The sequence below is a fragment of the Macrosteles quadrilineatus genome, unplaced genomic scaffold (genome assembly GCF_028750875.1).
Source record: "Macrosteles quadrilineatus isolate MER2022 unplaced genomic scaffold, UCM_ALF_1.0 Scaffold_1__1_contigs__length_201487025, whole genome shotgun sequence".
NCBI lineage: Eukaryota > Metazoa > Arthropoda > Insecta > Hemiptera > Cicadellidae > Macrosteles > Macrosteles quadrilineatus.
This window is the reverse complement of record NW_026542594.1, coordinates 29,819,724-29,941,619: the sequence shown is the minus strand read 5'-3', so window position 1 is coordinate 29,941,619 and position 121,896 is coordinate 29,819,724. Positions and strand designations below refer to the sequence as shown.

General features: G+C 36.6%; 1 protein-coding gene across 1 annotated transcript; it reads right to left on the bottom strand.

The window, feature by feature from the left end:
- Nucleotides 1-2,390: 2,390 nt before the first annotated feature.
- On the bottom strand, nt 2,391-69,862 carry LOC129005944 (uncharacterized). The gene is made up of 10 exons (XM_054434984.1): nt 69,795-69,862; nt 32,225-32,316; nt 23,749-23,817; nt 23,068-23,271; nt 21,184-21,296; nt 19,378-19,525; nt 17,739-18,008; nt 11,154-14,099; nt 5,049-9,603; nt 2,391-3,178 (listed from the first exon to the last, which is right to left on the bottom strand). The coding sequence occupies exons 2-10, from the start codon at nt 32,292-32,294 to the stop codon at nt 3,076-3,078; spliced, it is 8,478 nt and encodes a 2,825-aa protein (XP_054290959.1). The 5' UTR covers nt 32,295-32,316; nt 69,795-69,862; the 3' UTR covers nt 2,391-3,075.
- Nucleotides 69,863-121,896: the final 52,034 nt, after the last annotated feature.

Here is a 121,896-nt window from a genome sequence, read left to right as displayed (position 1 = left end):
TGTTTCATATGATCAGATTATGGATGTTGGTGTCTCAGCGAACCCATTACTGTCATAAATCTTTAAATAAATAAAACTTTCATGGTTATTTTGCAAATTTACATGAATGAAGCTTTCCATTGACCTATTAATTAATAAAATTGGTCCAGTAGAACTGTAGCCTAGATTTAGATAGTTGTAGACTACAATAAAGTTTAACAAAAATATCTCTAATTCAGTACAGTATTTTATAACAACTTAAAATTTGGAGGTAACTTATTTTTTTGCAAATAACTTTTAAATGGTAAAGAAATCGACCAAAGTGGAAAGTGATATTCTGAAGGAGAATACAATTTCTTACAAATTGCTAATATTTATTTCTTGAAAATACTCAATAAAGGAAGACTAAAGTTGGCTACAAATAGAAACTTGAAAATTGAAACTTGAAAAAGCCGTTTTTATTGTATTCTTATTCTTTTTTCCTTTTTCACTACAAATATCTGTAGCTATATACTATAATATGAGTGACGTTTGTGCACAATTATTTCAAAAACGGCTCCTCCAAATCGATAGATATATCTTAGTTTGTACCTTTATGGGAAACATGTTGTATACCTTGTACCTTAAGTCGTCCAGGTGTCTGACGGTTTCCCCGTATAAGGCTGCTAAGAATGACTCTCCTGCCTCTAACATGGAGTCCTGGTTAAAGGTGAAATCATGGGAAGGTGTTCTAAAAAGGGCTTGCTGGAAAGACAACTGGGGGTGTTTGTCCAGCACCTTCAAACCCTTAGCCTTCTCCACTAGATTATATCATGCTGAGCCCACTAGTAGCAACAGAAGGTTGATACCTTTCCCAACAACAGTGACTGAACTGCTTTGGGCAGACAGATCGATGGCTGTAGACATGTACATGTACATGTGGTGTGATAAGTAGATATATGAAACAATTCTTATTCTGATCATACGCCAAGAATGCCCTTAAGAAACATCTGGTTTCATTCCAGTTTCAAACAGCACTTCCACAGAGTGTTTTGGTGGCCCTTCTCTAACGTTCATCTTGTTTGGTCATATGATAATCAGGGTACCCGTCAAAAAATACCACGGGGCTGGAGTAGTGCCGTTTATGTATCTCATGAAAGAGTCACCAATCTCATCAAAGGTTCAGTTATTTTCCCAAACCACCTTGTGCAGTAGAAACCCTCCAAATATAAGATTTTGGGTGTCTTTTGGGATTTCAGAATCAGGCAAATGATGGAAAGATTTGTAGAGCCTCGATTTCTTTCCTTTCCTTGTGGACCCTTCTTGACGTAATGACGAAGGATACAGTCTTAGCCTGAATTTCAAGGATTCCTTTAGCTTGTTTTCGGACTGCTTTATAATAGTCATTCTTTGGTGTAGTGTCGTTGGGACTATAATTGTATGGTCACCATTTAAATGAAAAGTAAAGTATTGATAACAACTGCCTTGGTCATGTTAATCATAACCATGGAAACCTACCTCTCTAATATTTATTTTTCACATTCCGCCCAAGAAAAGTAGAAATAACTCTGTGGAATAGGGGGGGGGGAATTGGTATAGTATATTGGGTGGGGGGGGGGTTTGATGGAGAAATGTGGGTTGAGATAGTTATAGGGTGGATGGGTGTGGGTGTTTGCTGAGTAATATTAAAATCAGACCAAAGGCTTGAATTTTTGTAAATTCAGAAAAATAACCAATTTTCAATGCACTCTAGCGGAGGTTATTTCTAATCGATTTTCAAGTGTGAATAGTGCATTTTAAAGGAAATTTTGTCACCTTTCAGTTTGTAGTGGGTAAAATTCGCTAGAATCCATAGTTTTCGACTTATAATATAAAAAGTGAAAAAAGTGCTAAAATTTTGCTATTTTTTGCGAATATCTTGGAAGGCTCAAGAAATATTTGTTGGACAACTTCAGATTCGGATTCAGCGACCCCAAAAAACAAATATCAGACAAAATTCCTTGGACACCATTTTTGTCCATGTTGGATACGGATTGACTGTTTCAAAATTGCTTACCATTGTCTAAAAATAACGGGGTCACCTATCAACAGTTAGTTAGGACTTCTGTAATAAGTAGAATGGGAATGCTCTTTCCATGTGTTCCTGCCCCACTACTCCAGTGATATTCATTTAAGTCATTTTTTAATCATGCAGGTCCAGGAGGGAAAAACGGGTTTGAATTATTAGGATTTAAATGTAGGTACTGTAATTAAATTTAACAAAAATTCAGTTTTATTTGAAGAATCATTATAGATGTAGATGTAAACACTAATTTTTGTAGATGAAAGTAGTGACAGTTGCTAATTACTTTAGCAGTCAATTACACTTACATATCTTTCTTGTCTGTTGAAAACGTGAATTTCAATCAGGGTAATGAATAAAAAACCATAGATTACATTTATAAAACTTATAAAAATTTTAATTTAGACAACTTGTTACTTTTACAAAAGTAAAAAGTGACTCAGACACAGACAATATTACATTTACATTCATACGCTCACAAACACTCTCTAAATCACAATTATTACTGTATACTAGGTTCACTATTCGCTTAATTGTATATATATAATCGTAACTTATGTCTAGGAGAACTTATTTGTAAGGAAGTCATGTACATGCAGTCTGAACGTTCGAGAGGTAGAAATCCGACCTAAATCTAAATTAAATAAAATCTCAATAATATTAAATATTACAACATGGAATTCTACCAATCAAACCGTTCAGGCTAACAAAAATCGCTACCGAGCGGAAATTAAGATCCTACCTAAAACTACGAGAATTAAATTACGAGTGAGCTTAAACGACTGATATCGAAGTCTGCAAAGAGTTTAGATAAATTATGACTATTTTACAAACATTAACAAAAAATACCATCTTAAAACAATGGATTCACTGAAGCTTAGCACCATTCATTCCGACCGTTCATTCGCACAGTCCTCACGGGTTGAGCAGGGTCCATGGCAGCAATACCTTACACTAGGGGAGCGACTACACCGCATATGAATCACATTTGTCGTCAGGTGGTTTTTGGCACCCATGGAATTGTCTTGGCATTAACTCTAGGCGGAGGGAAGGTTTCATCTTCTACGATGACTGACTGCAGCTTCCATTAGCTTCCTCACCATTGGCTCTGGGTTGCAGACCTTTGGATCACACTGCATCTGACCGTCGCTACCACATCTGCAGACAAACACATACCAACCATCACTAAACAAAAAACATAGCCAGTTAAAATAATGACTTATGGTTCTGACTAAATACTTTTCAAATACGACAGTACAAGCATGATAGTCCACATCCGAGGCTTGCCCATCACAGGATTTCATCCGAATACTGTTAATAATTTGGGTTGAGTCACGTACAAACAATGCTTTGTACCACACAACCAGCATCAAGTATACAGGGTAAACACAACTAGCACATACAATACCAACACTGATTAATATAATACTATTTTAACACAACATTTTACCAGAATTTTAAACTTTGTGTAACAATAGTAAAGTTTTTTAAACCTTTCCAATATTTTGTGAAAGTGCAATGTGCCTGTCTAAATACGATATTATTATGTAGTATGTAGCTTTGTCCTTCTGAAGAAACTTCTGAGTGCTTGACTTTCTTGTTTAAAAGGTTACCTACATAGAGACCAGAAACTAGCCGCTAACTGTCTAGCGTGCCATAAACACCGTCTAATGGACATTTTCTATTATACTATTGGCTAGACACATGAATTATTATACATTTACTGTATTTCTAAGCTATACATGAAAAAAAAACTGGAGGCTCAAAATAATTTATTGGAAGGAAGGGCAAACTTTAGGGCAAGCTACCCTTTATATTATAGATACAAACATGTTCTGCTACCTAATCAACAGAGTATATTAACATATTCTTTTAAAATAGCCTGACTAGCTAATGAATTGTTTTATAGAAAAATAAGTGTTACTAGTGGCATGTAGGAACATAAGTCCCTAAGAAGCCCAAATGTAAAACAAATTAGTCTATTGTTATATCTAAACAAACTAAGAATCAAATGATCTTTCACGCAGCAGCTCTAAAAGTTGAAAGTTAATAATTTAAGATCAATTTAGTGGGGACGGGTGGCGTCGTCCTGTAATCCAGCTACTAGGAGGTCACGAATTGTGGATTTTTATAGGCATGCACTGTGGATGCGATACTCCCTGGTGTGGATTAATATCCGCACAAGTGAGTACTACGACTATCCACAGTACTATAATGATAATTAGACCAATTCGTAAAGGCAAAAATGTGGTTCGGATTCCACTATAAACTATAGGTGCCTTAGTTGCCATTAGCTGTATGGGTTATTAATTAACAGCTGTGTCTAAGGAATGTCGGCCTTAGTCACTAAACAAGGCTACAAGATCGCACCACTCATCCTACACTCATCTCCATTCATACTTGGCTTAAAATACCTACTTTGTATGGTCGCCATTTCATAAGAAAGTATAAAGTAAAGTATAAAGCAGAATTTATTTGTTGATTAGTAAACAGCTTCACGCACTCTATCAACAGAATTAAAAGTAGAAAAAAAATTTTAATACATTTGTAATCATATATGTTTAATGTAATCAAATCAGATGTTTTTAAATCCCAATGCATTTTAAATTGAAGATATTTTACGTTATTTCTCATTTTCTGATAGATTTAGACATAATCTGCTATTTCTCCCGATCCCCTGGCCCTGGGATCAAGACCTTTAATTAGAGCTCTCTCCCAACTCCCATCACCCTGCGAGCTGCCAAACTCTCACAATTTTGATTTTAAAAAGTTGCTTACAGAATTCATAATATAGATAGAATGTCAATTTTTGCATAATTTTGATTGCAATGATCTGAAATATTTTGTCTTTTTTTTTGTAAATCCAAAATTGTATTATGTAGCTTCAATTCATGATTTTTAATTGAAGGAGAAGCAAGTGGCTTTAGTCTTGTAGAATGTGATGGGCAATTGGTCCTAGTTATCTTTAATATAGTAAGTAGGTACCTAAATTGCTATAATAGTTATTAGGCTAATGGTAACTACTTACATGCATTGTAAACAGGGGCCTGAAGCTGATGTTATCTCTTCACCAACTTCATATGCCCGACCTCTGTGGAAACAACCAGATTGCCTTGCTGCCCCACGATATGCATGCGCAAAGAAGTGTGGAGGTAATGTGGTTGTTGTGGTCGATGTTGTTGTTGTTATGTTGAGACTAGTCGCCATTGAAACAGGACATTGATATCGAGGACAACAGTAGCCCTGAATAGGCTCCTGGTGGCATCTATGAATTGGAGGAGGACAGCTTTGCTGCAAGCAAATAATATCACTTCGGAAACAGAAACAGAAATCACAAGGATCATCACGAGGAATTTGTTGTGCTGAGACATAAACCTTTCCTCCATAACGACATGTACCTGGACCAAAAGCACCATCTTCAGAAACATCATAATCCATTTCAACATCAGGTGTAAACTGGTCTTCAGGAGGTAATTCAGGATCATCTGGCTTGTTGTGTTGAGGCTTTGAGTCATCTGTTCCAGTCATTGAAGGCATGGATCCGGGAACTTGTGGGTGAGGAATATCTGTTTCATGGATTGTCTGCTCATGTTCCTGTTCATGTTCGTCTACTGTTTGTCCTGTTGGTAGTGAAGGGTCTTCCCCATCTCCAATAATGTTGTTATCAGGAGTTTGTTCAGCCTCGTGAGCATGCTCTGAGTCAGTATTAGGTTTTATTGGCTCTATAGTTTGCTCAGTTTCAAGAACAGGATGTTCTTGAGAATGATGTTCATCTTCGTTTTCTGGTTCTTGGGGGATATTTTCATTTTCACTTGTCAAATCTGTTTTTGTAGTCGATTGTTCGCTATCGTGAATAGAGGTATCACTCTCTTGGTCATGTTCTACTTCATTTACTGGAACTTCATTTCCATGTTCAGTCTCCTCATGAGTGGTTTCAGTCTTTTCGGTTGTTAGCTCAGGTTCTTCTTGTGTTGGTTTGGATTCCTCATCTGTAGACTCAGTCTCTTCCTGTGCTGGCATAATCTCCGTATGGGCTGGCTCAGTCTCTTCATGTGCTGGCTCAGTCTCTTCATGTGTTGGCCCAGTCTCTTCATGTGCTGGCTCAGTCTCTTCATGTGCTGGCTCCGTCTCTTCATGTGCTGGCTCAATTTCTTCATGTGCTGGCTCAGTATCTTCATGTGCTGGGTTAGTCTCTGTATGGGCTGGCTCGGTCTCCTCATTATCTGGCTTAGCCTCCTCATGAACTGGCTCACTATCTTCATGAACTAGCTCAGTTTGCTCATGGACTGGTTCAGCCTCCGTATGGGCAGGCTCGGTCTCCTCTTGAATCGGCTTAGTCTCTTCTTGAGCTGGCTCAGTGTCCTCATGAACTGGTTCAGTCCCTTCTTGGGCTGGTTCAGTCCCTTCTTGGGCTGGCTCAGTCCCTTCTTGGACTGGCTCAGTCCCTTCTTGGGCTGACTCAGTCTCTTCTTGAGCTGGCTCAGTCTCTTCTTGGGCTGGCTCAGTCCCTTCATGTGAAGGCTCAGTCTCACCCTGGACTGTCTCTAACTCAACAGGAACCTGAGCTTCTCCATCAACTGGCTTAGCCTTCTCATGATCTGTCTCACTATCTTCATGAATCGGTACAATTTCCTCTTGGGCTGGCTCAGTTTCTCCGTGTAATGGCTCAGTATCTTCATGAACTGGTTCAGTGTTCCCGTGGGCTGGCTCAGTCTCACCCTGCAGTTGTGATTCCCCATGAACTGGCTTAGTCACCTCATGATCTGGCTCGGTATCTTCATGAACTAGGCCAATCTCATCATGTTCTGGCTCAGTTTCCCCTTGAACTGGAACAATCTGCTCGTGGATTATTCCACTGTCTTCATGAATTGGTTCAGTATCCTCTTGAGCTATCTCAGGTTCCTCGTTTGCTTGATGAGTCTCATCAGTTGACTGAGTGTTCTCATGAGCCTGTTCAGTCTCATCATTTGCTGGTTCAGGCTCTTCATTACCTGCTTCATGCCCTAGTTGAGTTTCCTCTTGGGCTGGTTTGGACGTCATGTGGGGTGGCTCAGACTCCTCTTGGGACAGTTTAGACTCGTCAATATCTGGTTTAACCTCTTCATTAGAAGGTTCTTGATTTTCAGGGGAAGTATCTTCTTCCACACTACCCGTTTCTTCATTTGCAGGTTTTGACTCTTCGTGTGTTGCCTCCTGAGCTGGTGTGGTTTCTTCTTGAGTAGTTTCTGTAATGTAGGGTTTAGTTAGTTCTTCCTCGTTATTAATGGATTCGGTTCCCTGATTGACTTGTGCGGTCTCTCCATGAGCTGGATTTCCCTCCTCATTATTATCTTCTCCCATCGTTATTTCTGTACCGTGAGAGGGTTCTTCATCAAAATTATTCGGTATTTTCTCATCTTCGTGTACTGTACCATCATCTCCATCATGACTTATTCCCTCTGCTGGACTATCTTCAGTCTTTGAGGATTCTGGGGATTCTGAGATTTCTTGTTCAGGTAATCCAATTTCTTGAGCTGGTTGAGATGTTTCATGCTCTGGATGGTGTTCTTCTTGGTTAGGTGATCCAGAAACATGCTCTTCTATTTCGTTAGTAATTTCAGTTGTTTCTAAATCACTATTTTGCAAGCTTTCTGTCGTTTCAGGTTCAATCTGATGATTATTACTATCAGAATTTGTATCTTTGTTTGCTGAAATAGTTTCTAAACTTTGGTCATGTGTAGTTTTCTGATTTTCAGTTTCTTTTATTGCTGAAATAGTTTCTAAACTTTGGTCGTGTGTAGTTTCCTGATTTTCAGTTTCAGAAGGGGTTTCATGAGTTGTTAAATTACTCGTGTTGTCACCATCTAGAGTGCTATCACCATTAGGCACATGATCCCCTATACTTTCTGGACTAGTTGCTGTCTCTGAATTTAAGTCTTCATTATGTTCAATGGAAGGCGATGGACTCTGTGTAGACGGGTCATTTAAAGTTGGAGCTTGAGTAGATTGTCCAAGATGCAAATCCAAGGATCCTTCAGTTACTTCTCCCTGTAGATCTTCAGTATTTCCTGTTTCATCGTGACTAGCTTTTGGCGCAGTATTTGTATTTGTTTCAGCTTCATTTTCTTTGTTTGACAGTGTAGCTTTATTTTCAGAATTCAGATTTCCTTCAAATTCAGAACCACTATCTGTTGAGCTTGTAACATTCTCGTAATTAGAATCATCTTCATTTTGTTTTTCGTCCGTTTGCCCATTAATATTTTGCTCGTGTAAAGGATGTTGTTCTGTTGTATTTTGTTCTTTATCAGTTTCTGAATTTACTTTATTATTTACTTCTGCTGGTCCCTCTGGAGCATTGGGAACTACTTCAGTTGCTGTATCTTCAACTGAAGTAGTTTCAGACCCATTACTACCGTTTTGTACTGCTGAATCCACTGCTGATCCTGGTTGGTGCTCTGATTCAGAATCTTGATAAGTACCATCTTTATGGGTTACATCATGCTGATTATTACCTTCTAAATTTGGCTTGCCAGTAACTAATGTTTCTGATACAATGGGTTCTTCTGTTACAGGTAAGTCCTGTTTGATAACTTCCTGTGAAACGGTTATAGGTGTCTCTGTAACAATATCTTGCTTATTATTCTCCATGCCCTCATTTAGCAAAGGAAGATCACCTGAAACTTGATTTGTCTCAAATGTGTTTTTGCCGTCTTCTATCTGCTGAACAGGTGTTTCTGATTGTTCAGCAGACGATGGAGAGACTGATTCATTCTCAGTTTGAGTTTCTTCTGAGGGAACATGGCTGTCAGATTCTGAAACCAGTTCAGGATTATTTTCTGTTGCTGTTGGTAAGTCATCATCTACACTGTCTGTTAAAGTGTGTGTATTGGTTTCGGGTCCGTTTTCTGTTTCAATTTCAGGTTCTGGGTGTTCTTCAGTCTCTTGAGTTTCACCTGTAAGTGTATGTGATGTTTCTGTTACTGGAATTGCAGAACTGTGTGGTGCAGAGCCATCATCTTCCTCTAAAACTGTAGGGGTTTCATCTGGTTTGGAAGGAGACTCTTCGACACCAGGAGACTCTGTGTGGGTTTGATCATGTACTTCTGTGTCTTGAGACTCGTTTTGATCTGTGAGGACTGTTGGTTGTGAATCTTTTTCCTTTACAGCAGAGATGCTGTCTGAAACATCTGCATTAGGCTTTTCTTCATTGTCTTCAGGAGTGACCACAATGGCAGTTCCATTATCAGCAGGAGTTTTATCATCACTATTGTGTTCCTGAACAACTGTGTCCGGGCCAGGTGTTTCTCCATTGCTATTATCACTTGCAATTTCAGATATTTCATCTCCAACAGTATTAGGAATATTTTGAACAGGCGCTGTAGTTTCTTCTCCCTGTGAGTCTTCTTTATGTTCTGTTGGTTTATTGTCTAGCATAGTAGTTTCACTCTCACTAATTGTATGTTCGGAGTCTGGAATTTCTTCCCCTGTAATAGTAGCATGTTCAGTTCCTTCAGAATGTTTTTTTGTCTCAGTAGGCGAGTCGGTTTTGTCCTCAGTTTCTCCCATTTGATTGTGTGACTGAGGACCCTCTGGCGTGTTTCCATCTGAAAGAAAAAACACAGGCTAGATCCATCGTAATACAAGTAAACTAGGCCCTATACCATTAATGATAAACTTTATATCAATGAATTAAAATTTAGTAAATGTTACTGTACACAGGTGTCATTTTGTAATGACGGCATTAATATAATATTACATTTATATATATATATATATATGTGAGTGTGTGTGTGTGTCCGTGAACGTTATAACTTGAATAATTTTTGTCCGATTTTGACCAAATTTGGTTTGAAGGTGTAAGGCGGGATAAACTTGAACAAGTTCGCGAACCAGCATGATCGGACCATAGGAATGGGGTTTTACAGGGGATTTTATGGGGTAAAAATTTCCTTTTTCTCATTTTTGACCCTCAAAAGACAAAATTTCCCAATTTCTCTCATAGACCTTTATAAAGAGCTTAAAAAAAACAAATAATTTAGTATATCAAAGTGTTTTTGTACGGTTATTATTAGTAAAATTCCCATGTTATTCTGATGGAGAATATTGTAAAATGTATATATTTTAATCAATCATAATGTGTGTTTTTTTTTTAACATTAGTGGTTTAGTATGAAATAAATAATGTTTCCAAATTTGATTAAAATAATAAACAAGCAAACTACAAAAGTTTATGAATTTGAACTGAGTGTGTTTTTGGCCTCTAGGGGCCCTCAAAACAACAAAAGTAAATTGTCCCCTGGTCGAGGTCTTACTATGATATCTATGGTACATAGTTGTAATAGTTTATTCCCTATATGGGAAATTCACAAAAACACTGCTTTTGTGTATTCATGTGAACTATTTGCAAACTATTTGGGAAAATCGGTAATCATTATTACAGTCCGCAATTTATGCTTGTATATTCTCCCTATAATAACCTCAAAAAAGTCTTTAGAGAGAATATGATCATAGACAAAAAGAATGAAATATAGACTGTCATCCGTGCTGCGGTTACCATGGTTACCATAAGTTCCGGCGCACACCGCTGTAGTTTACGTAGCGCGTACGCTGTAACTACCGTGGCGATCCCAGCGGTGTGCGCCAGAACTTATGGTAACCGCAGCACAGCTGACGGTCTATATTTAATTCTTTTTGTCTATGATATGATCAATGAGAAATACTGCTTAAACTGTTGTTTAGTATTTCTTTTTCCTCCTTATGACTGCAATACAGTAGAGTCCCGCAAACTCGACACTCGATAACCCGGCAGTCTGGATAACTCGTCCATCACCTGGCTCAGAAAATTTGTGATTTTTTGAGTCCGAGTAAAACATGGACTCAAGCCAGCTCAAGTCAAATCATTCGTAACTCGTACCAGGAAGGATTTGTTGAACTATATCTGAGGACTTAATACTGACTTGTAGTATAAATATAAATAAAAAAAGGCGGTTAAAAAGCTTAAAAACAGTAACCTTAGTTCCTGATAACCCGGCATTTCACAAACTCGGCACCCTTCCAGTCCACATTACACCGAGTTTGGGGGACTCAACTGTATATTGTAAAGTATGATCTAGTACTCAGGTTTATATTACAATGCTATGTTTCAAACTACTCACCACATGTGTACACTGGGCAGCACAAGTCTCCTTGGTGAACAGGCATGCAATTAGCTAGCTCGGGTGGAGGAGGTGGGCAGTCAATTCCTTGGCAATGAACTATGCTGCTGATGCAGGTACATTCTTTGTGGCATGGGCTTTTTGATGGAATGTTTGAGTTGTTGGTATACGTTTGTCCATCCACTAAACAATCTCCTTCTCCTGGAATAACTCCAACAGGCCCTGGAATATTAGATGATGATTCATGAGGTATTGATCCTCCTTGACCTGATAAGTGGTCTTCAACTATTTCATTCTCAGATGTTGGATCATGGTCACCAGAATCTTCAAACTCATTATCATCAAACTCTGTTGGTTCAGATTCAACTGGGTCATGATGCACCTCTCCATCTGGTAATGTGATTTCTGGTGTTGGGTTTTTAGAAGATTCAGCAGATTCTACATTAGGGGATTCTCCTTTCTTTTCACTTTCTTTATCTTCAGGGTGACTTTCACTTCCAGTTTTTATTACAGAACCAGTACTCTCTTCAACTCCTTCTGTCTGTTCTGGCTGTTTATCTGAATTGTGTTTTTCACCCTCATTCTGTGTTATTTCATTTGGCAAGCCTGCACTTTCAGCTGTATCACTGTGGCTTTGGTCTGAATCTTCTTTTTCTGTACTGATTTCTTCTACTGGGGATACTGTTCCATCTCCAGATAAAGCTGTTTCTTCTAGTTTATCAGTATTCTCACTGGTAATTTCACCATCAGTCACACCATGCATATCTTTATTTAAGTCGTCTAATGAACCATTGTCATCAGATACATCGTTTGAATGCGTTTGTCCATCTGTAACAGCATCGATATCTGATGGACTTTGAGTAGATTCAAATGATACATTCAAATTATCCTCACTGTTTTTATCTCCTATAAGCTGCTCTTCAACTTCTGGCTTTGCTGGTGTTACCTCTTTCTCTGTTTCTGCTGTTTGTTCGTCATGTGACTGATGATCATCTTCCAAATCATTGCTAAGGTCGTGCAATGAATCTTCGGGTAATGTAGTTTGTGGCTTAACTTCACCGTGACTGCTTTCTTGTGGTAAAGAGTCTGTTGAAGTTTCACTTTCTTGTTCCATAACGATTACTGTGGGGACAGATTCATTTTCAGATACTACAGAGCCTTCTTTCAGAGGAGCATCTGTTGGTTTTATGTCCATATTTGTAGTTTCAGTCTTTTCAGGTACGATATCATTTGAATAGGGACCGGTAGTTGATTCAGTTGCTATACCAGACACATAATTTGTTTCTATTTTCTCTGAATTCGGCTCCAAGGAAGGAGTGACATTTGGTTGTTGAGTTTGGCTATCAGAGCCATCACCATGTTGGCCTTCTTGTGGTACATTAACTTCACTTTCATTTGAATAATCATGTGTGACACTATTCTCTGTAGATTCTGGTGGTATACTAATTTCACCTGGACCTTGATGTTCATTTTGTTTCCCTGGAATATTTGCTGATTCTGGTAATTCTGTTATACCATCTTCTGATTGTGACTGACCATCAGGAATGGAGTCTTCTGCCTTTGTCATACTACCCTCTGGATGTTGTGGTACTTGTTCATGTTCCTCAAGAGAAGAATCTTCTTTTCTTGGAGGTGCTTGTTCTTTGTGAAAATTCTCTATGTGTTCCTCGGGCAAGACAGAAGGCGCAACCCCTTCTGCATTAGTTTGTTCAGGGACTACATCCACTACCTTTTCTTGATCATTAGTTACCATTTGATTGTCATCCTGAGCAGGAACTGAAGCTGGTTCACTGGTTTGTGATTCTGGGTATTGGTTTGTGTTTGTATCAACTGTTTCTTGAGAAATGTCTGATTCCTTTACTTGGTCAAGAGATTCAGGAGTTTTAGATGGTATTTCCTCAAATTTTATTTCATTTTCATTTGTTATTGAACTACCGTCCAATTTTTCTGGCTGTTGGTCTCTTTCAACAGATGATTCTGTTTCCAAATATGTATTTTTGCTAGGTTCAGTCTGTTCATCTCCCCCAACTCCTGCAGCATGTAAAGTTTCTGGTAGACTGTTTCCTGCAACAGCATTATTTGATGGTCCATTTTCTTCTCCAGTCAATGCCGTGACAGGACTTTCTTCTCCTAATTTTGTATTTACCACACCATTCTCATCTTTAGATTCTGTTGATTCCTTCTCTATAGTTGGTTCTCTAGGCAGTTCTGCATCTGATGTTGCTACTTCTGTGTTTGTTGATTCTGAAACTTCATTATTGACAGGATCATTTAATTTAGATTCCGATGTTTCTTCAGGTTTCAATGATATTTCAGTAACAATTTCATGTTGTTCAGGAACAAGCTCATTTGTACCAGTGGTATTTTCAATATCACTTTCTGAATGTTCATTACCATCTGGCTTTATTTCGTCCTTTACTGAACCATTTTTATCTTCTTTGTTTTGGTCAACTTGGTCATTTTCTGAGATAGCAATAGGAGACTCAGATGTGTTTACTTCAGATACCCCATGTGACTGTGTTTCAGTTTCAACTTTCTCTGCTGTATCAGGAGCAGAGGTTGAGGTCTGTTCACTAATTTTAGGGCCTTCTGTTTCAGGTTCATGTATGTTTGGATCAGAGTGGATATCTAAATCTTCATCATCTAACTCATCCTCATCAGTGGGCTCAGAGAGTATCTGTCCTTCAGGATGCTCATCGACCTTCTCCTCTTCATGCTTATGTCCATGATTTTCTTCCTCATTTGGTGAATCACTTGGCAATACTTCTGTTGTTGGAGTTGCTAAGTCATCTTTATTTTTTACGTCTTCAGCTTCATCATCTGAAGTTACCTCAGACGATGGTTGAGGCTCTGGTTCCTTGGTTGAAACGTCCGTATCCGTCGGAGAAGATTGCATTATAATGCTGCTCTCTGTCGCCATATTTTCAATAGATATTGTTCCATTTGCTGTGAAAAAAACAAAACAGCATTAGTTTCAGATAATATGAACTATTAGTTCTATATATTATGATAGCTAAGGGTCGGCCTAATAATAACTCCAAATCATCCATTAGTTTCAGTAGATCTTTCACACTAATTATCATTATACTATACCAATAATATAAAAAAGGACACATTTAAGGGAAAGTTCTAACATAGCATAGGTAAATTAATTTTATAACGTTAAAAGTATTTTTTATGTCTACCTTTTTTGTACTACAGATATTTGTATTATATATTTCAGTTACAATTCTTGTACACAAATACAGCCTTTATTACAAGTAAGTATTATTTTCTTTAGTTGAAATTTGAATTACTTGTTGGTTAAAATGAAAATTTTTAAAAATCTGCATACTAACAAATGTTTCCATTATACTTGGCATACACCTACTATATGTATTATAAAGTAATCATAGTTGTTTTATTATGAAGCTAATTATGTTGCTGTTATGACATAACAGAATCAATCTTGCTCCTTGTGCATAAATAGCTACAACAAACAAAGCTGTACTGCTAATAATACACCATGATATCCTGGCAAAGTAAAAAAAACCTCTGGGGATGAGAATAAGAGCAAAATGCTTTGACAATATTAAATATATATATTTACACAATATATACACAATGAAAACAATCCTAATATTCACTCTAAGTTAACTACCATTACTGTAGAAAAATTTAATTAAGAAATTGCATTGCAATGGGAACTGTAATTTTGAAATGATACCCCGCGAATTGTGTTATTGTTATAATTAATTAAACTGTACTTTATTATACTCCGTTCAAAAAATTTAGGCGATTTTAGGGGAAGAAATCTATCTCCTCCACTGATACTACCTTTAAAACAATAGTTGAGTTTTGTCAAAACGTCAATCAGCTGCAACACATTAAGCAAAAAAAGTAGTGGGGCCCAACAAATCACGCAACGAGGGTGTAACCATAAAATATCATACGACAAAAAAATAAACAGCGTATTACGTTTTACTATTGATAAAACAACAGTTAATGGTATTTTACAGTGTAAAACCAAAACAGGTGACATAACTGTATGCTTGGCAGTTTTTAATTTTTTTTAATTTTTATAACTTTATGTTGCAGACTATGCCTTTTATTTCGGTTACGGTTATACTAACAGTTATCCGTAGTCCAGAAGTTCCCCTAAAACTCCTTTCTTACTTCTGTTCTGTGTTGTCAGTATCTACAGCTCTTTATATTTTTAAAATTTAAACAAACAAAATAGTAGTCTGCACTCTGTTGTTAAATTATTTAATGATTTTGAACATCATGAAACCAGAATCAAACTTATTTGTTTCGTTGAAACAGCTGTCAAGATTCTTTAATTGATTCTTTTTATATGAATGAATACCCATAAGGTAAACATAGGAAGTTCCAGAGCCTCTGGGGCAGAGTCAGAAAAGGTTATTGTGATAAGAATAGCCTATATTAATGTTGAATATGAGCTATCATCATGTCAAATTTCAGCTCAATCCGACCAGTATTAAACCTGTGATTGAGTCCCAAAACATCAACCAAATAAACCAACATCATCTTTCAGTTTTAGCGAATTTCCCTATAGGGAAGTAGTTATTACCGTAGGTGGCACGGTAAGACCTAGGCCCGGGACCAATTTACTTTTTCATTTTGATGTCCCCAGAGGCCAAAAACAGACTCTAGACCTTCTTAAAGAGCTTAAAAAACAAATAACGCAGTATATCAAAGTGTTTTTGTACTGTTATTGGTTACGGAGAAAATTAAATTGAAAATTCCCATGTTATTGTTATGAAGAATTTTGTAAAATGTTTTAGTTTGCTTGTTTATGGATATACTAGCTGAGTACCTGTCCTTCGTACAGGGTTGGTATACAATGCTTATTGTAGTTAAATACTCGTGCTTTGCATTTGCAATGAGAGGACACGTTTTGAGAAATTTAAATTTGATAATTAACTTAGTATTTTTGCAACTTCAAAATTGAAATTTAAAATGTCAATAATAAATTAAAAGATACGTGATCAAGGGAGATGAATGTAAATCATGTATGATTGTCAAAGTTGTATTTAAAAATTTGGTCAGTTTTTCTCATATCAGCCTACACAAGATTTAAAATAAATCAAAACAAAAATGGTGGTATCCCCTACTAACCAGATTTAAAAGTCATAACTTAAACGTTTCTATTAAGTCCATAAAAGTTGAATTTTGTTTCTAAAAGCGTTGGCGGATGTGTAAAAATTATATGCAACAGATGTAAAGATTAAAATGTTTCTATTTTGTGTCCTCTTCCCGTTGCAAAGCACGGGTACAACAGCTAGTAGTTTATAGAACATCTACCATAGCCATAATGTTCAACCACTACACCTAAACAATAGAAAGAAGTAAAATTCTCACACTCAGGTTTTTATTGCTGCTTGGTTCAAATTAGCTGTTGTCATAAATCTATAAAGAACTAATGGTGCTGCACCCTGTTGGTAAACCGTATAACCTTTTAATGCTATTCAATATCATAGAAACAAATTGTTACTTGAAACAGCTGGCAAAATTATTTAATTCCTTTTAAATATGAATATTCATAAGTTTAACATGGGAAACTCTAGAGCCGCTGGGGCGGAGCCCGAAAGGATTGTTGAGGTAAGAATATGTCTATATGTTAATCGGGAATGTGAGCTATCATCATACCAAATTTCAACACAATCCGACCAGTAGTTAATGCGTGATTGAACTTCAAACAAACAAACAAACAAATAAACAAAAAAACACACAAACTTTCACATTTATAATATTAGAATGATTTTGATCAAACTTGGTCAATTTATTGATTTTATATTAAGCTATAATTATTTTATTTAAAACACACTTTAGTTTCCTTGTAGCAGCAAACCTAGGTACTCGTTGAACCTTATGTTATTTAATAAATTAATTGAAAATCATTCAAGGTAAATAGAAATTCGCTTAGACGGCAGGTTTGCTACGGTGGGGGTATAATAATATGTATATATTGGACGCATTTAAGTTATTTTTTTAAGGAGATCGGCGGCCTCTTTTAGCATTTGAACGTCCACATGGACCACAGATGCCTGTGCGTGGAACGTATCCAGCATAACTAGGGATGAGCTGGTACAGTACAAGGGTTTAACTGTAATGATAAAAATTAGTGGCAGGTACCAAAATCCGAACCTACGACATCGCTGCCTTTGGCCCAAAGCCTGTTGCGCTACCTACTGTGCCACCGATTCACCATTTTGGAACTTGTAATATGTGTATCTTCTACTTCCATTATTGTATTAGGATGGGTTTTAAATTAATGTAATTATTTTCCTCTTGGCCCCTTCTTTTTCACAGGTTTTACAGCTATATTGTAGTTTTATGTATCTTGAGGATTAATGAATTGGTTATTTGAGTAACAAGATCCAAACATTGTAGTTTATCCTTAAAATCAATGATGCTGGCTCTGTGCTGAATGATGTATTTACATGGAGAGAACTCAAAACCACTGTTGTTGCAAATTTACCAAACATTAACTAGTGCTGTTTCTTAAATAATGAATAGAAAGTCAATTAATTATAGACCTACTACCAAGAAAAATACCAAGCAATACCGTATCTTATGACTTACCACATTGGAAGGTGGTGGGGCAGCATTGTCCCTCTGGTGGAGGCAGGGCATGGCAGTCTTTACCCTCCATAGGCTCACCACAGCTGCGTACAGCGCAGACAATGTCTCCTCGCATGCAGTAGCACGACTCACACGGCTTGTCAGTCTCTATCAGCTCTCCGTCGTTGTACATTACGTCTCCGTAGCGACATTTCTGTGTCGTACTGGCAGTCGTACCCAGCAACAGACCACCCGAGCTCGGCCTCTCTGTCGTACTTATCTCATTGTAATCTGACAACACAATAGTTTCTTACTTGGATTCTTTTTATTGAAACAGTGTTAGAGTTTATCAACAACTGGACCAGTTATTTAAGGAATTATTGTAGACATTTTCCTTCATGATTAGTAAAATCAAAGTTTACTCGATCTCTGGGATATCGGTATGGAATCTGATTTTCCCTTTGGCTAAGAACGTAACTAAAACATAGCAAGATTAGTACGCTGGACCAGCTAAGTGTAGAAAATCACTTTAAAAAACAACGGCAAACAGATGTTATAAGTGTGCTTAAAGTGATTTATGTGCTATCTCAACTGATGGGGTCAGAATCCAAAACAACGAAGTCTAGAAAACTTGTTGTCAATAATAAATAATCCCTCAAATGACATAAACTTTCCATCACCAAAGTGGGTGTAGAGTGCGTGAGCAGGTAACTAAACGATTCCTTCAGAGACTTGTTCAGGGGCCTTAGTGTGTTAACTTACGAAAAGTCCTGACTCCTAGGTGGTGAGCCAGGGGGTGGAGGGGGAAAAGGAGGGGGGGTAAAGGTACGCATTTCGGTTTTTTTAATTATATCTTGAAAACTATCAACTTTTTGTATACTATACTAAACTATAAAATTGAAGAAGATGAAATTTTCTACAAGAAAAGTATATAGGCTAATGTGTTTATTTTGGTTAAACAGATTACGAGATATTACTTATTTAATTAACATCTTATTATTAAAATACTCCTTTCATAAGAGATACATGTAAATTAGTATACGAAATAGGGCGAATCCTATCCGCCCAAAGGAAATATAACCGATATTCTGGAAATCTTGACAAAATTTCCAGTAATTTGAAAAAATTGATCCAAAATTAAGGCGAGGGCGAGGTAATAAAAATGTTGTGTTTTTTTTATTATTAAGAATTATAAAAAAACCTCATATCATCCAGTTTTCAAACACTCACCCTCGCTATAATTTTTGACAAAATTTTATGATCAAAGCGTCAAATTGATGGAATTTTTACCAAGATTTCCAGAATATTGGTAATATTTCCTTTGGGCGGATAGGATTTGCCCCATTTTGCATACTAATTTACATGTATTTCTTATGGAAGGAGTATTTTAATAAGATATTAATTAAATTAGTATTAACTCGTAAATTGTTTAACCAAAATAAACACATTATGTACTTTTCTTGTAGAAAATGTCATCTTCTTCAATTTTATAATTTAGTATAGTAGGTATACAAAAAGTTGATAGTTTATAGTGAGATGAATGAGGGCAGTATTAATAGTTACGTTATTATAAATAATTTACTTATTTTTCAGATCATTTACTTTATTTAAAGACAACAACAACTAGGGTAAATAATATTCTACTTTGCTTTTTACTCACCACAGTCATATCTGACAGGACAACATACTCCGTCCTGGTATACTGGTCTGCAGCCTTCTACGTTGAGAGTGCATTCCTGTCGGACGCAAGCTGTGTGGTTGCGAATGCAGTAGCACAACTCACAAGGCTTCTTTGGGTCTGACGGCATCTGTAAACAGTAAGTTTTGTTAATAACTACGCTCTCTCAACATGCATACAGTAGGTCTATTGTAAAATACATATTATTGAGCAGAGCTCTTAGAGATCGGGCCTTATAAAAACGTAATAATCACATCTCACAATAACGGCTGAATATATTTTAGCCAAATTTACCAAAACTATTTCGACAATCAGTGGATATGTTTATTCAATATGATAATTAAGGTTATTTATAATAGACTCCTGTAAAAGACGATTAAAACAACTTTTAAGGAATCTAGTGGAGAGACATCTTTGTTAGACAATTAATTATAAGTACCAGAGGGGACCACAGAGCATGCTTACTTTATTGCACCGAGCATTGCGAGTGTTTAATTTGTTCAAGAGAAATAAAAATACTTCATAGGCTTATAAATATAGGATTCCCATGATAGTATAATATACAGTCTAAGATATTTAGTTAAATAAATGTTATACGTAATAACATTTATCATGCTCAAGGTAGGTATTGGTGCTGTATTGGTTATACAGCATTTGTAAACAACCTTTGTCGTCTAAGTGTTTGAATTTGAAAACCATTGTAAATAAACATAATTTTGTGCTAGGTATACTGAAAATGTTATTGATACCAATGAATTCCACTTATAAATCTACTCATAGAAATGTATTAAATTGTAGTGTAATCGTAAATGAGAAAAAATATTGAAAACTGCGCATAAACACTCTGAATATGTTATATAAGATATGGTTTTAGGCTAGATAGTTTCAAAGGCTAAAATTTAAGAGTTTGCAAGACAAAAATATCATAGCCTTTTACTTGATGCTCTAAGAGTAGACTCTTAGAACGCATACGTTCTACAGTAGACCTACTGTAGAACGTATGCGTTATACGATTTACATGAGTGTTAAGAGATTCGTTTATTAAACTAAACTAATTTGCTACTAGTTTGCTACTGTACTGTAGATTATTTGTTACAAGCATATTTTACATTTCATTTATTTACATTTTCGTAAAACTGACAGTCCATAAGACTAATGTTATAAATATTGAAATATAAATTTAAGTTTTTAACGAAAAACAAATTTTCCTAGAACAGAGCCTAGCATGGATATTGTCTTTAGCCTAAAACTAAGATAATTCTAACAATTTGGAGAAAATCGTAGGAGCCGTTTTTGAAATTATTGTGCGCAAACGTTGTAACTCATATATAGAAATACATAGATGTATTATAGTTCTAACTAGAAATTCTTGTTGAGCCAAATCAAGATTCATTATCAATACTCTTGTGGCGAAAAAATAAACCAAAAACACTGTGGTATAATTTAAATGATAAGATGTACTGAAATGTACATCTTAGCGAGAGAGCAAATTGAAGAAGCAGTAAATCTTTGTATTGTTCCACAGTACCTATCATACCTCTTTTAAGTTTTAAAATATATGTGACATGTTTTAAGCACAAGTCACTAATCAAACTTCACACAAAATAAATATAAATTTAACCAGCACATACAGGAATAAAATTGCTGACTTAATTCTTAAAGATACAAATCACTTTTTAATTGTATCTATCACGATAAGTGGACAAAACTGAATAAATCAAAATTTAAAATATCGACCATAAGCAAAGAAACGGTTTTTGAAATTCAAACCTAGTTCTGTCTACCAACCTGAACTCCATCAGGGTAGAATGTGTTGTCCTCCAGTGTACAGCCATACTTGCCAATGTGACCAACTGCTGAAGATGTTTCTGTCGTAGAACTGGTCACAATGTCTACATGAACTGTAAAATAAATCAAATAGCTTGTTTAAACAATTTTTTAATGGTATGATATTTTTAATATTTTTGTTAGAGCCAGGTATAAAAAAAAACACCTTTCTTAGTTAAAAAATGAGAAATTTAATAAACACAATGTTTTTGCATAAATAGTCTATAGCTATGTAACTATTTATAACCCTATTGGAACCTATACATTGGGAATGATGACTGGCCCCAGGTAAACCTGGGTCCATCATGTATTTTAGTAATGAAGAATGCTGCAGTATTTTTATTGTTTTAAGTTCCTCTCTAGGAGAAAGTTTTTGTTGTTTTTTTTTTTTGGGGGGGGGGGGGGGGGGAAGCACATGGCTTTTCACTAAGGAAGAAGACTGGGACGGTGGTGTCCTGTAATCCAGCTACTAGGAGGTCACGAATTGTGGATATTTATAGGCATGCACTGTGGATGTGATACTCCCTGGTGTGGATTAATGTCTGCACTAGTAAGTACTACGACTATCCGCAGTACTATCCTGATAATTAGACCAATTCTATAATACCAAGGCAAAAATGTGTTTCGGATTCCACTATAAACTGTAGGTCCCTTAGTTGCCATTAGCTGTATGGGCTATTAATTAACAGCTGTGTCTAAGGAATATGTCGGCCTTAGTCACTAACAAGACTACAAGATTGCGCCACTCATCCTTCACTCATATTTGGGTAAAAAAACGCACATAGTGGCGTCCCCATCTTAAATAATTGATTGATTGATTGATACAATAAAAACTAACTTACCCAAGAAAAGAGTCCCAGGTAGTTAATAGTACACGACAAGTTCACAAAAAATATAATTCAAAGTTTCACCCTAGGGGGACAAAGTAGTAGGTAGGAACATTCTACCACTTACTCCTGTAGACGCCTTCTTGTAGGGACGAAATATATATATATTAATTGTGGTGTGAACATTTTGTGTGCTGTCTACAGTCTCTGGAACTCTTTTCTTGGGTAAGTTAGCCGTGTCGTAACACTTCGGCCCAAGTAACACTTCGGCCCAGTAACATTTCGGCCCGAAAACCTCAGATGTGGCCTACGGTCCAACTCTCTACCTGCCCACTAGTAACACTTCGTCCCAACAAAATATTTGACAGGTTAGGTTAGGTTATGTTAGGTTAGGTTAGGTTAGGTTAGGTAAGGTTAGGTTAGGTTAGGTAAGATTCCACCAATTCTCCGTCATGTGAGGTCAGAGGATACAAGGGGTGACGGTTGGGCGACATTCCACCAGAGGGTGGTTGCAAAGTATACAGGTCATGTATCTCTTACTACCTGAACTGCGTTCCTCAACCCTTGTAAATTTTTCGTCGGGCCGAAATGTTACTCCATTAGCTTATTTAATCATCTGTAAAAGCGAGTGGGACGAAGTGATACTGTTTTTCTAAGAAATTTGAGTTTGGCCGAAATGTTACTGGGCCGAAGTGTTACTACATCAAGTTAGCTATGTGTCCAATCCTTTTTTCTTAATCTATATCTTGAGAGTAAGCTATCACTACCTTCAGATTTGTGGTTGGATAATCAAAGTATCACTCTAAGTCAGATGATAAGACTTTGTTACAAGTCATGGATAGTTTATGCTGCATCTGGGTTTTTTAAAGAGACACATTATTTAGGTGTGACTGCTGTTTTAAGCTTCCAACAACATCAAATATTATAGTAGGTTTGTAAGTAAAATTTAGTGGAATGATCCAACAATGTCAAAGCTCCTAGAGATTTCAAATTTACCAAACAATCAACATATGTTTACCTTCTGGACAAGTGATGACAGGACAACACTGGTCTGGTTTCTTCTCCACAGTACAGTCCTGGCCTACAGGCTTAGTGAACGGACACACTCTCAGGTAGCACATCAACATCCGCTTGTGGCAAGTGCAGTTTAGGCAAGGCTCATTGGTAATGATTCGGTCTCCTTCTTCGTAGTGCTGGAAGTTGTAGTAACACCTCGACGATCCTGCGGGAAAGTTATACTTGTTTGACTGGAATAGGAGTTTTAGATTTCAACTTAGGCCAAGTAGGCCTAAATTAAATAATTTTGTGAAACTGAAAATCTGCATACATATTTTATCACTTAATTATAATGTTATTAACCCATTTGTATTTATAGCTAAAACTAAAAACGTATTTAATTTTGTAATTTAAGTACACATGAAAACAATGCATTACAAAACGCTTAATTAATTAAGTGCTAATCTAAAGCATTAGAAAATGTTACAACTCGAATTGTACTTAATTCTTTTTATCCAATTAACTACCATGGTGAAACCATAGGTTAAAAATACTCCATTATAGTTAAACTTAAAGTATTGTTCCACTGTACTGATTAAACTTTCTAAACTTTGAAACTACCAATGTCTCAAAAGTTAAATCAGATGTCAAATTATATTAAAAACATACCGTATATAAAATATAAAGAAGAGGAAGTGTTTACCTGCTTCAGTATTGTGGAGATCAAGTGCTTGACTGTGTGCTAAATCACCTTCAGCTGCTGGGGCTGGAGCTGAAACACAATGTCAACTAATCAAATTGTTATCTGTACAGAATGTAAATCAGCCAATGTTTCTTCAATTTTCCAAATTCAGTAAGAGACTTAAACAACACCATTATGAAATGTCATTAAATATGGTTTGATGGAAGTAATTGCAGTTAGAACATATAATATACCACCACACACAATATTTAAACTAAACTAAATAAATAAAGACCTTAATGATGGCAATTTCTTCAACCAAAGAAGCTGCAGTAAGGAGGGGAAACATTGCAACATGGTTCTTTGATATCCTGGAAATATATGACTCACTAAGGACAGGAGAGGGAGAAGTAACTCAATAGAACACTTGGATATGACTATCTGATTATGAGGGGTGAGAGGGGCCTGTGGAAATGTCAAACCCCCTTCAGAGATGTGGGGGTACAGCACTTCCCACTGACGCCCGACCAAGTCAAGTTGGTAAAATTATTTATTTATATCCCCAATCCATAGCTGATTGTAGGTCCAGACACCAACATGACAAGTATTTTTTATTACTTTAGGTTTTGGGTTATGTCAATCATAAGATTTGTTACACATTTCTTTGAATCAATATCAAATAAGTTTTAAAATCGGACTGGTTACATTATCATAGTACAGTAATTACTATTTACATATTTATATGACACGTCCTCCTATGTCCACAATCCATTGAGTAATGAGGAATGGAGAAGGTCGAGTATTGTCTGTAGGGATTGCTCTATGGGTGGGCAAGGTTGCCAAACAAAGACTTGGAAATTGCAACTCCAAAACCAATATTTGGACGCCCCTGCCTCCGCTCATTTACTTCTCCTTGTCACCTCTCTTTGAAGGGACAGAAGCTGCATAAACAAGCAGCCTTGCATTCAGCTGCTTTTGAACAACAATTCAACTACACCAGTATGTTGATTGATTTTGATTACAGAGAACAAATATACTAAATACTTGAACATTTAATGCAGTGTTGTACTAAATATTTTAATATATTTTAACACTCAAAAATTTCAAAATCATAAAATGAAACTCCCTACTAAGATTGCAAGACCACCAAAAAAATATCTCTGTATATTTACTAAGAAAGATATTAGAGGGGGGGGGGATCTTGACTTTTTGTTCACCCATAGACTAAGCATAGTGGGTTGCAAGAAATGTCAAAAGGGTTAATGGCTTTAACTAAGAACAAAAGAGAAAAAGCTTCATTTTGGAAATATTCTGTAAATTTATATCATTATTATAAATATATTTTTAGGTTAATAAAAATAATATTTATGTTTAGAACGTATTAAACTGTTTAATTATATATTAACCTCATACATGAGTTCAAAAAGCTTAATTTGAGACATAAATAACGCCTTTCTGACAATTACTTCAAAAGATACGAAAAAAATCCAAATTTCCAAGATGGCGGCAGTTTTTTCAAGATGGCAGCCGTTCCCCAACTGGGATTTCTTGGGACTTTGTGTGGGCCACTCGGGACATTGTTCTGAACGTTTCCACCAATTTTCAGCCTGTTATCAATTTTGTCCGGGACAAGGTCATTTTTTGTCTAATTGCACTGGACTATTTAAACAATTAACAAACTTACCATGCAGTGGAAAATCAATTTTGAAACCACAAAATAATGTCAACATTTAATTTTTACAGATCCAGTAATTGCTTACAACACGTGACCTTTAAAATACAATTTAAATATTAACAACTGTTTCATAAAAAAGTGTAAGATTATCCATCTGGTAGTAATGTAAAAAAATCTGGGGATGGAATTTAAAGGCATCTAGGGCATAGTCCCAAGGGAATTTACCTCGTTTCCCATTTGATGGCTCATCTATAGACTAAGGCCTTTCTTTAGATACCTCTACCGAGTTTCTACGCCCAGCCGTTCTTTCAAATTAGTGGAGACAAAGAAAAACAGTTTCAAATTAATACATAGATAAGTAAGGCAATAGATGTTTTAGTAAGGTAGTCGGTAGGCCTACGACATTTTCCTGCTTAAAATGTATGTTTGATCGGTTTTCAACTGAATTGGGAACTGTGAGATCTTTTCCTAAGTTCGGTGTCGGCGATTTCTTGATTGTGTTGAATATGTCTTCAGCAGACACGGACATTACAGTTTGTAAACAAAATTAAGGGATTTAACGGTACCAATAGTAGTCAAACGTACATCAATAGCACCAATGCATAATGAGTATGAGTGTTTTCCCACACCATATCATGTTCAGGAAGGCGACGGCTGTGCGGGAGTTGAGAACTTTGACAGGGAACAAGTTATGCAAATCGGGGCTAAAAATAGTGGTCATTATAACGGTAGTCGCGGGCCCGGGGCCTAGCTACAGGCTACAGGCTGATGGTCAGACGAATGGTCCATTGTCATGTGTGATAGATATGGGTACTTAACTGATAAACCGTGACCTGCACTGAATATTAGGCATCACTATACACGCGAGGGTAGTTGTATTAGTAAGATCCCTGAATATTTCACACTTGACGAAATACTGAATGCATATCGAATGGTAGAATACAATTCTCTATAGAACTTGAGGTAAACTTTATTTTTTCTAATAATTTATGTTATGTTCCAAAATATGTTTTTGCCACTTAAGCATTTTGAAATCCACAAATCTGAAATGTACTAGATTAGGCTTGCACCACATAACCAGCTTATGAACAATATAAAACGCATTGAAGCCACAATGGCAGTTTGTATAAACACAAACTCGACGTCCTGGTGTTTGGCCTACAGTAAGCCTAGTACAGTAGTACGGTATCGACTGTGGAAAGGCAGGCGCTGAGAGGCAATACAGAGACAGCGCGGCACGGCAGGTATTGCATACAACAAGGCGCTCTCCACTATCCGTGGTCGCGCTCACATATCAGGCCATACCGGTGATTGTAAGTGTTTAAGTAAGTAAAATAAAACCATAAAACAAAAATAATAAATTCACGAGTTTCATGCTGCATAGGAGTTCACACATTTAATTTACGAAGGTGTTTATAATAATATTTTGTGCATTGCCTTTACCCTACGTTCGCGTAATTCGGTCGTCTGGTCTCTCCCTGTATCGCTCTAGGCTGACATTGGGTATATCTGGCACTGCGGCTGTTGAACCACCGAACACGTAGATCTCCGTGTGGTCAGGTGGGGCTACAGCGTAAACTAGCCCCGCCCACGCCGAGCTATCCGGCGAAATCTAGATCCATATAATGCGATGTTTACTACGACGCGACGCCCACCGGGTGAACGCACTACACTCCGATATCATTATTTGATAAGAGGATTGGCAAGTGAATCCACCTCAGCAACACTATATACACTCCGTAGAGTAGGTAATTAGTAACGGTTTGCGTTGTTTTACTCTGTGTAGGTACTCGGCCGTTGCCCTTCCTACATTGTGCGATGGTTTGGACTTCCTGTATAACTTCCCAGGCGTCCCCCGTGAGAAAGCGGGTTGTTTGCTAAATGCGAAGCCACATTCGGTAACACGATGGCCAGTGAAACAATTAGCGTGAGTGGTTACGTATACTTGAGGGCTGAAGGTACTTCCCTATGTCAAATATTGGCTACGGTGTATTGTCGGTCAAGGGTTTAGACAATGTGATCAAATTAAATGCTTAATTTATAAGTGCCATCAAGATGGTTTTGATCTTGGAACATGTCTTTGATTTTACTTTTTGACACAAGTACTTGATTTATGTGTAAATTTAAAAATAATAAAATGCGAAATAAATATGCGGTACCAGTTCATATGTTCGTATTACCGTCAATACTATAAGCCCAAAGTTTCACCGTATCTCTAGACATGTCACTAAAATAGAGGCAAGTACGAAAATTATAAGATTTTTAAAATCCCTAATGAGTTTGTGTTGAAATATTTATCTTCATAAATACGTGAAACACAAAGTACCCTTGTATCCCCCTGGTCGAATCTGCTGGTTTTAGAACCAACCGGAAGTCTATAAATCACTAGTAGCCAATCCTATTTTTCAACATTTCGGTTGAATTGGGTTCTGCACACGTGAGCAGTCCTACTCCTCAAACCCGTGACCCACGACCCCCCCCCCTCCCCGGGAGGTCGCAATTATTCCTAATTGGAGGGAGGGGGGTCTCTGAGGTCACACCCCTAGCCGACGAGTATCTTTAATTACCTCTTCGTGGCCTTTATAGCGGAACAAAAACCAGCTCTTAATGTTCTATCCGCAATTTATCCGGATTTATATCTGTTTTTTGTTTTTTATTTTGCCCGTTCAACGACCTTGACCGCGCATCGGAAGTGCGCCTCTGGGCGCGTAACTGTTTTAAGCCCTGTTTTGACAATCATAGGCTTCTCGGCCACTTAGATCCCGGTTGTTGCGTGGACCTGGCCTAGGAACGTCCACTAATGCAGTGGTATGCGAGATTGGTGTAGATGATAGGTGTATTGGCCTCAGTCTATCTCGCAACAGATGGATACCAGGTCATTCTAAACTTAGATCTCCGAGGAAACTGGTTCTGTAAATATATCAATTATAACCGCCAGACTGCAATTTACTGCCGGTATTCAAATAGGAATCCAAAGTACCTACTACGCAAGGATACAAACTTATATTATTATATATGGACTCATTTACAAATTTAATTTATTTAGGAACGTGTATCTTTAACTATGTAATTTATGATTTCGGAATATAACTAATATTATTTGTTTATTATATTATGTAAAATGTAAGCCCTGTCGGTGCAGTAGTTTTTACGCCTATTAGTAATATACATTCAGACATACACCTTCAGATATAATAGTATAGTTAGATGTAATAGCATATAACAGTATATATGGACATTAACATATCTTCATAGGTAGGGTACTTCAAAACAAAAAGATTATTTTACTTTAAGGTTTTTGCGCATTAGTGTGCTGTGGCTGTACCCTAACAGTTGACAATAAATTACCTATAACGTCTATAACGTTCACATATAATGTCTATAGATGAATAAATATAATTTAATTTCATTTCATTACCTATACAAAATAAGTAACTCAAAAGTGCATCCAAGTTTTAAGCTTGTACTGCTTCAAGGGGTTTTGTTTTTTGGAGCATCTGAACTCCGAGACTGCTCCGATCTGCTCCAATAATCCTTGTCTACAGTTCCATTCGGAATGTAAAGAAGTGGTTATTACCCTATTTTCCGCCGCGAGGAAGATGCCGAGGAGTTACTCGACTATGACTGTCCTTGGCGAGTCCTTGGTTGGAGCGCTCACGTCGTGCCATCGCTAAATGTCTTTTTGTGTCCCGAGACTCCGACAATTTGCGCGAGGACTTATTAAAACTCCACATTCTTCGGGTACCGTCATTACGTTTAATGAAGAGAGTACGTTGTACTGTGTGGTCGTGGCGTCCACGAGGAATGTACTTGTACTATGAGATTCGGCCATACCTTGGGTTGGTCAAAAATGTACAGTTAATAAAAAAAATTTGTTTGTCGCTATTTGAATGGCTATGCCTGTAATCTCATGAACACGGTGACACGACAGTCTAGGGAAGCCTACCTTAAGACAATTGCAAGTAAAAGACGAGAGTGTTTTAGATGAATAACAGAATATAAAAAAATGTTTTAAATACTGATTTTCTATTATTTACAAATACAACCTAATTTCCAATAACACAACGAGCCAATCAACTTCGGCTAGAAACATCTCAACAACAATCACTACAAGAGGATATTGATCATCGGCAGATTATCCGCGAGATGGTTGACCGCGCATAGCAGTGATCCAGAGAGCCATAAATTGTCCAAGAGACATGGGAAGACTTATGGATGTGACTGCGATGGTGAATTCCGCACAATTACGTGACGTACATTCCCGACTCTCCGGCGTTGGCGTGTTTTGCTTCACTTTCTGTCAACGAGGGTCAACACACCGATAATTATTGGCATTCTTTGTGTCGAAATGGCAAGGACGAGCGTGTAGTGTAAGGTACCGGCGATCAGAATATGAGAGATAAGTAAGTTGCATTGTGTGAAGACACAATATATACCCAGTCCAGTCAACGAATGAGGTGTAGAGTGTGTGAGCAGGTAACTAGCGATTCCTTCAGAAACTTGTTCAGGGGGCTTAGGGTGTTAACATACCAAAAGTCCTGACTCCTAGGTGTTGTGTAAGGAGGGTGAAGGGGGGGAAGGGGGGAAGGTACGCATTTTGGTTTTTTCGATTATATCTCTAAGACTATCAACTTTTTGTAATCAATACTAAATTATAAAATTTAAGAAGATTAAATTTCCTACAAGAAAAGTATATAATGTGTTTACTTTGGTTTAACCATTTACAAGTTATTACTAATTTAATTAATATCTTATTAAAATACTCCTTCCATAAGAAATACATGTAAATAAGTATGAAAAATGGGGCAAATCCTATCCGCCCAAAAGAAATATAATCAATATTCTGAAAAACTTGACAAAATGTCCAGTAATTTGACACTTTAATAATAAAAATTGATCCAAAATTAGAGCGTGAGCAAGGCAACAAAAATGTCGTGTTTTGGTGTGTGTGTGTGTGTTTTTTTTTAAACCTCAAATTATCCCGTTTTTAAGCACTCACCCTCGCTTTAATTTTTTACCAAATTTTATGATTTAAGTGTCAAATTGCTGGAAATTTTACCAAGATTTACAGAATATCGGTTATATTTCTTTTTACAAAAAGTTTAAAGTTTTCGAGATATAATCGAAAAACCCAAAATGCGTTCACCCTCGCTTTAAATTTTTACCAAATTTTATGATTTAAGTGTCAAATTGCTGGAAATTTTACCAAGATTTACAGAATATCGGTTATATTTCTTTTTACAAAAAGTTGAAAGTTTTCGAGATATAATCGAAAAACCCAAAATGCGTACCTTTACCCCCCTTTCCCCCCTCCACCCCCGGCTCAACTCCTAGGAGTCAGGACATTTGGTATGTTAACACCCTAAGCCCCCTGTTTCTGAATGAATTGCTTAGTTACCTGCTCACGCACTCTACACCCACTTTTGGATCATTCATTGACTGGACTAATAGCACAGTAGTGGGTATAGTGGTGTTTGGTGTCAAGTACAGTAGTGCAATCGTTCTGTGTCAACGATCAGATGCAGTAACACGCTTTTCAGGTTTTTTCAACATTGAAACAGTTTAAACTATTTACAAAATGTTTGCAAATATTGTTGTTTTTACAAGTATTCGTTCTTCCTTCTGTGTCAATGGTTAAAGTCACGAATACTTGAAAAATCATAAACATGGAATGTGTATGGATCATAAACATACACAAATGACGTTTTTGGCCCGATTTAGCATTAATTAACATATGGTTTTGTTTACTTTAGGGCCAAAACGACATTTGTTTATGATTATGATCCATACCGGGCATTTTCTAGTATTTGTGGTTAAAGTAAAGTTATACGATAAAACGTGGTTTCGTCTTCGATGATTATTTTCCTAAAAGATATCACCCCTGAACTCAAGTAGAATCAACGTAAATTACGTAAATTAAACCTGTAAAAATAATGGACAATGATTCGGAGACGGAGACAAAACGAGCTTGCTCGCGGTCCAGGATATGAAGTTTATCTACATCCTTTTCACACACCCTTAATTGGGATGAATTTATTGACCTGCTCAAGAAGTGGCTTCAGCGGGTGAGGTCTTGGTGGACGAGCTGTCCGCCGCGGTCAAGGACGAACAGGTCGATACCCGTTACCGGCTACGGGTTACGGGTTATGGGATTAGATCCCGAACCTGCACTTCCCGTATGCTAATGACGACTCCCGATAGACTCATTACGCCATTAAAATTTGCTCGTCCCCATTAGACATGGGAATTGCACTAAAACTGAAAATCGTGGGAAACAAAATTGCCCGCCCTATTGGATCGGAGATGATGTAATTAGTAAAGATAAAAAGAGATAATCTTTCGATGAACGGGGCGACGACCCCGGAAATCGAAAGTACCTTCTTGTACCCCGGTTGTCGACCGCTTGTTCGGTATAATTAGGAATAATTGGTGGTTAATGCGAACTAATACATAAACAGAATGGAAACTATTACTGAACATATGCATCGAGGTGGAACAGGTTTGGTGCAGAGGTCGGTGTAATTATGGGATGGCTGTGATGGGAGATGAAGCCAAGTGCCATTGGCGATACAATACGGGTACGGTACCAGGTACCATCCACTCACAGTGCACACAACATACCACTAGTGGGATTTAGTTGCTTTTAGTTCTTGTCGATTCTGAATCCATTGTATCTGTTTATAGTTTACTCATTGCAACTTTTCAAATCACTAACTACACGACCGTCTTTGGTCTGAAACATCAACTGAAGATTATATTGAGTTTAAGATGATATATGTAATAAAGTTGCTTAAATTAGTAGTTAAAATATGCATTGCTTACCAGCATTGGTGAAGGATAGTAGGAAAACAGCCCAGATGAAGAAACAGGCCGAGTGCTGGAACGCCATCATGGCGCTCGGACTGTCTGAACTTCTGCAACAAAACATATTTTCATGAGCACAGAAGTACAAAGTACAGAGATTTCAACAAACAAGTACGGAATACGGCGGGGAGTGTGGGGGTAACTCTTTAAGTGTCTTGTGGGAGGCGAGAGCAAGAACAGGTCAACAGTGTAAGAGTAAAGGTCTTTGAAAATCTTTGGACAATCTAATGACGCATTAATAAACGCAATTGGCCGTGATGGGTAAAGTGCAAGTCACAGTGAATATTTTCACGGTTGGTGAAGTGTGTTTTTCTGACAATATATTACGAAGGACATTAATCCATCCTTCAAAATAAACATTTGAAATCACATCCTTTACACGTTGTTTCGTGGGGAATGTGCACTGACCGACCGATTGTGTGATCAAACTATAGCACATAAGGTAATGTTGTGATATCACCCGTGTAATATATCCGAGAGTTATTTACCGTATAATTAGTATTGTGTTGACCAAGCCAGTCCTACAGTAGACAGTCGCCTCTGATACTTCGCTATGTAGCCATACCACGTATACTGCGGTGTTGTCAACAACTGTAGCAGCCCGATACCGTCCGTATGATAAGTAATGCTTTGGATTCAATGGTATGAGATATGTTATTGTTTTGCCGTTACCGGTTTCCGAGTACCATTTAAATAAATCTGCCTTCAATGTGGGTTCTTTGTGTACTGCAGGTGGTCGCCCCCACGACTGTATGAATCATGGTGTTGGCAACTGGCGACTATGTAGCGAATCCAATCTGATGCTTCTGCTCCTCCTTTCTGTGTAGCCTACCTAGTTTAATCGTGTATGTTTCTAAATCATGTTTGTACATCTAAGTACAGTTTGTGCCTAAGAATGTTTAACCTTTTTAATGGTATAATTTTAGTATGACTTCCTCAATGTCCACCTCGATCTTATTTAGAGCTTGTGCACAGGTGATCCATACCATATAGGTTTTTCGTATAAAAGGTTATTGATTTTTACAAGATATATGTTTATGTTTAAACTTTACTAGGTAATCGATCTTTTTATTTAAGATAAATTATCGATTTATTCTGTAATCACAGGACGTACTGATTTATTAAGCAAGGGCTCTTCGGTGTTCATCCGACGTTTTAACAGATTGTAATGCTTAAGTTCCTCTAAACAAGTTTTAAATTGAAATAGTAATACTTAAAAATACTCTAGGTGTAATATTTGCCTATTGAGACGATAGTATCATAGTCAATGATAGAAGTAATAAAATATGGCATTATTTTACATGCTGTATTAAACCGGAGTTTATATACACGCTCTTAACTTCAATCAATTATATATGTAGAGAGACGCTGATCCCAAGTAAAAGTTGCAATACACTTATATATTCAACACGAGAAACAACCAATAAGAGAAACAACAGATGGATAGAGGCAAGGCAGAGGTACACGATCACACGCCGCGGGGGACATGGTACACTGGAAACACAGATTCTGAAAATAATAAACGGTACCTTGGCCGAGCGAGGTCAGAGGTTGCGCGCTTGCGCTATCCCCCCATTAAAGTCGCGGAGAGGCGCAAGCAACGTTGCGCTCAGTGTGGCGCTTAGCAGCTGACTTGACCGGCTGACTGTGATAACAAACCAACTCTCGTCCTAGCTCCCATCCATCAATAGTTGGACGTTTGATAAATGGAAGCAAGTAACACCACTTGCTAATTTTGCACTAAACTCTACTTTACATAGCGAAACATGAAAAATCTGAACCTCTTGGCCTTTAGGAAAACAGTCCTTGTAAATGTTCTTAGAAGATGTTGTGTTACTTAGGATATGGCTCTTTAACCGACGTGTTTTTCCGTGAGCTTTAGAAACTCTCATGTCACACTGGTTGTTGAAGCAGAAAAATGATTACTGTTATTTCTCTTTTGTTTAGTAATGAGCTTGTATGTGACTACAGCGTCTGGTGTAACATGAGTGAATGTTAGATACAGTTAGACGTATAGACAAGTGAGAAGCGGCTGCTGTGGCTGTTTGATCCACTCCGAGTGAGAGGTTCTCAGACATATGATCACCACGTCAATGACCTCTACACTACACTTGGCACAATGGCACGGATCTTGCCATGCCAAGCCACTCATCGGCGCCTGAATAATAGACAAAGCGCCGATTTCACGTCGATTCGCGATCGCTGCACAGCCTAACGGAAGTTTATTTATTACTATGTTCTACGTCGTATGCAGATGAGGTGCTGGAGTATATGCATGGTCACGTTCTCTGCAGTCTGCACTCTCGGACGCGTACGTACAATGCCAATGTCGAACAGTATAGAGCAGACGTGTAGTCTCGTTAAGCCGTGCACGGCCACGCATTCACATCGTTTGACGTGGAAATTCAGGGCGCGGGGTAATTGATTGTGATTATTGATGTAGTAAACAAAATAAATACAGTCCATATTACGTTACAAGTTAAGTAAATTGTCGTGACTTTCTGTTTAAGTAAATGTGTTAACAACGTTTTGTTTTATTTACATTAGGTAACTATTAACGAGATTCTTTAAAGTTTGTACACCGAGATATCAAAAATATGACTATTCAAAATAAATGGAAATTGTTACCGAGCAGTTGCTGCGGTGATGTCCAGAGGTTGGGCGATTCATCCATCACCCTCCTCTCTTGGTGAAGGTCAGACGCGCGGCTCGCGACGTGCTTTGACCACGCAAATCTCGGAAGTGGGCCAAGACGAGACGAGTATCGAACTAACTGAGTTTATAATAGCGTAAGGAAGAACTTGGATGGAATGCCGCGCAAGAATTAGGAAGTAACGGTTGCAGCCTAATACGGGAGCAAGCCAGAACCTGTTTTCGGCAATACTTTGAAACATGTGGACTGTTGTTTTTTACAACGCGTCCTTGACTTGTAATCGAGTGGTGCTGTGTCTGTGTCGTTCAACTCCCCGCCCCCCTACACAGTCAACTATCATACCTCCATTTCAAGACTGTTGGTTCCAATGGAATCTCAAATTCAGCTTTTGCTAAACATGTGTAATCTGATCGATGATTAAAGAGACGAAAGATAAATCTATGTTTCGACCCTTCCCTCGAGCACTTGAAATTCAATTTACAAATCCCTCCTCTTTCCCGGTCTGCGGAAATCCATCAACAGCGCTGCCCTTGGCGGATTAGCGCCGGATCATATGTGTGCCAGACGGGTAAAAAATGGCGGGACGGCGGCGACTTTTGCCGGGGGCTCTGCAGACCGTTGAGCTAACACCTGCACCTCAGCGTGGGCGACCAGAGCCAACGGGACAGCGGCAAACCCGGAGTCACCAGAAACATCTAGTGTAGTATACGAAGCTCGGGCACAGTTTTGAATACCTATAAAAAATGTTGGCTCCACCAAAAGGCAAAAAGAAAAACTGATAATAACTAGTTTAAGTTTGGTAGGTATAAACTATGACATTCAGTCAAGGAATCGCGATTGATTAAGGTTTGCAAAGTGGTCGTAACAGCATTGTTCTTCCCATTAATGGCTTCATAAAGCTACTGTTACATCTAAACCGGCTGAACAGGAAGAAAGGTGTATAGAGGTCAAAGTCCTTCGTGATACAAAACTCTATAAAATAACCAATAAACATTTGCAGACTAAACGATTTATGCGCTATTAACCGCCACCAGGATAAACGGTTCTTTGCAAAAGGAATTCTAATGCGAGAGTAAACATAAAAAGTGATCCAGTTAAGTAGTTTAATCGCCGATATTTGTCAATTTGAGATGCCGAGCCACCCAGAAGTAAAGCGATGACCCGCGAGGTACCGTTCACACAGGTGATAAAGTTTTAATGCGATGCGAGGTGTTAAGTCATAAATCGGCTATAGTGTTACAGCCATTGATCGTGTAGAGGGTGTGGACCATCCGATACAAACAATATACAGTAGTAAATAGATATCCTGTTATTCACTTCTTAGTTTAGTTTCGTTGTGTAAAATCACTGTACAGTGTTTTACGCCTTAGGCATGCATTGGACGAACAACTAATACACAATACAAACTGAAAGCCCCCGCGTTCTTATGATGGCAATGTTAAATCACCTGAGTTTCCTCGCAGTCTGTCACACTCAAACACGCAGAGCGCAGAGGACGTTGGCAGTTTAGGTGGCACTTCAAACCGGCCGCAGATGATACAGGGCCTCAGCCGCTCTCCGTCCACCGTCCACCGTCCCCGGTACTTGCACTCGGTTATTTTTACTCGCGACAAAAAGTCGTCAGTACCGTATACGGACATGACTCGCCCCATACGGGCTGACAAATGCTTTCCTATTTAAATTCTAGTGTAGGTCTATCAGGAGTCGTCGCCCGCAGTCGCTCTGATCCGATACTCGTGGTTTACGGCGACTTATCATCGTGAGAGCAGAAGTCTTATCATTCTCGCATGGGCGGACCAAGGGCTTTGCTATAATTGCAGTGCGCAATTCGATAATACACATGTTGAAGGTCAAGGTCATCAGTAGAGAGCGCATCGGTTATAATAGACGGTGGACTGTGGTAATGACTAAAACAGCTCAAGATTAAATGTTTTACCACTGTTGTTGTATTGATTAAATCACGACCTACAACACATTATCACTGAATTTCAGTTTCTGCTTGAGAATGGGATGTGTGGTGTCCTACTATCTGCCACCAGTGTCGTTTGCCACCAGTGTCATTTGCCACCAGTAGGGTCAGTTCCTGGAATTCCCGCCCCGGAATTCCCACCGTGACCGTTCCTATGTGTCACAACTATGTAGTTGTACTTAAATATTTTTGTATATTGAATAAATGTTTATAACTACAGTTACAACTGTGAATTGTTAAAATTAATTTTACCATCATGTCCGGCAAAAGAAAACACATTTTGAGTCTAAACTCATATAATCGCAACTTAAACAGTATAGGAATATCCATGTTAAAGTATTTTAAACTATTTGAACTATTTAAAACTATTTCAGTTTATTTATTTCTATGTTTATAACTCTAGTTACAACTGTGAATTGTGAAAATTAATTTTACCATCTTGTTCGGCAAAAGAAAACATACATTGTGAGTCTAAACCATAGACTATGTTTATCTATGTCTAAACTAAACAATTTAAACAGTATAGGAATATCTATGTTAAGGTATTTTAAACTATTTGAACTATTTAAAGCGTTTTTCAGTTTATTTATTTCTATAAAGCTACGTAAAGGAGTTACAGCGTGTTAAATTTAGGGGAAAGTAGCTTTTTGTTAAATTCAGCATGATATAGCTCATAAACGAGTAAGTTTGGAGAAAAAATGCAAATAATAAATTATAAATGTCTTGAAATTGCATCTAAATTCTAAAAATATAATAAAATATAAATATACATCCATACATCTAAACTTTCTCATTTATAATATTAGTAGGATATATAAATATATATAGGATATATTAGGCCTATTTAAATTATTCCAAATTTCTCTATAGACCTTCGAGCTAAACAAATAATTTAGTATGTCAAAGTGTTTTTGTACGATTATTGGTTACGGAGAAAACTCAAAAAAATTTTAATTATAAATTCCCATGTGTATGGAGAGTATTGTAAAATGTTGTAGTTTCCTAGTTTATGGATATATTTTGATCAAACTTGGCTAATTAATTGTTTTTATACTAAGCTATAATTATTTTACTTAAAACACACTTTTTTAGTTTCCTTGTAGCAGCAAACTTAGGTACTCGTTAAACCTAAATGTTATAAATAGATTAATTGAAAATCAATTCAGGCAAATGAAAGTTCGCTTAGACGGTAGGTTTGGTGCGGCGGAGGTATTTTTACATGTTGTTGTTCACCGTTTGAATTTGTGGTTAAAGTGTGTTCCATATTATATGTGTGATTCTAAAGTTTTGTGCCTAATCTGTACCATTAATATTGGTGAGTAAAGGGGTGTATGGATTTTATAACCATTATTTTATTAGCGGCCGTTGTATCTAACCACAACGGGCTCTGTTACTATCTATTAAATAAATGAATTAGACTAACACTTTGACTAACCTATTTTTGGAGCAAAGCCGAACTATTGTTCCATCTGCTTTATTCCTCTTGAAGTTGAACGCGAATCCTTGATAAAAAGCTCGTGGCTTTCCGCGAACTGTTGTTGCTATTTCCATTCCACAAATGGAGTGAAAAAACAACTATAACTATTAAGCAAATAAAACAAAATGTATATACTTAAATTATGCTACTGTAGCCTACAATGTAAAACTTGGTTAGAACACCACTGACTATGTCGTAACACTACAACACCACAGATAAGAATGAGCGTTTCCGTAATGTATTTCTTTACTCCTATAGAGAGTGTTGGAATTTTTACCCATAAAAATGTGGCAGGAGAGGGTGATAGAGTGAATTATAGGTATTTCCTGGTCCATCGGCCGGTACCTCGAGGGGTGATGACCGACGGACTAGGGTTGGGGCTGATGACTCACCCAGCCAGGTATAAAGTGGTGGCAAATGACACAAATCCTAGAGTGGTGGCAAATGACACATATTCGGGATGTGTTGCTACCCTAGTGGTTAGTGTCTCGGACTTTGGGAGAGGGAGGGACGGGTTCGATTCCAGGCAAATCCACAACATATGAATAACTTGGACCGCATTCCAAGTACTTCATACTGCAGTTCCTCATGTACAATTCCACCGGCGTAGAAATCCAGAAAAAAAGAAAAATCTAATTTGGTATTTGAACACTGTTATATCCAAATGTACCTAAAATCTCAACGATTCTATTTTGACAACTTTTATACCCTAGTAAACGTGACCAAGGCATTTTATCTTATTTGTAAAATGATTTTGAAGTAAACTAAAACACTGAAATTTTAGTATGATTTGACGAGTACAACTCCCAAAACCATAAAACCAATCGAAATCGAGTACAAAACCACTGCATTGGTTGATTCTTACCGAACTCAATTGTATCCGAAACAAGATTGTTAACTGACAGAAATAGGCTTATAAATGATAAGTTACCAGCATATATCTGTAGGACTTATCAACCATTAAAATATAATTTCTGCTGTATATAAAAATTATACAACTAAGAGAAATAAAGAAATATAAATAGCATAGGTGTCTTTTCAAAGTTCAAATCAAGTACAACAAAAGTGTTGTTTCCAGGTCGTACTCGAGTACCAGCGTCAGTTCCCACAGGAGCGTTAAATCGGCAGAAAAGTCTCCGAGATCGGAGCGGATTGAATAGCTTCTCCGTGAGGATTATTCCTAAGCCCGGCGGGCCGCAAAAACCTCTAACGACGGGATCGTGCGGGTAAATTTTAATGAAGAGTCTCACACGAGTAGGCCTACACGCAATTATACTAATATATTACTTATATACCGAGTTCCTCGACACCTAGTTGGGCAAAAAGACAGACGGCATTGCCGAGTGTGCGAGTTAAGTGTTGTTTCTGTCTAGTAAAAAGATCTCGCATCTCGAGTATTATTATACGGTTCCGAGAAGGAATCGATGATACTAAAATATCGGTTGGGTTTTGCTCGACGCTTCACCGTAGAACGGATAATGACTCTATAATTGGCAGTCGGGTCAATATGGGATGTGTGGCTTGGACTTGTGCGTGTTAAATGTCCAGGAACAATGGTTATGGTAATGTAGAACAAGTGTTGGCAGTTTTTTGCTCGGCAGTAGCAGTAAATGGTTCATGAAGTGGCTCGCCATGTGAACATTTTATGGACGAGGTAAGTAAGCGAAATTATATGAGTGTAGGGTGCTGAGAGTGTTACAACATTGCCAGAATGAAATACTGTAGCTTCTTAATGCTAGAGCTATGGAAACGACCTCTTAAATGCATGTTTGCCTATTGCAAATAAGATAGCAGCCCTTGATTGTTATATACATGTAGTTGTATACATTTTCTGACTTAGCATTATGTTTGTTAACATAGTCTGTCACTTGTAAAAGTAGTTTGAAAACATTCAAGACAAATATTAGATTGAAAATAAATTCAGATAGACACTATAATGTATCTTCATCTAGTCTAGTGATAGCATAAGATGTTGTGTGTTGGGAGGGTCACTGTCCAGACAGTGTGGGAGACTCTTCGAGGAAATGTAGACGTGGAGGCTGAGGCGAGGCGAGCACGAAATGTCAAGTTTCCAACACTTGCTATAGGTCCTACACTCACGTCTGCAAACAGCCTATTCGTTTGGCTTAAACCTTCCTTATTCTTTACTGACAGTTTTAAACTCGAGGTTATAACGAGCATAGGGCAATCGTTATGCCAAACAATTCTTTTAAAATTAGAGCTTTTATCAATCTATACTAATAATTCTATAAACAAATACGTCGAAACACGTTTAGTTTCTATTCAACTTTAAAAGGCCGAAGGTGAACCCGATATAAAATTTGGGATGTGAGTGAAAACGCAAACAAGCCAAATTTAGGAGCTGACCCACCAGTCAAACCACTTGATCTCTCAGAGGTATAGATTTGATCGATGATATCAGCCAATTTAGGGAGTCTCCTATCAGTGATGATGGAGTAACTGTCTGCACAATATTTAGTCAGGTGATGTTATGTATCTGTGTTAACGTGGGCAGCTCCGTTAACCGGTCCAGTGATCCGCTAATACGATGACCGCCAAAGTCAAGGCTATTTGTGAGATTTGCCACACCTCCGACATTAACGAGGCATCGCCAGTTGATTTAGCTTACCGTGCAATCAGATCACACGTTTAGTGATGCCTTGGGGCCCGAAAGCCGATCTTCCTATTCTTCCCTCACAGCCATCCTTACATGTAAAATAATTGACTACTCGACGCTTGAATATAAGTGGCTCTACAGTCTACAGGTTACACCAGCGTTGGCTGTGCTGCTCGTTAAAGTTGGGAATATGGTTTAGTTACCATTCCGAGGAATGGTAAAATTTTTATGGCAAAGTATTGAAACTAAGGAAGAATATACTAAAAGCATGCCAGGTGCTGAATGTGATTTCTGTTAACTTTTTGATGCAACCAATTAGTCGAAACAGAAATAATGGAAGTATTGAAAACTTTACGAAATCATATTTCATGATGGCAGATTTTTAAAGTTCTATTCACGAATACTTGTCGTGGTGCTATTGTTAGAACAGCAGCGACAATTCATGAACGCAAAATTGATCATCTCACCAACACGACCAAAGGCAGAGTCCTGGATCGCATTGATCTACTCATACGAGACAATAGCGGCAATGCGAAGGGCGAACGTGAATGATTAAGAGACTATGCCGCCTGAGTTATCATCTCTGTTTCATCGGTTGTTTACGACGAACATGATATAGGAGCCATTGTTAACGTCGTCCTATGATTAACAACTCGCCCGTTAAGCTCACCTTTGCCCGTTACGGTTCCGCGACACGAGCGAAACATCATGCACCGTTCGGATAACTGCACAGAATTTAAATAAGGTAGGATAAACTGGTGGCTATGTAAAGTAAGAGCATCGTAAAGTGCGCGCTGGTCACATGCAGTAATGTGTGTAGTTGCGCGATACTGTACTGGCCACAGCAAGAAAACCGAAGCCGAAGGCCAACGAACTTTCCCGCGCACGCGATAACCGTTGCCACCACAGTCACGTCAGCTTGAAAGTGAGGTTATGTTTGGATGCTAATCAATCGTGGGAAACCTTTAATTGTTGCGATAGGTGTTGATGTCAACAGAGTTTTTATCAACGACTTAACAGTTTGCTGCTTGGGAAATCGTTTAATTCTCTATGAGAATGAATGAGGGGAAAACTTAGGTAGGTAGTGGTTATTTTAATGAAGCAGTGACGTTGGGTGGCGAGATTCCTATCAAGTTAGGGGCATTGTTTTTACATGCGATGTAAAAGATGTAATATTATAACGGGTTGATGGTTATGATAATATAGTAGTGCGTCTTGACATCTTTTTAAACCTACAGGGAATGTTATTGCCATCCAGATTTTTGGGTATTTGGGTAAACCTAGGAAAACGAACATTTTTTCTACACCTTGTTAGCTGAGAGGATGAAACTCTCACGTTCTACATTACTTGTTGCATTCATTAAGAGTTTGAAAAATAAGTATCAATATTCAATTAAATATTAAATGTTGAAGAGATTCAACCCCCCCCCCCCCAAATTTTGTCTTCATAATAATTGTATACAAACTTTTAGACAAATCACGAGTTATGGCTTATATCAAAGGGCTCCAACCTACTTTATAAATCAGCTTTGACCACAAAACAATATTAGAGTCTTGATCCTGTATTAAGGTAAAGAACAGTTTCTTTCATTTAAACACAACGTAACGCATTGCATGAACAAATCGACGAGGAAGAGGAACCTCCAGAGTCCAGGCGCAAACACGACAATGTATTTTGTACTCGTATTTTCGTTTTCGGGAGAAAGGAATGTTATTAAATTTGGTTTTGATGGCTCGTGTCGGGAGTGGGAGCTTCTGCAGGAGAGGGGATCAAAGAATGTGGGTCGTCACTAACGGTCCAGGACTGACCCCGATATCCCGAGGGACGGTCTGCATTTTGCAAGGACGTCGGTCCCGAAGTGCGAGTGACGAAAACAGGGAGTCCCCCCAAGGTCCTCCAGATGATACGACACGCCCGACGCCGACGTCTGGAATCTCGCCCAGGATAGCGTGTTTAGGTACAGAGGTCTGGAGCGTTGAATTTATGTTCGTTTAGAGTAGAAGTTCTTTTCTAACAAACTCTACAATATTTGGTTTTTAATCTATACATTTAATTCCGTAAGCGAATCGGTCATCATCCGGTTTTACCGGACATCAGCTTATTATAATTGGCAATAAGTCAACGAATCAATTAACGAAAACATAACCTCTCTAAGAAGCTATGAGTAGTGACTGTTAAGCCCTTTAGTTGCTGGGAATACATAACGGATTTGTACAGTTTTTTTTTATTGTTATAGGTTAGGTTGAAGTGCTATGGTGATAGATATCGTTCAAAATGTGTTTACCATACTCGTATCATACTTGTAATTTATCCATTCATTTATTAATTTTTGTGTTGTTTGAGCCCAGTGGATACATAGAGGTTTATAATAAAAAAAATTTAAAAAGAACAATTTGCATTTTACTCTTTGGTTAAAACATAACTTTTCTGTGTGTTGTCACATGGATGTCACCAATTCAGGTTTTCTAATAATGCGGTTTGTAAGGCACGCTTTTTACAATAGTTTAAGCTCTTGAGATACTTTGCCACGAAGATTTCCGGAGTATATCCTCGAAGACCTCAAGCTCAGGTGAGTTAGTGGTAGCATGGCACTACAACACTCGTAAACCTGATCGTAAACCATGATGGAGTCAAAGTCCAACATCCAGCATTCATCGTAAACATGGTGTGTCGGTCAAGGAGTCAGTAGGCAACTTCCGGGAGACAGACCCTCAGAAGTATTTGTGGTTTGTGACACTTTATTGCCAATAAAACTACAGTAATGAGAAAAGGCAAATTAGCACCACAACCAAGCGTGTATTATTATTTCCATTTGCTGTTTACGGCATATGTCTAACAATTAAAAAGCCAACAAGAGTTTAAAAAAAAAGTACACTTAGAAATTCAGTTCTTCTTAGAAGTTGCTTTCTATTAAGAAATTTCATAATTTAATTTGTTTTTAAATCAGAAAAATTAGTGGAAATCTGTTTATACACGTCTGTTTATGGACTATGTCCTCTTCAGCCAGGGAAGGGATTACAGCTGCGGCAGGTGCGCTCAAATTACGAAAATGGTGTGATAACGAATTGATGACCTCATCCGCTGGATAGGGTAAAGTGATTGGATTTTGTTTTATTTGAGTGAAGTTGGTTGTAGTCTGTGATTGTAGTCTGTTGGTCGGGTGGATTGCTGGGCTTGGGATGGTTGTTGTAAATTTATTTATTGAATCTTAAGGGGAGGGTTTCTGTGAATTGATTTAACTATTCATACGATATACCCATATTTCTTTGTGTTCCACAAAATTACCTGAGTTTACCTAGTTGTTCAACACAGCCGAGAGACCATCTTCGTGGTAGTTTATCTCTAGTTAATGGAGGAACCGAATCAAGAATTTCTCGGGAACAAACAAGTTCTTGATGTTCCATTTTTGGAGCAAGTTTTGTAAATTATATAGGTGATAAGTATTAACATGAATAAAACATAATCTCTTGTGTTGGTTAGTCTATGGTATTAATAACGGATCTCCCAGAAAAAAGATAAACATTGTTTCCAACAATTAAATGCAGTCGACGAGATAGTGAAGAAAGTGATCGAATTGAGGTGTAAGATATCAGAGAAAAGCTTAGTATTTTAAGCACCAATTTCTTTTATGTGCGTTACAATTATTCATCTTTTCAGAATCAACCATTATTGTTTGTTTAAGGACCCATTATTGTTTGTTTAAGGACCCATTATTGTAAGGGCATTATTGTTTGTTTAAGGACACTGTGCGTTTGGGTGTTTCAGCTAAGTTGACAGTTGCGAGTTGGTTGTTGGTGGCACGTTGCCCAGCTGGAGTTGTTTATCAATGACACTGTGCGTTTGGGTGTTTCAGCTAAGTTGACAGTTGCGAGTTGGTTGTTGGTGGCACGTTGCCCAGCTGGAGTTGTTTATCAATGACCACACCCACACTGTGGTAGTCGACAACCACACTGTGCGTTTGGGTGTTTCAGCTAAGTTGACAGTTGCGAGTTGGTTGTTGGTGGCACGTTGCCCAGCTGGAGTTGTTTATCAATGACCACACCCACACTGTGGTTGTCGACTACCTCACTTTCATTGCCTCCCACGCCTTCATTCAACCGGCTCGTGTAGCCTTGGGTTCACTTTCTTTGGCATTGTCTCGACAATTAATACGTAGCCCTCTCAGGGTCAACCTTTCATCAATTTGTCTTGTATGACACTAGAGATTAGGCTTGAATGTAACTGACTAATTAGTGTCTCTGTCTGGAGTTGTAACGATACCAAGTGTCTCTATTATACGGGTTCTATACATGAATAATAGTATTCCCTTTAAATTTTTACCTAAAGAATTTATTATTGTTAAATAAAACAAATCATAAAATTATGTATAAAGAAATGACTATACAATGTTGATGAGCAGTGAATGGCGAATAATCCTCCTCTTTTCTCGTTTTGTATAGGTAATTAATTCATGATTGTCCTAAATCAATCTAGTCTGAGAAATACCGGTTTTGTGAAAAATAAGCGCGGAGTGTTCTAAATGTAGATCCCAGGGAGATGGGTCAAAGTCATAATACAACAGGGCAAATACAAACATGAACCCGTTAAATAAAGAAAGTAAAATTTTAATTTTTTAAAATAGAAGATTCATCACCGTTCTCTCCTTACCCAATAACCGCAGATCTACAGATTTGCTGGTGGAGTTTTCGTTTTCAGTTCTCCTAGCATTTGACGTCCTTGATGAAGAATGATGGATTCGTGGGAGATTACATAATTGTGGGTCAGTTCGTCTGGATGTAGGCCTAGTTTCTCCTGCCAACGGTATTCCTTTGTGAGGACCTGCGGGTGCCCAGACGTGAGCGATGAACAGTGTCACCCAGGACTGTGGCAACGGCTCTGCTACTGCTCCAGTCAGATTTCGCTTTTTCTCCTTCTTCGGATGGAGCCTGGACCAATCCCAACAGTAACCGTGACTGGCAGCAATAAACATTTGTTCTGATGAAGTAGAATAGTTTGCCGCATCACATCGACTTTAGGGGTGTATTATGTGACAACAATAATTGTGCATTTCTGTTTTCAATATGATTCCCTGCACGTTAATATTGCTCTTGCTTGATTTAAGAGTTAACTTACTTTGTTGTGCATGCTACGTACCGTCAAAGTCTTTAAGGACTTTGCAATTAAAATTTGTTCCATCGAATTAGGAGACTAGTAAAAATAAAAAAAAACATCTAATTTCGACTGGCTATTAATTTTATGACCCAACCAATGAAAGATAAAAACTAAAGGTTGTAAACCAGAGGTAATATTTTCGCTGATAACAAAAGAAACCTACCGTATTGCAAAAAGGCAATCAAGTTTAATGACGGGTCACAAAAGGGGGTAGCATGAACGACTCGGATAAATAAAAGAATTTTAATTGAATCGAGAAAAAGAATTACAGTCGCATCTGTGGAGCGTAAAACAGTTGCGTTTATCTCGGAGTGGGAGTGGGCGGTCCAGGGTAACGGGGATCACACCGCAAAATATCGCCACAGCCACTAGCAGGAATGCGACCTTAGAACAGGGAAGCGTCCAAATTTGTAAACAACCAAAAAACGAAATGCACTTGCGATTTTTAAGATAATTAGCAACAACTCGTCTGTTGTGACTTCTACATTCAAGTTTTGTCGATATCGTTGATCGATTTGCCGTAAATACCAATTGGTTAGTTTTGCAGTCTGATATATATGAGTTTTTGGTAATATGTCCATCAGTAAATAAATGCAACAAATAATACCCCCGCCTCAGCAAACCTGCAGACTAAGCGAATTTCCACCTGGCTGGAAACTACCACTATTATTAAAATATATTATATATAAGAGATTCCCTAAAAATTGTCAGATTTAGCCTATTTCCTATTTGAATAACATTAATATTAATGAGTACTTAGGTTTGCTGCTACAGGGAAAATATTGAGATATGTTTTTATTGAAATGTTGATAGCTTAGTATGAAATAAACAAAATTTCCAAATTTGGTTAAATTTATCCATGAATAAGTAAACTACAACAGTTGATTTATTATCCAATAGAATAACATGGGGACTTTAAATTAACAATTTTTTAAATTATCTTCGTAACCGTTGAGCATAAAACAACGCTTCAATATACATAATTATTTCGTTTTTTAAGGTGTAAAAAATGGTTTGGAGAGAAATTATGAAATTTTGTGTTTTTAGGGTCAAAAATGGGAAAAATCAATTTTTACCCAATACAACAACCCGTAAACCCCCGTTTCCATAAACCGATTATGCTGGTTCGTTAACTGGATTCGAATAAACGTAGAAGCACACGTTTGTACCAAATTTAATCAAAATCTGAACGAACAAACTAAAATAGTCGAGTAATGTTTTTCTGTTTACTTACGTTAATCTGTCTTTTGGTTTTGACATTAAGGGCCAATATGTAGTAGAGTAATAACTCTACAACTCGATTGGTAGCACTATTTATACTAAACGAATTTTACACACCATAAGTAGGAAAACAATAATCACCATTTTATAAACTGCATCTAATTTAGCTATTCAAAATGTATCTAGAGATGCAAATGAACAGCTTTATCAAATCCACAAGGTCAAGTTACACTACGAATCTTATACTAGACTTCAGAGACCATGAGAGCTCACTAGAGCTGTCTACAACAGAGCGGCGTTGTGTTTCAATTGGCGAGATTCTCAGGTCAGATCGGTGATGTATCGGTATCCTTGTCAACAATCGCATAACGGTTCTTCTCCGTACTCCAGTCCGCCGCCGCTACAAACCTCTCTCAGGCAATTAACTCACCCTGTACTGCCTGATACGGCATGTACAAAACCAGGGTTAATGGTCAATTGACCAAACCTCACGAACCGAAGTTCCTTGCGTAACTGTAAATCCACGAGAGGTGGCTTTTAAACGGCCATGTGAACTTGATTTCTTTTGCACACATTTGTAGCCTAACTTATATCCTCACGAAGAAGGCGGGGTTTTAAGGCCAATACATTTTTAACGGGATATGTTAAGAATACAAATTGCCCTAATCTCTAGTAATCTGAACGCTGTAAACTACGTACTTCAGGTACGACGGAAAAAAACTACATCAAAATCAACATTAAAAATACCTTTGGAGTTTCAACTGATTATATCGGAATTATTCTTAGTTCTTAAACACAATGGAAATCTCTTTTCAACGTAAACTATGCAAATAGCTTCATTGCAAGAAAAAACTGATATCCTGTCAAACATCGCTACGCTGATGACATTGTAATGTTGATGAGTCGAGGATGATCCGACAGCGTAGGCAATTTAGTGAACAAAAACATTTTGGGCAAAAAGTGTGTAGATGTGGAGCCAGTTACTGGCTGGCATGTTGCAATCGCAATGCCGCGTACGTTCCTCAAGTCAACAACCCCTGAAAACCGGATCTGAGCTCCGTACGCTGTAATTGCGACCAGAAATAGCCTAATGATTCATCGCCGTTCAATAACAATCACACGTGTGAATATCAGGGGCATTCCACTCTATCCGAGATCGCGATCCTTTTGAGGATTACGTAAGACTGGATGTTTAAAACTGGTAACCTCTCTTCCTAGTCAAATGGTGGAGATTGAGAGTATTTAGATAAGAAAATCAGAACTCTTCAATTGCAATTGAGACCTCGTACGAATAATGGGAGTGTAGACGAGATGCAAAATAGTAAAGATGTTACACTGTTCTGATAAAGGATCCAGGTCTCCTTGTTCATTGGGGGTTTATAATAAATGATCCTGAATAATGAAATATGTAGCTAATCTTAGTCAGTAACAAAGGTACACAAATCATATCACTTCATGCTACACCTAGGTGGTATCTCTATTTTATTGAATAATGATAGTAATAATAAAAACAATAAAGTAAATCTTCGTGATACATTCTTTAAAGCCATGAGTTCTTGTAAATATTGCACCTAAAACACTCACAAGCAAGAGGACGTTTAAAGATGCGCTACAAAAAAAAAAAAAAAATACAACAGCAACGTCAGGGTATTCCGACACGTGTCAATACAAATTAAAGGCCACAAAGCATGGTCAGCACTAAGCAGGTGTGCCACACTATGATCAATTAGCAGGTAATTCGGCAGCCAAGACATACAGCCAGGTCTTCGGCATCCCGCAGAGCGTCAGCTTCAGCCTCATGTTATTTCTCTTTGTTCTCAACAACCTATTGTCTCGGCAGCCGGCCACTTGATTAGTAAATTATCGCATGATATTTTAATTAACGACACGTCTTTGTTGTGGTTTGACAAATGGGGGATTAAGTGTATCTGTGTGGTATGATAATGTGTGTGTTGTATGTATCATTTCGTGGCTTCTGTCTTCTGTGCTGCAAGTGGTGGTACTTGTAGAAATCTCATAACAAAATGCGTGTCTCTTATTTATGTAAATAAAGAGTCAGTTTCTCGAGAAGACTTAAAACCCGGTACCAGCAAAATGTTGTTGTTAAGGGTTTACTAGAACAAGTTTATAGAAAAACTCATCGATCGTTCTATTATTATAATTTTATAGGCCTGGACAGCAGCCTAGACTCCAACATCTAAGGGCAACGGCTACGACTCACCATGAAATATTCTTGGCCAATCTATATAATGAGGTATAAACATAGCTGGCAGAAGCTTCCAAGATTAATGAACGTCTAATCACCGACCCCAGGGTGCTGGTGACGAGTATGGTGGTCATAAAGTGAAGTTTCTGCTCCACATCACCGTGGGTCATCCGCTACCGGACGAGAACATACTGGAACCGGTTGAGATTAGGTTCATAAAGTAAGGTAGGAAAATTAATCGGAAACATAAGTCGACAATAAATTGTTACCAAACAATAAACTGGACTGGATCAATTAGGACACGAAGCTCGAGGAAGATCAACCTGAGGGCGGAGGATTGTAATCAGAGTTTAGAGGAGAATTTCTACACCCTCGGACTAAACAAGGCACCTAGCGTTGTTAGTACGGTTTAACGTTTACAGGTCGGCTGCATAAACTGACTCAAATAAAATCTGTTAATTATAGGGAAACTGCTTGGTCAGCACCTTCGACCACACGTATAGGCACGACACGTGCAGCTTGGCGGGAAATGCTGCACTACTTACGATGTACCGACATTTTCAAACTATTCTACACAAAAGGGATATATTGTTTACTCCATTTTTGCATATTATGATCAATAGAACATTAAGTGTATACATACAGTTGATGCATATCAATATGCATATGATACATATCAATAAATAAAGAAAGAAATCTTCATATGATGAATATTTCAAGTACAAAGTACAATCACCTGCTTTCAAGGCTATTGTTGCCAAATTTTCCGTGGACTTTCCGCAAATTATTTCGCAGAATAATTATACCAATCCTGGTGACGCGACGCGTAGTCATGGGTAACCTTGCGAACGCGGTGCAAAGAATGCTTGGCTTCCTCGAATAGCTCTGTTCGTAAAGAGAATTTGTAAATATTCTCTTAGATAAATCATATAATAAGTTAGACATTGTATAATAATGAACGCTATAGTTGTTTAACGTGGTTAAAGGAACTCTTTCAGTCGTTGGCATTATTAAAAACATTTATGCCATAGTTGTAAGATTGCTATTGAAGTTTTCAAAATATTATGGAAAGTTTTGTTTTAAAATCCAAACGCCTAATAATAAATAGTATCTCGTTATGTGATGATTTTATTTAAACATTAAAAAAAAATCGTGAAAAGTTAGGTTTGCTTCAAATTATCTCTTAAATTATGTACATACTTTTGCTATAAAACCTGTAAGGAACTGCAGTCCTAGCGCTAGCGGTGAAGTAAACTACATCCATCTCATCAGGGTGGCTTTGTTTCTACCTGAATAACGATCTAAGCCTCGACCTACCATGCAGTAACAATGAATTCACGGCCACCAGAGCAAAACATAGAGAGGTCGTCTACCATCAGTGAGGACGGAGACGGCGACGTTGCATAAGATTTAGCATCAGATGAGTCATCGGCTGTCTGCTAAGCCGTGGCTGACCTTGAGTCAGCGAACCATGACCTTGAAGATGAACAGGGAATGTAAACTAGTTCCTGCCGTGACGCACAGGTGGCGTCATCACGCCGATACACGACGTACGTGAATTACGCGTCGGCGTCCTTAGCTTAACGACCGACAAGGACGTAGGAAATTCGAGTTCACCTGTTGGTCCTTGTGTGTTCTTGACCCGTAGTTAATAGCTCAGAAAATGACGTAACTAAGACGCAGAAGTTCGGAAAGAGTAAACATGATTACAATTTCGATTCAGGATTTGTACTCTGTGAAAAAAAAAATAGGAATACACAATGGTGTATGAGAAAAGTCGACTTAGATAAAAATAAGGAACGCCTCAGAAACTACTGGTTAAAATTGATAGCAGCCAACAAAAATAACTACAAGGGGCGTCACAGAGAGATACATTAACGAAGACACGCTTGTGCTAGTCTCTGTCTTGTAGACTAGAATTAGAACCACAGATGGAAGTTATTAGTTGAGATTATATCAACAGATCTATTTCTTTCTGAGCGCAAGAGAAATATGACATTCAGTGGCAATAGGTTTGTTTCACATTGATGTAGATGAGATGTGACCATGGAGATTAATTTACCTGATGAGAATGAATTATGTTTATTATATGCACGAAAATTATTTATATAATATCGTTTTGCCGTGTTATGTACATGTAGGTGAATCGAAACCCCAACAATTGTACAGAACTGCACTTATAACGGATTACCCTTGAAACATACGGAGATCCATGATTCGTAATCAGCACATTAGTGTACCGTTATCGCAAATCAATAAAGACCCTCGTCGTAAACGTAGAGGATATGATTAATATCTATAGACTGAGAGCAAAATCCAATACAACCGTGGACTATCGTCTAGCGAGTAGCGCCGAGCGTGAGAGATGCAGTCGCGCCGTTAGCTCCTCATGTTCAAACCACGATCAAGAGCCCGTGACTCGGCGCTGCTTTCGGCGTGGGCCTCATTAAATATCAATTTAATGAGAGAAGAGCGTCTACAGTACTGAGCTGTCCATGGATCCACTCGAGCGAATATCACAGGCGATAACTGAACTGAAGGTAAGGAGTGCAAGTCTGCCAAGACACCTATACTTTAAAACTAACAGTTAAGAAAAGGGGAAATTGGAATCCTGAAGCAGCTTAAGATTAAAGGCTTAAATGGATTTGGAATGACTCGGGCGGGAAGCAGAGGGAATCCCTGACGTAGGAGAAAAGTCGCAATACGGTCAAACTAGTCAGACTGGAACGATGTTTGAGGAAAATCAACTTTTTAAGTTTGCGTGGGCGAGTCATTTACAAAGTTGGATGTGACAGAAGCGGGAACCGATAGTCGAAGCCAATCATGGTGGTGTAGCTCTAAGGCAGACTTGGCATGATCACTCCTATGTAAGTCTTTGGATGTTTACAATTCCTGTTGACCCGCGTCGATGCAAACAGCAAACTTACTGAGTGGTTTTTATAGGGCCCTGGTTTCAACAGGGATATAGGCATAAGGAACTAAATTCCTATGCAATAGATAATTGGAGAGTTTTGGCTAAGACTCCAGGTCACCCGTCTGGCAGAAGTCCGAGTAGGGCGACGGTTGTTGTGGACATTGGTTAGTGGTCAGTGGTCAGTGGTCACTCACGAGGACATACTCTGCATCACGTGTCAAGATCACTAACTTGTTAGAATTATAAGTGTAAGAGAAGTGAAAGGTTTAAGAGAACTACTGTACATATCTGTCAAGATAACCACATTATTTACGTCACCATTAGTTTACATTAGAAATTAAACTGATTTTACGATTTTTAGTTTATTGGAATTACAAAAATTTAAACTATATTTACATTTTCCATAGTGGAATAGTGATCAATAAATTATTTACAACAATTTGAAACATAAATATTATAAATAGGTACTTGTAATAACAACATGAACTGTAATGTATAAAATACCCCCGCCGCAGCAAACCTGCCGACTAAGCGAATTTCCATTTGTCTGAATTGATTTTCAGTTAAATATATTTTAATAACATTAGATTTAACGAGTACCTAGGTTTGCTGCTACAAGGAAACTAATAAAGTGTGTTTTTGAGTTAAATATTGATAGCTTAGTACAAAATAAATAAATTTGCCAAGTTTGATCAAAATATATCCATAAACAAGCAAACTACAACATTTGACAATATTCTCCATAAGAATAACATGGGAATTTTAAATTTACAATTTTTTTAATTTTCTCCGTTACTAATAATAGAACAAAAATACTTTTATATACTAAATCATTTGTTTTTTTAAGCTCTTTAAAAAGGTTTAAAGAGAAATCGGGAAATTTTGTGTTTTGAGGGTCAAAAGTGAGAAAAACCAATTTTTACCCCATAAAACCTCCCGTAAAGCCCCGTTCCCATGGTCCGATCGTGCTGGTTCGCGAACTCATTCAAGTTTATCCCGCTTTACACCTTTAAACCAAATTTCATCAAAATCGGACAAAAATTACTCAAGTTATCGCGTTCACGGACGTATATATATATATATATATATATATACATATATAAAAATTTGAACGAATGGTGTTTTTGGCCTCTGGGGACATCAAAATGAAAAAGTAAATCGGTCCCGGGTCTAGGTCTTACCGTGCCACCTACGGTAATAGCTACTTCTTTGCGTGGGCGAGTCATTTACAAAGTTGGATGTGACAGAACTATAGGGAAATTCCGCTAATTAAGAATTTACCCAATAAAAAAAGTTCATCAAAGCTTTTTGAAGCATTGAAGTTGAAATTTAAGATCAACCTTGAGTTAAGTATATGGATGTAAAAGGTTTATTCCTGGGTCCAGAAACTAATAATTCATTGTTAGACATTAACTTATAACTTCTAAAAATACCCCTTTCCCGTGTTGGCTATGTTTGTCGTAAGAACAGGGTTTGACTAATGTATAAAATAAATAAATTGTGCCGTAGTGCAATTAGAGCACAAAATACATTAATACACTAAATTGTATAAATCGTAAATAATATACCACCATCAAAATTATATTCTCTATGCTGTTTGACTGTTTCGTAATCTTATAAGGCCTTACAACTTTGAAACAAATAAATTATAAAACCGATTGCATCATAATCGTGTTATATCGATGGATGACTACTTCTTCAAGGCTTATCATAAATATCAGTAATGATTGCTGATACATCCGGCACACGGCCGTTAGCGCGTAACTTCCGGTGAGCTGCGATCATGTTCATCTCTGATAAATAATTAATCCTCAATCGTAAAAATTACTGCCCTATCATCCCGTCACATTTATTTATGTGGGACAGACGCGACGAATCTCTTGCAAAACCGATGATTCAGACGATTTCGAAACCCGAATCGGTCTGTTGTCGCTGTTAATATCAAGGTTTCATTTTATCCGTGAAATTGCCGCCCTAAAAGTTAGCAAAGTGTTAATCTGGGAAGATCGTTTAGGCATGAAACCTGTATAGACATTTGATCATAAATCAGGCTCAACAGGATCATATTGAAATTCAATTAGAAACCACAGCAAATCACTCCGTATGCTTAAATAAAAAAAATAACATGATTGTTGAAAGTAATTACATTTTTATAACTCTATAAAATGGCATAAGAAGCCAAGATCGCGCAACTCATCCTACACTCATCTCCATTCATACTTCGCTTAAAATACCCACTTTGTATGGTCGCCATTTCAATGAAAAGTATTAAAGTATTACAATTTTAAGACATCATTTCGGATGATACGTACTGTGCGATGTCAAGTTAACCACGAGATATTAATATAAAACAAAACTTAACAGAACCATATGACACAAACAACGATGGAGGAGAATGGGGATCAAATTTGCACACCTGTCTTCCTTTCTTCTCTTTTATCAGGTTTACCAAAAACAAACAACAGCTGGCCTTTGTTCGTGATAGACAAAATACAATTTTCCCCCACACTCCTCCAAGTAAATCTGACACGATACGACCTGAAAACGTATCGTATAATGTTCCACCCGCGGTGGTTATCAATTTGGCAGCCCTGGCCCTCAATCAATCAATCAATCAACCAGAAGAGCTGAGTCATGCCGCTTCCCCTCCCTCCCACGAGGTGCAGATCTGCTGTCTGCTCCTGTGTAATTTGTCTTGATTAGTCGACAGTTCAGATGTTAGTCGACACCATTATACTTCTACTTGGGATAATAACGTTGTGGTGGTACTGGCATAACAAGTGTTATTTATATTCATAAATAGTGTGTTGAAGTATGTTGGATTTGGAGTTTTACCTGTGAACATTTATTCCCTGTGAAGTACAGATACGTCATATATAGGGTGATTACCGAGAAACGCATGTTTTTCAAATAACGAGTATTCAGGCAATTCAGATAAAAAGTTATATTTACGAGTGGAAAAACACTGTACACAATATGCAATTAATTACTTACAATTTAGTGTTTAAAAATTACATCTCTAAGATGGTCGCCTTCTGCTTGGTATGGAATTCCTTCTTCGAACATTCCCTACAAGAGTTATCACATGTTTTGGTGATGTCACTTGGCCTTCTCGCTCACCGGATATTGCAGTTCCAGATTTCATTCAATGGTTTTTATCTAGAACTTACATAAACAAACCACAAACAATACAGGAACTAAAAAGAAGCTATTCGCCAGGAAATCAACGCCATTCCTAGAAATATGTTAGCAAAATCCGTAGCAAGTTTTAGGGAACACCTTCAACACTGTATCAAAGCAGAAGGCGACCGCCTTAGATATGTAATTTTTAAACACTAAATTGTAAATAATTTTATTCTGAAATTGCATATTGTGTACACTGTTTTTCCACTCATAGATATATTTTTTGCTTTGAATTGCCTGAATACTAGTTATTTGAAAAACATGCGTTTCTCGGTAATCACCCTACGTGAAGAAGAAATTGTTATAAGTCTGAACACCGGTATTGTTACGTATTGACATTCAGAACTGTTATTTTTCCCACTGCAGAAGTTGACCTACAGTACAGTAGTTATGTACACATGGAGGCGTTGCAACGCATGTTCTTGAAACACTATAGCATACATTCATCTATTTATAGCAATTGACTGTATACACATGGAGCGTCCGTGCCGTGTTTCGACATTGCCTGGTTTCGACCTACACAATCATTTAAAATCTATCTATCTATGTATAAAAATTGGCAAACTCGAAATTTCTCGTCGGAACTCATTCGTGGTTTCTCAACAGATTTTGTTAGTTCATGGCTCAATTTGAAAGATCTCATTGAGCGGCTTTTTAAGTCTGACATGTTGAAAAAGTCCCTTGAGACTCTCTACCACTACCAGTACCCTGCTATCCTCATGAAGAACAGATTTGTTTACATTAGGATCAGCTGGGAAATAATTTTAGAAAACACTAATAAACAAGGCTAGATAAAAAAAAAAAAATGTACATACAATTATTATTATATCGAACTTTTATAAATAGAGAGAGGATTTAGTTACGTAATCTTCGAGTTGTTTTATAATAAGCTCATTGAACATTTTGACAATTATTGACAATCAATTTGTTCTCAGAATCGAACAACAATATCATTGCTCCTGCTTGTGTCCGTCGTGTTCACGGAGTCACTATTGGCTGGTATTGGCCTCTGGGGAGTGGACACCAAAATGAAACGTAGGGCGACCACGGGTAACCGTGCTTGCAGAAATGTGCCAAAGTCCCAGGCAGACGAATATAGATGGCAGCTGCGATCACACAGACTATAGTCTGTGGGAGCAATGTCATTCGTCATAGCAGCGTCCTCGCCATATTGCAGACCTCTTGGTCGTTTTGGCAACATCTTTGGTGATGTATGGAGTTGCTTAAGATCAGGTTTCATTGTGAGAAAGAGAATGTCCACGGAGATCTACAACGGGTAGTTTTTGAGAATCGTGAGAAAGAAAACGTTCTCAGATCAGGAGCATCGTTGCCGAACATCGTGGCTACTATAAAAGATACTGGAGAATGATGAAGTTCAGTAGTTGAATATTACACTCATGATAGCTAAACAACTTTAAGGATAATTGTGTCAACTGTAATGTCATTGGTTAGATTTCTTAGTATTCTATGTGAGCAATGACATACAGGGTGATTGATATAAGTGTGCCAGCCGTTTTATTCGAAAACTATAAGAGATATCAAAAAAAGTTAAATGGTAAGTGCCTTGGATTTTTTGTTAAAAAAATTATAGTCAAGTCAAAAAAATTATTTTTGCCGCCATTTTTCCAATATGGCCACCAATTTTGATTTTTCTTATGGAACACCCTCTATTTTATGATGTATTCTGGTAGAAAAAGTAATTTTAAGACGATTTTATTCTTGTGATTTTTTTCATAAACCTAACCGTTTCAAAGATAATAATGGTTTAAGTTGTGAAATTTTGAATGGTTTTGAATGGAAAAAAATCCACTAACCCTGAACGGCTTAGTTTTCTAGCACCGGTACATAAATTGAATACCTCAAGATCTTTAACCTCTTAATAATTTAAAATATTGAGTTAGAAGACACGCAAAGAAATCAATTTTCGTGTTTGCCTTTTATTTTGAATATTATGTAGTACGTTTTCTCATAGACGTAAATGTAGTCTAGTTATTGGTTTTGGGAAACATAAAAGGTACGGACCTAACTACATCAATACCTCTTCAAACCTAAAATTAAAGTTCTCGTTTATTTATTCTAACAGTTTCAAATACATGGCCAAGTATCACAACAGTGTAGCCTATGTCGAACCCGTGGGGCGTACAAAAGGACTCCTCATGAGCTACAACAACCGTGCAATAAGATGCGATATGCAAATAGAAGCCTCTTGAATAGGATCCCGTTGGGAATTAATGTCGGCAAGCTCGACCCGACCAGAGGCAGGTTAGCACTCGGCTCTCGGAGATTGAGGCCACCAATGTAAAAGACAGCAGTAGAAGTCATGCAAGTCATGCGCGTGGGAGTGCTCTTCTGCTGCAGGCTCAACGAGTTGCTGTTTACCTAGGAACACCATTCCTGCACCTGCGGTAGACACAACGCGTTGATCTTTACCTAGGAACACACAAGTCCTGCACCTGCGGTAGACACAACGCGTTGATCTTTACCTAGGAACACTCAAGTCCTGCACCTGCGGTAGAAACAACGCGTTGATCTTTACCTAGGAACACACAAGTCCTGCACCTGCGGTAGACACAACGCGTTGATCTTTACCTGGGAACACACAAGTCCTGCACCTGCGGTAGACACAACGCGTTGATCTTTACCTAGGAACACACAAGTTCTGCACCTGCGGTAGAAACAACGCGTTGATCTTTACCTAGGAACACACAAGTCCTGCACCTGCGGTAGACACAACGCGTTGATCTTTACCTGGGAACACACAAGTCCTGCACCTGCGGTAGACACAACGCGTTGATCTTTACCTAGGAACACACAAGTTCTGCACCTGCGGTAGACACAACGCGTTGATCTTTACCTAGGAACACACAAGTCCTGCACCTGTGGTAGACACAACGCGTTGATCTTTACCTAGGAACACACAAGTCCTGCACCTGCAGTAGACACAACGCGTTGATCTTTACCTAGGAACACACAAGTCCTGCACCTGCGGTAGACACAACGCGTTGATCTTTGCCTAGGAACACACAAGTCCTGCACCTGCGGTAGACACAACGCGTTGATCAACACACAAGTCCTGCACCTGCGGTAGACACAACGCGTTGATCTTTACCTAGGAACACACAAGTCCTGCACCTGCGGTAGACACAACGCGTTGATCTTTACCTAGGAACACACAAGTCCTGCACCTGCGGTAGACACAACGCGTTGATCTTTACCTAGGAACACACAAGTCCTGCACCTGCGGCAGACACAACGCGCTGATCTTTACCTAGGAACACACAAGTCCTGCACCTGCGGTAGACACAACGCGTTGATCTTTACCTAGGAACACACAAGTCCTGCACCTGCGGTAGACACAACGCGTTGATCTTTACCTAGGAACACACAAGTCCTGCACCTGCGGTAGACACAACGCGTTGATTTTTACCTAGGAACACACAAGTCCTGCACCTGCCAAATGGTGCTGCGACCGCGTCAGCACGACCTGAGGCGAGTGAATGACCCCGCGCCGCCAATACCACTTCTCCTCGGTGATTCCGATTTCCCACCAAAATTATTGGGCGTACATTGTGACAGGACGTGTGTCGTGAGCTCCGAGAAACGCGGAGCTGCGGGAAACCACTGTTGTGTTTTACATTTGTCCTGTGCCAATGAACGCAAATTCTTGCTTTTGAATCTTATTTATTATTTTACCACCACCTATTCGTCTACGTTATTTATTCAACAGTTAAATATTAACTTTTTAGATAATATCATTGACTATACATAGAAATAATATGTACCTATTTTATTAGATATTATTGTATTAAATAAATTAATGTTGGCGGCTAATGTCTTACGGTTTTGTTCATTAACGGAGATAGTAAAATTAGGTAAATGAATAATCCATTAACCAAATAATATAACAAACAAGGACTTAGTTCAATCTCTGGTGCAGTTTTTTATATTTTATATTTCACATCGGCTTATCGGTAATGTAGAAAATCCCGTTACGAAACCAATCAAGAAAATGGAATCAGTAGAATACTCCGAGATTGATACTATTGAACGGTGGGAGAAGTAGATTGATAAAGGAGTCCACGGAAAGTGCGAGTGCTATGTGATATTATCACGTTCCTTGTAGAGCAAGAATCCAGGACAGCCAGAACCTCCTGTGGTGGCTGGCGTTGTCACACATACAAAATAATAAACTCACTTCCTCCCACACAAAACTCCTTCACCTCCCCTCTGCACAACGCAGCTCGTATTTATACGTGACGTTTTCAATTTTTGATGTGAGCCGTGAGTAACTAAGTAGTGCAAAACAGGGGTTGTTTTGTCATCGGATCAAAGTCCCCCCATAGAACTAGGGGAGGGTTGCATTGCAAAAACGAAAGTAGTTTTGGCTAAAGCTGCTTTGATAACATTTTTTCTGAATTCCTGTAAACGCGGTTTTAGTCCTATTCTGAATCGTGATATTTTTGTTAGTATAATCGTATAGTTGATAAATCGTATAGTTGAATCAATAACTGAAGTTTGTCTAATTCGCCACTAGGATTGACCACGTCAATGAATTGATCTAAATATAAAGGAAAATTGCAATGCAATAACAATGCACATTCGTCTAAATGCAACACAACGTTTTATTATTCATATTTAACATTCCCCAGTAGCTGTTTTGTTTACCGTAAAAAATATGCATTGTGGTTCCACACATTCAGAGTTATTTGAAAATGATGCTGCAAGAGTGTAAATATCCCTTAATGGCATTTATATTGCAGGGACACTAGGTCATTTATCTGCTGCCAGCAAGCACTTTTTACTCAATATCTGAAATGTTAATAAATAAACCTATCAATTCAAATGTATATATTGATTTATATGTCAGTAGGTTTATGTGAAAAAGGGTACGCCTGGCAGCCAAAAACAAAGTTTCTCTTAGTGACAAATCCGCTATTATTACAGCCGTACTGATACATGGCTCTTGTGACTTTATTGCCAGGATCAGTGTGTGATATGCAAGGGCCAGTAAATACCGCGAGCTCATCGGTATTCCCAGCTGATCCTGTGACGGAACATTCCTGTGACTCCTTATTCTCACACGACGATCTATCAGACGCCCTACAGGCTACACCCTGGACCCGCGCCAGCTGGTCATCGTTGTGGCAATCGCAGAGGATGCAGCGAAGTCTTTCATTGGGACGATTTTGCAAAGTCGTTCAGATCGTTAGTTCTATATGTGTGCAGTAATGGTAGCTACGTGAATTTTACATCCTATCATATGATCGAATGTAAACACTTTATTTAGGGACAACAATAGTCAAAGGGAAACCCCTGGGCATATCCTCTAATATATTTTGCAAAGCAAAATTAGTTTCCAGCAAACAGATAACCGAGCTGTCCGCGCCGTGGTAAAGTAGAAGTGCAATTACGTTTTTGTTGGTTCCACGATGACAGCGGGACAAAGTCAATGCTCCGACCTTGAGATGCACAGAGTACAGAGCTCGGAGCAAGGAACTCCACAGAGTATACAATCATAGTTGAAAACAATAATCGCCCGGTTGTTGCCATTGTCGTTTAGTACTCTCAATCCGCGAGCCGGATCTGCCAGCCTTGTTAGTTGCGACTCCGCGGAGCTTAGTTGGTCAATTAAAGTAACCATTATAATATGAGAACTGCCGTGGACATTTTTATATGTTATTTGATTTGGATGAACATGTCGTTCTCTCCAGATTACCTATTTCATAAGTACGGCCATGCTAAGCTATGCTATATTTTATATAGCTGTGTTTAGCTAGTAGGATAAAGAATATAACTTTATAAAACATGTATCGGGAGATAACAAATTATATTATCATTTTATTGTCACAACTATCCTAGATCTGAATTTAGAATAGTTCATTAAAATACAAATAAATATGCGCAGTGAGAGTAAACTGTAGCGTGTGTTTGAACATTGTTCTCTGGGCTCCACAACAGCCGTGTGTCGAGCGAGTAGCGAGTAGTGTTAGTGTTACTGATATATTGTGCCTCCGAACGGTCGTTCCGATATCCAATTATCCACAGCCCTATACTGTAGTGTGGAGGAGTAGGCAGACGCAGCGACGTGCGGCCCACAAACCTCGGACCTGGCACTGGCACTCTGGCTTGGCCACCCGCCTGGGAAGGTGGTCTGTGTTCGGAATGTACAACACACATTTTCACTTGCACCAGTGTCTACGTATATAACTTGTGTATTGCATGTGTAGCGTATCATTAATTAGAAAGAATGAACCTGAACAGAGGTGTGTAACACTCAAGTATGGCTTCGTGGTCGGGGAGGACTTTGGCGGGGTGGGCGGGGCGTGAAGTTTCAAACAAAAAATATTACTTTGAGGTATGGAGATCCAAGACAAAGTGAGTGTTTATAAATGGATAACTTGAATGTCATTCTACAATGTTGACTGTTGAGGAATTTTAAATTGCTTCAGTCTGGTTTACTAAAATTTGTTATAAAGTCGTTTCATTGTCCTAAACAAAATTAGTTATTGTAACTAATTCCCTTGAAAGTTGAAAGCACTCATAGGCCTATACAGCGTGAAAAATCAGCCAGCTATAACATTAAACAACATGCTTTTCACATCAATGAACATCGTGTTCGTGTACGAGCATCATTTCTCGTATCAATATTACTTTCATTATTAAAACGAGTCAATAATTTTTACTGTGAAATTTTTAATAAAATACACCTCTACGCAGCAAACCTGCAGACTAAGCGAATTTCCATTTGCCTGATTTGATTTTCACTTATATCTGTTTTGGCAACATTAGGTTTAATGAGTACCTAGGTTTGCTGCTACAGGAAGGGTAATAAAGTGGGGTTTTTTATGTAAAATATTAAAAGCTTACCTAGTATAAAATAAAAAAATTAATAATAAATAATATACAAGATAATAAATAAATAATAAATAAATAATAATAAATAAATAAGTTTGATCAAAATATATCCACAAAAAGCAAACTACAACAGGTTTACTTAAATTCTCCATAAGAATAACATAGGAATTTTAAATTAACGGTTGTTTTTTATTTGTACATAACCATTAAGCGCATGTAAACACTTCTATTTAATAAATTATTTGTTTTTAGAGCTCTACAAAATGGTTTTGAAAGCAATTGCAAAATGCAATGTTTTGAGGGTAAAAAATTATGTACATACAAAACCTATATAATAGTTTGAACGAATAGTGTTTTAGCCTCTGGAGGCATCAAAATTAAAAAGAAAATCGGTCCCGGGCCTAGGTCTTACCGTGCCATCTACGGTAATAACTACTTCCCTAGGAAAATTCGGTAAAAGCGGCAACAGAGTTTACTTAAATTTTTAATGACTTATTATTTGTATACCGGAACCAATCATTAACGTTTGGAATCTCTCACCGCTATCGTACTGACGTATATCAACAGATCAGTCAATGTTGATTGACGCTTCGTTTTCTCAGTTACGTTTTGAAATAGTCTGATGTCGACACTCCTGCTAGGTTCTTTCTCCAACGAAGACGACTCAATTGATCCCTGGTTGCAGTGACTGACAACACTGCAACCGGGGTCTAGGGTCAGTTGAGAGGTCTCAGGCATCCACTTATTAAAGCCACATTATTTCAGTGCAATATCTGTTTGGCATGTAAGAGCTTAGCATATAGAATTAAATGTTTTAGTTAGTTACATTTTTGCGTACTACCCAACGTTTAGCAAGGTCAAACCATAGATAAAACATAACCCTTGAGTTGGTTAGTCTATGGTCAAACCCTTGAGCACTACTCGATGGTTCGAGACTATATATATACATATATATATATAGAATCGTAAGTTTTTGACTATTGGCTTATCTATGATTTTGGTTGATCGACCTAAATCTAGTTTGTACAAACATCACAAGAAATCCTATGGTCAATGATCCTATCCATTCCCCACAGACTTTTTTATAAATACTCTATTACATGTTTTATCCCCAAGTTCACTATTTTACGTAAAATCTATTGTGTACAGTGAAGCCAGTAGAGCGTTGCCGGTACATAGGCAAATCAAGAAGCCCGCGCCCTTTTTGAATGCATATATCAAAATACAAAGGGCCTGTATTGTAATATCATTGTAGAGAAAGGGTATCAACCAATCAAATCGACCTTCAAAAATGCAAAATCCCAACCCCAACCCCAATCCCAGCTCAGGAAACTACGACGCCGCAACACAAGTCGCCGCTCCGGGTGCGGAGAGGTGACTCGCGTGTAAAAACCGCTTTTTCTGAGAATAAATGAGATTGAGACTGCGGCAGAGGTCAGTAGGAAAACCGGCGTCCTACGCACTCATTCTGCATTCCGGCAGAGGGAACTAGGCTAACCACAGCCAGGTTACCTTCGGTCATTTGTAACGTGTCACACAGCCGCACAGCTGATAACTCTGTTTAATATTGAGTGTATCTGCATAGCGAATGGAGAGAAAAATGGCGACCAGGTCCAGGCTAGCTCCCGGTATTTGTAACGTGTCAAACAACTGACTACACGGTTAATACTGATTGTATCTGCATAGCGACACTTTGTAACGTGTCACGCAGCTGATAACAATGATGATATTGAATGTATCTGCATAGCAACAGTTTGTTAGGTGTCAAACAGCTGATTATAGTGTTGATGTTTATTGTATCTGCATAGCGTCAGTTTGTTAGGTGTCAACCATCTGATTATAGTGTTGATGTTGAATGTATCTGCATAGCGACAGTTTGTAGGTGTAAAACAGCTGATTATAGTCTTGATATTGAGTGTAGCTGCATAGCGACAGTTTGTAAGGTGTCAAACAGCTGGTCATAGTGCTGATATTGATGTAGGTAGCAGCGTAACGCCAGTTTGTAACATTTCAATCAGCTGATACAGAGTTGAAACTGATTTATTAGTTTATATATAAATATATAATAAATGTATCAAAATAATTATAAGGTTAAATTTGTATAATTAACTGTTTTGTTTGATATCAGTAACTTTACTGTAATGAATATTTTAACATACTGTTACTTAAATACTATATTATGCAAGTGTTGTAATTACCATTCCGTTTCCCAATTTCTTGGATAGATTAATTTAATAGATAAAGTAATTACAATTTGAAATAGCTTAAATAGATCAGGCGAGGTTTGAAATGTTTGAATTCTGGTTCAAAAGACGATAGTAAGAACATTTTGAAAGATAATAGATATTTCATTGGATCTTGCAATTGTTTGACTAATTACACTTTGTTGTGATATTAATTAGTGTGAATCACAAACCGTGGTATGATGCCTTCGTTGGATAACCAATGCTACAACTGACTCAACGGCCAATTATTGAATAAGTTTGCAAACTAAAATAAAAATTACAAAGCATAATAGGTAATTTGTATGTGGCAAATATATCTACATAGGGGATGGTATATCTATGTCATGCATTGTAGTGAACTGGTATGTACTAATGTTCATACCATTATTTTATGTGTAAGGATTTAAGATTATAAAGATTGTTTAAGATGGTTCCTAAACTTGACTCGTATGTCCTTGATCATTGTGTTTTAGTTAATTCAGTTAATTTGTGTTTTTACCAGGAAAGTTTTGGGGTAGTTTTGATTTTTTCCATTTCTTGTGTATTTTGGGGTGCTGAATCCGAATCTGAGGTTTGCCAACAAAAATTCTTGACGCAACATTGACAAAAATGAGAAAAATATGGAAAAAATGATATTTTTTGTAATATTTAGCCTATAACTCAGAAACTATCAACTTTTCGTTATTAGTCTACGATATAAAAATTAAAGTACACAAAATTTGCTACAAAATGTACCCCTAATGTGGTAATCTCCGATGAACCGTTTAGGCTCCAGAGCTATTTGAAAATTGGAACATTTTGTGTTAGTTTTTAAATTTCTCAAATTATTATGTCAATGAAATATATTCATTATATATGCCCAGGCAAAGGTCTTATATAAATCCAAAGTGTTAAAATTGATTAACTTTGTGTCACTAAACCGTTGATTTTTTATTTAGTGTACAGAAAAGTTACACAAACTGTTGCCGTTTAAATTATCCTCGTTCAGAGGGTTGTAATGAGGCAGGTTCTGGCAAACATTTCGATGCATTATTTGTGAGCATTCTAGCTTGTTCATCTGAACAATTAAAAAAGGTTAAAAGTAAAAAAAAATACACATAATAATAAGTAATACCAAAATCAAAACTATCAAAATTAAAATAACAGCCATCAATTGATCATGTAATATCGTATACACCTGATGACGTAATATTAATATATACGTAAATAATAAAATGTTGTGTAGGCATATACTGTTGCTAAGCATTTATATTGTGTGTAGATTTAACAAGTTAATAAATAAAGGAATGTGCGTTTGGTTCTATACTTACTTTCTTACTTACTTAGACTCTAGCATCACAGCCCATTGTACATCCTCAATCGTATTGGCACCCATTATACAATTTTCTGTGTAAAATTTCAAGACCAATGCATGGCTTAGAGTGATTGGCACTGTTACCATAGGCCGATACTAATTTTTTTCACCCCCATTCATTCACCCGTCTACGCAGCTGCTTGAGTTGGGGGGCAGTGAGGCAATGTTGGATTTATTTTTCTAGCCAAAATTCGTATTGACTATCTTAAATCAATTAACCCTTACCACTCTCATGTAGGCCTATCCCCTACGCCCTAGGACCTACAATCTATCAAATCTACACACAACTTAAATGCTTAGCAACAGTATAATTATGCCTACATAACATTTTATTATTTACGTATATCTTAATATTACGTCATCAGGTGCATACGATATTACATGATTAACTGATGGCTGTTATTTTAATTTTGATAGTATTGATTTTGGTAGGCTATTACTTATTATTATGTGTATTTTTTTTTTACTTTTAACCTTTTTTTAACTGTCCAGATGAACAAGCTCACAAATAATGCATCGAAATGTTTGCCAGAACCTGCCTCATTACAACCCTCTGAGCGAGGATAATTTAAACGGCAACAGTTTGTGTAACTTTTCTGTACACTAAATAAAAAATCAACGGTTCAGTAACACAAAATTAATCAATTTTAACACTTTGGATTTATATAAGACCTTTGCCTGGGCATATATAATGAATATATTTCATTGACAGAATAATTTGAGAAATTTAAAAACTAACACAAAATGTTCCAATTTTCAAATAGCTCTGGAGCCTAAACGGTTCATCGGAGATTACCACATTAGGGGTACATTTTGTAGCAAATTTTGTGTACTTTAATTTTTATAATATAGACTAATAACGAAAAGTTGATAGTTTCTGAGTTATAAGCTAAATATTACGAAAAATATAATTTTTTCCATATTTTTCTCATTTTTGTCAATGTTGCGTCAAGAATTTTTGTTGGCAAACCTCAGATTTTGATTCAGCACCCCAAAATACATAAGAAATGGAAAAAATCAAAACTACCCCAAAACTTTCTTGCTACGAGTAAATTTAAATACAAATTTACTGGATTAAGTAGATGGTCCTTACAAATAACTCTTAATCAGTAACAAAGCTACACAATGCATCTCATAACATTCCACTCTCAACCCTAACTCATTTTAACCCTAAGAATACGTGCGTATGTTACGTCCCTATCTCAATGGTAGGTAATGGTTATGGTAATGAAAAAGAAAAATATTGTTGCAAATTGTAAGATCGAATTTAAAAGAACAACTAGGCCTGACATTTTTTTCTAAACAAACAAAAACTAAATACTAGCATTGTAATCTGCCAAAACATTTGCGATCCTCGTGTCTGGAGCTCAGCCTCCGCGACCGTGGGAGGGGCGCGAAGAGTCGCAGACGAGAGTATTGATGTGGTGTCCTTGACAGTGCGACGTGCCTGACTCACTCATCCCCCCTCAAAACTTCCCCTAACTGGGGCCAAATTCTGATTTATTTGCGCTCTAGTTAGGCCGGGCTGACCTTTGACAATAATGAATGTCCGGCACACATGTACAGAAGGACAAAAGAATCCATCGATATTGGCCGTTACGAGGGGAAATCCTTAAATAATCTTATATTGCCTAATCTGTCACATTACATTGATATGATACACTTAAACATTTAGATACTGGATTTCACCAAATCTAAACACTATTACAGGAAGTTATATGTATAAAAGACAACGTTACCAAAATCGTCGAGTTCCTTGTATAAAACGTTAACCTATATCTGATTATTTTAAAATCAAAAATTTCTTAAAGAATTATATGAAGCGCCAGTCCAGACAACTACCTTGGTGTGGTTCTTTACCACACTCGCTCTGTTTGTAATACAGTACATGAAAAGACAAGGTTTAATTCTGTTAAAAAGTACTTTGCTGGTTAAAGTTGTTTGTGATGGATATAAAAAAAGTCACTCAATAAAAATTCATTGACAAATTGAACTTAACTAACAAAGGAATCCTCGCTTTAGAACTTATAAAAATGTTTCGTGACATTAATTATTTACAAACGATAAATACTTTTTCTTTGAATTATTATATTAATACTAAAGCTTGAATATGTTCTGATGCATCAAATGAAGTATGTACATCGTGTATTTATAAGTAATTTAACTATAGTTTAAATTTATTGTGTAATCGTAGGTAACTCATAACGACATAAGTTCTAGATTAAAGCAAAAAGTGGCGGACGGTTTCAACTCGGAAGTTACCAAGGGCCAAGAGCGGTATGATGCACTAACGACTAATGGACAAGAACACTGTGCGATGTTCAAGGTCGCCTTACTCTCTATACAGTAGCTTGCTTCGCTTATGAATACATTTTGCTTGAATTGTATTATATAAAAAAAGAAAATCGGTCCAGCTAGTTGTATTATATAAAAAAAGAAAATATATAAACCATATTATTTTGTTATTACAAAACTTTTAAACGACTAACAAATAATATAGAATATCGATGTTAATAACAGTGTCTTTGATTTCACTTTTATAATGTCTTCGGAAGAGTCATATGAGGCAACAAACGAATTGTATAGTTTTTCAGAGTAACACTATCACAAATCTCAAATAAACTAGCTATAAATTCTGTTACGTTACTATCAACATTTCCTATATAACAATTAATCATGTATTGTTGTTATGAGTTGTTTGAAAAGAAGCGATCACGTTTATTTTGGATTTATCACATTGTAAATTTTGTACTTCCCTAAATACTGTACAGATTTATTTGAGATCGTTTGCATATACAGTAACTTAAAATTTATAAACCAATAGGCTATTTGAAAACTATCATATTTTAAGTATTTATACACAATGTTTGTAAATTATTTGGTAGAATATGTTTTCTGACGATTTACCAGCAAGATATATATATTGGAAACGTAACATGAAATACTTAAAAGTATGAAAACAAAATAATCCGATTTAAACAGAAAATATTATAACATGCTGTATAAATAAAAACTAAAACACTGTTAATACTAACTACTGTAACTTGTACTTGTGTTGTGTAACTTGTATATTGCTTATTGTAAAGGATATAAAATTCATTTCTAGAACCAGCATATATGTAAATAGTTTGCAGAGAGTTTTTTTTTACTTTAATGAAACATTATGGAAGGAAGAAAGGATTTTGTGTTTATAACTAAATAACAAATTTAAATACTATGTATATTTGAAAACACGGAAAATTATAAACCGGCTAAACCTAACGCATTTTCATCTGATCTACTAAAACATGATTCGGTAATTTTCTCCTTTCCATACACAAAATGTATGCTCAAATCCTCTAATAGATCAACACCCACCCTCTGTGTTACGAATATCGTAGAGCGGTTGGTACATGAAACGCCGGTCTCCACGGGGGCCCTTCCTAAGTCATGTGTATCCTTTTTGGAACACTGCTTCAACGGGACCGGCGACAACCCACAGTTCACATAGCACTTCACACACTTCACAGTCACTTGGGCACTTAGTCCTTCTTTTCGACACTTCTTCGCCGACCCGGCCTTCTTTGAAACTTATTGATACGTAATTTACACAACAAAATAATTCAAAAACTTTAAATTAAAGAAAAATCCGAAAAAATAAAAATATTATTCAAGGATAGTTATGAAAAATAAATGTTGTAGTTTATAAAAGTGTAAACTCACCAAGGTCGGAGGGTATTTCCAGCCGCTGTCCGTTGTCCGTGTGCACTAGCAACGTACGTACGTTCGCGGTAGACTTGACGTGCGCGGCGGCGCGCCGGGGCTTAAATACGACCGCGGGGGGAGGGAGAGGCGCGGGTCAGCGCTACGGCTCCCCATTGGCCGTAGAAGCAGCTTCAGGAATGCACCGGCACCGGCGTCTCCGGAGAAGAAGGGTTCGCGAAAAAGCGAGAGAAAAAGAGCCCAGAATAGATAGTCTGCAGTTTCATACAGAGAGGTGGGCAAAAACGGCGTGAAAATAGGTGAAAATTAACACTTGTGAATGTAAATTAGTTTAAGTATGCAACTATTTTTCAGAATTTTACTAAAAATGAGTAAAATATATGTAGAGAGAAAAACAATCGTGTAGGATAAGATAGAGTTACGATAATTATATAATTAACTTCATAACTAATTACAATTATATTCCATTTTTATATTCAAAACCAAAACAACAATAATGCAATCAACTACCAAGAAAATGATTTAAACGTAAGATTCCGTTCAGTAAGTAAGCACCAGGTCACATAGTCTTTTACGTTTAATAATGCAATTAAGAGTATACACTAATTGCTACAAATGTAATGCATACATCAATAATAAATTAACGATTATGATTTGCGTAGCACATTTTCTAAAGATCTGAACACCCCGAAACATTTGGTTTCTGAACCAGTTTAAAGCCCATATTGTATGTACAGAGACGTTTGAGACTTCCTTCATTATCATTTATTTTCAATAAGCCATATATTACTTTTCAATCATATTTTTATGATAATATTACTCAATTGTTGTTTATTCGCTCTACTAAATACAATTATGAATACGATAAATGAGTTTTTGAATGTTATGGTAGTTACTATATTTCCTAAACGCTACACAACATCTCGCAAAATTCATACACCAAGCAGCTCAATGTATCCTATAAAGAGGGAGTTAAACATTACTTTGCATCATTGACGCCTTTAGTTTATCCATTTAACTTCGTTGTGGTACCACTTTTACTAAAATATTCAAAGGGGGTTCGCTCTACAGTATAAACAGTAATGTAACAGACGGCATTAAGTGATGCGGTTGATTTTTATTTGATTACTTTAGTGAGTTAACTCGTATAATGCTTGTAAGAGACTTTAACTAGTATAAGATACAAACACTGCATTGGAAATACAATCATAGAGGCCTTCAATTTGAGTTATACAGCTTAATGTAATGAATGATTTTTTCAAACAATCTTTTGGAATTTTGATATGATTAATATTGAAGTTTTTCTGAACAGTCGATTTTGCTAATCATGTACAGGATCATCCATAGAAGCCATATTCATCATATTAACCTTAAATGATCAAATGAAACGTAATAATTACACAAAATCCAAGTTTATAATAGTTAGGTTGCACCTCTAAAACTGTAAAACTCTTAAAGTCGTAGATTGCTTTTTGAGACACCCCATACTGCGAACAGTTCAGACTGCAGGATCGGATGTTCGCCTTTTATCAAGCTTTGCGCCCCTTGGGCTTCTACTCCACCCCAAAATTCGCGTTAATTGAATTCCACTTCCCCCAAAGTAGTCTGATATGGAGTAGTTGTACGGTTTTACCTCGTTTCTTAATTTCTTAAATGCAGTTCTTTTGTTTGAGCAACGTGTCAACAATTAACAATGCATTTATTGCAGTAGTAAAACTAGGATCATTTTAGAATAAAAATTATTGTTTACTTAAAATATTTTTATGTGCAAAGTTTTGTTGGAATATTAACTATTTTTAATTCACATTCTGTTTCAGATTAAACGGCTTGATAATAATATCGCAGGTTCTTGACTTTCTTGGGGTGTAATAATTTTCAATAGAAGCGTCTAATGGAAGCACAACCAAATTAGAATATTATACTAAATCTTAAAACATTTGAAAATCCTATCATAATGAACTGTGGTCCTTAATGTTGTAGAATTACATTTTAATAAGTAATATTCTGATTTAAAATGCTATATTCTTATTCCTAACAAATTAAGCTTGTTCAGTGCAATATAGTGTACCATACCTTTGAAATATTACCAATACAGTATTAGTTTTGTTTTTAAACTCACACTTATTACTACTTTTCTAAAATATAACTCAATTGAGTTTTGTATTTGTTACTGTATAACCATACACAGCTCAATGATACTAGTACTTTCAGTAATGTGATCAATTCATAGTTTTTATTGTTGTATCTATAGTTGTGTTTTTATGCTAAGCTATGTTTTTTTTTTAAAGTCAAGCCATAAATATATGAAAGATAATACAAATATTACTCTGTTCTTTATACATATTTTTATATTGTAACATAAACCAAGTGGAAAATTTAAGGAACACATTGTTTCTTGGATTAGCTTTATACAACTTTTTGAGCTTTATAAACATGGTTTGATATTTAAATGGTTAGTTAAAGGAACAATTTTTATTAGTAGGATTGGGCTTTTAACTTTATTAGTTCAGATAAAAAAATGTGTTGATTTGTAAGATAGGAACTATATAATAAACACTAGGAGATGAATCAATACATCAGAATTCATTGTCCTACTTCTGGATATTGCTTTATATTAATTAAATTATTATTGTTACCTTACAATATCCGTTTAGTGTTGGTAGATAAACAACTACATGTTTCGTGGCGACTGCAACATCCTCAGGTTATCCTCTCAATCAATACAGTTTTCTAATGTGGAATTTGTGTATTTAACACCTGGAGTCCGAAATTAGTTTTTCCTAACCCTCAAAATACTTTTAATTTCATTCATACAATGTTACCCACGCCTCATTTCTTTTCAAAACTTGAACCAAATATAATAATTTTCAAAATATACATGTAAAAATAGTAATTGAGACATTTCCACGATTACTAGAAAAGATATTTCCCTATGCAAAATTGTAACCAGTTTGGATTGTGACACCATATGTTCCTCTATTTGACTGTGCACTTGAAATAAAGACTTTGTAGATCGTTTAGTCTTAGTTTTCAACGCGTTTAACTTTAACTAAATTTATCTGTTTTTTGTTGCTTCATAAGGTATGCCTATGTAGGTTTTATAGGTTCGTCACGTTAAACGGTTCTAATTTTTATTTTATTTTATATTATAGACCAACAAATTTAACATAACAAAAAAACTGTGCCAAACTGTGAACACAAAAAAAAAAATCAAACATTTTTGTAAGCAGTCTTTAATTATAAAAGGATTAACCATTCCTAAACTTACTGAATGGTTAACGTTTGCTCTCGTCATTCCAAATACCTTATTATGGGTTCGTGACTTTAAACATTTTTCCGTGTCAATAAACAGATTTTTATCACTTAATTCATTGAAGTTGCTTATAGAAAATTCGACTTTGTCAAACCATTATTTCGGCTAAACTGTGTTTTACTTGCACTTATTTACTATTTGACCGATTTGACTTCAGACTAAATTTTAATTCAGTGAACAAGATCCTTTCTTATCTCCACCAGACAATACTAGTTAATTTAGGAATCTCACTTCCGTCACACACATTAAAACCAAAATACGCCAAATTTGTATAAACAAAAATGAATAGCCAGATGTAATCCTCTCCTCTGACGTAAGCACACTCCCACCCCAGTGTCTGCCTTGTACAACACAGTGTCCTAGTGACAGTCGGCGTAGGAAGTCGCTCACTTTCCTTGACTTTGGCCCTCCTGCACTCCACACTTGGCCTTGCTGAGCCGCGTGGTGCGTGCCTTCCCTCTCATACTGGAGGCCGTACACCTCTGGCTCAGAATCTCCTAACCTAACCCCAATACAACAAGAGCTATCCAAATAATGATTGGTGGAATTAGAAGAGCGTCTTACCGTGAATTTTTGTAGTGTTAAATATGTTGACTCTACCGAGTAATAAATTTATAAGTAGCATACCATATAGAAAAATAATTATTTGATAACTAATGAGAGTATTATGTTTATAATAAGTTGACCTATACAAGTATAGGTGGAGAAATCCGGCAATCATATCGTGCAAGATTGTTTTTCCTGGCATTTCTCTTATTATTGTTTGATCTCTGATATTTCACGATTTACAATTCAGTACTCTACCTACGTTTCTAGCCCTTAATTTGACAGCGTGCCATTATTGGCACATGAGGATTCGAAAAAATGTCACGTTCGCCTGTTAACTTTTTAATTCCAACAAATGGCGTCCAAAGGTTCTTTGCCTTTTGCTATTATGGTTTAGTGCACTATAGTGGATGTTTTGGATATTACTATCACTTTAGACCAACATATAGAAAAGGAATTATGGAGGCTTAGTGTAGAAGGTTAGTAAATTACTTCTTATTTCAATATTTTAGGCTGTTTACTTATAAAGTGTTTACTTATCTAAGTGATTTGCACAGATTAAAAATGAGAAAACATAACCCAGGTCAGTAATTAGAAATATGAATATTGATTTTTTTTTATAAACTAAACAATTTGAGTGTGACAAAAATGGCACATTGCCAACGAACCAGGGAACAATGAAAATTTTTGGGCGTGCCAAAAATGGCACATTACCAAAGATGCAGTTATTTTTTTATAGTTTATTGAGCGCGCCTAAAGTGGCACACTGTTTATTAAAAAGTTAAAGGTATTTATATTTGTAAATGTATGTCTCTTATTTCCACAAATTGTAAAATAAAAATGTTTTTGTGAGGAAAGATTTTTTACTAGGCTGTTTAGAAAATACTTTGGCTTTACAAAAATTCCCGACCATCCATGGCAACAAATATCTACCAAAAAGAGTTGTTATTTCCTGCTGAAAGTGAATCTTCTTATATGAAAGTTGATTGTGCATTCCAATAAAGACTTTGGTACTTACAAATATTTGCTCAACGTATCAACATATCGTGGAATAACGCATTGCAAGACAATATGTCACTAAAAAAAATTTAGTTTTGGGACGACTTTTGAATCGCAAACCAAAGAAAGGAGTAAAAGACAAGTTCTAAAAAAAGGATTTACTTCTTCTCACACCAGCTGCTCTGATGTATGTTGAAGATGTACGCTTTGATGGTGTTGGACACTACCCTTTCTTTGTATACATCAAGAGGTCGATGCAGATTTTGCAAAAATAAAAAATCGTCGATAGAGTGTTCAAAGTGCAATGCGAGGCTGTAACTTAAAGAAAATAGCAATTGTTTTGTGGGGTTTCAGCAAAAGTAGATTACGTTTCTTGATGGACATACTCTAATGAAATTTCAAACGATTTTCCTGACGGGCATGACTAATGAAATATCAATAAATTATATAATAATGTATTTTCTATAGCAATCGCATAGTTTTGTAGAGGTTTTACATGTATACATTTTAGTTCATTTTTTATAATGACGTTTATACTATTTTATATTGGATTGATAACTTTTGTGGAGAAATTGATTTTTTTATATCTTACATATAATTATAGATATACAATTTTGATATTCAATATGTGATAATGTTGACTTATTCAAACCCTAAAGTTTATTTTTAAGTGCTATACAGATAAACTTGTTGTATTTAATTCAACATAAGATTCCAAAAATGGCACACAAGAAAAAATTGTGAAAAATACTTATAAGAATTTTAAAATTATTTTTTTGAAGTTCCGTTGGACCCTTTTGATTGAAATATTGCAAGGAAAAGGTAGTTTTCAAAAAAAAGATTTGTTTGCCAAATTAAGGGCTAGAAGACTCAATTTTAATTTTGCTATAAACAAGTTGAAGATTACTTATAAAAAGTTGAACATTTTCTATTTATATTCTGTACTTTTATGAAGTATGGCTGGCTTTTGTAACACAATTTTGCTAAATAGTCAATAAGGTTTTTACATTTTGAACATGATCAATAACTTTCTATAGTGTAATATCTAATACCTTAATTGAAACTACTATGTTAATAAACCCCTGTTTTATTAGGCATATGAACAAATTCGTGGTTTTGTTATAAAAGCAAACAAACTTTTAATCTGCGGATTAGTTTAATCACCCTACGTAAAACAAGCTACAGTTAAAATAAAAAGCTTTCCCCTAAATTTATCTTTGCCTAAATACGTACAAGGCAAAGACGAAATTTGTATGTCTAATACATACATATTCGTATATTATAATAATATTAATTCGTAATATTATATTAGATAGAATTACATCTGTATTAGATCATCTGTATCGCTATAATTGACGTTATTATATCTTGGCCAGAAGTAACATACTGTCATTTTGCAACTTTAATAAAAACCTTCACTTCCCTCCGTCAAATGACCGTGTGCAGCTTAGACCATCATAAAGTTGTCCGTGGGAAAGTAATTGTTTAGGGGGGTATATTCCCACTTTAGCTAGGAATCGTCCTTGCCCCTATTAATTGTAAATCCAAATGCTAACCTATGAAAACACAAAATCTAATGTAGGTCATTTACTTCTTTACATCTTAGACAAATAATATTACAATATTTTACTTATATGTATTGTCTAGATGTTTTTGTCTAAATACATATAGACATTTCATTCCCATATTTCAAGTTGCACCAAGTCTTGGAATGAAGATGTACATAGTTGTATTAGGTGACCGACAAGGTGCGCCTATATATTATTTATTTCCGGCTAATAAGCAAACTGTTTTAATCAAACTAAACTAAATAGACAGTTTAGTACTATTGAAAACGATAGCGTCTCTTATGCTACATGAACTTTCAACGTGTAATAATAAGGGGAAATATAGTTTTGGACCGTGACACACTGGGTCGGTTGATCAAACAGTGATGTGCTACAGCTTTTCTGGTACCACATACTGTAGAGTTTATATGGAATCGCTACTTCAGTATCCTAGGGTCAACTATCGCCGTTGTCCGGTATGACCTATCACAGTACTGTATCGTGCATGCGGTGTGTGGGCCGACATATGACCAGTTTCTAACTATGTCTCAATGTCATCATGATCCCGTGAGGAAATAAACACAATCTGTATTTACTGAAATAGCCTCAGACGAAACATATTTGGACGTCAGAATATAGCATTGACATCATTGTTGCGCACTTTCAATTACTTTGTGTATACAAAATGTGATAGGGCTAGGCTAGAATGCTTTCTCCTAGTTAAAACTGAAATAAACCTTACGGAGTGGTAGTGGAATCAATTAATAATCTTTATTTTATAATGTAGTAAAATATTAAACTAATGATTTTCTTGACGGGTTGTTTTATGTATTACTGCACAGGAGCATGTTTACTGCACAAAAACAACTCTTTGATTATAGTGTAAACAAAAGGTTAATATTACAAACTGTAAGAACACTATGGCAGCTTATTGCAACTATTGCACTATTTGCAACTTACCTTATTTGAAGCGAAAAAACATTTTTACAACATTTTAAGGAAATAAATGTATATTATCACTTGATTTTTTCAGAAGAAAAGTTTCATTTAGTAACGTTGAAATCTCTTTAATTTGGTGCTACAAATATACCATACAGTGATCAAACATTTGAATAATACCAAGTATGGCTGAAGTAAAATATTTATTTATTACTTAAACTAGCTGCTGAGTCCGCGTGCTTTATAACGGCAAGAATATTCATTGTAGAAGAACGAAGTCCCCTAGTACCAATACACAAATTAATAGTTAAATCTATCTGAAAAATGTAAGCCTATTCAAAATAAATGTATATAATGTTTGATTATTCAATAAACAAAGTTATTAACTATATTAATATTTCAATTAAAAATTTCTGTAAATGTAAAATCAATTATTTTCCATATCATGAGAAATGAAAAAGGTTACTTTTATCTTCAACATACCTGTCATTTTAGCATTACCATGTAATTTCCCAATTATATATAAATTTATCTATGAAATTTGACAGCACAGTAACTAAAAGTGATATTATACATAATTCTTGGCACAGGGAAAAGGACACACTTATTTAATATCTTAATAATATCTTATCTGCACTCAATAATAATGTAAGTAGAATTTTTGTCTTAGTTAAAAGGGTTAACTTTTAAAACGGAACTTAAGTAGAATAACACAAATAGGGTCGCCGGAATTTTATCCCCCTGGAATTTTACCCCCTGGGCAGAGCTGACGTCACTATGCCGTAGTAACCTGAGTGGCCAAAAGTTTGTTCGCGGCCGGAATTTTACCCCCGCGGATTTGGAAGTCTAATGAAAATAGCCAGAGCGTGTTAGCGATAAAAATCGGAATTTTACCCCCTGTCCATATAACTAGCGTTTAGACAACCAAAGATGTACGGGCCGGATTTTTATCCCCGGAATTTTACCCCCGGATTTTAACCCCCGGATTTTTACCCCCCGGAATTTTACCCCCTGGCCGATTTTAGAAATTGAATGATTGATTTTCTCATTTCAGTTTTTAATTAATTGTAAACATTTTATTATTTAGTAGCCTATCTTTATTTATTTATTTTGTAAAGAAATGTTCGAAACAATTATCATTCACTTGATTGTTTATACGTCATATTAACCAACTGTTGGCTTCAAAGATCGAATCCTAATACCAAAATCTCAAAATTAAAATTAAAAACCTGTTCGATTAGTTAATGTTACAAACAAATTAATATAGGCTACTTAATAATAAAATGTTTACTATGAAATCGAAACAGAATGAATATAATTAATCATTCTCACTAATTTATGTATCTAGCCAGGGGATAAAATTCCGGGGGTAAAAATCCGGGGGTAAAAATCCGGGCCTTACACTCTAGGTTTTTATCATTTGATGTGTTCTGATTAAATTCACAACCGTGAAAATATATGTTTAATTCCGCGTTTAATCCATCGAGCTGATGTCGCGAAACTTAAAAGTTCGCGGACGGAATTTTACCCCCTGGTTTGTGACGTCACGTTTGCCCAGGGGGTAAAATTCCAGGGGGATAAAAATCCGCTACCCCCACAAATAATATCATAAATTTTTACGTAGTATAGATTTAGTACATTTTATAAGAATGTCAAAAATCACTTTTAAATGAAAAGAAATGTTTTTCTAATATAGTAGATTAGGGATTTCCGTAAGAGCTAGCAAGAGTTTTTAAACTTCATCTATCTTTTATCGTCTTACTTTTTTATTTGGGGTCCGCAAAAAGGCAATCATCCTATCAATATTATGTAGTTTGACACATTGTCTTAACACTTTTGAACAGACACCCTGTATGAGCTTAAATACGCGTTGCTAAACTATTAGATTTAAATAAATTTAATCGGATTTTATTAGCAAAAATTCTTTATGCTGAGATGTACTCGTAAATGACTGTAAAGAAAACAATCAAGCGTCTGAATTAGTTAAACACAGACTATATAAATTATATAATCGAACTGTAAACCCATATAATTGTAAAAAATGGGGACTCACTAACTTCCTTAATCACCATTTGCTATTCGTACAGAAGGACAATTATTATTGTAATCGGTCGGACCATTCTGTTTAAAGGGGGGTTGGAGAATAATACTTGTGTACATTCTGGAGGACAAATGTTTATTTTGGCCTGTAACCGCTCAATGTTAAGCCTACCAAGCCAGACACCAACACAGACGATGGGGGTGGGAAGGGTGAACTGTTTATAAATAAAACCACCAGACAGACTCCCCCTCCCACCATCAATGAAGTGGGGGGGTTAGGGGGATGCAGCTACACCGTACACTTCATGTTATTTGATTCAAAATAAGGAAATGGCTTCTGAGATTGCGACATGCCAAGTGGATTTTCCTGTAGACTATTTTATTCAGACGAGTTTGTTCAAGGTGTTGAAATGAAAACGTGTCTAAGTATAGTATAGATTTTCATCTGAAAACCTTTTGACACTGAGAGTTTTTTTTTCGTATCAAATTGTGTTTAGCAATTTACAACTAGGGTTGCTTTCAGAGAGGTGAAAGCCAGTTGAGCGGAACAAACGTGATTTGATATTTGTATAAGTAACTAAATGTAAAAAAGTCAATATATTTATTTACTAATGCTGGTTTTATTGATTAAAATTATAATAAATCAAATTTACCTCTTCCAGAAGTGCACTATGGTAGTTTTGACCAGGAAAATATTACAGTAGTTGGAGTCTGATATTAACATCCAAAAAGGACATTATAGTACTAGGGTTGCTTTCAGAGATGTGAAAGCCAGTTGAGCGGAACAAACGTGATTTGATATTTGCATAAGTAACTAAATGTAAAAAAGTCAATAGATGTACTAATGCTGGTTTTATTGTTTAAGATTATAATAATTCAGATTTGTTTTTACTACATCTTGTTATTCAGATACCTCTTCCAAAAGTACATTATGGTAGTTTTGACCAGGAAAATATTATCAGTTTATTTGGTGCAACACAAATAAACAACTCGATCAATTACATACCTGTAACCTACACTTTACCTTCCTAATCTAACCTTACTTCAAAACACTTAATGTAGTCACGAATACTCATAAACCCCGACCTACCTTCCCCTCATGCCTAAATTAGATCAGTGTTCAATCTGCGTTTTATTAATAAGTGTAATAACTTACTGCACCGTCGATGTAATTCAACATAATATAACCTGTGATGTATTATCGGATTAAATATCGATTTCGATTCGGTTCAATATATAGCTTATTAAATCCTGATTTCTAACATTGGCTGTTTCTAATCAGCTGGCAACACAAATAGGTTCATGGTTTAAAAATGTTTAAAAGGAAAGTCTAGAAAGTTCAGAAATACCTTATGATTCTCTTGTTTACATTTTTCTTGTAAACAAAAAACTGTCATATGGCTACTTTAGTCCCATAAGCCTAATGTTAAAATTTGGAAATTTTAAGTTCGTTTTAAATTGCATCAGCATTATCTAATTGAAATTTGTTTGTTTATTAACCATCTCACTATTAGTCTAAGTAATCTTGTTAAGTTTAGCTGAAATGTGTTCTGCCGTTATTGAGTGATGTTGCTTTATTTGTTGCATTGAAGTTGATCCCAAAGAGCTACGCTCGCTTCGCTCGCTCCGCTCAATAAAAAAGAGAAAGGAAATTTAACATTCAAATTCAACTGTAGCCTACAACAAAAACATTGGACTTCATTTTTCACCCTTATAATTGGTTAAAGTATTTACGTATAAAAACAGTAACTATTAAAAAACGAGTACTGTATTGTATAACAACAGGAGAGGAAATTTGACATTTAAATTCAACTGTGCAACATAAACATTGGTCTTCATTTCAACCCTTGCAATCGGTTAAACTCAGCTTTCTTTGCTGGAAATAATTTATGATTGTTAATACCAAGTATTCTTGATGGAGGATATGATTGTAATGTAACGGGAATGTAGGTCTTCTGCCATTATTAGGACGATTTAGCGACGGCATTTTAATACTGGCCTTAATAATACCATTGGCCATTGGATACAGAAGATTTTGATGAAAAAGATGGCTACAAATTTAACATGGGGATGGAATGTCTAGTTGTATTGATAGCCAAAGATAAAACATAGGGCTACGAAAAATGTAGGGCTATTTTAATGTAAGACTCAAATGTAAAACACCTTTAAAAGACTAAAATGAACTGAATTATCAGTCATGTATTTCAATGTGTAAAAACTGCAAAAAGACTTACTTGTTGAACAATAAAATGAGATGGCTGAAATGTAGGCCTAAACATAAGTAATAAGTAAACATCGCATTCAGCTGATTTAAGTGAAAACAGAATAATAATAAGTAGGGAAGACATGCCTTAAATATACAATGTAGATAATATAATTAGAAATAATAGTAGCCTACTTCTGGACAGGCCTAGACAATTATCCATACCGTGATTAAAAGGGTACTTCTATAAGCCCAGGTTTACTTATTACGGTTGTAACTGGACGTATGTATATTCCACGACTTGGCAATCAGTATTTATATAGGATAGGCTACTGTTATCAACATTTGAAATTACTGAATTGTTACCAAATTACTGTTTCACAAAATGCAGATTCCATTTTCAGCCGAGCCATTAAAATGAGGATTTGCCGAACAATTATTAATATTACAGAATAGTATTTAATGATATACAACTTTTCACATTTCATAAATTATATCTTAGTTTTGCTATGGTCAAAAAGTCCAAATCCAAATGTTCTTTTCATTTGGTTTTTATGTAGTAATTTGCTAGAATCATTGACTTTATATAAAGTCAATGCTAGAATACTGTAGATGGTTTGTTAAGACCATATGCAAGCATTTTTTAAATCGTTTCCCCGTTTAACCAACCATTCCAAAAGATAAAAATTATATGGTGCAACACAAATAAAAAAAACCCGATCACCTACTTATAAGCTACACTTTACCGTCCTAATCTAACCTTACTTCAAAACACTTAATGTAGTCACGAATACTCATAAGCCCCGACCATCGATATATAACTACTATCGATGGCCCCGACCTACCTTCCCCACATGCCTAGATCAGATCAGTGTTCAATCTGCGTTTTTAAGTGAAATAACTTACTGCACCGTCGATGTAATTCAACATAATATAACCTGTGAGGTATTCGGTATTATCGGATTATCAATTTCGATGCGGTTCGATATATCGCTAATTAAATCCTGATTTCTAACATTGGCTGTTTCTAATCAGCTGGCAACACAAATAGGTTCCCAGTTCCCAAGAAAGTAGTCACCGGTCCGTATCCCTCCGCTCCTTGTTTATTCTTCGCGCATTGAAAAAGTAGTTCCATATATTTTCTCGATTTGCAGTGAATTTCGCACCTTAAAAAATGCTTTAACGGTATTTTCTTGTTTATTAAGATCATAGGAATGGTTTAAAAACGTTTAAAAGAAAAGCCCAGAATGTTCAGAAATACCTAATGATTCTCTTGTATACATTTTTCTTGTAAACAAAAAACCTGTCATGGCTACTTTAGTCCCATAAGCCTAATGTTAAAAATTGGATATTTTAAGTTCGTTTTAAATTGCATTAGCATTATCTAATTGAAATTTTTTTGTTTAAAAACCATCTCACCATTAGTCTAAGTAAGTTTGTTAAGTTTGGCTGAAATGCGTTCAGCCGTTATTGAGTGATGTTTCTCTATTTGTTGCATTGAAGTTGATCCCAAAGAGCTTCGCTCACTTCGCTCGCTCCGCTCAATAAATAATGTGCATGTGGTTATGTGATACATATGCTATCGCAGGGTTATCTAAACAATTAATTACTTTAAAAAAAAAAACATCCAAGTTGATATTGGCAATATTAGGTGGGTTTTGCATTTTAACGTATATGTAGAGAGCCGAGAACCTTTAAAAATTTATCTTACGAGTTTTGAAAATTCGTGACGTTTTGTGAAGTTGACTTTTCTGATTTCAGTGTCAACTGCTAACCAAACACTGGCTACTTGAGCTATTTTACACCTAGCAATATCTATTATCCACAGATTGTAGGAAGAACATTTCTTTATACAGATCGACATTTGTTTTCAGACTACATATTATCATAGACGAAAAATACTCGTATAACAAATCTTTCAAGTGACGACTAAATAAAATAAATATAATAACACATAGTTTTATCAACAGCGGAACCTTAGTTATACCTAAATTAAAGAGGTTATCTTTACCACGTAAAATAAATACAAAATTTAGGTTGGAAATTGGAGGTCAGTCACACTCTCGCATCAGTCACAAGAAAGTAATCTGACTCGAGTGACCCCTCACCCCCATAACTGGAATGGCCTGTTTTAAAAGGAAAATCTAAGAAATTACAAATGAAGTCCATTCGGAAAAACGTGCGCGGAGCGGGAAATCCTTGTATTCTGTTCACTCATATTTCCCTTACCTTTCCAAGTACTGACTGTTGGTTTTGCTTATATTAACCAATAGGTCGAATACTTTATACCAGATGCCTGTGACTACATTTTACAACAGGCATTTCCCAGTATTTATTCATGGTTAGTTCCAGACTTAACAATAAGGCATATGGAAGTGACGTAGCCAGGTTTGGAGTGTCGTAGAGAAAAAATTGCTTAGTATACTCATTTCCCTTTTAATGGTCTTCGTAATTGACAATAAATTACAAATTATTGCATAATAGTATAGTTAGTAGTTAATAATATATTTTGGCACTCTATAGTACCATCTTTAGACAGACTCTAAAGATAATGAGACATTGACAGTAGAAATACTGGTGAATTTATCGCTAAGTGGCGAAGGGCCTGCTACAGCGAGACAGTGGTGATCGTCTGTAGAGGCAGCAGTGAGAGCAGACTGCTGTGTAACAACCGGTGTATATCCATAGTTAGTACATAACTAGTCATGTTGGCACAACTTCCTTATTTGGTTTACTTCACATATTATTTGGGCAGTCAGGTTCAAAATGCAGTTCACACATAAACGTGAATGTAAACCAGTGTCGGGAAGGCCTTAAAGTTTTTCGTTAGCTGTGTTTGCTACCTATTTATCACATACACCCTTAAATAGGAAATTTGAAAAATCCGAAACTTGGAATGTTAATGCGAATAGACAGACAACCAATAAAAGAGCATGTCTTAATACCTGGCATTGTTCAAGAAAATATCGACATCATAATACAATTGTAATTCACTACACCTTATACTAACACGTTCTTCACTCTTGCAAATCCATCTTCTAATATAACCTCTAGCATATATAAAACACGCCTCTATAGTGCGTTCAAACAGCCGTGGCATCTGAGGGATTAGGAGGCCCCAAGGGTTTCCATGAGAATCCGTCAGGTGCCACGCCTGTTTGAACGGAGTGTAGTTAGTTACATAAGTAAACAAACACAAATAAAGGTTAACCATAAATGGTACAATAAACATGTCAATTAAGTCTTAGGTTGTGAAAACATTCACTAGGCCTCGAATGGAAATTGATATCACAAAAATGGCTTGGCTGCAATTTCTATTTTGCGTAGCATGTGCAATCTTTGCTACAACTAACTTTTATACAATTTCACATTTTGAGCATTCGTCATTTACCAATTACAAACACGACAATGACGAAGCCATTTTATGCCAATCATCCGTCCGTGATAATGGATAATATACTATGTACAATTTAGTGTACTAAATGCTTCCTTTTTAAATTTCACTAAGTTTCCTTATCTAAGATATTTGTATCCGTAGAATTATTAGACATATTTGACACGAATTCATTATTTATTGAAAGACTTGCATAAAAACGTATGACAAATGAAATATTATAAGTTGATACCAGCTGGAAACTATCTTTTTAACTACCACATTGCAGTAACAGTTATTTATAATAGGTTCCTCTCGAGGGACGAGTAACACATGGAGATAGACAGCAACCCATCACCAAGAGAGCTGCTCAAAGCAAATTATGCGAAACACTACCGGAATGATGAAAACGAGAATGGGAGGAACATAAATTCGTATCCGCGTTTCTTCAACATTTTGGAACAGAGCCAATCTAATTCTTTCCTGAGTATTATTTCCGTTATAATTTATTCATATTCGTAAAAATATTATAAATACTAGTCTAGCTGAAGGATGTAAGCCGTAGAAAGCCTAAGAGGTAGCAATAATTAAGTTTGCTATTGGTTGAGGCTTATCCATTGGCTACTTTATGAACTTCCAACTGGTTTGAGAACATCTTAGAACCATTACAGTACTTAACTACCTGCATAAACCTGTACAATATTCCATTACATAAAATAGTGATAATAATAGAGCACAATACAATAAGACGCCTAATCTAATAGGAGGGTTTGAAAGGGATACGTTTTACACTTTTATCGTAACCCTCTCTCGAATATACTGTTTAAGGGTGGTTTTGGGAAAATACACCGCTTTATAAAAGACTTGTTTTATGGGGGATTAGGTTAAGTGGCTATTTCATCCACCCTCTCCCGACAACCCTTACAAATTTGCTGCCATGAACATTGTACAGGCTGACAAGGCTGCATTACAAAATTGCGTTTGGGAATTTTTAACAATCGATTAAATTGCTACAAAATAAAGTTTAATATTATTGTTTTATTTCAAAGCGCTCTAAATGGCAAGGACAAATACATAATTTGGATTGTGTACATGGTGTTTTAATGAATTTAATTGGAGGGAGAAAAGGATACATAATATGTTATCACTGGTATAAATAACTAACTATTATTAGAATGTACTAGGGTTACACTCAATTACACAGAATAATAAAATACGTCTTCCAACACTTTTCTATAAATCCACACTTAAAATATAAACATTCTCAAGTAGGTTTGCACACAGTATGTAAATTATATTTGACCTTCAACCAGCCGAACTGGTAATCATCAGGCGCAATAGAAGACTAAACACAAGCAACAAAAAAAAAAAAAAAACAACGAAATAATCCTTTTTTCCCTAATAACAACGATGCAATCACGTAAATGAAAAAGTCTGTCGTGCAACTCATCTTGCTAACATGTGTTGGCTTTATCTGCTGGACGAACGCCAACGTCTTATTGTTGAAAATCAAATTACATTGCACACGGATTTTCCACAGTGAGGTCTTACTTGTCAATCTGGTACCAAGAATCAGCTATGCTTACACAGAGTTAAACATATCCCGACATAGGTCAAAGGACAATGAAGAGACTAGTGACCACGAGGTCCCAAGATACATCCTATTAGTGGTAGTCAAAGCAAGCGGATGACGTAATGGTATAATAATCAGCTGGAACGGCTGTCTGTTCATCATCCGCCATTGATAGTTTAATTCCTTGAGCCGACGTCACCTGATATCAGCTGATGAATGAACGGAGACTCCTGCAGTGGTGGTCGAAGGTCAAGACTACGTCACCACAGTGACGTCATCTATACGAGGAAACTAGGCAGACTTACACCTGTGGCGTTGTGGAAAATAACACTACTTGATAGGTATGATCGTAAAATTTACGGATTTGAGAAGAAATTCAATAGGTACTCTACGAACTGTTAACCTCCATAATCGCATGATTTGAAGGGATGATGAATGTAATTTCTATTGACATTTTGTTCACTATATTAATAAAAATATTTTTTAATTTCCCTTTTTTAATATAAAATCCGTACATATTACATTTGTTATTTTTTTTTCTAGGAGATGGCCGCGTTGTTTTGTTGGCGAAGATAGGCAAATAGTTTAAACTTCCTTCTACAGCATAACAAATGTTTAGTTCGAAAAATAAAATTAATGGAATACCGCTACAAATACACGTGATAATTAACTTGTTCTGTAAGTGATAAAATAAATCATGTCCAAACTGAAACCAAGAACTAATCACGTACTAAAATAAATCATAACAAGATGATTAACAGCAAAAAAACTAGAAAAGAAATGGTATTGATCATAAACATAAACACATGGCATCACTGGTCCGAAAAAAACATGTTTATATTTTTATTTAAATAAAACTGTCGAAAACTACAAAACCATCTTATTAGACTATTAACCATCTTATTAACTCTTATCTTATCATGTTATGTCAGAGGTTAATGCTAAGGTTCGAGTTAATGACACCATCTGTTTATATTTATGATCCATGCCGTTTACCAGTAATTAGCAGTTACAATAATTCTGCGGTTTCCTCATACACTGCATTTAAGTCAACAGCTGATCTTAAAGTATCAAATACTGCTTCTATAAAGATTACATTGAAACTTTGTGACCCCTTGGGGCGGATTCCTGGGACAATTATTTAAAAATGTTGGCTTTCACAGATATGGTCTTTATCGATCACCATGCAAAATTTTAAAATATTTGCTTCCATCGTCTAGGAGGAGTTTGCGTATGACGAAATTCATAAAGGGTCGACGTATAAGAGTTTCGCTCACTCCGCTCAATCAATTAGAATCACTTCTGCTTGAATCATGTATTTTTGCTATGTACAGTACATTTTCAACTTTTTAATAATAGTTACTGAAAATACCAAAACCTGTTTATCTAATGGTACTGACCATCGGTGCAATCAGGTAACTCCTAAACGTTCCTTTGACAGCGATGCAGCAGTTCATCTCCGGGGTGAACGGAAGTTGACTTGTTAGCTATAGTTTGTCCTGCAACGCATCCTAACGTCAGACACCATCTTCGCCACTTCGACGCAGTCATCTGTCGTGTACTAAGGATACGAGATATACTCTGTCCCTACCATCAAGAAAACACTTCTGATCTCTTATGGTATGTACATATTGATATTTTGGCCAACTATAGATAAAAGTCAATAAATCATCAAAATAATTTACCACAGGTATAGTTGCGGGGGACAGTTTACAGGTTTACGTTCAGGAAGAGCTAACAAGAAGGTATAACGGTGGGCTGAGGCTGGTGGGCTTGCCTCAGGCCTTCAGTGGAGCAGTAATTTACCACCAGCGACCATAAATCCAGACAATCGGACGCTCGTCTTGCAAAAGTTAATGTATTTGGAGGCAACATCTTCATTATACGTCGTTTACTGATGATGGCTCGAGGCGTGCAATCCCTCCATGTATTGTAATCAATGATATTATATCGAATGCTGGTCGACCAATGTAAACAGGTTGTACAAGTCGGCGTTGAACTGTGCTGTGTTGTGTGCAAGTAAATACACGTTAACGATTGAAATACTTGCCATTCTAATATCTAATATCTAATATCTAATAACTATTCTCCTTGCAAAAGTTATAATTTTTAAAGATACATCGAACACAAACAGGTAACGCAATATGATATTTTGATTATTTACACCTTATTGTTACGGTTGCAAATATAAAGGACGAGGAAATATAAATAATCAGCAAGATTTAAAAACTACAGAATTCTGAGGAGAAAATCGTTTTTTTTTTTAGATGGAACAGTGTAGTGCCATATAAACAGGGTGAACAAAAAAAAATAGTAAAATGTTTGATGGTTGAAAGGAGCTAGCCGGTCTAATGTAAGAGCACAGGGCTTTGAAGCCAGAGGTCCCGAGTTCAAATCCCCCCAATCAGCAATGGATTTTATCTATCTAATAATGCCACGACCCTATAGGACTAGCCTGAAGTTATTTGTAAATCAGTTTTGGGCTAGAACCCAGCGTCCTAGGTTGTGAAGTTAGGACATAAACAAAATAAGTTTGATGAAAAAACAAAATCTAGAACACACTTAGTTTTTAAACGCCTTGTTAACGAGATTTATGCAAATTTTGGTGTTTTTTTTTATATTAAACCTACCAAAGATCTTTCTAAAGTTAAGTTTACAATTTTAAAAAGTCAAAACTAGATTAGAGTCAAATGCTATTTAAAAAAACATAACTGCAGTATAGCAAAATATATTTTTTGTTTTATAATGGCGGAGATTTTAATGTTACTAAACCTAAGTTACTAAACAATGGCTGATGTCATGAAAAAAACATAGGTTTAAAAAATCTATTTATAAACAGCAAACAATTGTGAATTTCACTTGTACATGCCAGGCAAAATAAGGCTATTTGGGCCTAAAAATTGTGATTCCTTAGTTGTTTATCATTCGATCTATTTGAACTTGGAGTTGTTTGATGGAGAATTAAAAAAAAAATAATAATACTTAGAAGTTTTTTATTGAATCAGAATTTTTTAATATTGCAGTCATTTTATCTTACTAATATTATAAATGTGAAAGTTTGTGTGTTTGTTTGAAGTCCAATCACGCATTAACTACTGGACGGATTGGGCTGAAATTCGGCATGATGATAGCTCACATTCCCGATTAACATATAGGCATATTCTTCTCTCAAAAATCCTTTCGGGCTCCACCCTAGTGGCTCTATAGTTCTCCATGTTAACCTTATGAGTATCTATCTATAATATTAAAACGAAACTGTGTTTTTTTATTTCACGATTCTGAATCAACCACTCAACGGATTTTCATGATTTTTGTGTTGAAAGAAAGATAGTTTTGAGAACTAGGGAATGTCGAAGCCATAATTTTAGTTTAGGGTCCCAGTTTTTTAGAAATAAAGTTTTAATTTTTAAAAAGTCTAGCAGCCGACGCTAAGATTCTAATAGCTTTTGGCATAAAATAATTTGCTTAACATAACAGCTGTAAATATTCAGCTTTTGTGTCACAAATTCAGCATTTGGATAAAAATGTAAAGACATACTTAGGGTTGACTTATTTATACTATGTGTAATGCAAATCATTGATACGTTCAATTCTTCTGTAAGAGGATGACAGATTAATTAAATTATACATAGTAAAATACTAGGATGTTCAAATTATTTTTTTAAAGCAATCTTTGAAATCTTCGATTTGTTTTAGAGCAATATAATTTGTTTTAACTAACAGCTGGTTAATTTTATAAAAATGCCCTATAGAACTATGAGGTTATTTACTCTGATTTTGTCAATTATTATAGGAAATAAGTAAGATTAGTAGACCACCGAGATAAGTAACACCATCGACGTACACAAGTCGAGGCTCCGTACAGGAGTTAAAAAAAGTAATATGCAAATTACAAAAATAAAAATCACAATTTTTACATGTTTTAATTCATCTTGGCAGACTTTGTTTACAATCAATGTTTCTGAATGCTTGAACTTTGTTTGGATTAGGCCGGAAATATTGATGTCTTAAAGATGGAGATCAAGAATCCTCAGGAATACGATTTTAAATTACCACCACAACCTCAGACGGGTTTTATCCAAAGATATACAGATGAATGACATAGATTGTTATTGATAACGTCATCATTGACCTAAGATACTGCAATTAGACTAACCATCCTTTTATGAAATCTAAAAAGTTGTTTGGCGGGTGTTTAGTTGTGGTTACGTTTGTAGGCGCTGAATATTTTATAGTTTAAATAAATGAATATGGGGGATTACGATGTACATTGATTCAATGAGGGTGGTTTGATTATCAATAGACAATTAATTACGTCACTAGCTTTACTAGCGTTTTTACTTTTTAAATTCCTTCAACATGTGACCGACCAGTTCTTTTGTCCAAATGAATATTATTTTATTTTTGACTCAGCTGTTTACAAAACTAAGTAATATGTTATTGTGTTTACTTTTCTTTGTTTACACTTATTTATTTAGCGATTGATGCAGTGAAATTGACATAAAGGATGTGTGTGGACGATTCGTTTATTGATGTCAGGACACCAACGTTATAACTATGTGTACTGTGAATTTTACTGGATGTTTTCGTTTTATTTTAGGGAGTTTCAATACAGACCTACTGGAAATCGTGTATAGTATGAGTAATTGTATTGTGGTGATATTGATTATGGAAGAGGCAGGTATGCGATGTAAGGTGATATCATTGACTAGGCCTATACACTTCTCAATTGATAATTACTCTTTCTACTGTAGGCTGCAATAAAATTTGTCTGTATACGTGTAAACTAGCTGTTCTGAATTATACACAGTTTTAACTGACTACTCCCGTACGTAGGACGGGCTAACACCTCGTTCATATTTAAAGGGAATTAAAAAATTCAGTCAGCTGTTTCAACTAAAAAAGTTGGTTCTATGACATACAAAAGCATTAAAAAGTTATAAGATTTACCAACAGGGTGCAGCACTAAATTTTTTTTGCATTCATGAAAACAGTTAATTTGAACTAAGCCGAAACAAAAAACTGTGACACGCAGTGAGAATTAACTGTCAAAGTAGGATTGTTTACAGTTATGTTTTTAATTTCATGAATAATTTATGATATTTTGTGAATTTTTGATTATATATTTTTCTCTATTGTTTAGGTAAAATGGTAGAACATTATGGCTATAGTAGATGTGTAATACTATGGAATACTGTAAATTTAAAGAATTGCAAATTTTATCAAACTGTGTCCTCCCTCATTGCAAATGCAAAGCTTGAGTATAACTGCAATAAGCATTTTATACTTATATGCCGACCCCGTACGAAGGACGGGTACTCTGCTGGTAAACATTAAAACGACCTCCACCTGAAACAAAACATAATCTGTCTTAATAAATATTTTAGGAAAATGTGTTTTTTTGCTTTTAAAGCAGTATAATTAATTTCTTGAATATATCTTAAGTGGTTTTTAATAGCCTATATAAATGTTGAATACATCCAACAAAATCGTGGATATCTCCCTATCTAGGGGTATTTTGATCCTTATTAAATTTGCCTTTTAATTTGATGCATTCAACATATTCCTAAAATGTGTTGGACTTGTTTTACGAGACACCCTGTTTAAAGAAGGAATTGTCTAACTAAACCAGGCCTGTACATAAAGTGGGGAATTGGAAAAGCTCCTTGAACTGTTGAATAATTCTGAACACGTAGAAACATTTATTCTATTTTAGTTATTTACTATAATATTAATGTGTAAATAACTAAACTAAAGATAACTGATCACGCAAAGGGGGTTTAAAAAACATTGTTCATCTATGAAAATGTTTTGTTGAATTTTTCAATAACGAAACACGAATTGAAACCCTTGATTCATTTTGTAAAGACACATTCTCTAAATCATCATTAATTTTTCTATTGCAGCATAAGTCAAGAAAGAAACAATGTCAATCAAATAAATGTATAGTTGGTACAAACTTAAATACGGATTGTTTAGGTCGAGTATCGCCGCACGGGCCACGAGCTGCCCCAATAAGACATTTCCGCCTCCCTATATTATGTCAGTGGAAGATGGAGAAGGGCGATTTGCCGAAATATGAAACTCCTTACCTTTTAAAAGCTCTGCTCAGCTAAGTGGGTGGATTTACTTCCCTGGATTTCGCGAAGTTCACCTCTCCCCCACTGTAGGGGAGGGGGGCACGTGTGCTGCATGTATAACACCGAGCCCAACAATGTAACAATGATAGTTAGGCCTACATGCAACCTATCTGTTAGCTTGATTATTTGAATAACTTTCGTAGATCCGCAATACAATTACTAGAGTTAATCATCCGCAATTGCATGATTGGGCATTGCTTTTAGCCTATTTGACGGGATTGTACTTATCAATAACTTCTGATCTTCCCTCTCGAACTTGAGAGGTGAAGGCAGGTGTCATTCCTAAAAATAATAAATGAAACTCGATAGCAAATAAATTGTTCCTTTGACAATGATATTTTGAACCAATTAAATTATATACTTTAATTTAGTCGCAGAGAAACACATTTCTTAAAAAACTACATTAACTCGAGTATTCATCTTGACTTTTAAACTCATTTAACGATTTAAAAAAATTGCAATAAAACGTTAATTGTCAAGCAACTGACGTTGTAGAAAAGATTAATTCTTTACATTTAAATATAATATTTAATGCAATATTTAATATTCCATTCGATAGTACATCTATATATACGTAATATGAAATTTTCTACTTAAATGTAAACAATTATTAATCTTTTCTCCATTGGATAACATGGGAACTTTAAAAGCCACTGGGGCTAAGCTCTGATGGAATTTCTCGAAAACGCTTCTTATTGCACATCTAATTAACTGGGACCTCATTCTAATTCCTGGGTTCTTAATTCTTATTGCTTGTAGTTTCTGAGATATAGTGATCAGTGAGTGAGTGAGTGAGTGGTATTTGCCTTTTATAAGTTCTACGGTCCTGTGTACCATTGCATGTAAATTTACAACACCATCAATAATTATACGTCAGTAGTAACAACATTTCGTCTAACTTCAATTGTTTAATGTGTTTGACATGTGGCAAGCTCCGACGATGTTGCATTGCAACGAGACATGTCAACTTTAATTATTTAACTTCAATTATTATTCAAAGCCAACATGTTTCGTTTGTTTCCTGATCAGTTACATTGTCTATAAATGTAACTGATCAGGAAACGAAACATGTCAATAGTTATATTTTATTGCAATCTTATGTACCACTGCATGGAACTGTACAACAGAATAGTTATATTTTATTCTGGTCGTATGTACTATTGCATGGAACTGTACAACAGAATAGTTATATTTTATTGCAATCTTATGTACCACTGCATGGAACTGTACAACAGAATAGTTATATTTTATTCTGGTCGTATGTACTATTGCATGGAACTGTACAACAGAATAGTTATATTTTATTGTGGTCTTATGTACCACTGCATGGAACTGTACAACAGAATAGTTATATTTTATTCTGGTCGTATGTACTATTGCATGGAACTGTACAACAGAATAGTTATATTTTATTGCAATCTTATGTACCACTGCATGGAACTGTACAACAGAATAGTTATATTTTATTCTGGTCGTATGTACTATTGCATGGAACTGTACAACAGAATAGTTATATTTTATTGCAATCTTATGTACCACTGCATGGAACTGTACAACAGAATAGTTATATTTTATTCTGGTCGTATGTACTATTGCATGGAACTGTACAACAGAATAGTTATATTTTATTGTGGTCTTATGTACCACTGCATGGAACTATCAAGTTCTTCTGCTGTTGTTGTTGAAGGCGCTATGAGACCTCTGATGTTTGGGACAACGTCAAATAGGAAGTCGCTGATGTCATCTGGAGACGGAATAATTTTTTCTCTTGCGGTCGGTCCACGTTCCTTCTTCACTACTTGCCACGCTGCTTTAACCTTGTTTCCTGTAGTGTCAATAAAGTGTACCATTGCATGGAACTGTACAACAGAATATTAATTTTTATTGTGGTCCTTTGTACTACTGCATGGAACTGTACAACATAATATTTATGTTTTATTGTGGTCCTGTGTGGCAGCGGATGGAACTGATCCAAATCCCTGACGAGCAAACCCACCTGCTCATGATTTGAACCCAACTGTTAAATTACGAGCTTTGTTGCAGGAAGTTCGCCGCTCTTTTACGATTCTCCTTCAACATCGTAAATTTTGATCCCGTTTCGCAAGGTGGTCAGAGTTTGAAACCTGCACTTATTCTTTCTAGATAGATAAATATACTAATAGTAATACAGTTCCTCAAACGAACAGAATTAGCCGAAGTTAAGAAAGTTATAGTGTGGGTTGAAATGCAATCATACTTATGCAACAAAATATACGAAACTCAACCACCCTGGCGGTACCACACTTGCTTGTGTGTGAGATAGAGTGTCCAGTAGCTGCTAGTTGATATGCCCAGCCAAACCATTCTCTTTCGAGTTTGATAATTTACGACTGCAGTGAGAGTCCAATACACATGCCATTCTTCCCGGTTTATTAAAAACTTATTAACAATACATCCGTACTTATTATTTCTTTAACCAACCCATTGTGTGGAGTTTTTTGTCTTAGTGAACAGTCTGTATCAGCCATAAGCTATCAGCCAGCTAAGAGCACAGTATTGCCCATTCCGGGAACGCTGTGTATTCATATGTTGAGTTCTGATCCTAAAAACATTGGGGTATTGTATACGCTAAAATTGACTCCATCTAAAAGGCATTGCTCGTTATTTTTATTTACCATTTATACGTTTATAATTTATAGTCCGTTTCAATGTTTCATAATGTGTCGTCACGATGATTATAAAAATGACTTACGCCTTGCCATGTACGTTGCGTCGGAAAGAGTTAAGTTCGATTTAATCAAACACGAAGTCAGAGTATAGACACGTTCTTGTAAACGGCTTCTACAGTATCATAACCATGTTGGTAAAATCCTATTGAACAGAATAAAACATTTGAAAGCTTTTAGAGGTGTGTATTGGATTGTCACCCTGTTGAGGGGGGAGGGTTATATCAATGTGATGGCATTTGACAGACGAGGCAGTGTGAGGGAGCGCTCTCAGTAATTGATGCATGCAGGGGTACAATGCAAATTGTAACGCACATTGCGCCATCTCCCCTTGAAACAAAAAGCCTACATCCCCACCCTCTCACCTTTCCATCAAATGGGCCTTGTCTCGCTGAGGCATTTCAACCCCTTTATGACCTCTCTTGCCCTTATTTGACATCCGGGACCCCTCCTGTATGACTACACGTTTTTTGTTAACCCCTTTTGTGTCAGGTAGTTTGAATTAACCTTTATGGTAGAGGGTAAGGGTGCCCGACGTTTGCAAATAGGTATAAATGGTTTAAAAGGAAAAACTCAATTTGACCAACAACAGAGATGTGAATCAAAACATTTTTAGGTCTTATTTAGACAGAAAGCATAAATGTAAATTAATGTTTTTTCTGCCTATAAGGTTTTGTAAAATTTTATGCTAGGCCTAATAATAACCTTATAAGTTTCGGTTGACGTGCCGGGACCCTGAGTCAGCCCCTTACACAATACAAAACAATGCTATTCCCTTGGATAATTCAATTCAATCAATTACAATGTCAATATGATACACTGATAGCTTTATATCAACTCATATCTTTGCACACCTACGTTTATTTTATTCGAACGAGTTCGTGAACTAGCATGATCAGACTATGGGAACGGGGGTTTATGGGGTATGGGGGGTTGGGGGTTTCCAATTTTGTCCCCAGTTTATTTTATTTTTTTATAAAAGGTCACAATTTCTTTCCAAACCATATTATAGACCTTAAAAAAGGAATAATTTATTATGTTGAAGCGTTGTTATGCGCTTTCTGGTTTAAGGAGGAAAACATTTTAATTCTAAAATCCCATGCTATTCTTATGGAAAATGAATAAACTGTTGTAGTTTGCCGTTTATGGACATATTTTCATCAAATTTGTAAATTTATTTGTTTCGTATTAAACTAACATTTCATTGTATTACCTTCCCTATAACAGCAAACCTATGTAATCTTTAGCTAATGTTATTTAAATAGGTAAGAAATCTGGCAATTTTAAGGAGATATTTTACGTTGGATATTTTAGTAAAACTATAAAATCAGGCAAATGGAAATTCGCTTGGTCTGCAGATTTGCTACGGCGGGGGTATCAAAACATTTTATGATTTCTTTATAACATGAATTAAGTAAATCGAATGTAATATGTTAGGTAAAAAGGGGTCTGTTCTAGAAAGGAAGGTGGAAGGGTTATGGGAGGGTTGTCAATAAAATTACCTTTTAAAAACCTGTTAATTACCATTGTGTATTCCTGCCTCGCACGGGCGGTAGCAGATTGTCTTTTTGTAAAGGGTTCATATCTGCGAAACAACTCGTTGGTGGACCTCGCTTTTACGGCTGCTGTTCACCGATCAAGCCATCAACAACAATCAGCTGATCAGCGAGCGGGATGTTCAGCACAGCTGATGCTGGTATCAGCTGACACTGAGGTCACGTGGAGGTCGCAAAGCGCGCGAGTTATGTCCCCAATTAACGCGCGTAATCTCGCCATCTCTGAAGATTTACACAGGCCAGAATTTGAGGGTTCCGACCACGCTTTATGACGTGGATTCCTCTTGTGTAACGGGAGTTTGTTACGCGTTACGCACGTCTTTGTGGGAATTCCGACGTTTAAGATACTAATGGGACAGTGGCTTCCTACGAGATGGAATTAAACAAGGATGCACCACAATTAATTATTCTGTTTATGTTATGAGCTCCAGGGCTATAAATTTAGTAATTTAGAGCAACGAATCACAGTCTTGCTAGATCCTTGGGATTCAAACATGATTTGCCAGGAGAAGTTCATATTTGAATTGTCGTAAATAATTATTTCAGTCATTGGATTTTCTGGCGAGTTATCAAGGTTGGACTAACACTTTGACATAGACTTGGTACTGTCTCAAATCATATTTATAGTAGTAAAGAACATTAGGCGATATTTAATTTATTTAGTTCTACATCAACTAATTATACCGAGGTGATTGTTTGCGTCTCATATCAATTAATTTGCCCAAGCTGTTCCTTTTGCTTCATTGTGCTCCCGCTGCAGCCAACCTGCTGATAAAGGGAATTTCCATTTTTTTATGTTTAGATTTTCAAATAACATCTATTTAAATAACATTAGGTTTAACAAGTACCTAGTTTTGCTGCTACAGGAAGGTTATAAATGTGTTTTAGTAAAATATTAATAGCTTAGTATAAAATGAATAAATTTGCCAAGCTAAGCTTGATCAAAATATATCCATAAACAAGCAAACTACAAATTTTCTCCATAAAAATAACATAAGAATTTTAATTTTCAAATTGTTTAAATTTTCTCCATTACCAATAACCATAAAAAACTTCAATATACTAAATTATTTGTTTTCAAGCTCTTTAAAATAGTTTTAAGAGAAATTAGTAAATTTTTTTGTTGGTTAAAAAAAGAGAAAACCCAATTCCTACCCCATAACACCCCATTCTAATAGTCCGATCATGCTGGTTCGTAAACTCATTCAAATTTATTCCCTACACCTTCAAGCCGAATTTCATTTAATTTCTACAAAAATTACTCAAGTTATTGAGTTTACGGATGAACTAAATTGTATGGATGGGGTAGCGGAATGTAATCCTTCTGACCAAAACTGACTTCACAAACCAGCGGGTAAAAATCCGGCCGCGAACCTTTGAGTTGCACATCAGTGCAATAAATTAAAGATCGAATTAAACGTATATGTTCACGGTCGTGAATTTAATCAGAACACATCAAATTATTAAACCTAGAGTGTACGAACCGGAATTTTATCCCCGGAATTTTACTATTCTATACTGTTTACTATTCAATCAAAACTGAAATCAGTCAATTAACTATTCTGACTAATTTTCATCTGCACAGGAGCGACAGGAGGTAAAATTCCGTGGGTAAAAATCCGGCCCGTACATCTACAGGTTGCCTAAACGCTAGTTATACACAGCTAGTTATACAGGGGTAAAATTCCGTTTTTATTGCTAATCTAATTTATAACGCTCTGTCTCTTTTCTAGACTCGCAAATCCGCGGGGGTAAAATTCCGCCCGCGAACAAACTTTAGTGCGCTCAGGTTACTACGCCATAGTGATGTCAGCTTTACCGAGGGGGTAAAATTCCAGGGGGATGAAATTCCGGATTACCCGTATGGATTATGATTATAAGTATGTGGGTCTCTTGTCTCGGTTTTACCGTGCCACTTAAAATTCGCTCAAGCCAACACAACATAATTTTTTCCTTTTAACTGTTATTTAAAAATAGCTATCATGTGTTTTTAATGATTCACTAATGTAAATACGTTTCATTATTTCTTAACCCAGATGATCTTAAGATTTAGTTTTCATCAAACCAAAATATTAAGGACTTATAATAACCTAGATTACATTTTGAAATTTTAAGTGGTTCTTTAGATTGAAACCATGAGTGAGACACAAGAAATAAATCCCATCAGTAAGTTAGAAGCGTGCAAGTCAACTGAAGTATTTAGCATGACTATTGGGGATGATAACTCAAAAGTAGAAAAAACTCAATCGGGACATGCTGACTTTGTCGGAGTCCTTCGCAACATGGCGGAGAACTACAGTGAAACAGCAATCAATCTAGACAACTCTTACAACAGCCTTGTTATTGATATTCAGCAAAAATTCAGGATCCTTGAAACTATCCAAAAACATAATGAAGAAATGCAAAACCTAAAGTGGGGGAAACTCGTTGGAGCTCATCCTCCTCCAGAAGTATTATCATTGGGACAAACCGTGGCCGCAAGACAGCAAGAACTGCTCGAACTCTTGGATCAACAAGTAGAAAATTTAGGATGTTTGAAAGAAGACGTAGAGATTATATCCAAGAAATTTCCCAACGTTTCTGATGATAGTGACATCAAACCTTTAAAAGAGAAAGTCACGAAGTTGCTTGAAAACATAGAAAAGAAGATGGATGAGTTGATGCAATACAGAGATGATGTTCAGGAGGGTTTGGTGAACAAATCTATGGAGGAGAGGATCGTGTTTGTCAACTCGTTGAATGAGAAGTTGACCAGATCAGTTGAGCAGATGACAACAGAAATCAACAAAGTCAGAGCAGAGGTGAACAACTTCAACTTCGTGAGGGCTACGGCCAGCTCAATTGTATTGTCTATTGTTGAATCCCGGGACAGAGTTTAGGGTGTACGTTAAATCCGATAAGCATGATTTGTATCAATACAATATTTCTATTATATTCACTTTCATTATAAAACTCCTTTTTTGGCATTCTACAGGTAGGAAAACTCTTTACATAACCAAACAATACATCTCACACCGCTGCCGAAGTTAAAGTTTTAAAAAATAATTACTACCTCTTACCTGTTAGTTAATCTTTGCTTCGGGTATTACAGTCAGTCGAATGAATATTCATAAACAATATAAAATATATTAAATAACATTCACATCAGTTGGGCTCCAATTAAAATATCTACTTCTTGGGCTCTAATAACTAGTTACAATTATTTAAAAAAACGCCTTGGATAGAACTCTATTCATATTCCTTGTTGTATAGTGTTGCAGTTTTTACCTATAAATTACATATTGTAATGGTTATTATTTAAGGCGTTTTTTTAGAAGTTTTAAAGAACTTCATTTTATACCTTTACCTTTATGTTCATACTCAGTTTTAAGCATAATTAGAGTAAGGGTATTAGTTTTCTAAAAAAGTAAATTCTTTTGGGTCTTGTTCTATAGCAATTTACGGCACGGGCCAAGCCTACGTTGCGACAGTTCACAGGTTGAGTCGCTAGCTGATATCTTCTTGAAGTTTTATTTCATATTTTACTTTATACTTGCTAAACATCTATTTACTTTGCTTTAAACAGGGGAATCTACCCGTATTTGGCTATCCCTTCAGGACGAAAAAATCTTAAACAGGCAAATCTTATTTATTTTATTCTTAACATTTCGTATTTTATGTCTATACCAGTTGAGCTGGCTGAAGAAAATTGTATTGTAAAAAGCCATATATTGTAGTGCATAACTATAGGATTGGTTATTTACAGCAAACGATCGAGAGCTGTAAGACCATTTTGGTCAGTGGTACGAACGCTATATTTCACCACACTATACCCGATTACCACAATTCACCACAATAATAATGCACAGTAACAGTCGAACACAATTATAACTTTAAGGTTATGTGAAGAAATTTGGGGAGTCAGCAAAACAATCGTAAGTAGTTGATAGGCAGCGGTGACATTAAAACAAGTCTATTGCAATGCTATGGATACTGATTGTGTATTTAATATGCATTACTGCAATAAACGTTTGTTAAACAGCCAAAAACATCTGAGTGTGATTGAAAAAACAATTAATTTTCAGACATATTTTTTGGTACGTAAAACCTGACATGGCCATTTATGTTCCTACAAAGCTGCAAAACGTCAGTGTGAGGGCACCAATGACTGTTGGTAAAACAAAACCATTACTGTTATACTCTTGAACAAAGTCCATAACGCTAGTGCACTTATACTACGTGACTTTACAATGTTGTGACCTCAACAGACTTGGTGGAGTTTCTTGACCCCCCTGACCCACTGACACGGCCGCAGATCTGTCGCTGATCGTCTAGCGTCTCGCGGCGGGTGGTGTCGGAAGTGATAAGGCGGCGGTCTTATCTCAGTCCTCTCCGCACCGGTGACCGGTCCAGTCGAGACCCGGTTTCTTAAAACTTTGGCGTTTACGGACAGGTTTGTTGGTTTGTCCTCCGTTTACGATTTCCTCTCGCTAATGAGTTTCGCCTGAACCCATCGCCGCCGTGGCTCCAGAGAATCCTAGATCCTCCACTGTTGGACTACTGACACTGATCCTACCTTCCCTTGGCGCCGGACATCTGCGAGATCTAAATGTACGTCTAGTCACCTTTCCTTTTTGACGAAAAAGAAAGTAGATTAACATGGATTTTTTTATCTTTGAAATAAATTACGTCTCGTTTCCAAAATCAAGAGGAGCATTACTTTATAATATACGTTGAAAAAACCAAACAATTTATAACTAAATTTGTAATCTCAATATTATAGAGGTTTCCTGACACACCTCAAAATCATGTAAGTAGGCTCCAACTGCATGACTAGGCTACATCCGATTTTTTCTAAATTCCCGGTTATTCATTCTAAGTGTAGGCAGCAATTAAAAGTGATCAAAAATGTAATCTATGCTTATAAAAGGCAAAGCCCTCACTGACTCACTCACTCACTCACTCACTCATCACTAATTCTCCCACTTCCCATTTACCTGGGAGGCTGAAATTAGGTACACCGATTCTTTGGGCATTAAATAGGAAAACTAAAATTTATTCTGATCGGGCTTTCGGGCTCCGCCCCAGTGGCTCTGGAGTTTCCCGTGTTAACCTTATGATTTTTCATATTTAAAAGGAATTAATGAATCTTAACAGTTGTTTCAATTAAACAAGTTGGTTCCGTTCTATGATGTTCAATGAGTATGTTTTATCTATGGTTCAATATCATTAAAGTTACAAGGATTACCAACAGGGTGCAGCACTATTATTTTTTTTAAATTTTTGACAACAGCTAACTGGCAACCAAAAGGTGAGTGAGCGTATCGAACGAACTTCAACCTGGAGGCGAGTTATGCGAACGAGCTAACCTGAAGGCAAGTGAGCGCAGCGAACGAGCTCCAACCTAAAGGTGAGTGAGCGTAGCGAACGAACTTCAATCAGGACGAGGTTGAGCCATGCGAACGAGCTCATCTTTAAAATTAAGAAGTTAAACGGGGCAAAGCCCGCGGGTACAGCTAGTCTGGACATACTTGATCCCCAGAGCTAGACAGCAGAAAATTAAACGACTAACAATAAATCCGCTAATTTATCATTATTGGAACATAATGATAAATACTTAGCAATTACATAACCGCTATAAATTACCGCTAAACAAATACATTCTATACCTTACTAGTAGTAGATAAGCATTGTACAATTAAATGTCCATATATTGTTATATATGTTATATAACATCACTTCAAAAAATTAACATGGACCATATGGGTTGCCATGATGGTGACGAAATAACAACAAAATGTAAACAGAAAATCAAAACAAATGGAAGAAATTCCAATCACATGTTTTATTTACAGTGTGGGGAGAAAATAGAGAAGTCTGTACATTAATTATTTTTGGTCGAGTTTCGACCACAGGACGACCACTAGTACTAAATTAATGTGGTCGCAACAAAAAATATGGGGAGAACTTAGATTGGGTGGCTATTTTGATTCTTACATCAAAGTCAATAGTTTCGGGTGCATTTTGTATAGACGATTTTGTTACATTCGTCAGTAGAACTATTTAGGAATACATGAAAAACACGAAAGTAAATTGCTATTTTAAATATAGCACTAGAGGGATTATCAAATTTAAAAAATATTAGAAGCATTTAATTCATGGACCATTTAGTGGTATCATCATTTAAATTACGTACTAAAACCACAAAAAATAAGTTGTGTTTTCTCCTTGTGTGTCCAAGCGCAATTTTGGTAACTGTATACCAGACCCATTATAAAGGCGAGACGATTTTAGGAGTCCATTTTTGGTGACGACGGACGACGGAGGCAGACGAGTGATTATCTGTTTGTTTTAGTAATCAGCGACGTTGTAGGACACGCCGTTATCGTTGTCTTGGTAATTTTATGATAATCCGCTCAAAACTTGATCGACTACTTCCTTATAGACGTCCCTCATAAGGGAAACGCCATTATTGGGGAATCTCAGTAATTCACGGATGAATAGTATAACTCGTGTTAGTTTATAGCCATGAAACATGAAAAATGGAACATTCACTTTGTAGGCGGGTGTTTTTCTCTGAAAATTATTAATACACTTAGTAATTGTATAATACACTAGCTGTACTCGTGGGCTTTGTCCCGTTTAACTTCATAAGTATTAATAAAACTGTTGATTGCCGTACCGGGTTGGGTGGTATTTTGAGTGGCTTTTCATGGTTACTTCAAAGAACCACATTGGACTTAATTAGCTGTCAGGGAGTATTTGGGGGGCTTACCCCAACTCCGCGCGGTGGTCAGAAATCTGTCAAAACCGACTGCCCAACTCCGCGCAGTGGTCACTTCGGGTCCCTCGCGGCACATGCCCAACTCCGCGCAGTGGTCAATTTTGGCTCTCACAGCCCTGACGGATGAGAGTTTGTGCTCTAAGTTTGAAATTATGATATATTTTCATCATTTATAAGAAAGGAAAAGTAAAAAGTATATGCCTACCCAAAACAGGAGACGAAGCTTAAAAACCACTAATATAAGAAGTTTTAAAAAGCCCGTGAGAAAGAGTGACTGTAAATTTATATGTTCCAAAGTCTACAATACTCAATCATTCTTTTTAGCAATGGGTTTATGAGCTTGCTGATAAACTTGAGTACCAAATTCAAAAATGTTAGTCTTGTAAACAACCACAGATTGCTTCAACAAATTGGCTGTTATCTCTGTTTCATAAAACAGTTAGCTATACACCTCAAATTGGGGGGAAAATTGGCTGAAATTGGTTTACGAGCATAATTCTTTTACATCTGATTAAAATTGGCGAATTTTACGTCTATGAAGAGGGTTTTCATTGAATCTAGACCCAGACCAAGGTTTTAGCGAATTTCCCATATATAGGGAATAAGCTATTACCGTAGGTCTCATGGTAAGACCTGGACTCACTGATTAAATTTTTCGTTTTTATTTCCCAAAGGCCGAAAACACCATCCGTTCAAATTCATATATATATATATATATATATACCGGTATATATATTTTATGTGTATATATGTAAGTCTGTTAGTACGATAACTCGAGCAAAATGATCTGATTTTGATTAAATTTGGCGTGAACGTGTAAACCGTTTATTCGAACGAGTTCACAAACCAGCACAATTGAACCATGTGAACTGGGGCTTATGTATATATTATGAAAGTATAACGTTTTGAAATTTCTTTTGAAACCACTTTGTAAAGCTTAAAAACAAATAATTCAGTATATCGAAGCGTAAAAGCGCCAGAATAGTTACAGAAAAAATGCCAAAGAATTCTTATTTTTAAATTCTATGTTATTCTTATGGAGAATGAGTAAACTGTTGTAAAATCCTGTAAAAGGAACATATTTTGATTAAATTGTCAAATGAACTTATTTTACACTTAACTATTGACATTTCACACTTTTTGCCCTGTCTCAAACACTTTTTCATGGGTCTGTAATTGACGGGTAACCTTAATTGTAATATTGTAGTGGCCACCGCGCGGAGTTGGAATTGGCCCTAAAAGTGACCACCGCGCGGAGTTGGGCTGAACCCTTCGGGGGCCATAAAACTTTTCCTCGGATTAAATTTGACCACTGCGCGGAGTTGGGCAATCCCCTATTTGGGCCCTAGGAGAGTGTTAAATTAAAAATGACTGTCTTCACTAAGCCTGTGGTTATATTGGCTCTATTCAAGAAAAAAATCTGCTCAATTGGTCAAGTAGTTTGTTAGGTTGGAGCTCGTTCGCTGCGCTCACTTCCCTTCAGGTTAGCTCGTTTGCTACGCAAACTCGCCTCCAGGTTTTGGTTGAAAATTAGCTGTTGTCATAAATTTAAAAAAAAAATGGTGCTGCACCCTGCTGGTAAACCTATTAAATTTTGAATGCTATTGAACATCATAGAACAGAACCAACTTGTTTAATTGAAACAGCTGTTAAGATTCATTAATTCCTTTTAAATATGAAAAATCATAAGGTTAACATGGGAAACTCTAGAGCCACTGGGGTGGAGCCCGAAAGCCTGATCAGGATAAAAACTACTTAGTTTTCCTATTTAATGCCCAAAGAATCGGTGTAACGAATTTCAGCCTCCTATGTAAATGGAAAACGGGAGAATTAGTGATGAGTGAGTGAGTGAGTGAGTGAGTGAGTCAGTGAGGGCTTTGCCTTTTATAAGTATAGATTATACATGTTTATGACTGGTGAGTTTTATGAGTCATGATTTTCTGAATCTTTTTTTTTTTAAATAAAAGGCGAATACTACTCACTGACAGATAATCACTATACAATCTCAAAACATATACGACCTAGAATTATCAAATTTGGTATAGGGGACTATGGTGTAGATGTGCAATAAGACAGGGGTTTTCAAAATTCGAAATTTATGGAAGGTTTAGGTAGGTTTAGGGCTTAAAACGATTTCCGGTGAAAATTTACTGTATAAGCCTTTATATATATATAAAGGGTAAACCACTGCTTGGATGTTAAATCTGATGGTAAATTGTCAGTGCAGAGGTAAATTATCTAAAACGTTTGTATTTCAAGTTCTTTTCTATCTCAAACTAATTTCGAATAAAATTCAAAGGGTTTGACTTTTTCCTCATGTTTGTGACTTAAAACAAGGCAGTTCACATTAAACCATTATTACCAAACATTGCATTTCATTAAATAGCAGGATATTTTGTCAAATAAAGTAGTTAAAAACATATTGCACAATTGCTTGAAGTACACGCCTTATTATTTTAGGAGTTATTGCTAATGCTATTTCGGTACTTTGGTATTATACGGAGGCCACTTATTTTAAAGCACGCTGCAGCGGTTATGTTAGGTTGGGTTATCACAAATATGTTTGTAGGACTTTCCTCGTTTCGTTATAAAATAATACCCCCGCCGCAGCAAACCTGCCGTCCAAGCGAATTTCCATTTGGCTGAATTGATTTTCAATTGATCTATTTAAATAACATTAGGTTTAACGAGTACCTAGGTTTGCTGCTACTAGGAAACTAATAAAGTACGTGTTTTAAGTAAAATAATTATTGCTTCGTATAAAATGAATATATTTGCCAAGTTTGATCAAAAGATATCCATAAACAAGCAAACTACAACATTTTACAATATTCTCCATAAGAATAACATAAGAATTTTAAATTTACCATTTTTTTTTAATTTTCTCCGTAACCAATTACTGTACAAAAACACTTTGATATACTGAATTGTTTGTTTTTTAAAGCTCTTTAAGAAGGTTTAGAGAAAAATTGGGAAATTTTGTGTATTGAGGGTCAAAAGTGAGAAAAACCAATTTTTACCCCATAAAACCCCCCATAAAACCCTGTTCCCATGATCCGATCATGCTGGATCGCGAACTCATTCAAGGTTATCCCGCCTTACACCTTCAAACCAAATTTCATCATAATCGGATAAAAATTACTCAAGTTATCGTGTTCACGGACATATATATATAACAATTTGAACGAATGGTGTTTTTGGCCTCTGGGGACACCAAAATGAAAAAGTAAATCGGTCCCGGGCCTAAGTCTTACCATGAGACCTACGGTAATAGCTACTTCCCTATAGGGAAATTCGCTAAAACGACACCAGATGAGTCATACTTTATATTTATGATAATATTTAGCATAAAGGGTTTTAAATGCCAATAGAAGTATGTGTCAGGTTGCTGATACCGCTTATTGTATTATGTAATACCAATACATATTATTTGTTAATTGTTGTTTGTATAAACTGCATTTGTTTAATGAATAATCCTATTTTGAATTTAATTTACAAAAAATAATCCCATTTTTATTCATTACAGTACATTTTGAGACACTAGATTAAATTTGGATCAAATTACACACCACTTGTTTTGTTTATTTTACAACCATTCAAATAGAACATACTATTATTCTTCACCAAATAAAGAGTATAAGTTCTAGAAACGCCCACCAAGCACTAGATAAGCTTGAGGGAAGGGAAAATTTGAGTAAGGGCTTAGAATTAATTGTAAACCATCAAGTCTGAAATAAACCTATCATTTTCTCTATTTTTCTATATTTTCGTTGTAAATTACTCTGTGCCTACCTAAAAATTATAAATGTGAAAGTTTGTGTGTTTTTTTTTGTTTGTTTGAAGTTCAATCACGCATTAACTACAGGCTGAAATTTGACATGATGATAGCTCACATTCCCGATTAACATATAGGCATGATGATAGCTCACATTCCCGATTAACATATAGGCATATTCTTATCTCAAAAATCCTAATTTGAATTAAGCAGCAACAAAAAACTGTGATACGCAATGAGAACTGACTGTCAAAGTAGGATTGTTTACAGTTATGTTTATGTTTTTCATGAATAATTTGTGATATGTTGCGATTTTTTTATAATTTATTCTTCTCTATTGTTTAGGTGAAGTGATAGAACATTATGGCTATGGTAGATGTTTAATACTATAGAATAATGTATATTTATAGAAGAAAATATTATAAAACTGTGTCGTACCTCATTGCAAACGCTTGAGTATAACTGCAATAAGCATTTTATACTTATATGCCAACCCCGTACGAAGGACGGGTACTCAGCTAGTGTTATAAATGTGAAAGTTTGAGTTTTTTTTTATTTGTTTGCTTGAAGTTCAATCACGCACTGGTTGGATTGGGCTGAAATTTGGTATGGTGATAGCTCACATTCCCAATTAACATATAGACATGTTCTTATCTCAAAAATCCTTTCGGGGTCCACCCCAGTGGCTCTGGAGTTTCCCATGTTAACCATTCGAGTATTCATATTTAAAAGGAATTAAAGAATTTTGTCAGCTGTTTCAACCACAAAAGTTGGTTTTATGATATTAAATAGCATTAAAAGTTACTAAGTTTACCAACAGGGTGCAGCACTATTAATTTTTTTTTGCATTTACGACACCAGCTAATTTGAACCACCTACAACAAAAAGCGTTGATATACAATGAGAACTTTACTTTTTCTATTGTTTAGGTGCAGTGGTAGAACATTATGGCTATACTATACCGTACCGGTACCGTAAATTAAAAGAACCAAATTTGCTTAAATCGTGTCCTCTCCCATTGCAAATGCAAAGCCAAATATAACTGCAATAAGCATTTTATACTTACTAGCTGTTACCCACGGGCTTCACCCCGTTTTACTTCATAAGTATTAGTAAAACTATTGATTCAGGATTCCAACCAAACAACACAAAACAAGCACAAAACAGCGTGGTTTTATTATGCACGTAATCCGTGTACGCTTGGAAATAGGTTGGCAACACTTAAAGAAAATAATACTATGATCAGCTGATTTACTATTATAACTACGATTTAACCTGTCATTTCGTGTTTTTAGTTTATAGAACATTATGGCTATGGTAGATGTTTAATACTATAGAATAATGTATATTTATAGAAGAAAATATTATAAAACTGTGTCGTACCTCATTGCAAACGCAATGAGGTATGGAAGATAAAGATAAGATCTTAGGTATGAACCAATCTAAGCATTTTCGTTCAACGCTTGGTTTGAACATTACCTGAAGTGTAGTGTTTGAAAGATGAATTATAAGTGGGCCTAACATGTTTAAAAATAATGAACTCGGTGAAAGTGATTGTGAATATAATGGTAGACCAAAAATAGCAGAAACTGAAAACATGTTTCATTAAACCTGTTACCTGAAAAATCAAGAAAGAAGTATGAACGATCATACGAACTGTTTTCCTCTTGATACGTAAGTAAGAAAGTTAAAAAACTGTCAGAAAATTGTTTATTGGCATAGTTTGAAGAACAATCTATTTGTTTATTAAGTGTTTTTGTATGTTAAATATAGTAGTAGCACTTGATTTGATGTCGAAATGTTTAAAGTTATGAATTTAATTTTGCTCATGTTTAACTCTTGATATTTTCTTCTTATATACCACACTCTTACATTGTTGCAGCCCATGTGTTCATTACATGGAACTCAAAACATATTTGATTTTGTACCCTGCTACCATATACACATTGCACTTTTAAATTTATCCATGGTTTTGAGAATAATTTTGACAAGACAATTAATAAATTTGGTTATGAATTATATATGTTGTAGACAATTGTTTTTTTAACTAATGTTAACAAGATTATTGTATTTAGATGGGGAAATTAAGGCAAGAAATATTCTATACTATTTTGACCAGATAAAGAATTATAAATTTGAAAATACTAATAATATTTAGTTTTGCCATTGTTGGTTCTTATTTACAAACAAAGATGTTTGAGCCTCATAGTGTACCTACTTGATATCTATTTCAAAGTATATTGAAAGCTAGGGTACTAAGAGACTTGGTGATAGATAGTTGGAGTCTGGTTAGTACAGTAGGGCGCCAGACTACAGAAGGCAGTTCCTCTGACTGGAGATGATGGCCTCCGAAGGTCGCCTCCCTCACGAACGCTGGAGCAAATCTTGGTGACATCATCTCCACATTTAGCCCGCGGATGATACCAGCCAAATCTTATTGAAGAGATACTGGCAAGTCAACAAGAAAACACGTAGCCCAAAACACCAACCGGGCATTCTTTTGGAATGATCAAATGTATTTGTTTTATAAATGACTTGGACGCTCTGAACAATTGAGCACTGTCGGTTCTCAACTTTCTTTTATTAGTTTATGCATTTAGGGCTTTAGTTAAAACTCTATTTATCCTGATAGTTTGTTTATCACTACATTCAATTAAGTTACAGAATAGCACAGCGTAAAATAGAATGTGGTGTTGGGTGGAACAGTAACGACGTTGTTTTAACATATCCTCTCGGGGTTTTTTCGCTGTGGCCATCTTTATAACGACAAAGTTCAAACACAAGTTTCGTCCGGGAAGTTGACCGTTTGGTACACACAACAGAATGTACCTCACACATGTACATGTAGAAACACAGACACACACACACACGTGTACATGTCCGCACACACTCACGCACTCAACGGGCGTTAATTGAAAACCATTCCGCAAGAAATGCGTTCTCACGGCTCGTTTACGAGAAAACCACTCGCGGTGCCGAGTCGCGCCGTGCTCCCCTCAGCAATGCTGTACAACGTTGCCTGAAAGGGAGATTTTATTGTGTAACGTATATTATGTTACAAATTGTCGATTATAGCAGGTGATGTTTATCACCCGGCGAAGATACAGAATTCAGTCTGATTTCTAACCTGTCTTAAAAGACTTATTCTTTTTAGCAGGTAAATTACTTTAAATTTTCAATTTTTCATAACTCATAAGTCAATTGCGTCCTGGGTTTATAAATCAATGTTTTATACTTACGGTAGTAATTAATGAATTGATAGCTTGTGGTTGTATTCTTGGCAATACTGTAGTTAGTTCTACATATAGACATGTCGAATGTACACAAACACAATCGTCATAAACTAATGATTAAATCTCTTACTAAACAGCAGCTTGTTTGCATTAGCAAAATTGTAAACTGGTTGGAAGTTGTTTTGATAAGTTATCTTTACATGAAAGGTATTTTTCGTTTTTAAACTTAGTTTTGTCAAATCATAGTGCAATGTGACAAAAAATATAGTCAATCACACAGCGAAATAGTTCCTTTTCAACTATATTCACTTTAGGCCCTAGTGATGTAATATACTATAGTAATTATATTGATTCCTGGAGTATTATAAAGTAATCAAATTGTAAACTTTGGTTACACAAGTGAGATGACATATGTGTTGTAAAGTAAGTGTTGGTTTTATTTATACTTTATCCAACGTAATTAATAGTTTCTTTATCCAAACATGATAATAATAGTCCTCGTAATACACCAGAAATTAAAATAAATCACAATCGTGCTAATAATAATACCAAAGAAGAATAGAAAATAATTGGTAAAATTTGACTTAACAACCTAATGGTGTGGTTTCGTATGCATTGGCCTATTGCACCGCGACCGTGCACACGCCATTAACATACAACGCCGGCGCCGCTCGCCGCTGTCCTGCGAATTAAGTTCTTTACCGATTATCCGCTGTTCGGGTCTTGTTCAGCGTCGCATTACCTCAAATCATCCTCCCATGGCGTTAATACTATTACCGGGGGAATTCTGCGGCATTAAAATGAAGAATGCAGAGGACGGCGGCGCTACCCCCCGGCGTCTTCTGTGCGTTGATAATGGGTTACTGGCTAATCATGCGATAAAACCAACCTTGCGCTGCTAATAATTAGTGCCATCTACAGTGGGAACTGCATCCATTTAGGTGCAATTTAATCCCTATGTCAATAATTACTTGGAGAAATCACTGGATCAGCATTTGAGAAGCAGGCTCAATATTTCTACAACACAACCAATGAATACAGAACCTGTATTCAATGCTACAACGTAGTATACCACGACTTAAAGCATATCAGTGGGATTCGCATACGTGATTGGATATATATATATATTGTTTAATCCACTGCATCAATTTTAGTTATTAATGGTGAAATAACTGAGATGGTGTATTTACCATCTCATTAGGTTTGGTAAACTATTTTATTTAGTTTTCATTGTTAATGATCTTCTGCTTTCACTTTCGACGTAGCAAACCTGCAGGATAAGCAAATTTCAATTTGTCTGATTGCATTATAAGTCAAATATATGCTTTAACAAGTCGTATTCATTCCCCATTTAAACAACACTAAATTTAACAAGTACTTAGATTTGCTGCATCGGGGAAGGGAACATGTGTTTTAATAGGATGAAAGTAATAAATTTGCAAAATTTAAGAAACCTACAATATTTATTTTTTCTATAAGAATAACATTACAATTTTAAACAAGGTCTTCTCATGCCACCTACGATAATATCTTCCTCCCTATAATACTGATCGGCCTAAATGTTATTGAACACTTAAACTATTTTTTTACAGTAACGAATTACCTCCATAAAAATATGAGTTTTGGTCGAAGTAAGAAGTAGTGCAGTGAAGAATAGACAATACTTAATAGATAAATATAATGTGTTCTCTACCACCTTGCTGTTGTGAGAACATTTGGAGCTTCATTCTTATTTATGCAGACATAGGCAGCACGAGGCGCTATCCTAGACGTCAGCCATTGTAACGGTTTACAAATGGCAGGCATTTTGAGTTAATGGCCCAAAATCACACAGGGACCAGCAGTCATGACGCCGTTACACCTCAAGTTTGCCCATGAGGATCCCCACTCGTGAGTTGAACGTTTCGTCAATGACCATCAAATATTTTGATTTCTTCAATTGGCTTCACGCGTGTTTTCCGCCCTTCGTCTCATGAAGGTTTTAGAATTTTCTAAAGGGATCTTATCTGTGATGATTTTTTATTTTGCCTACGTTGATTAAGTGTCACTTTAAGAGGTAACAATCAAATGTCTCAGGCGAAGTTGATGTTCAAGCAATACAGTATATTATATGTGTTTATATATATATATATATATATATATATATATATATATATATATATTATATGAGTTAAGTGCGTATTAGAAACATACACACTGAAATCAATACAATGAAGGTGGAAAAGCAAAACACGAAATAAAACTAAGATAGTATTTTCATACACTTAGAATAGTTACCACCCCTGTCACAGAAAAGATTGAAATATTCATGGAACATTGAGCTCAAACGATCCAAAGGCGGTTGTTTTTTAAATGCGTAACGTCCATTCATTAGCTCTTGGCCACCTACATCAAAGAGAGAGTACGGCTCCCAAAATGGGTATAAATATGGAATAAGAACAAGGCCCATTGAGCTTCATCCATTCACTAATGATGAAAGAGTGTAAAAACAGGGTCTGTTCCCATGGGAGCTAGGACCACATGTGGGGACGACCTTTCGCCCTTACCCGCCTGCTCTTATCATCCCAAATGTCAAATATTGTTTTCTTTCCCCAATTTTGGCAGATTGCGGGACGTTAATCAAACGTCTCACGTTCCAAAGTGCCGACAACTCATGTCGTGATCCGGCAGTCATGACTCACGTGCATTATCAAAGTACATCGAATTAATTGTATTTCTTAAGACCTAGAGAAAAAAGTACACTATGTATATGTGTTGCAGTATTAAACTATATAAAAAAACAATATAAAATTGTACGAAAACCTGCAGATTTTAACGTTATCCCTCTATAGATAGTATATGGAGGAAGTATTGTTTTCGTCAAAACTTTGGAGTTTGAGTTTTGAGTGGATATATCCGTTTTGGGTCCCTCTGGAAAAGTGATTTTCGAAGTGATGTCTGTGTTTGTGTGTGTGTCTGTATCTGTGGATGTGTGCTACAGATTGTGGTCCGTTTTTTATGAAATTTGGTATGTAGGTACCATGGTATCGAGTGTTTTCATTTTTTTATTGTAGCCCTTTAAATTCCGAATAAAATTGTAGAACTCCCATCCCTGTAAAAATTACGGTTCAAAAGTTATTGTAACTTTAATGATTTTACCTATTAAAATATCATATTTATTTACTCTCATTGCTTCATGTTGTTGACAAGCTAATGGGAGAAAGTATGTGTCAGTTTGCTTATACCATTTATTTAAATGGAGAAACATTTTAAAAATATTTTTATTTTTCTTACAATCCGTGGGGGGATTGTGTTAAAGTAAATGAGGAAAACATAACGTTTGTATGGATTTATATTTTATCAATAATAATGTATTGACAAACAATCAATAATTATTGAGGGTTTTTAAAGACTACTACTCTATTATTATAAAATATACAGCCTACTAAGTATTCAAAGACTCTTAGTTACAAGTAGGTCTAAAGGTTATACTGATCATTAAACAATAAAACCACTAAAGATTATCCGAGTCATCTACTCGGACCGGAAAACATTCTATTGCATGTCTAATAAAAAAGTATTAATTCACCTGATTATTTCTAATAGTTGATCTAGAATAAAATGAAGTATAAAACCATGGAATCATCCAGTAATGTTAAGTACACTTCATTAAATTAGTTGGCAGTTCAGAAAGCAACATATTATAAGTATCAGTTTACATAATTAATATTAATATTTGAAAATATAGAGTATAATGCTAAATTAACTTATTACGTTGTTGTAAAGACATAAAAAAGCTTTACCACGGACATGGTATGGATCATAAACATAAACAAACAACGTCATTGGCCTGAATCTTATTTTAATAACCTAAACATGTAGTTCGGACGTTCGGACGTTTTGTTGAGAGTTCCATTTAATTACTGAAGCATAAATTTTTACTTTCGGGTCACTGACGTTATTTATTTCTGTTTATGATCATCCCAGTTCTCTGTTACAATATCAGTGAGAATTAATAACTGTGTTCTAACACGTCATCGTGTTTATTTTGTTTTGACGTGTAGTAGATTCGCATTGACCTCCCAGTAGTAGTGAGAGCTTGTGGTGAGCTCTGGCCAACTCCTTCCGCAGACTTTGAACGATAATAGTTCTAGGTTGAGAACTAATCAATCAATAGTGTTATGAGATAAATAACAATTCAACAATTATCTCACAACTAAGTGCATAACTGTTAGGTTGAGGTATGTAATTAGTACTTAGTGTTACATACAGTTTGCAACATTTTTTTCCTTAATATAATGTTTCACAAATTGTATAATGTAGTGAGTTGGTTTGTAGCTTGTAGTATCGAATGTTTTGTACAGTAGTGCATTACTGATGAATTCCATAGTGTATGTGTATTCACCGTGAACCGGCCAAGCACGTGACCGGTAGTACGGTACCATGGAAGATATAGTATCATGTATTACATTTCAAGTAGTTTATATTATGGTTATGTTGAAATACATTGACAGTTAAAAGTATCTATTAATAAATTTACTTTTTAAAACAAACTAAAATACCACATGTAATTATGGTGTTACATTAATTATTCTCCTGTTACTTGCACCACCACAGTCCTAGCCATCACATACTTGCAGAGGAGCACGTAGCACCGCGGGGCTACATGACATGTCGCATATGGCTCAGCCTGCCTTAAATCACCACCTTTGGTTCGCGCCCTCGCCGCAGACAGAGTTCTTGCAATTAATCATCTCCAGAGCAGGAGCAGGACCCCCAACAAAGGCTGTGTGTGTGCTGGGATGTTATTTGATAAACATCTGCTGTGCTATAAGTAATCAACGGATAATGGCTGTTCAGATGTTATACAAAATGACTTTAGAAAATACACAATAATTTATTGTAACTTATAGCATTATTTTGTAATTCGTAAAATAATTATGTATTAAATCCTTGATACAAACATTTACTTGCTAAGAATCCTAATTATATAATACGTGAAGGTGATTTCTACGAAACACTACTCCTCCGTTAATAATGGACGGATTTTTACAAACGATGTGTTAAAATAAATTATTTTTTGTATAGACACCCCCTTTCACCAATTCCTGTAATAAAAGTCCTCGGGCTTTGCCCGACAGGCCATCAAAATCCCAATGTATTTCTTATGAAGAAATTATTTTGTTTACTTAACAGACGAATAATTTGTATGAATTAATTACAGCTGCTCATAGTAAACACATGATACACACAAGCGCGTTCGTTTTCAGAGTGAGTTCGTTTTCAGTTTCAATAACTACTGGAGTGGAGTGATTGATGAATTTTTTTTGAGTCGACTCTTTTAAGTCATCGGAAATTACGACTGTTGTTCGTTTTGTAATAACGCCTTTAATACTTTGCAATTGCTCGAATTTGAGCAACAGGTGCACTAGTACTATTTATATAATATGTTTAAAATTTAGTAACATAATACTCATCTTTGATATTGCAATCAATTATAACCATCTTAACTGTATGGTTAAATTTCTTTTTTTGTGGTTATATGTGTTCGTTATATAACAACCGTGAGACACTTTTTAGCGACAACACCAGCTTATATGATGTTGGAATCCCTGTTTTCTTTACTCCACTTCCGATCACCTAATATGCATTGTTTGCATTCTTGGAGAAGCCTTTGATGTAGCCTTCTGTGTTCAGTTGCTTCACGAGGTTTAAAGCAATTGATCCAGTAACATTGTTTAAAGATTTAAAAGTTCTGTACATAATGTCCTCATTGAACTAGAAATAAATGTTGTGAATAAATAAATCTATGAGGTTTAGTGTTATTAAGAATTATTTATCGGAAATCTCCAAGACTCGACATTGTGATTTTTCATTAATTATGGTTTGTTAACATGATAGTATCAAACTTTTAACCTATATTAACCTGATTTGATATGCAGATTAATAGTAACAATGATATTAATAACCATAACATATTAAATAGTTAGCAGAATTTGTAAAGTATTCGATGACGATAGGTTATGTTGTGATCTCCAATCATATTATGCCAATAGAAATAAATCAAAACACTGAACAGGAGGCGTGGTTCAAATTATTAATTATTTATATATCTATATCTATACAAGAGGAAGTATGTATGTATTTATATACACTATGGACTCCGAAACCACTCGACAGATTGCAATGAAACTTTCAGGCATTATTAAGCATTATTCAAGGATGGTTTTCGTGAATTTTGGTGCAGATCCGTCAAAAAGGACTCCACCCCGGTTTTAAGGAGTCTAATGTCAGACTTTGGGAACTACAATGTTTACAAATAAATATAATTTAAAAACAGAGGTTTACTTTCACTGATTTGAAATAGTGCCACACTGTTTCCACAGAATTCAGCACAGAAAACTATTTTATTTTGATAACTCCAAATATATTAAACCCCAATCGCAGAACACCTGTGCACTCAACAACGTTTAAATTCTCGCGTCATATAATTCGTACTAGGTAGCCTTATAAGTTAGCCTAGCTTTAAAGAAAGAAATTGTTGTCAAACAGGTTCGATTGAATTTTGTTTCTGATATTAAAGGCGGATGTCTAACCATTTTATACAACATGTTTAACAAACAAAACTTTCTCTCCGTCCTCTCTGAAGCGGTGCATCAGCTAGTAATAAATAAGATATATGTATGAAATTTTTATTAGTAAACATCACATAATTTCGTTACAAACATTAATATGTGTTACACAATGTAATAGTTCTATCTGATGGGATTTTAAAATTCCCATGTTGAACCACCCTTAAACTCTCAATTTGAAACAAATGTCTCGAGCCACCACCGAACAATAGTGGATGAACGCTGTCTAGGCTAGGTAAAGCCACCGGCTGGACAATAGTGGATGAACGCTGTTTAGGCTAAGTAAAGCCACCAGCTGGACAATAGTGGATGAACGCTGTTTAGGCTAAGTAAAGCCACCGGCCCGGCTGGACAATAGTGGATGAACGCTGTCTAGGCTAGGTAAAGCCAGCAGCTGGACAATAGTGGATGAACGCTGTCTAGGCTAGGTAAAGCCACCGGCTGGACAACAGTGGATGAACGCTGTCTAGGCTAGGTAAAGCCACCGGCTGGACAACAGTGGATGAACGCTGTCTAGGCTAAGTAAAGCCACCGGCTGGACAATAGTGTATTAACGCTGTCTAGGCTAGGTAAAGCCACCGGCTGGACAGTAGTGTATTAACGCTGTCTAGGCTAGGTAAAACCACCGGCTGGACAATAGTGGATGGACGCTGTCTAGGCTAGGTAAAGCCACCGGCTGGACAATAGTGTATTAACGCTGTCTAGGCTAGGTAAAGCCACCAGCAGCTGGACAATAGTGTATTAACGCTTTCTAGGCTAGGTAAAACCACCGGCTGGACAATAGTGGATGGACGCTGTCTAGGCTAAGTAAAGCCACCGGCTGGACAATAGTGTATTAACGCTGTCTAGGCTAGGTAAAACCACCGGCTGGACAATAGTGGATGGACGCTGTCTAGGCTAGGTTAAACCACCGGCTGGACAATAATGGATGAACGCTGTCTAGGCTAGGTAAAACCACCGGCTGGACAATAGTGGATGGACGCTGTCTAGGCTAAGTAAAGCCACCGGCTGGACAATAGTGTATTAACGCTGTCTAGGCTAGGTAAAACCACCGGCTGGACAATAGTGGATGGACGCTGTCTAGGCTAGGTAAAACCACCGGCTGGACAATAGTGGATGAACGCTGTCTAGGCTAGGTAAAACCACCGGCTGGACAATAGTGGATGGACGCTGTCTAGGCTAAGTAAAGCCACCGGCTGGACAATAGTGTATTAACGCTGTCTAGGCTAGGTAAAACCACCGGCTGGACAATAGTGGATGGACGCTGTCTAGGCTAAGTAAAGCCACCGGCTGGACAATAGTGTATTAACGCTGTCTAGGCTAGGTAAAACCACCGGCTGGACAATAGTGTATTAACGCTGTCTAGGCTAAGTAAAACCACCGGCTGGACAATAGTGGATGAACGTTGTCTAGGCTAGGTAAAACCACCGGCTGGACAATAGTGGATGGACGCTGTCTAGGCTAGGTAAAACCACCGGCTGGACAATAGTGGATGAACTTTGTCTAGGCTAGGTAAAACCACTGGCTGGACAATAGTGGATGAACGCTGTCTAGGCTAGGTAAAACCACCGGCTGGACAATAGTGGATGGACGCTGTCTAGGCTAGGTAAAGCCACCGGCTGGACAATAGTGTATTAACGCTGTCTAGGCTAGGTAAAGCCACCAGCAGCTGGACAATAGTGTATTAACGCTTTCTAGGCTAGGTAAAACCACCGGCTGGACAATAGTGGATGGACGCTGTCTAGGCTAGGTAAAGACACCGGCTGGACAATAGTGTATTAACGCTGTCTAGGCTAGGTAAAGCCACCAGCAGCTGGACAATAGTGGATGAACGCTGTCTAGGCTAGGTAAAGCCACCAGCAGCTGGACAATAGTGGATGAACGCTGTCTAGGCTAAGTAAAGCCACCGGCTGGACAATAGTGTATTAACGCTGTCTAGGCTAGGTAAAACCACCGGCTGGACAATAGTGGATGGACGCTGTCTAGGCTAGGTAAAACCACCGGCTGGACAATAGTGGATGAACGCTGTCTAAGCTAGGTAAAACCACCGGCTGGACAATAGTGGATGGACGCTGTCTAGGCTAAGTAAAACCACCGGCTGGACAATAGTGGATGAACGCTGTCTAGGCTAGATGAAACCACCGGCTGGACAATAGTGGATGAACGCTGTCTAGGCTAGGTAAAACCACCGGCTGGACAATAGTGGATGGACGCTGTCTAGGCTAGGTAAAGCCACCGGCTGGACAATAGTGTATTAACGCTGTCTAGGCTAGGTAAAGCCACCAGCAGCTGGACAATAGTGTATTAACGCTGTCTAGGCTAGGTAAAACCACCGGCTGGACAATAGTGGATGAACGCTGTCTAGGCTAAGTAAAACCACCGGCTGGACAATAGTGGACGAACGTTGTCTAGGCTAGGTAAAACCACCGGCTGGACAATAGTGGATGGACGCTCTCTAGGCTAGGTAAAACCACCGGCTGGACAATAGTGGATGAACTTTGTCTAGGCTAGGTAAAACCACCGGCTGGACAATAGTGGATGAACGCTGTCTAGGCTAGGTAAAAACCACCGGCTGGACAATAGTGGATGGACGCTGTCTAGGCTAGGTAAAGCCACCGGCTGGACAATAGTGTATTAACGCTGTCTAGGCTAGGTAAAGCCACCAGCAGCTGGACAATAGTGTATTAACGCTTTCTAGGCTAGGTAAAACCACCGGCTGGACAATAGTGGATGGACGCTGTCTAGGCTAGGTAAAGCTACCGGCTGGACAATAGTGTATTAACGCTGTCTAGGCTAGGTAAAGCCACCAGCAGCTGGACAATAGTGGATGAATGCTGTCTAGGCTAGGTAAAGCCACCAGCAGCTGGACAATAGTGGATGAACGCCTTCTAGGCTAAGTAAAGCCACCGGCTGGACAATAGTGTATTAACGCTGTCTAGGCTAGGTAAAACCACCGGCTGGACAATAGTGGATGGACGCTGTCTAGGCTAGGTAAAACCACCGGCTGGACAATAGTGGATGAACGCTGTCTAGGCTAGGTAAAACCACCGGCTGGACAATAGTGGATGGACGCTGTCTAGGCTAAGTAAAACCACCGGCTGGACAATAGTGGATGAACGCTGTCTAGGCTAAGTAAAACCACCGGCTGGACAATAGTGGATGAACGCTGTCTAGGCTAGGTAAAACCACCGGCTGGACAATAGTGAATGGACGCTGTCTAGGCTAGATAAAACCACCGGCTGGACAATAGTGGATGAACGCTGTCTAGGCTAGGTAAAACCACCGGCTGGACAATAGTGGATGAACGCTGTCTAGGCTAGGTAAAACCACCGGCTGGACAATAGTGGATGGACGCTGTCTAGGCTAGGTAAAGCCACCGGCTGGACAATAGTGTATTAACGCTGTCTAGGCTAGGTAAAGCCACCAGCAGCTGGACAATAGTGGATGAACGCTGTCTAGGCTAGGTAAAGCCACCGGCTGGACAACAGTGGATGAACGCTGTCTAGGCTAAGTAAAGCCACCGGCTGGACAATAGTGTATTAACGCTGTCTAGGCTAGGTAAAGCCACCGGCTGGACAGTAGTGTATTAACGCTGTCTAGGCTAGGTAAGGTTACCGGATCAATGGTTTGTTAAATAATTGGTATTTCTGGAAGTATGACAAATATATCACTATTCGAATAGTAGAACACTTCAAACGGTTTATCCGAGGGTAACACCTGTTAAGGGTCACTTAAAATGTTAAAGTTTTAATTTTCTTAATAAAGATTATCATCATATAATTTATGATACCCCAAAATACTTAAGAAATAAAAGAAAAAAACCCCAAAACGTTTCACTCAATGTAAACATTAGTGAACTAAATTGAGACTTATTAGGTACCAATTAGTGATGTGGAGGATCAGTGAATCAAGAATTTTCCAATAAAATGTAACGGAGTTGTTACAAGAATTAAGGATCAAGAACCTTCTTTTAGCTTGATCATTTTAATAGAATAAATTGTTAACTGATTCAAGAATCCTATTAACTAACTACCCGTAAGAGACGGGTATACCAGTTGTATAACTTTACGAATAGTGGGGCAAGTATTATCAACTACATAAGTAATCAACGGTGTTGTAAATATTCCCTCCAATGTAACCATTTGCCAGAGTACCCAGGTTACAGACGGCGCCGCTGTATTGTAACTGGTTCTGAGAATCATATGTTAACATTTGTTGAACGAAAATACACGCGAATGGCTCTAGTTGGTTACGTGTGGCTAAGTTTAAATAGTCTAGACATGACATTGACAAGCCCTCGCATCTCGACCTTCTCTACGCCCCGACTCATATCTTCTCCTGTTGTGGAAAATAGGTTAAAAAACTCCTTCTTGGAGTAACTACCGACATTTATTCTCAGCAAACTCGCCAGTATGGCTGGTAGGCTATGCCCAGTTACTTATATCCTAAACAAAGTCAACTTAAACTTAAATTGACTGGGTAGCCGAGTGGTTATAGTGCTAACCTTAAAATCTGAAGGTCACTGGTTCGATTCCAAACGAGATCGATTCTGGGTCCAGATGTCATTAGTCATTAGCTGTTAATCAATTATGATATTCGACAGCAGGTCGACGTTGAATTGTAACAAGACCAGGGCTTGGGTTTTACACAAAATTGTAAAAAATACTTCACATAGAATGGTCACGGATCATTGAGCTACAATTTTATTCTCAAGAACTAGAACACCCATTATGCTCCGAGGCGTTGAAATAAATGTCATATCAGAGAAATAATCAAATTTATGATT

Excerpts from the sequence above, each read along its gene's own strand:
- LOC129005944 (XM_054434984.1), bottom strand. The coding sequence starts at position 32,294 with ATGATGGCGTTCCAGCACTCGGCCTGTTTCTTCATCTGGGCTGTTTTC. Across the intron at positions 23,818-32,224 it reads ACTATCCTTCACCAATGCTG|CTCCAGCCCCAGCAGCTGAA; the intron begins GTAAGCAATGCA and ends ATTGTGTTTCAG. Across the intron at positions 14,100-17,738 it reads CCCCACCACCTTCCAATGTG|CAAATGGAACAATATCTATT; the intron begins GTAAGTCATAAG and ends TTTTTTTCACAG.